This window comes from Somniosus microcephalus, chromosome 4, assembly GCF_052327205.1.
Source record: "Somniosus microcephalus isolate GS21.2 chromosome 4, FLI_Smic_1.0, whole genome shotgun sequence".
Taxonomy (NCBI): domain Eukaryota; kingdom Metazoa; phylum Chordata; class Chondrichthyes; order Squaliformes; family Somniosidae; genus Somniosus; species Somniosus microcephalus.
The window spans coordinates 344,759,165-344,903,343 of record NC_140990.1 but is presented as its reverse complement, the minus strand read 5'-3'; the positions used below and the strand labels follow the sequence as shown (position 1 = coordinate 344,903,343).

The 144,179-nt window shown below is 48.4% G+C and overlaps 1 protein-coding gene across 1 annotated transcript; it reads left to right on the top strand.

Annotated features, from left to right (window-relative positions):
• Nucleotides 1–23,666: 23,666 nt before the first annotated feature.
• On the top strand, nt 23,667–131,531 carry LOC147120737 (SNF2 related chromatin remodeling annealing helicase 1-like). The gene is made up of 17 exons (XM_085986970.1): nt 23,667–23,773; nt 28,287–28,983; nt 53,744–53,794; nt 64,586–64,867; nt 69,226–69,276; nt 72,981–73,164; nt 82,492–82,642; nt 84,165–84,326; nt 103,605–103,670; nt 104,392–104,532; nt 105,364–105,582; nt 106,267–106,337; nt 107,826–107,928; nt 111,138–111,320; nt 111,841–111,941; nt 112,215–112,308; nt 130,779–131,531. Exons 2-17 carry the CDS (start codon nt 28,365–28,367, stop codon nt 130,980–130,982), a joined length of 2,682 nt encoding a protein of 893 aa, XP_085843096.1. The 5' UTR covers nt 23,667–23,773; nt 28,287–28,364; the 3' UTR covers nt 130,983–131,531.
• Nucleotides 131,532–144,179: the final 12,648 nt, after the last annotated feature.

Here is a 144,179-nt window from a genome sequence, read left to right as displayed (position 1 = left end):
GTTATGATGGCGCAGAGGCTTCAGAGATGGTCCCTTTTCCTAGGGGCACATCAATATGATATCGAATTCAAAGGTACAAAGCAACATGGTAATGCTGATGGGCTGTCGCGCCTGCCACTACCTACAGCGGAAGAGGCACCGGCAGTTGACCCTGTCGAGATATTTCACTCGACCATCATCGAATGCTTACCAGTCACCAGTGCGGGTATTGAGAGAGAGACCCGAAACGACCCAACACTGTCTCGGGTCTACGATTTGACAGTGAAGGGATGGCCAGCACATGGCGACCCACTGTTACCAGCATTCTCAGCCAGACGAGAACAGCTGTCCGTCTGTCAAGGAACATTGATGTATGGAACAAGGGTGATTATTCCTCCTAAATTAAGGGAGAGAGTTCTGAAGGAATTGCATGAAGGTCATCTGGGGGGAGTCAAGATGAAAAGCCTTGCTAGGGCTTATGTGTGGTGGCCAGGTATCGACAAACAAATAGAGGATCTGACTAAAAGCTGCTCAGGGTGCCAAAAAGTTCAAAACGCACCTCCAATTGCACCGCTGCATCCGTGGGAATGGCCTTCAACCCCATGGCAACGTGTGCATATCGACTTTGCAGGTCCATTCATGGATTCCATGTTTTTGATAGCAGTAGACGCACATTCTAAATGGCCAGAAGGGATTAAGATGTCGACCACTACCTCTGAAAAGACGATCGCAGTTCTAAGAACCATATTTGCAAGGAATGGGTTGCCGGAACAAATATGTTCAGACAACGGACCACAGTTCGTGTCAGAAGAATTCCAGAAATTCATGAAAAAGAATGGGGTGAAACACTATACATCTGCCCCATATCATCCGGCTACAAATGGGTTGGCCGAGAGATTTGTACAAACGTTCAAAAAGGCGATAAAGGCCATTAGCGAAGACCATATTCCACTACAACACAAGGTGGACAATTTCCTGATGGCATATCGAAACGCCACGCATGCAGTGACAAAAAAAAGCCCTGCCATAATGTTCTATAACAGGAGGTTGCGGTCCTGGTTGGATTTGTTAAAACCCAATGTGCGTAGGGAAGTCGAAAACAAGCAATTCCAGCACGTAAATAACAAGGCCACTCGGAGTTTCGAAATAGGATAACCAGTGTTGGCCAGGGACTATAGGAATGATAAATGGCAATCCGGAACAATTCGTGCCCGACAAGGACCCTTGATGTACACGGTAGACGTTGGAGAGAACGTAATACGACGTCATGCTGACCAACTTGTGGAATCGAGAACAAGGGTCGACCCCATGTCTATGGCAGAGACACCAGTTGAAGAAGTTATTGAGCCTGTAGCATCTACCTCAGACTCGAACGTACATGATGATGTTCAATCCATAGGAGATCAAATGGATGAGTCACCCCAGCAACGAGAACCAGAGACCCCTGAAAGGCGTTATCCGGCCCGGATCAGGAGGCCTCCTCAGAGACTGAATCTTTGAACAGTTTTGTGTGAAAGTTGTATATATGTTATCCATGTAATGTTTAAATTGGGGTGTACACTGTTAAGCTAAAAGGGGAGGAATTGTAGTGTATGTAACCTGTACCACCTTAAGAGGATACCTTAAGGTGATGGACTACTTTTTGATGGCTCCTGTACATTGTAGTACCGGTGGTGACCACACCAGTATATAAACCCTGTGGAGCAAAGTGTATTCCAGTTCAGCCCTGACCCTCAATTACTAAAGACCTGTTTAATTATTTCTGTAGTCTGTGTCCAGTTATTCAGCATAACTACATTTGGAAACACAGACTCAACAACAGGCCCTCTCCCTTTAACACAGGCTCAATCCTTTTAATACAGGCCCTCTCCCTTTAACACAGGCTCAATCCCTTTAATACAAGCTCTGTCCCTTTAATACTGGTCCGGTCCATTTAATACAGACTCTGCACCTTTAATACAGGCTCTGGCCCTTTAAGAAAAAAATAACTTACATTTATCTAGCACCTTTCACGACCTCAAGACGTTTCAAAGCCCTTTACAGTCAATTAAGTACTTTTTTTGAAGTGTAATCACTGTTGTAATGTAGGAAACATGGCAGCCAATTTGCACACAGCAAGCACCCACAAACAGCAATGAGATAAATGACCAGATAATCTGTTTTAGATGTTAATTGAATGATTAATATTGGCCGGGACACCAGAGAGAACTGCCCTGCTCTTCTTCGAAATAGTGCCATGGGATCTTTTACATCACCTGAGGGAGCAGACGGGGCCTCAGTTTAACATCTCATTCAAAAGATGGCACCTCCAACAGTGCAGCGCTCTCTCAGTACTGCCCCTCCGACAGTGCAGTGCTCCTTCAGTACTGACCCTCCAACAGTGCGACACTCCCTCAGTACTGACCCTCGAACTGTGCGGCACTCCCTCAGTACTGGCCGTCCGACAGTGCAGCGCTCCCTCAGTACTGCCCCTCCAACAATACAGCACTCCCTCAGTACTGCCCCTCTGACAGTGCAGCACTCCCTCAGTACTGCCCCTCCGACAGTGCAGCGCTCCCTCAGTACTGCCCCTCCGACAGTGCGACGCTCCCTCAGTATTGCCCCTCCAACAATGCAGCACTCCCTCAGTACTGCCCCTCCGACAGTGCAGCGCTCCCTCAGTACTGCCCCTCCGACAGTGCGACGCTCCCTCAGTACTGCCCCTGCAACAATGCAGCACTCCCTCAGTACTGCCCCTCCAACAATGCAGCACTCCCTCAGTACTGCCCCTCCAACAATGCAGCACTCACTCAGCACTGCCCCTCTGTGGTAAACCACTGTTGTTAGTATTGTTGTTCACCACTGTTGTTAGTACTGTTGTTCACTGTTAGTACTGTTGTTCACTCTTGCATATTGTTGTACTTGTCTGTGCATGCCTCAGCTGACTCCGCCCCTGGCTCCACCCTCATGGCTGGGTATAAAGGTCGCTGCTCGGCAGCCTCTGGCCCTTTTGGATACCACGCAACCACAAGAGGCATGCTCTGTTCTTTGGTAATAAAAGCCTGTTTATTACTTTCTCAATCTCCAGTCTTTTGTAGCAATTGATAGTGCATCAATTTTATTACCAAAGTTAAATGTTGGCTGCGGATGCTGATCAACCGATGGCGCAAAACGCTGAGTAGCAGGCGCTGCTGCGAGCCCTCAGACCAACATGCCTGGACCTAGACCCCCAAGAAGCGGGTTCGTCGACTAAATTCGCACAATGGCTGCGTTGCTTTGAGGCGTATCTGGAAGCCTCGACCGTGGCTCTTGATGAAAATAAACTGAAAATCCTGGCCTCGAAGGTGAGCCACCAAGTCTATACTTTAATCCAAGATGCGACGACCTACGCGGCGGCTATCGACCTACTGAAAGGGCAGTATGCACGCCCGGTTAACACGGTCTATGCCAGGCACCTTTTAAGATCTCGCAGACAGCAGCCCGGGGAATCGGTGGAGGCCTTCCTACGGGCACTGCGGGTACTCGGACGCGGCTGCGACTGCAAGGAAGTATCGGCCGCGGCACATGCGGAGGGACTGATACGAGACGCTTTCGTTGCGGGTCTACGGTCCGACTACTCCCGGCAGAGGCTGCTGGAGAAGGGTGAAATAGACCTGACAAAGGCAGTGTCCCTCGCGCTCTCGCTCGACGCGGCCCACAGAAATATGGACGCTTTCTCCCCTAATCGCCCCGCGCCGTGGACGCCGCAATCTTGGGCCATGGGACCGCCACCTCCGACTGCTACAGCGATGTCCAAGGCACAAAAATGCTATTTTTGTGGCCAAGCTAAACACCCTAGAGCACGCTGCCCCGCGAAGAATGCTACCTGCTCCGGCTGCAGGAAGAAAGGTCACTATGTTAGCGCCTGCAAAGGGAAGACCGCTAACGCCAGCAGCGCCGCGTGCGAACCGTGGGCGCAGCCATCTTGCCCGCCATCTTGGGCTCCCCCAGCCACGTGGGGATCGGGACCGTGGGCGCCGCCATTTTGTCCGCCATCTTGGACGCCTCCGACTTCGGTTACGGGGGACCCGGACTCCACCACCGCCTCATCGGACGACCGCATCGACGCGCTTGAACATACGCTGGCTTCCGTGACGCTGGATCAATTTCTCCCGCATCAACTGTCCAGGTCCATGATGGACATTACGGTAAACGGCCGCGCCACTACCTGCCTTTTTGACAGCGGGAGCACGGAGAGTTTTATACACCCCGGCACGGTGCGCAGTTACTCTCTCCCGGTCCTGCCGACGCGTCATCGCATCTCTATGGCTTCCAAAGCCCAGTCGGCGGAAGTCGGTGGCTACTGTATGGTGACTCTTTCAGTGCGGGGTACTGAATACAAAAATTTTAAACTTCTGGTCCTGCCCAATCTCTGCGCTGCCGTCCTACTGGGGTTGGATTTTCAGTGCCACCTTAAGAGTGTCACTTTAGCGTATGGTGGACCCCTCCCCCCTCTCACGGTCTGCAGCCAGCAGTTTTTAAATCGCCCGCCGCGCGCCGTTTGCAGCCTCTCCACCCTTAAAGTCTCCCCCCCTCCTTGTTCGCTAACCTCACCCGCGACTGTAAGCCCATCGCTACCAAAAGTAGGCATTACAGTGCCGGGGATAGGGGTTTCATTAAATCCGAGGTAGCGAGACTCCTGAAGGAAGGGATTATCGAGAGCAGCAATAGCCCATGGCGAGCACAAGTGGTGGTGGTGAAGACTGGCGGAAAACAGCGCCTAGTTATTGACTACAGCCAGACGATCAATCGCTACACCCAGTTGGATGCATACCCACTCCCCCGCATATCTGACATGGTCAATCGGATAGCACAATACCAGGTGTTCTCGACGATTGATCTGAAGTCGGCATATCACCAGCTCCCCATCAGGGCTGAGGACCGCCAGTACACAGCTTTTGAAGCTGACGGTCGGCTCTATCACTTTCTCAGAGTTCCCTTCGGCGTCACCAACGGAGTTTCTGTCTTCCAACGGGAGATGGACCGGATGGTTGACCAGAACGCGCTCCAGGCCACTTTCCCATATCTAGACAATGTCACCATCTGCGGCCACGACCAGCAGGACCACGACGTTAATCTAGGGAAATTCCTCCGGACGGCCCAGCGGCTGAATCTCACATACAACAAAGACAAATGTATGTTTCGTACTAAGCGCCTTGCTATTCTTGGCTGCGTAGTGGAGAACGGAGTCATCAGCCCAGACCCCGATAGAATGCGCCCTCTTATGGAGCTCCCCCTCCCCCACTGCCAGAAAGCACTGAAGAGATGCCTGGGGTTTTTCTCTTACTATGCTCAGTGGGTGCCCAACTATGCGGATAAAGCCCGACCCCTCATCAAGTCCGCCTCCTTCCCCCTGACAGCAGAGGCCTGTGCAGCCTTCACTCTCATAAAAAGCGATATTGCGAAGGCCACAATGCACGCTGTGGATGAGTCCCTCCCTTTTCAAGTGGAGAGCGACGCATCCGACTTTGCCCTAGCTGCAACCCTTAACCAGGCGGGGAGACCCGTGGCCTTTTTCTCAAGGACCCTCCAGGGCCCCGAGATTCGACACTCCTCTGTCGAAAAGGAGGCCCAGGCCATTGTGGAAGCCGTGCAACATTGGCGGCATTACCTGGCCGGAAAACGATTTACCCTGCTCACTGACCAGCGTTCAGTAGCTTTTATGTTTCATAATAAGCAGCGGAGCAAAATCAAGAATGACAAGATATTAAGGTGGAGAATCGAACTCTCCACCTACAATTATGATATCTTGTACCGGCCCGGGAAACTCAATGAGCCCCCAGATGCCCTATCACGTGGTACGTGCGCCAACGCGCAGGTTGATAGATTACAGACCCTCCACAATGACCTCTGCCACCCGGGGGTCACTAGGTTCTTCCATTTTATCAAATCCCGTAACCTGCCCTACTCCATCGAGGAGGTCAGGACCATGACCAGGAACTGCCAGATCTGTGCCGAGTGCAAGCCGCATTTTTATAGGCCAGACAGAGCGAGCCTGATCAAAGCCACGCGCCCCTTCGAGCGGCTGAGCATCGATTTTAAAGGGCCCCTCCCCTCCTCTGACCGCAATGTGTACTTCCTCAATATAATTGATGAGTACTCCCGTTTCCCGTTTGCCATCCCTTGCTCGGACATGACCAGTACCACGGTCATTAAATGTCTGAATGACCTCTTCGCATTGTTCAGTTTCCCTAGCTATATCCATAGCGACAGGGGCTCATCTTTTATGAGCGACGAACTTCGGCAGTACCTGCTCGCGAGAGGCATTGCTACAAGCAGGACCACCAGCTACAACCCCCGGGGTAACGGCCAGGTGGAAAGGGAGAATGCGACAGTCTGGAAGGCAGTCCTTTTAAACTTAAAGTCTAAGGGCCTTCCGACCTCCCGCTGGCAGGAGGTCCTCCCTGCGGCGCTCCATTCCATTCGGTCGCTGCTCTGTACACCCACCAATGCCACTCCTCACGAGAGAATGTTCTCCTTCCCCAGGAAGTCCATGTCGGGGATTTCGCTACCAGCATGGCTGACTTCTCCAGGTCCCGTCCTACTGCGGAAGCACGTGAGGACCCATAAGGCGGACCCCCTGGTCGAGAGGGTGAGCCTCCTCCACGCCAACCCGCAGTATGCTTACGTGGTGTACCCGGACGGGCGGGAGGACACAGTCTCCATTCGAGACCTCGCACCTGCGGGTGCTCCTGAAACACCCTCTTCGCCACCCACCGCTACTCCTGCCTACCCCCAGGACACAGTCCCCGCACGAGACCTCGCACCTTCGGGTGCCTGTGAGAGACCACCATCGCTACCTCCCATTACCCGCGCTCTGACCCCTGTAGGCAGCATGCAGCAGCCCCAGGGTCCGCCACCTGCTACACCTCCTCTGAACGAGACACCGGGTTCAACGTTGGATGCTGCACCATCACCGCCGCTGCTGCGACGCTCAGGACGGCTTACAAGGCCTCCTGATAGACTTCAGTACACTAATTTTTAGTGCACTTCACCCCGCCGGACTCAATTCTAAACAAGGGGTGAATGTGGTAAACCACTGTTGTTAGTATTGTTGTTCACCACTGTTGTTAGTACTGTTGTTCACTGTTAGTACTGTTGTTCACTCTTGCATATTGTTGTACTTGTCTGTGCATGCCTCAGCTGACTCCGCCCCTGGCTCCACCCTCATGGCTGGGTATAAAGGTCGCTGCTCGGCAGCCTCCGGCCCTTTTGGATACCAGGCAACCACAAGAGGCATGCTCTGTTCTTTGGTAATAAAAGCCTGTTTATTACTTTCTCAATCTCCAGTCTTTTGTAGCAATTGATAGTGCATCACCCTCCAACAATGCAGCGCTCCCTCAGTACTGCCCCTCTGACAGTGCAGCGCTCCCTCAGTACTGCCCCTCCGACAGTGCAGCGCTTGCTCAGTACTGCCCCTCTGACAGTGCGACGCTCCCTCAGTACTGCCCCTCTGACAGTGCAGCGCTCCCTCAGTTCTGCCGCTCCAACAGTGCAGCGCTCCGTCAGTACTGCCCCTCCAACAATGCAGCGCTCCCTCAGTACTGCCCCCCTGACAGTGCGACACTCCCTCAGTACTGCCCCTCCAACAATGCAGCACTCCCTCAGTACTGCCCCTCCAACAATGCAGCGCTCCCTCAGTACTGCCCCTCCGACAGTGTGACGCTCCCTCAGCACTGCCCCTCCAACAATGCAGCACTCCCTCAGTACTGCCCCTCCAACAATGCAGCACTCCCTCAGTACTGCCCCTCCGACAGTGCGATGCTCCCTCAGTACTGCCCCTCCAACAATGCAGCACTCCCTCAGTACTGCCCCTCCGACAATGCAGCACTCCCTCAGTACTGCCCCTCCGACAATCCAGCACTCCCTCAGTACTGCTCCTCCGACAGTGTGACGCTCCCTCAGTACTGCCCCTCCGACAATCCAGCACACCCTCAGTACTGCCCCTCCGACAGTGTGACGCTCCCTCAGTACTGTCCCTCTGACAGTGCAGCGCTCCCTCAGTACTGTCCCTCTGACAGTGCAGCGCTCCCTCAGTACTGTCCCTCTGACAGTGCAGCACTGGGCGCGTCAGCCTAGATTTTGTGCTCAAGTCTATGGAACGGGACTTGAACCCACAACCTTCTGACTCAGAGCGAGAGTGCTACCACTGAAATGTAGCTGACAATAATACAGGCTCTGTCACTTTTAATACAGGCTATCACCCTTTAATAGAGGTTTTGGGCTTGAAATTTATCTCTTTTCCAACGCTCCGTAGCGCCATGAAATGGCAATAAAATGGCAGCTGCCGCTGTAACACCAGCTGGTAGTGGTTCCCGCAGCGGCCGCCATATTCTTCTCCCCCTTTGCGGTGCTGGTAACTGGCAGCTCCCTGGAAAATAAATGGTGGCTTGATGATGACAATCAGCGTGCAACGCCGACTTAACATCACCAACGCGAACTTCGACCCTAGCGCGGAATTCAGCGCTGGGTCCTAAGTACGCCAGGTTAACCTGGCGTGCAAGCAGGCTGACAGTGGTGATGTCTGCAACTCTTACAGGGACACGCACATCATTCAGGTAAGTTTGAGTTTAAGGGTTTGGGCTGGTTTCTTTGATTTTATTGAAGTGGTGGCTTGCTGCAATAGATGTGAAAAGTTTTTTTTTTAAGTGTAAGGGAGTGCTGCTGGACGCTTGCAAGGGCTCGGATGGTAAATGAAGGTCTTTGAGCAAACAGAACCTGCTGCGAATACTCAGCAGGTCACGCAACATCCGTGGAGAGAAAAACAGAGTTCACGTCTCGGGTCAACATGCTGCCTGACCAACTGAATACTTCCAGCTTTTTATGCTGTCATTTCACATTTACAGCATCCGCTTGCAGAGGGAAGAAGGCGGCGCAGAAGAGGAGGAATCAGACCGAAGGATGTATCCCAGACAGCCCCTTTGTGGCTGAGATATCGGGGATGGAATCATCTGTCTGTGGTCCCACTGGCTGGGCAGGCTGCCTCTTCTTGTTGACCCACTGGCTGGGCAGGCTGCCTCGTGTTGATCCACTGGCTGGGCAGGCTGCCTCTTGTTGATCCACTGGCTGGGCAGGCTGCCTCTTCTTGTTGATCCACTGGCTGGGCAGGCTGCATTTCTTGGGTGTGTGAAATGAGGAAGGCACAAGGGTGGAGTTGTGCTGATGGGAGGGGAGGAAAGCAAGAGGTGCATGCTAGAAGGAGGATAACGTATGAGGATACCAGCATCTTGTAACATTCTAGCCCCGCCGCTGGCCAAGGGCTCAATCATGCCCCTGCAAAGTATGGCCTGCACCTCCTCCCCAAGATGTGGAGATGCCGGTGTTGGACTGGGGTGGACAAATGTGAGAAGTCACACAACACCAGGTTATAGTCCAACAGCTTTATTTGAAATCACAAGCTTTCGGAGCGCTGCTCCTTCGTCAGGTGAAGTGCTTCAGAAAGCTTGTGATTTCACATAAAGCTGTTGGACTATAACCTGGTGTTGTGTGACTTCTCACATTTGTCCTCCCCAAGGGAGGAGGAGTGGTAAGGCGGCGAGGGTACCAACTCAACCTGGCAGAATTTTGAAAGAGTGGCATCAGAAATCAAAAGTGACGTCGGCACAAGGGGAGGAAGCTGATTGGTGAGTAGCTGGTAAGTGTTTATACTTGGCTTTCTTAAAGTTTTAAATTTATTCCAGCTAGGTTAGTAAATAGTCTGCTAAGTAGAGGTATGGCAGGGCAGCTCACACCCATGGAATGCACATCCTGTGCCATGTGGGAAGTCCTGGACACCTTCCGTGGTCTGGACGACCACATGTGCGGGAAGTGTCACCAGCTACAGCAGCTCGAGCACCGGGTTACGGAGCTTGAGCGGCGGCTGCAGTCACTGCTGTGTATCCGCGAGGCTGAAGCTACGTGGATATCACATTTCAGGAGGTGAGCACCCCGCAGCTTAAGAGTGTGCAGGCAGAGAGGGAATGGGTGACCGTCGGACAGAAGAGGGGGACCAGGCAGGTAGTGCAGGAGTACCCTGAGCCCATCTTGCTCACCAACCAGTATTCGGTGCTGAGTACTGGTGAGGGTAATGGTTCCTCTGGGGAGTGCAGCCAGAGCCAAGTCCACAGCACCATGGAAGGCTCAGCTGCACAGGCGGAGAGGGAGAGCAATAGTGATAGGGGATTCAGTAGTTAGGGGAGCAGACAGGCGTTTCTGTGGCTGCAGACGTGATTCCAGGATGGTATGTTACCTCCCTGGTTCCAGGGTCAAGGATGTCACTGAACGGCTGCAGGACATTCTGAGGGGGGAGGGTGAACAGCCAGAGGTCGTGGTCCATATCGGTACCAACGACATAGGCAGAAAGAGGGATGAGGTCCTGCAGGCAGAGTTTAGGGAGCTAGGAAAGAGGTTAAAGAGCAGGACATCAAAGGTAGTAATCTCCGGATTACTACCAGTGCCACGTGCTCGTGAGTACAGAAATAGGAAGATAGGGCAGATGAATGCATGGCTGGAGAGATGGTGTAGGAGGGAAGGCTTTAGATTCCTGAGGAATTGGAACCGTTTCTGGGGGAGGTGGGACCTCTACAAGCCAGACAGGTTGCACCTCAATGGGAACGGGACCACTATCCTCGCCGGGGGTTTTGCTAGTGCTGTTGGGGAGGGTTTAAACTAGCTTGGCAGGGGGATGGGAACCTGAGGGTAGAATCAGAAGAAAGAAAAGCTAAGCTGGAAATAGAAGATAGGGGTTCAGGTGAAGGGGTATTTAGGAAGACAAAGAGAAAGGAGAAGGCAATAGTGCAGAGCAACGACAGGGGTAACAATAACCAGAATGTATCAGGAAGGGGCAGAGCGTACAAGCGTAAGAGTGCACCAGAACATAGAGTCAGAGTAAGGAAAAATAGTAAGATAAAATGAAAGGCTCTTTATCTGAATGCACGCAGCATTCATAACAAGATAGATGAATTGACGGCACAAATAGAAATAAATGGGTATGATCTGATAGCCATTACAGAGACGTGGTTGCAAGGTGACCAAGGCTGGGAACTGAATATTATGGGGTATTTGACATTTCGGAAGGATAGGCAGAAAGGAAAAGGAGGTGGGGTAGCTCTGTTAATAAAGGATGAGATCAGTGCAGTGGTGAGGAATGATATTGGCTCAGAAGCTCAAGATGTAGAATCAGTTTGGGTGGAGATAAGAAATAGTAAGGGTAAGAAGTCACTGGTGGGAGTGGTCTATAGGATCCCCTAGGGAAGAGTGATCATAGCATGGTTGAATTTCAAATTCAGTTTGAGGGTGAGAAACTTGGGTCTGAAACTAGTGTCCTAAACTTAAATAAAGGCAATTACAAGGGTATGAGGACAGAGTTGGCTAAAGTGGACTGGGAAAATAGATTAACGGGTAAGACGGTAGATCAGCAGTGGCAGACATTTAAGGAGATATTGCATAAATCTCAGCAAAGGTGTATTCCAGAGAGAAAGAAAGGCTCTACAAGAAGGGTGCACCATCCATGGCTAACTAAGGAAGTTAAGGATGGTATCAAATTGAAAGAAAAGGCATACAATGTTATGAAGATTAGTGGTAAGCCAGCGGATTGGGAAATTTTTAGAAACCAGCAAAGGAGGACTAAAAAAATTATAAAGAGGGAGAAGATAGAGTATGAGAGTAAACTAGCAAATAATATAAAAACAGACAGTAAGAGCTTCTACAGGTATATAAAAAGGAAGAGAGTAGCTAAAGTAAACGTTGGTCCCTTAGAGGATGAGATTGGGGAATTAATAATAGGAAATAGAGAAATGGCAGAGGCTCTAAACAATTATTTTGGATCGGTCTTCACGGTAGTAGACACTAAAAACATCCCAATAATAATAGATAACCAAGATAACATAGATATAGGGAGGGAGGAACTTAAAACAATCTCTACCAGTAGAGAAAAATTACTTGGCATACTAATGGGGCTAAAGGCCAACAAGTCCCCTGGACCTGATGGCCTGCATCCTAGGGTCTTAAAAGAAGTGGCTGCAGAGATAGTGGATGCATTGGTTGTAATCTATCAAAATTCCCTGGATTCTGGAGCGGTCCCAGCGGATTGGAAAACTGCAAATGTAACGCCCCTATTTAAGAAAGGAGGGAGACAGAAAACTATAGGCCAGTTAGCCTAACATCTGTCATTGGGAAAATGCTGGAATCCGTTATTAAGGAGGTAGTAGCAGGACATTTAGAAAATCATAATACATTCAAGCAGAGCCAACATGGTTTTATGAAAGGGAAATCGTGTTTCACAAATTTGCTACAGCTCTTTGAGGATGTAACAAACAGGGTGTATAAAGGGGAACCAGTAGATGTAGAAACATAGAAAAATAGGAGCAGGAGTCGGCCATTCGGCCCTTCGAGCCTGCTCCGCCATTCAATATGATCATGGCTAATCCTCTATCTCAATACCATATTCCCGCTCTCTCCCCATACCCCTTGACTCTTTCGCGTCTTGAAATCTGTCTATCTCCTTCTTAAATATATTCAGTGACTTGGCCTCCACAGCCTTCTGTGGTAGAGAATTTCACAGGTTCACCACCCTCTGAGTGAAGAAATTTCTCCTCATCTCAGTCCTAAATGTCCTACCACGTATCCTGAGACTGTTACCCCTCGTTCTAGAGCCCCCAGCCAGGGGAAACATCCTCCCTGCATCCAGTCTGTCTAGCCCTGTCAGAATTTTATACATTTCAATGAGATCCCCTCTCATTCTTCTAAACTCTAGTGAATACAGGCCTAGTTGACCCAATCGCTCCTCATACGACAGTCCTGCCATCCCAGGAATCAGTCTGGTGAACCTTCGCTGCACTCCCTCTATGGCAAGTATATCCTTTCTTAGGTAAGGAGACCAAAGCTGCATACAGTACTCCAGGTGTGGTCTCACCAAGGCCCTGTACAACTGCAGTAAGACATCCTTGCTCCTGTACTCAAATCATCTTGCAATGAAGGCCAACATATCATTTGCCTTCCTAATTGCTTGCTACACCTGCATGTTTGCTTTCAGTGACTGGTGTACAAGGACACCCAGGTCCCTTTGTACATCAACTATTCCCAATCTATCACCATTTAAATAATACTCTACCTTTCTGTTTTTCCTACCGAAGTGGATAACTTCACATTTATCTACGTTTTACTGCATCTGCCATGTATTTGCCCACTCACTCAACTTGTCTAAATCGCTTTGAAGCCTCTTTGCATCCTCCTCACAACTCACAATCCCACCTAGTTTCGTGTCGTCAGCAAACTTGGAAATATTACATTTGGTTCCCTCATCCAAATCATTGATATATATTGTGAATAGCTGGGGCCCAAGCACTGATCCCTGCGGTACCCCACTAGTCACCGCCTGCCACCCCAAAAAAGACCCATTTATTCCTACTCTCTGTTTACTGTCTGTTAACCAATTTTCAATCCATGCCAGTATATTACCCCCAATCCCATGTGCTTTAATTTTGCACATAAACCTCTTATGTGGGACTTTATCAAAGGCCTTCTGAAAATCCAAATACACCACATCCACTGGTTCTCCCTTACCTATTCTACCAGTTACATCCTCAAAAAACTCCAGTAGGTTTATCAAACACGATTTCCCTTTCATAAATCCATGTTGACTTTGTCTAATCCTGTTGATATTTTCTAAGTGTCCTGTTATCACATCCTTTATAATAGACTCTAGCGTTTTCCCTACTACTGATGTTAGGCTAACCGGTCTGTAGTTCCCTGTTTTCTCTTTCCCTCCTTTTTTAAATAGTCGGGTTACATTTGCCACCCTCCAATCTGCAGGAACTGTTCCATAATCTATAGAATTTTGGAAGATGACAACCAATGCATCCACTATTTCCATGGCTACCTCTTTTAGGACTCGGGGATGCAGATTATCAGGCCCTGGGGATTTATCAGCTTTCAGTCCTATTAATTTCTCCGGCACTATTTTTTTACTAATAATAATTTCCTTGAATTCCTCCTTCTCAGTAGACCCTTGGTTCCTCAGCATTTCTGGGAAGTTATTTGTGTCCTCTTCTGTGAGGACAGAACCAAAGTATTTGTTTAATTGCTCTGCCATTTCCTTGTTCCCCATTTTAAATTCTCCTGTTTCTGACTGTAAGGGACCTACATTTGTCTTCACTAATCTTTTTCTTTTTACATACTTGTAGTGTATTTGGATTTCCAGAAGGCATTCGATAAGGTGCCACATAAAAGGTTACTACACAAGATAAGAGCGCACAGGGTTGGGGGTAATATATTAGCATGGATAGGGGATTGGCTAACTAACAGAAAACAGAGAGTCGGCATAAATGGGTCATTTTCCGGTTGGCAATCAGTAACTAGTGGGGTGCCACAGGGATCAGTGCTGGGACCTCAACTATTTACAATCTACATTAATGACTTCGATGAAGGGACTGATTGTACTGTAGCCAAATTTGCTGATGATACAAAGAAAGGTGGGTTAGCAAGTTGTGAGGAGGACACAAATAGTCTGCAAAGGGTTATAGAGAGGTTAAGTGACTGGGCAAAAATTTGGCAGATGGAGTATAATGTGGGAAAATGTGAGGTTATCCACTTTGGAAGGAAGAATGAAAAAGCAAATTATTATTTAAATGGAGAGAGATTACAGAATGCTGCGGTACAGAGGGATCTGGGGGTCCTCGTACATGAAACACAAAAAGTTAGCATGCAGGTACAGCAAGTAATTAGGACGGCTAATGGAATGTTGGCCTTTATTACAAAGGGTATGGAATATAAAAGTAGGGAAGTTTTGATGCAAATTTATAGGGTGCTGGTGAGACCGCGCCTGGAGTACTGCGTACAGTTTTGGTCTCCATATTTCAGGAAGGATATACAGTAATTGCATTGCAGGCAGTGCAGAGAAGGTTCATGAGGTTGATTCCTGGGATGAAGGGGTTGACGTATGACAAAGGGTCGAGCAGGTTGGGGCTATACTCATTGGAGTTTAGAAGAATGAGAGGTGATCTTATTGAAACATATAAGATTCTGAGGGGGATTGACAGGGTGGATGGTTGGTTCCTCAACATATTGGTCCAGGAAACCATCCCGTAAACACTCCAGGAATTCCTCCTCCACAGTATTGTTACTAATTTGGTTAGCCCAATCTATATGTAGATTAAAGTCACCCATGATAACTACTGTGCCCTTATTGCTGGATCCCTCCAGCAACGCCACCAGGTCAGCGGTGCATGGAAGATGAGCACTATGCCACCTATCTCCATGCCCTGCAGACCAATTTCACTCAGTTAGCATTGCGGCCATTTCCAGCGGCCGTTAACTGCAGTTGCTGGTGACATCGGCAACTTGTCTAGTGAACATGAATTTTCCCTCATGTCTTTAAAAGGGGCTTTGTATATATGCTATCGCCCTTTAATATAGGCTAAGTCTTTAATACGGGCTCTGTCCCTTTAATACAGGCAGTGCACCTTTAATACAGAAGCAAAATACTGCAGATGCTGGCAATCTGAAATAAAAACAGAAAATGCTGGAAATACTCCAGGTCAGGCAGCATCTGTGGAGAGAGAAACAGAGTTAACGTTTCAGGTCGATGACCCTTCGTCAGACTTTTAATACAGACTCTGCCCCTTTAATGCAAGTTCTGGCCCTTTGATACAGGCCCGGTCCCTTTAATACAAGCCTGGTCCCTTTAATTATGGCCCGGTCCCTTTAATACAAACTCTCTCACTTTAATACAGGCTTGGTCCCTTTAATACAGGCTCGGTCCCTTTAATACAGGCGCGGTCCCTTTAATGCAAACTGTCACTTTAATACAGGCTCGGTACTTTTGATACAAGCTCTATTCCTTTAATACATGCTTTGTCCCTTTAATAAAGGCCATACACCTTTAAAACAGACTCTGCCCCTTTAATGCAGGTTCTGTCCATTTAATAGAGGCTCAGTTCCTTTGCTACAGGCCTTGGCACTTTAATTCAGGCTCGGTCCCTTTAATACAGGCCCAGTCCCTTTAACGCAGGCGCAGTCCCTTTAACGCTGGCACGGTCCCTTTAATACTGGCGCGGTCCCTTTAACACTGACGCAGTCCCTTTAGTGCAGACTCTGTCCCTTCAATACAGGTCCGGTCCATTTAATACAGGCGCGGTCCCTTTAATACAGGGTCGGTCCCTTTAATAGAAGCTTGGTCCCTTTAATAGAAGCTTGGTCCCTTTAATAGAAGCTTGGTCCCTTTAATACAGGGCAAGTTCCTTTGATACAGGCTCTGTCCCTTTAATTCAGACTCTGTCCCTTTAATACAGGTATGTCCCTTTTCTTCAGGCGTGGTCCCTTTAATACCACACGGTCCCTTTAATACCGCACGGTCCCTTTAATACAGGCCCGATTCCTTTAACCCAGCCTCGGTCCCCTTAAAACAGGCGCGGTCCCTTTAACACTGGCGTAGTCCCTTTAATACAGGCTCTGTTCCTTTAATACCGGCTCTGTCCCTTTAATACAGACTCTGTTCCTTTAATACAGACTCTGTTCCTTTAATACAGGCTCTGTCCCTTGAATACAGACTCTGTTCCTTTAATACAGACTCTGTTCCTTTAATACAGGCTCTGTTGCTTTAATACAGGCTCTGTTCCTTTAATACAGGCTCTGTTCCTTTAATACAGACCCTGTTCCTTTAATACAGACTCTGTTCCTTTAATACAGACTCTGTTCCTTTAATACAGACTCTGTCCCTTTAATTCAGACTCTGTTCCTTTAATACAGACTCTGTTCCTTTAATTCAGACTCTGTTCCTTTAATACAGGCTCTGTTCCTTTAACACGGCCTCTGTTCCTTTAATACTGACTCTGTTCCTTTAATACAGACTCTGTTCCTTTAATACAGACTCTGTTCCTTTAATACAGACTCTGTTCCTTTATACAGGCTCTGTTCCTTTAATACAGACTCTGTTCCTTTAATTCAGACTCTGTTACTTTAAAACAGACTCTGTTCCTTTAATACAGACTCTGTTCCTTTAATACAGACTCTGTTCCTTTAATACAGGCTCTGTTCCTTTAATACAGACCCTGTTCCTTTAATTCAGACTCTGTTCCTTTAATACAGACTCTGTTCCTTTAATACGGACTCTGTTCCTTTAATACAGACTCTGTTCCTTTAATTCAGACTCTGTTCCTTTAATACAGGCTCTGTTCCTTTAATACAGACTCTGTTCCTTTAATACAGGCTCTGTTCCTTTAATACAGGCTCTGTTCCTTTAATTCAGACTCTGTTCCTTTAATTCAGACTCTGTTCCTTTAATACAGGCTCTGTTCCTTTAATTCAGACTCTGTTCCTTTAATACAGGCTCTGTTCCTTTAATTCAGACTCTGTTCCTTTAATACAGACTCTGTTCCTTTAATTCAGACCCTGTTCCTTTAATACAGACTCTGTTCCTTTATACAGGCTCTGTTCCTTTAATACAGACTCTGTTCCTTTAATACAGACTCTGTTCCTTTAATACAGACTCTGTTCCTTTAATACAGACTCTGTTCCTTTAATACAGACTCTGTTCCTTTAATACAGGCTCTGTTCCTTTATACAGGCTCTGTTCCTTTAATACAGACTCTGTTCCTTTAATTCAGACTCTGTTCCTTTAATACAGACTCTGTTCCTTTAATACAGACTCTGTTCCTTTAATACGGACTCTGTTCCTTTAATACAGACTCTGTTCCTTTAATACAGACTCTGTTCCTTTAATTCAGACTCTGTTCCTTTAATTCAGACTCTGTTCCTTTAATACAGGCTCTGTTCCTTTAATTCAGACTCTGTTCCTTTAATACAGACTCTGTTCCTTTAATTCAGACTCTGTTCCTTTAATACAGACTCTGTTCCTTTAATACAGACTCTGTTCCTTTAATACAGACTCTGTTCCTTTAATACAGACTCTGTTCCTTTAATTCAGACTCTGTTCCTTTAATACAGGCTCTGTTCCTTTATACAGGCTCTGTTCCTTTAATACAGACTCTGTTCCTTTAATTCAGACTCTGTTCCTTTAATACAGGCTCTGTTCCTTTAATACAGACTCTGTTCCTTTAATACAGACTCTGTTCCTTTAATACAGACTCTGTTCCTTTAATACAGACTCTGTTCCTTTAATACAGACTCTGTTCCTTTAATACAGACTCTGTTCCTTTAATACAGACTCTGTTCCTTTAATACAGACTCTGTTCCTTTAATACAGGTTCTGTTCCTTTATACAGGCTCTGTTCCTTTAATACAGACTCTGTTCCTTTAATTCAGACTCTGTTCCTTTAATACAGACTCTGTTCCTTTAATACAGACTCCGTTCCTTTAATACAGACTCTGTTCCTTTAATTCAGACCCTGTTCCTTTAATACAGGCTCTGTTCCTTTAATACAGACCCTGTTCCTTTAATTCAGACTCTGTTCCTTTAATACAGACTCTGTTCCTTTAATACGGACTCTGTTCCTTTAATACAGACTCTGTTCCTTTAATTCAGACTCTGTTCCTTTAATACAGGCTCTGTTCCTTTAATACAGACTCTGTTCCTTTAATACAGGCTCTGTTCCTTTAATACAGGCTCTGTTCCTTTAATTCAGACTCTGTTCCTTTAATTCAGACTCTGTTCCTTTAATACAGGCTCTGTTCCTTTAATTCAGACTCTGTTCCTTTAATTCAGAGTCTGTTCCTTTAATTCAGACCCTGTTCCTTTAATTCAGACTCTGTTCCTTTAATACAGACTCTGTTCCTTTAATACAGACTCTGTTCCTTTAATACAGACTCTATTCCTTTAATACAGACTCTGTTCCTTTAATACAGACCCTGTTCCTTTAATTCAGACTCTGTTCCTTTAATACAGACTCTGTTCCTTTAATACAGACTCTGTTCCTTTAATACAGACTCTGTTCCTTTAATACAGACTCTGTTCCTTTAATTCAGACCCTGTTCCTTTAATTCAGACTCTGTTCCTTTAATACAGACTCTGTTCCTTTAATACAGACTCTGTTCCTTTAATACAGACTCTGTTCCTTTAATACAGACTCTGTTCCTTTAATTCAGACCCTGTTCCTTTAATTCAGACTCTGTTCCTTTAATACAGACTCTGTTCCTTTAATACAGACTCTGTTCCTTTAATACGGACTCTGTTCCTTTAATACAGACTCTGTTCCTTTAATTCAGACTCTGTTCCTTTAATACAGGCTCTGTTCCTTTAATACAGACTCTGTTCCTTTAATACAGGCTCTGTTCCTTTAATTCAGACTCTGTTCCTTTAATACAGACTCTGTTCCTTTAATTCAGACTATGTTCCTTTAATACAGACTCTGTTCCTTTAATACAGACTCTGTTCCTTTAATACAGACTCTGTTCCTTTAATACAGACTCTGTTCCTTTAATTCAGACTCTGTTCCTTTAATACAGGCTCTGTTCCATTATACAGGCTCTGTTCCTTTAATACAGACTCTGTTCCTTTAATACAGACTCTGTTCCTTTAATACAGACTCTGTTCCTTTAATACAGACTCTGTTCCTTTATACAGGCTCTGTTCCTTTAATACAGACTCTGTTCCTTTAATACAGACTCTGTTCCTTTAATACAGACTCTGTTCCTTTAATACAGACTCTGTTCCTTTAATACAGGCTCTGTTCCTTTATACAGGCTCTGTTCCTTTAATACAGACTCTGTTCCTTTAATTCAGACTCTGTTCCTTTAATACAGACTCTGTTCCTTTAATACAGACTCTGTTCCTTTAATACAGACTCTGTTCCTTTAATACAGACTCTGTTCCTTTAATTCAGACCCTGTTCCTTTAATACAGGCTCTGTTCCTTTAATACAGACCCTGTTCCTTTAATTCAGACTCTGTTCCTTTAATACAGACTCTGTTCCTTTAATACGGACTCTGTTCCTTTAATACAGACTCTGTTCCTTTAATTCAGACTCTGTTCCTTTAATACAGGCTCTGTTCCTTTAATACAGACTCTGTTCCTTTAATACAGGCTCTGTTCCTTTAATACAGGCTCTGTTCCTTTAATTCCGACTCTGTTCCTTTAATTCAGACTCTGTTCCTTTAATACAGACTCTGTTCCTTTAATACAGACTCTGTTCCTTTAATACAGACCCTGTTCCTTTAATTCAGACTCTGTTCCTTTAATACAGACTCTGTTCCTTTAATACAGACTCTGTTCCTTTAATTCAGACCCTGTTCCTTTAATTCAGACTCTGTTCCTTTAATACAGACTCTGTTCCTTTAATACAGACTCTGTTCCTTTAATACAGACTCTGTTCCTTTAATTCAGACCCTGTTCCTTTAATTCAGACTCTGTTCCTTTAATACAGACTCTGTTCCTTTAATACAGACTCTGTTCCTTTAATACGGACTCTGTTCCTTTAATACGGACTCTGTTCCTTTAATTCAGACTCTGTTCCTTTAATACAGGCTCTGTTCCTTTAATACAGACTCTGTTCCTTTAATACAGGCTCTGTTCCTTTAATACAGGCTCTGTTCCTTTAATTCAGACTCTGTTCCTTTAATTCAGACTCTGTTCCTTTAATACAGGCTCTGTTCCTTTAATTCAGACTCTGTTCCTTTAATACAGACTCTGTTCCTTTAATTCAGACCCTGTTCCTTTAATTCAGACTCTGTTCCTTTAATACAGACTCTGTTCCTTTAATACAGACTCTGTTCCTTTAATACAGACTCTGTTCCTTTAATTCAGACTCTGTTCCTTTAATACAGGCTCTGTTCCTTTAATACAGACTCTGTTCCTTTAATACAGACTCTGTTCCTTTAATTCAGACTCTGTTCCTTTAATACAGGCTCTGTTCCTTTAATACAGACTCTGTTCCTTTAATACAGGCTCTGTTCCTTTAATACAGACTCTGTTCCTTTAATACAGACTCTGTTCCTTTAATACAGACGCTGTCCCTTTAATACAGGCTCTGTTCCTTTAATACAGGCTCTGTTCCTTTAATACAGGCTCTGTTCCTTTAATGCAGACTCTGTTCCTTTAATACAGGCTCTGTTCCTTTAATACAGACTCTGTTCGTTTAATACAGACTCTGTTCCTTTAATTCAGACTCTGTTCCTTTAATACAGACTCTGTTCCTTTAATACAGACTCTGTTCCTTTAATACAGGCTCTGTTCCTTTAATACAGACTCTGTTCCTTTAATTCAGGCTCTGTTCCTTTAATACAGGCTCTGTTCCTTTAATACAGGCTCTGTTCCTTTAATACAGACTCTGTTCCTTTAATACAGACTCTGTTCCTTTAATTCAGGCTCTGTTCCTTTAATACAGGCTCTGTTCCTTTAATACAGGCTCTGTTCCTTTAATACAGGCTCTGTTCCTTTAATAAAGGCTCTGTTCCTTTAATACAGCCTCTGTTCCTTCAATACAGGCTCTGTTCCTTTAATACAGGCTCTGTTCCTTTAATACAGACTCTGTTCCTTTAATTCAGGCTCTGTTCCTTTAATACAGGCGCTGTTCCTTTAATACAGGCTCTGTTCCTTTAATACAGGCTCTGTTCCTTTAATACAGACTCTGTTCCTTTAATTCAGGCTCTGTTCCTTCAATACAGGCTCTGTTCCTTTAATACAGGCTCTGTTCCTTTAATACAGGCTCTGTTCCTTTAATACAGGCTCTGTTCCTTTAATACAGGCTCTGTTCCTTTAATACAGGCTCTGTTCCTTTAATACAGACTCTGTTCCTTTAATTCAGACTCTGTTCCTTTAATTCAGGCTCTGTTCCTTTAATACAGGCTCTGTTCCTTTAATACAGGCTCTGTTCCTTTAATACAGGCTCTGTTCCTTTAATACAGCCTCTGTTCCTTTAATACAGGCTCTGTTCCTTTAATACAGACTCTGTTCCTTTAATACAGGCTCTGTTCCTTTAATTCAGACTCTGTTCCTTTAATACAGAGTCTGTTCCTTTAATACAGACTCTGTTCCTTTAATACAGGCTCTGTTCCTTTAATACAGACTCTGTTCCTTTAATACATGCTCTGTTCCTTTAATACAGACTCTGTTCCTTTAATACATGCTCTGTTCCTTTAATACAGACTCTGTTCCTTTAATACAGGCTCTGTTCCTTTAATACAGGCTCTGTTCCTTTAATACAGACTCTGTTCCTTTAATACAGGCTCTGTTCCTTTAATTCAGACTCTGTTCCTTTAATTCAGACTCTGTTCCTTTAATACAGGCTCTGTTCCTTTAATTCAGACTCTGTTCCTTTAATACAGACTCTGTTCCTTTAATACAGGCTCTGTTCCTTTAATTCAGACTCTGTTCCTTTAATTCAGACTCTGTTCCTTTAATACAGGCTCTGTTCCTTTAATACAGGCTCTGTTCCTTTAATACAGACTCTGTTCCTTTAATACAGGCTCTGTTCCTTTAATTCAGACTCTGTTCCTTTAATTCAGACTCTGTTCCTTTAATACAGACTCTGTTCCTTTAATACAGACTCTGTCCCTTCAATACAGACTCTGTTCCTTTAATACAGACTCTGTTCCTTTAATACAGACTCTGTTCCTTTAATACAGGCTCTGTTCCTTTAATACAGACTCTGTTCCTTTAATACAGGCTCTGTTCCTTTAATACAGGCTCTGTTCCTTTAATGCAGACTCTGTTCCATTAATACAGGCTCTTCCTTTAATACAGACTCTGTTCCTTTAATGCAGACTCTGTTCCTTTAATACAGGCTCTGTTCGTTTAATACAGACTCTGTTCCTTTAATACAGGCTCTGTTCCTTTAATACAGACTCTGTTCCTTTAATACAGGCTCTATTCCTTTAATACAGACTCTGTTCCTTTAATACAGGCTCTGTTCCTTTAATACAGGCTCTGTTCCTTTAATACAGGCTCTGTTCCTTTAATACAGACTCTGTTCGTTTAATACAGACTCTGTTCCTTTAGGCTCTGTTCCTTTAATACAGGCTCTGTTCCTTTAATTCAGACTCTGTTCCTTTAATTCAGACTCTGTTCCTTTAATACAGGCTCTGTTCCTTTAATACAGGCTCTGTTCCTTTAATTCAGACTCTGTTCCTTTAATACAGGCTCTGTTCCTTTAATTCAGACTCTGTTCTTTTAATACAGACTCTGTTCCTTCAATACAGGCTCTGTTCCTTTAATACAGGCTCTGTCCTTTAATACAGACTCTGTTCCTTTAATTCAGACTCTGTTCCTTTAATACAGGCTCTGTTCCTTTAATACAGGCTCTGTTCCTTTAATACAGGCTCTGTTCCTTTAATACAGGCTCTGTTCCTTTAATTCAGACTCTTCCTTTAATTCAGACTCTGTTCCTTTAATACAGGCTCTGTTCCTTTAATTCAGACTCTGTTCCTTTAATACAGACTCTGTTCCTTTAATTCAGACTCTGTTCCTTTAATACAGGCTCTGTTCCTTTAATACAGGCTCTGTTCCTTTAATTCAGACTCTGTTCCTTTAATACAGGCTCTGTCCCTTTAATTCAGACTCTGTTCCTTTAATACAGGCTCTGTTCCTTTAATTCAGACTCTGTTCCTTTAATACAGGCTCTGTTCCTTTAATTCAGACTCTGTTCCTTTAATACAGGCTCTGTCCCTTTAATTCAGACTCTGTTCCTTTAATACAGGCTCTGTCCCTTTAATTCAGACTCTGTTCCTTTAATGTACGCAAGACACGCATCACGTGATCCGAGAGCGCACTACCGCCTGCTTTGATTGGCTCTACAGATTTGTCAATCACAGTTACCGGTTCCTTCCTGTGCCCGCCCACTGCGGCCTGCGGGAGGAGAGAGCCTGGGTTTCGAGTACTAAGAGGTCGTCTTGCTGCGAGCACTCCGTGAGTTTTGCTGCTCAACACCAGAGGGGCGGGAAAGAGTGTTTGACGGGACAGTGTAGAGGGAGCTTTACTCTGTATCTAACCCGTGCTGTACTTGCCCTGGGAGTGTTTGATGGGACAGTGTAGAGGGAGCTTTACTCTGTATCTAACCCCGTGCTATACCTGTCCTGGGAGTGTTTGATGGGACAGTGTAGAGGGAGCTTTACTCTGTATCTAACCCCGTGCTGTACCTGCCCTGGGAGTGTTTGATGGGACAGCGTAGAGGGAGCTTTACTCTGTATCTAACCCCGTGCTGTACCTGCCCTGGGAGTGTTTGATGGGACAGCGTAGAGGGAGCTTTACTCTGTATCTAACCCCGTGCTGTACCTGCCCTGGGAGTGTTTGATGGGACAGTGTAGAGGGAGCTTTACTCTGTATCTAACCCGTGCTGTACCTGCCCTGGGAGTGTTTGATGGGACAGTGTAGAGGGAGCTTTACTCTGTATCTAACCCCGTGCTGTACCTGCCCTGGGAGTGTTTGATGGGACAGTGTAGAGGGAGCTTTACTCTGTATCTAACCCGTGCTGTACCTGCCCTGGGAGTGTTTGATGGGACAGTGTAGAGGGAGCTTTACTCTGTATCTAACCCGTGCTGTACCTGCCCTGGGAGTGTTTGATGGGACAGTGTAGAGGGAGCTTTACTCTGTATCTAACCCGTGCTGTACCTGCCCTGGGAGTGTTTGATGGGACAGTGTAGAGGGAGCTTTACTCTGTATCTAACCTGTGCTGTACCTGCCCTGGGAGTGTTTGATGGGACAGTGTAGAGGGAGATTTACTCTCTATCTAACCCGTGCTGTACCTGCCCTGGGAGTGTTTGATGGGACAGCGTAGAGGGAGCTTTACTCTGTATCTAACCCCGTGCTGTACCTGCCCTGGGAGTGTTTGATGGGACAGTGTAGAGGGATCTTTACTCTGTATCTAACCCGTGCTGTACCTGCCCTGGGAGTGTTTGATGGGACAGTGTACAGTTGGCTTTGCTCTGTATCTAACCCGTGCTGTACCTGCCCTGGGAGTGTTTGATGGGACCGTGCAGAGGGAGCTTTACTCTGTATCTAACCCGTGCTGTACCTGCCCTGGGAGTGTTTGATGGGACAGTGTAGAGGGAGCTTTACTCTGTTTCTAACCCGTGCTGTACCTGCCCTGGGAGTGTTTGATGGGACAGTGTAGAGGGAGCTTTACTCTGTATCTAACCCCGTGCTGTACCTGCCCTGGGAGTGTTTGATGGGACAGTGTAGAGGGAGCTTTACTCTGTATCTAACCCCCTGTACCTGCCCTGGGAGTGTTTGATGGGACAGTGTAGAGTTGGCTTTACTCTGTATCTAACCCGTGCTGTACCTGCCCTGGGAGTGTTTGATGGGACAGTGTAGAGGGAGCTTTACTCTGTATCTAACCCGTGCTGTACCTGCCCTGGGAGTGTTTGATGGGACAGTGTAGAGGGAGCTTTACTCTGTATCTAACCCGTGCTGTACCTGCCCTGGGAGTGTTTGATGGGACACTGTAGATGGAGCTTTACTCTGTATCTAACCCGTGCTGTATCCGCCCTGGGAGTGTTTGATGGGACAGTGTAGAGGGAGCTTTAGGAAAAAAAGGGGGGCTTTTGGCAGTTACTAAAGACGGAGGAAGCCCTGGAGGAGTATAAACAGTGCAGGGGCATACTTAAAAAAGAAATTAGGAGGGCGAGGAGGGGCCATGAAATAACACTGGCGAGCAAAATAAAGGAAAATCCTAAGATGTTTTATAAGTATATTAAGGGCAAGAGGATAACCAGGGAAAGGGTAGGGCCCATTAGGGACCAAAGTGGCAATCTGTGTGTAGAGCCAGATGATGTAGGCGGGGTTTTAAATGAATTTTTTGCATCTGTGTTCACTATGGAGAAAGACGATATAGACGTAGAAATCGGGCAAGGGGACTGTGACATACTTGAACATATTAGCACCGAGCATAGCGGTTTTAGCAGGCCAAAAAGTGGATAAATCCCCAGGCCCGGACGAGATGTATCCCAGGCTGTTGTGTGAGGCAAAGGAGGAGATTGCAGGGGCTCTGACACAAATTTTCAGAACCTCTCTGGCCACAGGGGATGTACCAGAGGACTGGAGAACCGCTAACGTAGTACCATTATTCAAGAAGGGTAGCAGGGATAAACCAGGGAATTACAGGCCAGTGAGCCTAACATCTGTGGTAGGGAAATTATTGGATAAAATTCTGAGGGACAAAATTAGTCTCCACTTGGAGAGGCAAGGATTAATCGGGGATAGTCAGCATGGCTTTGTCAAGGGTAAATCATGTCTGACCAATCTGATTGAATTTTTCGAGGGGGTGACTCGGTGTGTGGATGAGGGAAAATGCTGTGGATGTGGTATACATGGACTTCAGTAAAGCTTTTGACAAAGTCCCGCATAGGAGACTGGTCAAGAAGGTAAGAGCCCATGGGATCCAGGGTGCCTTGGCGCGTTGGATCCTAAACTGGCTGAGTGGCAGGAGGCAGAGGGTGATGGTCGAAGGTTGCTTTTGTGACTGGAAGCCTGTGTCTAGTGGGGTACCTCAGGGATCGGTGCTGGGTCCCTTGCTGTTTGTGATCTGCATAAATGATTTGGATGAGAATGTAAAAGGTATGATCAGTAAGTTCGCAGATGACACGAAAATTGGTGGGGTGGTAAATTGCGAGGAGGAAAGCCTCAGGCTACAGGACGATATAAACGGGTTGGTCAGATGGGCGGAAAAGTGGCAAATGGAATTTAACCCTGAAAAGTGCGAGGTGATGCATTTTGGACGGACAAATAAGGCAAGGGAATACACAATGAGTGGTAGGACCCTAGGAAGTACAGAGGGTCAGAGGGACCTTGGTGTACATGTACATAGATCCCTGAAGGCAGCGGAGCAGGTAGATAAGGTGGTTAAAAAGGCATATGGGATACTTGCCTTCATTAGCCGAGGCATAGAATATAAGAGCAGGGAGGTTATGATGGAGCTGTACAAAACGCTGGTGAGGCCACAGCTGGAATACTGTGTGCAGTTCTGGTCGCCTCACTATAGGAAGGATGTGATTGCTTTGGAGAGGGTGCAGAGAAGATTCACCAGGATGTTACCTGGGATGGAGCGCCTCAGCTATGAAGAAAGACTAAACAGGCTGGGGTTGTTTTCCTTGGAGCAAAGAAGACTGAGGGGGGACCTGATTGAGGTGTACAAAATGATGAGGGGGGTAGATAAAGTGGAACTTTTCCCCTTAGTAGGGGGCTCAATAACAAGGGGGCATAGATTCAAGGTAAGGGGCAGGAGGCTTAGAGGGGATTTGAGGAGGAACTTTTTCCACCCAGAGGGTGGTTGGAATCTGGAACTCACTGCCTGAAAGGGTGGTGGAGGCAGGAACCCTCACAACATTCAAGAAGCATTTGGATGAGCACTTGAAATGCCATTGCATACAAGGCTATGGACCAAATGCTGGAAAATGGGATTAGATTGGACAGGGAGGGATGGGCGGCGCAGACACGATGGGCTGAAGGGCCTCTTTCTGTGCTGTATAACTCTATGACTATGACTCTATGACTCTGTATCTAACCCGTGCTGTACCTGCCCTGGGAGTGTTTGATGGGGACAGTGTAGAGGGAGCTTTACTCTGTATCTAACCCGTGCTGTACCTGCCCTGGGAGTGTTTGATGGGACAGTGTAGAGGGAGCTTTACTCTGTATCTAACCCGTGCTGTACCTGCCCTGGGAGTGTTTGATGGGACAGTGTAGAGGGAGCTTTACTCTGTATCTAACCCGGGCTGTACCTGCCCCGAGAGTGTTTGATGGGACAGTGTAGAGGGAGCTTTACTCTGTATCTGACTGAGTACTTTTGATTTCTCTTGATTTCAATACTTGGTAATTTGATCTTTAGTTAGAGAGTGTAGTATTTTCTGTCCCTGGGATGTGAAGGCAGGACTAGCCTGTGTTTCCCGGGTTAGATTGTAGTATTTTCTGTCCCTGGGATGTGAAGGCAGGACTAGCCTGTGTTTCCCGGGTGAGATTGTAGTATTTTCTGTCCCTGGGATGTGAAGGCAGGACTAGCCTGTGTTTCTGTCCCTGGGATGTGAAGGCAGGACTAGCCTGTGTTTCCCGGGTGAGATTGTAGTATTTTCTGTCCCTGGGATGTGAAGGCAGGACTAGCCTGTGTTTCCCGGGTGAGATTGTAGTATTTTCTGTCCCTGGGATGTGAAGGCAGGACTAGCCTGTGTTTCCCGGGTGAGATTGTAGTATTTTCTGTCCCTGGGATGTGAAGACAGGACTAGCCTGTGTTTCCCGGGTGAGATTGTAGTATTTTCTGTCCCTGGGATGTGAAGGCAGGACTAGCCTGTGTTTCCCGGGTTCGATCGCTCTCCCTGGATTGGGTTGGAACTTGAACCCGCAACCTCTAACGAGGCTGAGCGTGTTACCTGATGTTCAACTTCTTACTAACTAATCATTCCTGTTCTCTGTGATTTAAAAATATTTGTTAAAGGTGTTATTCCGAGATGGTTGTGGTGCCATGCCTTGACTTGGCATTCCCGATACCGGCAGTTTGAAGGAACGAGGGAGAATGTCGACGGGTCTGACTGAGGATCAGAAGCGGAAGATTGAAGAGAATCGTCAGAAGGCACTGGTCAGGCGAGCGGAGAGGTTAGCGCTACTGCGGCAGCAAGTACTCGTTCCGCTGAACTCTGCAGCTCCTTCCGATCGCCAGGATGGCTCGCGGTTCCCTCCGACTCCCAGTCAGCTTGGACTGGCGCAGCAGAGTGAATCTGCGGCAGAGGTGAGATCACCTGTGAGCACGGGTCAGCAAAAGGCCGCTGTTAGTGACACCGCTTCTCAAGCCCAGGATACTCTGGGCGATGGGGAAACTCAGCACAGTATCAGTCCAGCACAAACTGACTCCAATATCGAGGGCTTTCCACTCTTTACAACTGAAAGAACGAATGTGTCAGCATTTTACAGATCGGAGCAGGAGCCTCAGGCTGGGGTGAAGCGTGTGATTCTCGGGAGCGCCCACTGCCGATCGGGGAAGAGCTGTCCCAGCTCCCCTGGGAGCTCAGTCACAAACTGGTGGAGTAATTCCAGGGGCAGGTGTGTGAAGCACACAGAGGATCGATTCCGAGTGGAGATTGGTTTCAATGCAGAGCTGATTTCAGTCTTTAAAACCATCCCAAGTAGGAATTTTGGTAAGTCTTCACCTTACATTTGTAGTACGGAGAGGGCGGGAGGGGGTCTGGAGCGAGGGGGCTTGGGAGAAGGGAGGGGCTGGAGAGAGGGGGGAGGAGAAGGGGGCTGGGGAGTGAGAAACATAGAATGGTTACAGCACGAAAGAAGGCCATTTGGCTCGTCGAGCCCGCGCACTCATCCAGGCAAGTGGAGAGGATTCCATCACACTGCTTACTTGTGCCTTGTAGATAAGAACATATAAGAACATAAGAAATAGGAGCAGGAGTAGGCCAATCGGCCCCTCGAGCCTGCTCCGCCATTCAATAAGATCATGGCTGATCTGATCCTAACCTCAAATCTTCGATCACTCTCCATCCCACCCGAACCCATGTGATCTCCCGGGAGAGGCGAAAAACCAGTTAAAAAACCCAATGGCCAATTTGGGAGAAAAAATCTGGGAAATTCCTCTCCGACCCATCTAGGCGATCGAAACTCGTCCAGGAGATCACTCTGTCCCTATATTTTCTACAGTACTTACCTTCTGTAAAGGCGATCTCCACCCCAGCCAGGAACAGGAATAAAACCATCTCCTGAAATCTAACAGAATTAGAACACAGTAGGAGCAGAACCAGGCTACACGGCCCCTGGGCCCACTCCACTACCCACAGGGCCATGACCATTCCGAACCTAGACTCATGTCCAATTTCCTGCCCGCTCCCCGTAACCCTTAATTCCCTTTACTTCTAGGAAACTATCTATTTCTGTTTTAAATTTATTTAATGATGTAGCTTCCACAGCTTTCTGGGGCAGCAAATTCCACAAACCTACCACCCTCTGAGTGAAGAAGTTTCTCCTCATCTCAGTTTTGAAAGAGCAGCCCCTTATTTTAAGATTATGCCCCCTAGTTCTAGTTTCACCCATCATTGGGAACATCCTCACCGCATCCACCCGATCAAGCCCCTTCACAATCTTATATGTTTCAATAAGATCGCCTCTCATTCTTCTGAACTCCAATGAGTAGAGTCCCAATCTACTCAACCTCTCCTCATATGACCACCCCCTCATCCCCGGGATTAACCGAGTGAACCTTCTTTGTACTGACTCGAGAGCAAGTATGTCTTTTCTTAAGTATGGACACCAAAACTGTATGCAGTATTCCAGGTGCGGCCTCACCAATACCTTGTACAACTGCAGCAATACCTCCCTGTTTTTATATTCCAACCCCCTAGCAATAAAAGCCAACATTCCATTGGCCTTCTTAATCACTTGCTGCACCTGCATACTAACTTTTTGAGTTTCGTGCACCAGGACCCCCAGATCCCTTTGTACTACAGTACTTTCCAGTTTCTTGCCATTAAGATAATAACTTGCTCTATGATTTTTCCTGCCAAAGTGCATAACCTCACACTTTCCAGTATTGTATTCCATCTGCCAAATCTCTGCCCACTTACTTAGCCTGTCTATGTCACTTTGCAGGTTTTTTATGTCCTCCTCACTCACTACTTTCCCTCCCATCTTTGTATCATCTGCAAACTTTGATATGTTACACATGGGTTCGGGTGGATGCAGAGTGATAGAAGATTTGAGGTTAGGATCAGATCAGCCATGATCTTATTGAATGGTGGAGCAGGCTCGAGGGGCCAATTGGCCTACTCCTGCTCCTATTTCTTATGTTCTTATGGTGGTACGCTGATTTCAGGTCAATGGTCGAGAAGACGCGGTACTGCGCGATCTGGTTGACCATATCAGCTATGCGGGGGAGTGGGTAGGCGTCCAGCAGGGTGTAGCGATTTATTGTCTGGCTGTAGTCGATGACCAGGCGCTGCTTCTCGCCAGTCTTAACGACCACAACCTGGGCTCGCCAGGGGCTGGTGCTGCCCTCAATAATCCCTTCTTTCAGGAGCCGCTCCACTTCGGTTTTAATGAAAACCCTGTCCCCGGCACTGTATCGCCTGCTCTTTGTGGCGGTGGGCTTACAGTCGGGGGTGAGGTTAGCAAACAGTGGGGGGTGACTCTGAGTGTGGAGAGGTTGCACCTGGTGTGCGGCGGGCAATTTGGGAGCTGCTGGCTGTGGACTGTGAGTGGGGGTAGGGGTCCACCGTACGCCATCGTAACACTTTTTTAAGGTGGCACTGAAAATCTAACCCCAGCAGGACGGCAGCGCAGAGGTCGGGCAGGACCAGAAGTTTAAAATGATCGTACACGGTCCCGTCTACTACGAGTGTCACTACGCAGTGTCTGCCGACTGGGACTCGGAGGGCATAGAAATCCGCTGGTTCGCAGGCAGGACTGGGAGAGAGCAACGCCGCACCGTGTCGGGGTGGATGAAGCTCTCCGTGCTCCCAGAGTCAAAAAGGCAGATTGTATCGTGGCCATTTACCTTAATGTCCATTATGGAACTGGCCAGCTGGTGCGGTCTCGCTTGGTCCAGTGTAACGGATGCCAGCGTAGGGGTCGGTGTGTCGCTGCGGGTATCAGATGAGGCGGTGTTGGGGGCCTGCTGCGTTCCGGCTGTCATCCAAGATGGCGGCGTCCATGATCCCCATGTGGCTGGAGGCGTCCAAAATGGCTGCTGTACCGGTGGTTCGCACATGGCCGGGGAGGCCCAAGATGGCGGCCCGCATGGCCCACACGCGGCGCTGCTGGGGTTCGGGGTGGCTTTGGCCCTGCAGACGTTAGCGTAGTGTCCCTTCTTCCCGCAGCCCGAGCAGATCGCGTTTTTCGCCGGGCAGCGCGCTCTGGGGTGTTTTGCCTGGCCACAGAAGTAGCATTTCTGGCCTTGGGGCACTGCTGTCTGGCCTTGGGACACTGCTGCGGTAGTTGGGCCGTTGCTGGGGTGGCACGGCACTATGAGGCGGTCCTACCGTGTCCCAGGCTGTCATTCCCCGTGGCGTCCACGGTGCAGAGGAGTAGGCATCCATGCCCCGGTAGGCTGCATCCCATGATAGTGCGAGTTCAGAGGCCTTGTTGAGGTCGAGGTCACTCTGCTCCAACAGTCGCTGTCGGGTGTAATTGGATCTGTGGCCCGCTACAAAAGCGTCCCGGATAAGTTCCTCTGTGTACACGGCGGCCTTTACATCCTTACAACCACAGGCCCGGCCAAGCACAGACAGTGCCTGAAGGTATTCCACGGTCGATTCCCCAGGTTGTTGTTTACGACTCCCCAGAAGGTGCCTGGCGTACACTTCGTTCACTGGGCGCGTGTACTGGTCCTTGAGGAGCTTGATAGCGTCCGCGTATGAGGTCGCGTCTTGGATGACCGAGTACACTCGGTGGTTCACTTTGGAGGTCAGGACATCCAGTTTGTCCTCGTCCGATTTGATTGCTGCGGAGGCGGTCAGGAATTTTTCGAAACACTTAAGCCAGTGAGTAAACTTGGTGGATGAGTCCGCCTCCCGATGATCTAAGTCCAGGCATGCTGGTGTGAGGATCTTCTCCATTATAAAAATTTTGTTAATAAAATTGATGCGCTATCAATTACTCATAAAAGACTGAGAGTTAAGAGAGTAACTAAAGGCTTTTATTAACAAAAGAATGAAGGTCTGCCTCGAGTGGTCGACCGGTCCAGAAATACAAAGGGCTGGGGAGCAGTCACCTTTATACTAGGACTTGTGGGAGGAGTCAGCCGAGGCATGTACACAGTGGAATACAAACAGTGGTTTACCACAATGTGGCAGGACTGCAGAACTTTGATCTGATCTATTGATTGTGGGATGGCTTAGCCCTGTCTATAGCATGCTGCTTCTGCTTTTTAGCATGCATGTAGTCCTGTGTTGCGGCTTCCCCAGGTTGGCACCTCATTTTTAGGTATGCCTGGTGCTGCTCCTGGCATGCTCTTCTACACTCCTTGAACCAGGGTTGGTCCCCTGGCTTGATGGTAATGGTAGAGTGAGGGATATGCCGGGCCACGAGGTTACTTCTTCTTACGCAGTCCCTCGGAACCGAGGATGACTTGCTTCCACATTAAAAATGAGTTCTCAAGTGACTGATGAGTCCAGTGCGGGACCTACAGTCTCTGTCACAGATGGGGCAGATGGTGGGTGAAGGGGCGGGTGGGTGGGGTGCTTGGGTTGACTTGCGCTTGGCTTCCGCTTGCTCCCGGCGAAGAGACTCGAGGTGTTCGCGGCCTTCCTGGATGCTTCTCCTCCGCTTCGTGCGGTCTTGGGCCAGGGATTCCCAGATGTCGGTGGGGATGTTGCACTTTTTCAAGGAGGCTTTGAGGGTGTCCTTGAAGCATTTCCTCTGCCCACCTGGGGCTCTCTTGCCATGTCGGAGCTCCGAGTAGAGCGCTTGTTTTGGAGTCTCGTATCGGGCATGCGGACAATGTGACCCATCCATCGGAGGTGATCGAGCGTGGTCAAAGCTTCGATGCTGGGGATGTTGGCCTGAGCGAGAACACCGACGTTGGTGCGCCTATCCTACCAATGGATTTGTAGGATGTTGCGGAGGCTGCACTGATGGCACCTCTCCAGTGCACGAGGTTACAGATTGTGGTGGAATACAATTCTGCTGCTGCTGATGGCCCACAACGCCTCATGGATGCCCAGTTTTGAGCTGCTTGATCTGTTCTGAATCTATCCCATTTAGCACGGTGGTAGTGCCACACAACACGATGGAGGGTGTCCTCAGTGTGAAGATGGAACTTCGTCTCCACAATGACTGTGCGGTGGTCTCTGCTACCAATACTGTCGTGGACAGATGCATCTGCGACTGGTAGATTGGTGAGGACGAGTTCAAGTAGGTTCTTCCCCTCGCGTTGGTTCTCTCACCACCTGTCGCAGGCCCAGACTGGCAGTTATGTCCTTCAGGACTCGGCCAGCTCGGTCAGTAGTGGTGCTACCGAGCCACTCTTGGTGATGGACATTGAAGTCCCTCACCCAGAGTACATTCTTCCAAGTGGTGTTCAACATGGAGGAGTACTGATTCATCAGCTGAGGGAGGGCGGTAGGTGGTGATCAGCCCATGCTTAGAAGAGTTCTGCTTCAACTGTATAAAACATTAGTTAGGCCTCAGCTAGAGTACTGCGTGCAGTTCTGGTCACCACATTATAGGAAAGATGGGATTGCACTAGAGAGGGTGCAAAGGAGATTTACAAGGATGTTGCCGGGAGTAGAGAATCTTAGCTATGAGGAAAGGCTGGATAGGCTGGGTCTGTTTTCCTTGGAACAGAGGAGGCTGAGGGGAGACCTTATTGAGGTGTATAAAATTATGAGGGGCCCAGATAAAGTGGATAGAAAGGACCTGTTTCCCTTAGCAGAGGGGTCAAAAACCAGGGGGCACAGATTTGAAGTAATTGGTGGAAGGTTTAGAGGGGATTTGAGGGGAAATTTCTTCACCCAGAGGGTTGTGGGGGTCTGGAACTCACTGCCTGAAAGGGTGGTAGAGGCAGGAACCCGAACCACATTTAAAAAGTACTTGGATGTGCACTTGGGATGCTGTAACCTGCAGGGCTACGGACCAAGAGCTGGGAAGTGGGATTAGGCTGGATAGCTCTTTGTTGGCCGGCGTGGACACGATGGATCAAAATGGCCTCCTTCCGTGCTGTAACTTTCTATGATTCTATGAAGCCATGAGACTTCATGGGGTCTGGAGTCAATGTTGAGGACTCCCAGGACCACGCCTTCCCAACTGTATACCATCCCTGGTGGGTCTGTCCTGCCGGTGGGACAGGACATACCCAGGGATGGTGACATTTGGGACATTGGCTGAAAGGTATGATTCTGTGAGTATGACTATGTCAGGCTGTTGCTTGACTAGTCTGTGGGACAGCTCTCCCAATTTTGGCACAAGTCCCCAGATGTTGGTGAAGAGGACTTTGCCGGGTTGAGTGGGCTGGGTGTGCCGTTGTTGTAGCCGGTGCCGAGGTCGGTGCTGGGTGGTCCGTCCGGTTTCATTCTTATTGTGTTTCGTAGCCTTTTTTTACAACTGAGTGACTTGCTGGGCCATTTCAGAGGGCAGTTAAGAGTCAACCACATTGCTGTGGGTCTGGAGTCCCATATAGGCCAGACCGGGTAAGGACGGTAGATTTCCTTCCCTGAACCAGATGGGTTTTTTCGACAATCGATAGTTTCATGGTCACCATTACTGATGCTAGCTTTTTAATTCCAGATTTATTCAATTAACTAAATTTAAATTCCCCAGCTGCTGTGATGGGATTTGAACTCACGTCTCTGGATCATTAGTTCAGGCCTCTGGATTACTAGCCCAGTGACTTTACCACTACGCTACCGTTTACCCCTGCCAAATCCGTTCTCATCCCACTGAAATTGGCTTTCCCCCAGTTAATCATTCTTACTCTAGATTGCTCTCTGTCCTTTTCCATAGCTAATCTAAACCTTATGAGAACATAAGAAGTAGGAGCAGGAGTCGGCCATTTGGCCCCTCGAGCCTGCTCCGCCATTTAATGAGACCATGGCTGATCTGATCTTGGGCTCAGCTCCACTTCCCTGCCCGCTCCCCATAACCCTCGACTCCCTTATCGTTCAAAAATCTGTCTATCTCCACCTTAAATATATTCAATGACCCAGCCTCCACCGCTCTCTGGGGCAGAGAATTCCACAGATTTACGACCCTCTGAGAGAAGAAACTCCTCCTCATCTCCGCTTTAAATGAGCGACCCTTTATTCTGAAACTATGCCCCCGAGTTCTAGATTTCCCCACGAGGGGAAACCTCATCTCTGCATCTACCCTGTCGAGCCCCCTCAGCCCCTCAGTATCTTTATATGTTTCAATAAGATCACCTCTCATTTTTCTAAATTCCAATGAGTATAGGCCCAACCTGCTCAACCTTTCTTCATAAGACAAGCCCTTCATCTCTGGAATCAACCTCGTGAACCTTCTCTGAACTGCCTCCAATGCAAGTATATCCTTCCTTAAATAAGGAGACCAAAACTGTACGCAGTACTCAAGGTGTGGTCTCACCAATACCCTGTACAGTTGTAGCAGGACTTCCCTGCTTTTATACTCCAGCCCCCTTCCAATAAAGGCCAACATTCCATTTGCCTTCTTGATTACTTGCTGTACTTGCATGCTAACTTTTTGTGTTTCATGCACAAGGACCCCCAGGGCCCTCTGTACTGCAGCATTTTGTAATCTCCATTTAAATAATTTACTTTATTTTTCTTACCAAAGTGGATAACCTCACACTTTCCCACATTACACTCCATCTGCCAAATGTTTGCCCACTCACTTAGCCTGTCTCTATCCCTTTGCAGATTCTTTGTGTCCTCTTCACAACTTGCTTTCCCACCTATCTTTGTATCATCCGCAAACTTGGCTACATTACACTCGGTCCCTTCAGCCAAGTCATTAATATAGATTGTAAATAGTTGAGGCCCCAGCACTGATCCCTGTGGCACCCCACTAGTTACAGTTTGCCAACCAGAAAATGACCCATTTATCCCGACTCTCTGCTTTCTGTTATTTAGCCAATTCTCTATCCATGCTAATATATTACCCCCAACACCATGAGCTCTTATCTTGTGCAGTAACCTTTTATGTGGCACCTTATCGAATGCCTTCTGGAAATCCAAATACACCACATCCACTGGTTCCCCTTTATCCACCCTGCTCGTTACATCCTCTAAGAACTCCAGCAGATTTGTCAAACATGATTTCCCTACATAAAACCATGCTGACTCTGCTTGACTGTATTATGATTTTCTAAATGTCCTGCTATCACTTCCTTAATAATGGACTCCAGCATTTTCCCAATGACAGATGTTAGGCTAACTGGCCTATAGTTTCCTGCTTTCTGTCTCCCTCCCTTCTTAAATAGGGGCGTTACATTTGCGGTTTTCCAATCCGCTGGGACTTCTCCAGAATCCAGGGAATTTTGGTAGATTGCAACCAATGCATCCACTATCTCTGCGGCCACTTCTTTTAAGACCCTAGGATGAAGGCCATCAGGTCCATTATTTTACCAAGTACTTTTTCTTTAGTGATTGTTTTAAGTTGCCCCCTCCCTATAGCCCCTTGATTATGATACTATGATCACTGTTCCCTAAATGTTCCCCTACTGACACTTGCTCCACTTGATCTGCCTCATTCCCCAGAACCAGATCCAGCAATGCATCTTCGCTCGTTGGGCCGGAAACATACTGATCAAGAAAGTTCTCCTGAACACACTTCAGAAATTCTTCACCTTCTCTGCCCTTTACACTATTACAATCCCAGTCTATATTAGGATTGTTGAAACAAAATACAGCGGATGCTGGAAATCTGAAATAAAAACAGCAGATGTTCTGACGAAGGGTCATTGACCTGAAACGTTAACTTTGTTTCTCTCTCCACAGATGCTGCCTGGCCTGCTGAGTAGTTCCAGCATTTTCTGTTTTTATTTAGGATAGTTGAAGTTCCCCAGTATCACTGCTCTATAATTCTTGCAGCTCTCTGCCCTTTACACTATTACTATCCCAGTCTATATTCGGATTGTTGAAGTCCCCCATTATCACTGCTCGATAGTTCTTCCCCCTCTCTGCCCTTTACACTATTACTATCCCAGTCTATATTAGGATTGTTGAAGTCCCCCATTATCACTACTCTATAGTTCTTCCCCCTCTCTGCCCTTAACACGATTACTATCCCAGTCTATATTAGGATAGTTGAAGTCCCCCATTGTCACTACTCTATATAGTTCTTGCACCTCTCTGTAATTTCTCTGCAAATTTGCTCCTCCGTATCTTTCCCACTAGTTGCTGGTCTATAGAATACACCTAGTAGTGTAATGGCACCTCTATTATTTCTTAACTCTAACCAATTAGATTCTGTCCTTGACCCCTCCAGGACATCCTCCCTCTCCAGCACTGTAACATTCTCCTTGACCAATACTGCCACACCACCTCTTATCTTCCCTTCCTTTCCTGAACACGTTATAACCAGGGATATTTAATACCCAATCCTGCCCCTTTTTGAGCCAGGTCTCAGTTATTGCCTCAACATCATATTCCCATGTGGCTATTTGTGCCTGCGGCTCACTGACCTTGTTTACTACGCTTCGTGCGTTCACATACATGCACTGTAAACCCATCTTAGACCATCCTGTATTCTCTTAGTTTGACCCCACCTAATACCTTACTATTTCTTACTGTAGTGTTCTCTGCCTCTCCCAATCCTTTGAGCATTTTATTTCCCCTTTCTAATGTTACATTCTGGTGCCCATCCCCCTGCCAAATTAGTTTCAAACCTCCCCGTGAGGATATTGAGTTGTAACCTGTCTGGCCTGTACAGGTCCCACCTCCTCCGAACTGGTCCCAATGTCCCACGAATCTGAAGCCTTCCCTCCTGCACCATGTCTCCAGCCACTCATTCATCTGCTCTATTCTCCTATTTCTATACTCACTTGCGCGTGGCACAGGGAGTAATCTGGAGATTACGACCTTTGAGGTCCTGCTTTCTAATCTCTTTCCTAGCTCCCTGAAATCTTCCTGCAGGATCTCATCCATTGGTACCGATGTGGACCACGACCTCAGGCTACTCACCCTCCCCACTCAGTGTTTTGCAGCTGCTCAGTGACACCCTTGACCCTGCAACATACCATCCTGGAGTGAGGTCTGCAGCCGCAGAAACGCCTGTCTGCTCCCCTAAGGGAGAGTTGGAGAGGGAGCTGGAGAGTGGGGAAGGGCTGGAGGTAGAGAGAGAAAGAAACTGAAAAAGGGCTGGAGGAAGGGAGGGGGCGAGAGAGGGAGGGCTGGAGAGAGTCAGATCGTGGGAGGAGGGGCAGTGGGAAACGAGGAGTTGGCGAGAGGGAGGGCTGGAGAGACAGATGGACAGAGATAGGGGGCTGGAGGGAAGGAGAGAGGGAGGGAGTGAGGGGGGCTGGAGCGACAGAGGGAGGGGGGTAGAGAGAAAGAGAGGGTGAATCTCCCACAATAATTGTGGAGCAGATTGTTTCTCAAGATCAGAATCTCTTAAACTTTAATCAGACAGCTTATGATGTGTGACCAGTGTGCAGCTATCTAATCCGCCTGCCCCTGCTCCAGACTCCAGTAACATCACTGCTGGTATCTCACCCACCCCTGCCACAACTTCATCCATTCTCTCTCATCTCTTCAATCTCTTACTCCCAGCCTCTAACTTCACTTCTCCTTGCAAATTTACTTCATATTATCTCCAAAAGCAGTTTACATAATGTCTGCTAGCATTTTGCTATATCAATCTCAAGCCATTCCCACTACCCCGCTCTTTCCCTATAGCCCTGTATCAATCCCAAACGAATCCCACTGCTCTGCTCTTTCCCCATAGCCCTGTATAAATCCCCAACTAATCCCACTGCCCCGCTCTCTCCCCATAGCCCTGTATCAATCCCAAACTAATCCCACTGCTCCGCTCTCTCACCATAGCCCTGTATCAATCCCCAAACTAATCCCACTGCCCCGCTCTCACCATAACCTTGTATCAATCCCAAACTAATCCCACTGCCCCACTCTCTCGCCATAACCCTGTATCAATCCCACTACCCCGCTCTCTCCCCATAGCCCTGTATAAATCTCCAACTAATCCCACTGCCCCGCTCTCTCCATAGCCCTGTATCAATCCCAAACTAATCCCACTGCCTCTCACTCTCCCCATAGTCCTGTATCAACCCCCAAACTAATCCCACTGCCCCGCTCTCTCCATAGCCCTGTATCAATCCCAAACTAATCCCACTGCCTCTCACTCTCCCCATAGTCCTGTATCAACCCCCAAACTAATCCCACTGCCCCGCTCTCTCCCTATAGCCCTGTATCAATCCCAAATGCCGCCCCTACTGTCCTGTGTACTCATGTCTGGTTATCCTTGTCCTGCAGTACAGAGGTTTTATTCTAGGGGACATACAGCTGGAAGAAAGTATTTTCAGAGTCATAGTGGCACAGAAGGAGGCCATTCAGCCCATCAAGCCCGTGCCTGCTCTCTGTAGAGTAGTCCAGTCAGTCCCATTCCTCTGCTCTATCCCCGTAGCCCTGCAAGTTTATTTCCCTCGAGTGCCTATCCAGTCACCCCTTTAAAACATTGAGGGTGAAAAATTCGGTATCACCCCATTTGGGGCGCTTTTATCGGCCGTGCGCAAAGTTCAGCACCTGGCACTAATTATCGCCTCCGACAGCAAACTTGGCTTTTATCACCCCTGGAGGTGATTGGAGCGCTAAATCAGGCGCGTCACGCCTGTCTTAAGGCACAAACGCCGAGGAGTGAGGCGCTACCTCAGAGTGCTGGCGAAGCAAGGAAGGGCAAATCAAAATCAACCTGCAAAGTGCTGCTCAGTACTCAAAACTCCTTCACACAGCGTTGAATCTCTCCAGAAGTCTCTCTCTCTCAGAATGCGTGGTGCAAAAATGTCACCGACAAAAAAAGGCAGGAAGCGGTCGCCTTTAAATAGCGCCCCCCCAGTCCCTTCCCGACTGCAAAACGCTCTCCTCAACCTGTCGTTGCTAGCGACAGGCGGTAAGGCAGGGGGCGCCACTCAATATCCGGTCCGGGGCACTAACAGGACGTTGCGCACTCGACTGACTTCACGATCTGCCGGCGCAGGAGTTTGTGCCGGTCGTGTTTAGCGCCGCCGCAAAATGTCTAGTTAATTTTGCGAGCGGCACAAACATCGCCGCGCCCGGGCGCTTGTTGCTTTGCGCCCCAATTGGCGCCCTCAAGGCGCTAACGGGAGGCGCAAACAACTGAATTTTTCCCCGAGTGTTACCACTTCCTTCAGCAGCAAATCCAGGTCCTCAACACTCGCTGCGTATAAAAGTTTTTCCTCACATCCCCCCTGTATCTCTTGCCCAAAACCTTAAATCTGTGTCCCCTAGTCCTTGTACCATCAACTAGTGGGAACAGCCTTTCCCCGTCTAGCCTATCCAACCCGTCATAATCTTGTACACCTCTATCAAATCACACCTCAACCTCCTTTGCTCTAATGAAAACAAATCCAGCTTCTCCAACCTGTCCTTGTAGCTAAAACCCCCCATCCCTGGAACCATTCTGGTAAATCTCCTCTGCACCCTCTCAAGGGCCTTCACATCCTCCCTAAAGTGTGGTGACCAGAACTGGATGCAATACTCCAGTTGTGGCCTAACCAGCGCTTTATAAAGGTTCAGCATAACTTCTCTACTTTTGTACTCAATACCTCTATTTATGAAGCCCAAGATCCCATATGCTTTGCTAACCAGTCTCAATATGTCCTGCCACCTCCAGGGACCTATGCACATTAACTCCGTGGTTCCTCTGTCCCTGCACACTCTTTAAAACTGTGCCATTAAGTGTATATTGCCTCTCCCTGTTCATAGTTATACAACACAGAAAGAGGCCCTTCGGCACATCATGTCCGCGCCGGCCATCAAGCCCTGTCTATTCTAATCCCATTTTCCAGCACTTGGTCCGTAGCCTTGTATGCTATGGCGTTTCAAGTGCTCAACTAAATGTTTTGAATGTTGTGAGGGTTCCTACCTCTACCACCCTTTCAGGCAGTGAGTTCCAGATTCCAACCACCCTCTGGGTGAAACATAGAAACATAGAAGATAGGAGTAGGCCATTTGGCCCCTCGAGCTTGCGCCGCTATTCAATGAGAGCATGGCTGATCATCCAAATTCAGTACCCTGCCCCTGCCTTCTCCCCACTGGGTGAAAAAGTTTTTCCTCAAATCCCCTCTAAACCTCCTGCCCCTTACCTTGAAACTATGCCCCCTGGTTATTGACCCCTCTACTAAGGGGAAAAGTTCCTTTTCTATCTACCCTATCTATGCCCCTCATAATTTTGTACACATCAATCAGATCCCCCCCTCAGCCTTCTTTGCTCTAAAAACAACCCCAGCCTGTCCAGTCTCTCTTCATAGCTGAAGCGCTCCAGCCCAGGTAACATCCTGGTGAATCTCCTCTGCACCCTCTCCAATGCCAAAATGCATCACCTCACACTTCTCTATTAAATTCCATCTGCCACTTGTCTGCCCATTCTGCTGGCCTTTCTATGTCCTGTTGCAGTCGATTGGTATCATCCTCACTGTTTCCCACACCCCCAAGACGGTGTCATTGGCAAATTTAGAAATTCTACTTTGTATTCCAATATCCAGATCGTTTATATATATCAAAAAAAGCAGTGGCCCCAGCACTGACCCTTGGGGAACACCACTATCTACCATCCTCCAGTCTGAGAAACAGCCATTTACCACAACACGCTGTTTTCTGTCCTTAAGCCAATTCCTTATCCAAGCTACCAATGACCCACCTATTCCATGAGCCTCAATTTTGTTAACCAGCCTTCTATGTGGTGCTTTGTCAAACGCCTTCCTAAAATCCATGTAGACAACATCCATTGCATTCCCTTCATCAATCCTCTATGTTACTTCATCAAAAAATTCAATTAGATTAGCCAAACATGATCTGTCTTTTACAAATCCGTGTTGGCTCTCCTTAATTAGCTTAAACCTCTCCAAGTGCACGTTAATTTTTTTCATTGATTATTGTTTCTAAAACTTTACCCACCACTGATGTTAAACTGACCGACCTGCAGTAACTAGGATTGTCCTTACACCCTTTCTTGAACAATGGTGTCACATTTGCTACTTTTCAATCCTCTGGCACCTCTCCCCGCATCTAGGGAAGATTGGAAAATTTTGGCAAGCCCTTCCGCTATCTCCTCCCCCGATTCCCTTAGCAACCTGGGATGCAACCCATCTGGACCAGGCGACTTATCCACTCTAAGCATACCCAGCCTTTCTAGTACATCCTGTCTATCAATTTTCACCCCCATTCCAAAACAGGAAGGCAGATTATTATTTGAATGGCAATAGATTGGGAGAAAGGGAAGTGCAAAGAGACCTGGGTGTTATTGTGCACCAATTGCTGAAGGTAAGCATGCAGGTGCAGCAGGCGGTTAAGAAGGCAAATGGTATGCTGGCCTTCGTAGCAAGAGGGTTCGAGTACAGGAACAAGGATGTCTTGCTACAGTTGTACAGAGCCTTGGTGAGACCGCACCTTGAGTATTGTGTGCAGTTTTGGTCACCTTACCTGAGGAAGGACGTTCTTGCCATGGAGGGAGTGTAGCGAAGATTCACCAGGCTGATACCTGGGATGGCAGGAATGACGTATGAGGAGAGATTGGGTCGATTGGGCTTATACTCACTGGAGTTTAGAAGATTGAGAAGGGATCTCATCGAAACCTATAAAATTCTGTCAGGTCTGGACAGACTAGATGCAGGAAGGATGTTTCGGATGGCTGGGGAGTCCAGAACCAGGGGTCATAGTCTAAGGATAAGGGGTAAGCCATTTAGGACTGAAATGAGGAGGAACTTCTTCACCCAGAGAGTGGTGAACCTGTGGAATTCTCTGCCACAGAGGGTGGTGGAGGCCAGTTCATTAAATATATTCAAGAAAGAGTTGGATATATTTCTTGAGGCTAAAGGGATCAAGGGATATGGGGAGAAGGCAGGGACAGGGTACTGAATTTGGATGATCAGCCATGATCTCATTGAATGGCGGAGCAGGCTCGAAGGGCCGAATGGCCTACTCCTGCTCCTATCTTCTATGTTTCTACCTTTTCCATTTCTACTGATATTTTGTCAGCATCCACCTCCTTAGTAAACACCGATACAAAGTACTCATTGAGTATTCTACTCTTGCCCTGCGCCCCTAAGCATATATCACCACCGTTGTCTCTAATAGGCCCCACCCCGCCTCTTCCTACCCGCTTACTGTTTACATGCCGGTAGAAGATTTTTGGGTTCCCTTTTATGTTAACCGCCATTCTACTCTCGTATTCTCTCTTTGCCAATCTTATTTTCATCTTCACTTTCCCTCTCAACTTACTGTATTTGGTCTGGTTCTCCCCTGAAGAATTCACCTGACATGCATCATACACCCTCTTTTTTGTTTCATCATCTTCTCTATCTCCCTCGTCATCCAAGGAGCCCTTGCTTTGGTTCCCTTACCCTTCCCTCTTGTTGGAATGTACCTGGCCTGTACTTGGAACATCTCCTCCTTAAAGATCACCCATTGTTCTGTTACAGTTTTTCCTGTCAGTCTTTGGTTCCATTTTACCCTGGCTAGATCCTTTTGCATCCCATTGAAGTTAGCCCTATTCCAGTTTAGAAGTTCCACTCTAGATTGTTCCTTGCTCCTCTCCATAGCTAATCTAAATCTTATGATACGATGATCACTTATACCCAAGTGTTCTCCCACAGACACTTGGTCGACCTGGCCCACCTCATTCCCCAGCACCAGATCCAGCAATGTCTCCTTCCTGGTTGGGCCAAGAACATACTGGTCAAGGAAATTCTCCTGAACACATTTCAGAAATTCCTCCCCTTCCTTTCCATTTATCCTAGCATTTTCCCAATTGATATTTGGGTAATTAAAATCCCCCAATGTCACCACTCTAAAGCTCTTGCATATCTCTGTGATTTCCCTGCAGATTTGCTCCTCTACCTCCCCCTCACTATTTGGAGGCCTATAGAATACCCCCAATAGCGTGATCATACCCTTTTTGCTCCTCAACTCTAACCAAATGGATTCTGTCCTTGTCTCATCAAGAACATCCTCCCTTTCCAACACTACGTCTTCCTTAATCAGCACTGCCACCCCACCTCCCTTTTTTCCTTCCCAACTTTTCTGAACACCTTGTCCCCTTGAATATTAAGTGCCCAGTCCTCCGTTTTGAAGCCACGTTTCCGTTGTTGCCACAACATCATATTGCCACACGGCTAATTGTGCTTGTAGCTCACCAACCTTATTCACCACAGTTTGTGCGTTTATGTTCATGCATTCTTAAACCCATTTTTGAATTTGTCGTAGTCTTCGTCTGCTCCTATCTAATATAGTTTATAGGGTGTCTGTGGTGTAGTGGGGACTGCTAGTAAAACAGGGCCCTTAAGTATATCATTTAATTGTAGTGTAATTGGTGGGATTGATTTGATTTAATTTAATTTGAATTAATTAAAGGGTAAGTCGTGGCAGGAGAGCTCGGCCCTGTGGTATGCTCCTCCTGTGCTATGTGGGAAATCAGGGACACTTCCTGTGTCCCTGACGACCATGTGTGCGGGAAGTGTATCCAGCTACTGACAGACCGCATTGCGGCGCTGGAGCTGCGAGTGGATACATACTGGAGCATTCGCGATGCTGAGGACGCCGTGGATAACACGTTTAGGGAGTTGGTCACACCGCAGGTAAAGGCTGCACAGGCAGGAAGAGAATGGGTGACCACCAGGCAGAGTAGTAGGCGCAGGCAGGTAGTGCAGGGGTCCCCTGTGGCTATCCCCCTCTCAAACAGATATACCGTTTGGATATTGGTGAGGGAGATGGCTTATCAGAGGAAGGCAGCAGCAGCACCCAGCACGGGTGGTTCTGCTGCACAGGACAGGAGGAAAAAGAGTGGGAAAACTATAGTAATAGGGGATTCTTTTGTAAGGGGAATAGACAGGTGTTTCTGCGGCCGCAAACAAGACTCCAGGATGGTGTGTTGCCTCCCTGGTGCAAGGGTCAAGGATGTCTCAGAACGGCTGCAGAACATTTTGAAAGGGGAGGGTGAACAGCCAGTTGTCGTGGTGCATATAGGTACCAACAATATAGGTAAAAAACGGGATGAGGTCCTAAAAGCTGAATATAGGGAGTTAGGAGGTAAATTTAAAAAATAGGACCTCAAAGGTAGTAATCTCAGGATTGCTACCAGTGCCACATGCTAGTCAGAGTAGAAATAGAAGGATATTTCAGATGAATACATTGCTAGAGGAATGGTGCAAGGGGGAGGGATTCAAATTCCTGGGACATTGGAACCGGTTCTGGGGGAGGTGGGACCAGTACAAAATGGACGGTTTGCACCTGGGCAGGACCGGGACCGATGTCCTAGGGGGAGTGTTTGCTAGTGCTCTGGGGGAGGGTTTAAATTAAAATGGCAGGGGGTTGGGAACCTGAGCAGGGAGACAGAGGAAAGGGAAACAAAGATAGAAGCAAAAGAAAGGAAGGAGAAAAACAAAGGTGGCAGTCAGAGAACTCGAGGGTTTAAATCAAACATGGCCACAGTAAATAATAATTCTAAAAGGTGTAAGAGTGTTAAAAAAACAAGCCTGAAGGCCTTGTGTCTTAATACGAGGAGCATTCGTAATAAGGTGGATGAATTAGCTGCGCAAATAGATGTAAACGGATATGATATGATTGGGATTACAGAAACATGGCTCCAGGGTGACCAAGGCTGGGAACTCAACATCCAGGGGTATTCAATATTCAGGAAAGATAGGCAGAAAGGAAAAGGAGGTGGGGTAGCATTGCTGGTTAAAGAGGAGATTAACACAATTGAAAGGAAGGACATTAGCTCTGATGATGTGGAATCTGTATGGGTAGAACTGAGAAATACCAAGGGGCAGAAAACATTAGTGGTGGGAGTGTTATACAGACCTCCAAATAGTAATGCGGAGGTTGGGGATGGCATTAAACGGGAAATTAGAGACGCGTGCAATAAGTTATCATGGGTGACTTTAATCTTCATATAGATTGGGCTAACCAAATTAGTAACAATACTGTGGAGGAGGAATTCCTGGAGTGTATACGAGATGGTTTCCTGGACCAATATGTCGAGGAACCAACTAGAGATCAGGCCATCTTAGACTGGGTATTATGTAATGAGAGAGGATTAATTAGCAATCTTGTTGTGCGAGGCCCCTTGGGTCGGAGCGATCATAATATGATCGAATTCTTCATTAAGATGGAGAGTGAAGTAGTTGACTCGGAGACTAGGGTCCTGAATTTAAATAAAGGAAACTACGATGGTATGAGGTGCGAGTTGGGTAGGATGGATTGGGGAATGTTACTCAAAGGGTAGATGGTGGATAGGCAATGGCAAACATTCAAAGACTGCATGGATGAACTACAGAATTTGTTCATCCCTGTTTGGCATAAAAATAAAACAAAAAAGGTGACTCAACTGTGGCTAACAAGGGAAATTAGGGATAGCATAAGATCCAAGGAGAAGACATATAAATTGGCCAGAAAAAGCAGTAAACCTGAGGATTGGGAGCAGTTTAGGATTCAGCAAAGAAGGACAAAGGGATTAATTAAGAGGGGGGAAATAGAGTATGAGAGTAAGCTTGCAGGGAACATAAAAACTAACTGTAAAAGCTTCAATAGATATGTGAAGAGAAAAAGATTGAAGTCAAGCATAGGTCCCTTGCAGTCAGAATCAGGGGAATTTATAATGGGGAACAAAGAAATGGCAGACCAATTAAATACATACTTCGGTTCTGTTTTCACAAAGGAGGACACAAATAACCTCCCAGAGATGACGGGGAACATAGGGTCTAATGAGAGGGAGAAACTGAAAGAAATCAGTATCTGTAGGGAAATGGTGTTAGGGAAATTGACGGGATTGAAGGCCAATAAATCCCCAGGGCCTGATAATCTACATCCTAGGGTACTTAAGGAAGTGGCCCTAGAAATAGTAGATGCATTGCTGGTCATCTTCCAAAATTCTATAGACTCTGGAAAAGTTCCCATGGATTGGAGGGTAGCTAATGTTACCCCGCTATTCAAAAAAGGTGGTAGAGAGAAAACGGGGAATTATAGACCGGTAAGCCTGACATCGGTAGTGGGGAAAATGCAGGAGTCCATTATAAAAGATGTAATAATAGAGCACTTGGAAAACAGTGACAGAATCGGGCAAGGTCAACATGGATTTACAAAAGGTAAATCGTGCTTGACTAATCTACTGGAATTTTTTGAGGATGTAACTGGTAGAATAGATAAGGGAGAACCAGTGGATGTGGTGTATTTGGACTTTCAGAAGGCTTTCGATAAGGTCCCGCATAAGAGATTAGCGTGTAAAGTTAAGGCACATGGGATTGGGGGCAAGGTATTGACTTGGATAGAGAACTGGTTGGCAGACAGAAAGCAAAGAGTTGGAATAAACGGGTCTTTTTCCGAGTGGCAGGCAGTGACTAGTGGGGTACCGCAGGGATCGGTCCTTGGACACCAGCTATTCACAATATATATTAATGATCTGGACAAGGGAACTAGATGTAATATCTCCAAGTTTGCAGAGGACACAAAGCTGGGTGGGCGTGTGTGCTGTGAGGAGGATGCCGAGAAACTCCAGTATGATTTGGACAGGTTGGGTGATTGGGCAGAAGCATGGCAGATGCAGTATAATGTGGATAAATGCGAGGTTATCCACTTTGGTGGCAAAAACAGGAAGGCAGATTATTATCTGAACTGCAATAGATTGGGAGAAGGGGAAGTGAAACGAGACCTGGGTGTCCTTGTGCACCAGTCGCTGAAGGTAAGCATGCAGGTGCAGCAGGCGGTTAAGAAGGCAAATGGTATGTTGGCCTTCATAGCGAGAGGGTTTGAGTACAGGAACAAGGATGTCTTGCTGCAGTTGTACAGGGCCTTGGTGAGACCACACCTTGAGTATTGTGTGCAGTTTTGGTCGTCTTATCTGAGGAAGGATGTTCTTGCCATGGAGGGAGTGCAGCGAAGATTCACCAGACTGATACCTGGGATGGCAGGAATGACGTATGAGGAGAGATTGGGTCGATTGGGCTTGTACTCACTGGAGTTTAGAAGAATGAGAGGGGATCTCATTGAAACTTATAAAATTCTAACAAGACTGGATGCAGGAAGGATGTTCCCGATGGCGGGGGAGTCAAGAACCAGGGGTCACAGTCTAAGGATAAGGGGTAGGTCATTTAGGACAGAGATGAGGAGGAATTTCTTCACCCAGAGAGTGGTGAACCTGTGGAATTCTCTACCACAGAAGGCAGTAGAGGCCAATTCATTAAATTTATACAAGAAGGAGTTAGATATATTTCTTAAGGCTAAAGGGATCAAGGGATATGGGGAGAAAGCAGGGACAGGGTACTGAATTTGGATGATCAGCCATGATCTCATTGAATGGCGGAGCAGGCTCGAGGGGCTTCAGCTTTTTCCATGCTGAGGTCTTTAGCTTCCAGCAGTCTTTGCCGTGAGTACTCGGACCGTAGGCCTTTCAGGAATGCGTCGCGGATATTATCTTCAGTATTTTCGGCTGCCGACACCGATTTAAAGTCACAGTTCCTGGCGAGTGCATATAGCGCCTGTGAGAATTCGGCTACTGATTCTCCTGGCTGTTGCGGCCGTGATCTTAGGAGGTGCCTAGCGTACATGTAGTTTACCGGGGTCCGGTACTTCGGTTTCAGCAGGTTGATGGCGGTCTCGTAGGTAGTCATGTCCTCGATGAGAGTGTATACTCTCGGGCTCAGTTGTGCCTGCAGGACACTTAGTTTGGATGCCTGAGGGACGCTGGATTCTCTCAGGTATGATTCGAAGCAGACCAGCCAGTGTTTAAAGTCTGCGGCTGAGTTTGCTGCTCGTGGGTTCAGGTCCAGGTACGGCGGTCTGAGGGCTCGCAGCCAAGCTGGCTGGTGTGGCTGTGCTCCTGGGAGCTGCGCTGGTGGCTCCTCCGCCGGTTGTGACTCGTTGTCGGACATCATTAAATTTAGTCAATAAAATTGATATACCTATCAATTCCTCCAATAAAAGGCGAAGAGTTACGAAGGTGACTAAAGGTTTTTATTGACTAAATAACAGAGCCCACTCTCGTGGGTGATCCGATCCAAGCAGGGGGAATACCAGCCAGTCGCTCACCTTTATACCTGGCCTGGTGGGTGGAGCCAAGGCGGAGTCGGCAGTGGTCATCCCAGGTATAGCAGTGTGGCAAGAGGCGACCTCGTACCGTGATACAATAGTGGTCAGTGATACAGTTATAACGAACAGTGGTGAACAGTGCTAACTACTAACAGTGATACGATAGTGAACGTGGTTTACCACACTCCTATCTTCTATGTTTCTATTAATATGGTATTACTACCGCCTCTAGTAGTACTTTCTTCTCTAGTACTATCCAACACACTCACTCTTTTATGCACCTTATTCCTCTTTTCTGCTCCCATATGCTGGTGCCCATCCCCTGCCAATCTAGTTTAAACCTTCCGCAACAGCACCAGCAAACCTCCCTGCGAGAATATTGGTCCCGGCTCTGTTGAGGTGTACCCCATCCGTCTTGTACAGGTCCCACCTTCCTCAGACACTTCCTACACATGTGGTCGTCCAGGCTACGTGAAGCGTCCAGGACTTCCCACATGGCACAGGATGTGCACGCCACGGGACCGAGCTGCTCTGCCATGCCTCGAGTTATTAGATTAATTAACTAACTAAGGGCAGAGGGTTATACTTAATACGTCAAAGACTAAGGCTTAGAAATTGGCCTGAGGCGCCCAAGTGGTGCAAAGTTCGCCTGGGCACTGGAATTTGTGCCGCGATCGCCGCAAATTCAGCCTCAGCGCCCCAAGAGGGACACGGGGCGCGGCTCAAGGCGCTCCGCGTACCTCTTAGAGCGCTGAAAGTGAATTTCGCAGCGCAACGTGCCGCAGCGCCAGATGCTGCGGCACGCTGTGGTACTGCAGGCCTTCCTCCCACTGTTAAGGGGGAGGGGCGTGCAACAGCGCGAGCCCCGATCGCGGGTGCCGGCAAAAGAGCCCGGCACCAAGGAGAAGTGCCGGGCTCTCAGGAAACAGCCGGCATTGCCGCGGTGGGGGGGGGGGCGGGGACCAGGAGGCCGGGGACAGAGGTGCTGGTAGGCCGCTGCCGAAAAAAGTGGCCACCCCACACCTCCACCTTAACTTGCGCCTCTGCTGGCGCAGCAAGGCCCCGGGTACCTGGCGCCGTTTGCGAACGGCGCTACAGCGGCGTTCGCAAACAAATTTCGCGATCGGGGCGCTAATGGGGCGCTGTGCACACCGATGACGTCATCGGTGGAGGTGCAGCGCAACAGGCTAACGCCACCATTAGCGCCCCCACTTAATATGGCGGAAGGCGCAGCCAGTGGCGCTGCAGCCACTGACTGCCTCTTTAGGCGCTAAAAGGCGGCGCTAGCCACCCAATTTTTAGCCCTAAAAGTCTACAGACAAAGAAAAAGTGATGCTCAAAAAAAAGAAATAAACTTCTAAAACTTAAAGAAACACTCACCAGCTACTCACCAATCAGCTCCTTCCCTAGTGCCAACGTCACTTTTTTCACTCTGATGTCACTCTTTTGAATTTTGCTTTTCCAGTCCCACTGTCCGCATCCTCGGGCAGGAGCCGGGGCGATCACTTGTTACTGTAAGCTGGGAGGCTGTGTAACCTGGTCTGGATCTCCTCTGGCAGGAGCCGGGGCGATCACTTGTTACTGTAAGCTGGGAGGCTGTGTAACCTGGTCTGGATCTCCCCTGGCAGGAGCCGGGGCGATCACTTGTTACTGTAAGCTGGGAGGCTGTGTAACCTGGTCTGGATCTCCCCTGGCAGGAGCCGGGGCGATCACTTGTTACTGTAAGCTGGGAGGCTGTGTAACCTGGTCTGGATCTCCCCTGGCAGGAGCCGGGGCGATCACTTGTTACTGTAAGCTGGGAGGCTGTGTAACCTGGTCTGGATCTCCTCTGGCAGGAGCCGGGGCGATCACTTGTTACTGTAAGCTGGGAGGCTGTGTAACCTGGTCTGGATCTCCTCGGGCAGGAGCCGGGGCGATCACTTGTTACTGTAAGCTGGGAGGCTGTGTAACCTGGTCTGGATCTCCCCTGGCAGGAGCCGGGGCGATCACTTGTTACTGTAAGCTGGGAGGCTGTGTAACCTGGTCTGGATCTCCCCTGGCAGGAGCCGGGGCGATCACTTGTTACTGTAAGCTGGGAGGCTGTGTAACCTGGTCTGGATCTCCTCTGGCAGGAGCCGGGGCGATCACTTGTTACTGTAAGCTGGGAGGCTGTGTAACCTGGTCTGGATCTCCCCTGGCAGGAGCCGGGGCGATCACTTGTTACTGTAAGCTGGGAGGCTGTGTAACCTGGTCTGGATCTCCCCTGGCAGGAGCCGGGGCGATCACTTGTTACTGTAAGCTGGGAGGCTGTGTAACCTGGTCTGGATCTCCCCTGGCAGGAGCCGGGGCGATCACTTGTTACTGTAAGCTGGGAGGCTGTGTAACCTGGTCTGGATCTCCTCTGGCAGGAGCCGGGGCGATCACTTGTTACTGTAAGCTGGGAGGCTGTGTAACCTGGTCTGGATCTCCCCTGGCAGGAGCCGGGGCGATCACTTGTTACTGTAAGCTGGGAGGCTGTGTAACCTGGTCTGGATCTCCCCTGGCAGGAGCCGGGGCGATCACTTGTTACTGTAAGCTGGGAGGCTGTGTAACCTGGTCTGGATCTCCCCTGGCAGGAGCCGGGGCGATCACTTGTTACTGTAAGCTGGGAGGCTGTGTAACCTGGTCTGGATCTCCCCTGGCAGGAGCCGGGGCGATCACTTGTTACTGTAAGCTGGGAGGCTGTGTAACCTGGTCTGGATCTCCTCGGGCAGGAGCCGGGGCGATCACTTGTTACTGTAAGCTGGGAGGCTGTGTAACCTGGTCTGGATCTCCCCTGGCAGGAGCCGGGGCGATCACTTGTTACTGTAAGCTGGGAGGCTGTGTAACCTGGTCTGGATCTCCCCTGGCAGGAGCCGGGGCGATCACTTGTTACTGTAAGCTGGGAGGCTGTGTAACCTGGTCTGGATCTCCCCTGGCAGGAGCCGGGGCGATCACTTGTTACTGTAAGCTGGGAGGCTGTGTAACCTGGTCTGGATCTCCTCGGGCAGGAGCCGGGGCGATCACTTGTTACTGTAAGCTGGGAGGCTGTGTAACCTGGTCTGGATCTCCCCTGGCAGGAGCCGGGGCGATCACTTGTTACTGTAAGCTGGGAGGCTGTGTAACCTGGTCTGGATCTCCCCTGGCAGGAGCCGGGGCGATCACTTGTTACTGTAAGCTGGGAGGCTGTGTAGCCTGGTCTGGATCTCCCCTGGCAGGAGCCGGGGCGATCACTTGTTACTGTAAGCTGGGAGGCTGTGTAACCTGGTCTGGATCTCCTCGGGCAGGAGCCGGGGCGATCACTTGTTACTGTAAGCTGGGAGGCTGTGTAACCTGGTCTGGATCTCCCCTGGCAGGAGCCGGGGCGATCACTTGTTATTGTAAGCTGGGAGGCTGTGTAGCCTGGTCTGGATCTCCCCTAGCAGGAGCCGGGGCGATCACTTGTTACTGTAAGCTGGGAGGCTGTGTAACCTGGTCTGGATCTCCCCTGGCAGGAGCCGGGGCGATCACTTGTTATTGTAAGCTGGGAGGCTGTGTAACCTGGTCTGGATCTCCTCTGGCAGGAGCCGGGGCGATCACTTGTTACTGTAAGCTGGGAGGCTGTGTAACCTGGTCTGGATCTGCCCTGGCAGGAGCCGGGGCGATCACTTGTTATTGTAAGCTGGGAGGCTGTGTAGCCTGGTCTGGATCTCCCCTGGCAGGAGCCGGGGCGATCACTTGTTATTGTAAGCTGGGAGGCTGTGTGGCCTGGTCTGGATCTCCTCTGGCAGGAGCCGGGGCGATCACTTGTTACTGTAAGCTGGGAGGCTGTGTGGCCTGGTCAGAATCTCCTTGCAGACTGGTCGTGTTATCTTGCAACCAAAAGCAAAAATACTGGAAATATGCAGCAGATCAGTTAGCAACTGTCAGATTGATTAACAATTCTGCTGTTCCCTGGTTCAGGTGTAACCGGGTTCCGCTGTAATCAATTACCAGAACAGGTGACGGGTCTCCATACGGAATGGTAACTAATCTTTACTCACTCAGGTGCTATGTAATTCCAGCCTTTTTGGTTTTCACTTCAGATCCCCAGCGTTTGTTTCTAGATCGAGAGCTGGTGCAGTTACAGTTCATCTAATGAAGACCTAAATAAATAAAGACCTGAAGATCTGATGCGTATATTAAAATATAAAGACCATGTTTCACCTCTAATGTACCTCTTTGATTGCAGATGTAGCTGCCAAGATGTGGAATTTCAGCCTGGATGACTACAGCAACTTGAGTGAGTTGTGCAGGATCGTAGAATTTTATAGCACCGAAGGAGGCCATTCAGCCCATTGCTGTACTGGCTCTCTGAATGGGATACCATTGAGCCCAACCTGTTCCCAGGGTGGGGGTGTTTCTGGCAAGGCTTCAGTCATTGACCATCTGTGGGGCTCTGAGAAGGTCATGGGGGGGATCTGTGGGTGGCAGGACTCGGTGAGGGGTTGAGGGGCTAGGTGGGGGGTGGGGGCAGGGTTTGGGATGAAGGGCTTGAGCCTTGGGAGTGGTGGGGGTTTGGGGGTGGGGGCGGTTGGGTAGCTCTGGAGGTTTTGTGGGGGGGGGGGGTCTCGGGGTAATCGGGGTTTTGACAACAATCCAGCAGATTCATGGTGATTTTCCTCAAATGACTAGATTTGGTGGTATTTGAACTCTCAATCTCTGGGTTATTAGTCGAGTGCCGTAACCTTTACACTCCCATAACTGTCTTACCTTTGAACCTTGGTCCATACCCTTTAAAAAGAATTCAAATATTTACCCAGTTCCCTTTTAAAAGCTATCCTGTATTTGGTCCCCCCCCCCCCTCAGCCCCTTTTCTGGTTGGTATTCCGTGAGCCAACAACACTCTGAAGAAATCTCTCCTAAACTCTGCCTTCCGCTACATGGTGCTAAATTTATCCCTCTAGTTACCAACGTTCTGACTAACATAGAAACATAGAAGATAGGAGCAGGAGTAGGCCATTCGGCCCCTCGAGCCTGCTCCGCCATTTAATGAGATCATGGCTGATCATCTAAATTCAGTACCCTGTTCCTGCCTTCTCCCCATATCCCTTTAGCCTTAAGAAATATATCTAACTCCTTCTTGAATATATTTAATGAATTGGCCTCTACTGCCTTCTGTGGTAGAGAATTCCACAGGTTCACCACTCTCTGGGTGAAGAAATTCCTCCTCATCTCTGTCCTAAATGGCTTACCCCTTATCCTTAGACTGTGACCCCTGGTTTTGGACTCCCCGCCATCGAGAACATCCTTCCTGCATCCAGTCTTTCCAGGCCTGTTAGAATTTTATAAGTTTCAATGAGATACCCTCTCATTCTTCTAAACTCCAGCGAGTATAAGCCTAATCGACCCAATCTCTCCTCATACGTCATTCCTGCCATCCCAGGTATCAGTTTGGTGAATCTTCGCTGCACTCCCTCCATGGCAAGAACATCCTTCCTCAGATAAGGCGACCAAAACTGCACACAATACTCAAGGTGTGGTCTCACCAAGGCCCTGTACAACTGCAGCAAGACATCCTTGTTCCTGTACTCGAATCCTCTCGCTATGAAGGCCAACATACCATTTGCCGCCTTAACCACCTGCTGCACCTGCATGTTTACCTTCAGCGACTGGTGCACAAGGACACCCAGGTCTCGTTTCACTTCCCCTTCTCCCAATCTATTGCCGTTCAGATAATAATCTGCCTTCCTGTTTTTGCCACCAAAGTGGATAACCTCGCATTTATCCACATTATACTGCATCTGCCATACATCTGCCCAATCACCCAACCTGTCCAAATCATACTGGAGTTTCTCGGCATCCTCCTCACAGCACACACGCCCACCCAGCTTTGTGTCATCTGCAAACCTGGAGATATTACATCTAGTTCATTTGTCCAGATCATTAATATATATTGTGAATAGCTGGGGTCCTAGCACTCATCCCTGCGGTACCCCACTAGTCACTGCCTGCCACTCGGAAAAACAGCCGTTTATTCCAACTCTTTGCTTCCTGTCTGCCAGCCAGTTCTCTATCCAAGTCAGAACCTTGCCCCCAATCCCATGTGCCTTAACTTTACACGCTAATCTCTTATGCGGGACCTTATCGAAAGCCTTTTGAAAGTCCAAATACACCACATCCACTGGTTCTCCCTTATCTATTCTACCAGTTACATCCTCAAAAAATTCCAGTAGATTAGTCAAGCACGATTTACTTTTGTAAATCCATGTTGACTTTGTCCGATCCTGTCACTGTTTTCCAAGTGCTCTGCTATTACATCTTTTATAATGGACTCTAGCATTTTCCCCACTACCGATATCAGGCTTACCGGTCTATAATTCCCCGTTTTCTCTTACCACCTTTTTTGAATAGTGGGGTAACATTAGCTACCTGCCAATCCATGGGAACTGTTCCAGAATCTATAGAATTTTGGAAGATGACCAGCAATGCATCTACTATTTCTAGGGCCACTTCCTTAAGTACCCTAGGATGTAGATTATCCGGCCCTGGGGATTTATCGGCCTTCAATCCCGTCAACTTTCTTAACACCATTTCCCTACAAATACTGATTTCATTCAGTTCCTCCCTCTCATTAGACCCTATGTTCCCCGACATCTCTGGGAGGTTATTTGTGTCCTCCTTAAAACTAGTTAAAACAGTTTTTCCCGGTTTACTTTATCAAAACCTCTCAGAATTTTGAACCTCTCTATCAGATTTCCTCTTGACCTTCTCTTTTCTAATGAAGAGAGCCCCAGTCTCTGCAGTTTCTCGTAGTAACTAAAGCCTCTCGTATCTGCAGTCATCTTACCGACTCTCTCCGTGGCCTTGACATCCTTCCTAAAGCGAGTGGCCAAAACTGGGCCCAGTTTGTAACGGCAGCCTGAGCAGTGATGGGTTCAGGGTTAGTGTCACCCCGCGCCTCTATTTAGAAAACCCAAACATTTTCCAAAGCTTCATCAATCTGTCCTCACACTTCTAAAGCTAAATTTAGCGCCCTGAAAATGTTAGTGCCCCCGCGGCCGATTTTCCCAGGTAGCGCCCCGAGAGGGAGGATCTTGTGGCGCTGTGAGCCAACGTTACGCCGTGGTACTGCAGGCCTTCCTCCCCTTATTAAAGGGGAGGGGCCTGGCGCAGCGCGTCCCGGCGCCCAGCTGGGCCACCAGGGCTCGAGAGCAGCCAGCACCCCACGGCGGGGACTTCATGGGGGCAGGTGATGGCAGGTGGCCAGCAACAAAGATGGCTGCCTGCCACCTCCCCTTTAACTAACGCCGCCCAGGCCGTAGGTAGGCCCCCTTGACCCCAATGGACAGAGCGTCCGGCGGTAAGTCAGGGGGCGCCACCCAATTACGAATATACGAATTAGGAGCAGGAGTAGGTCACTCGGCCCCTCGAGCCTGCTCCGCCATTCAGTATCATGGCTGATCCGATTACTCCACATTCCCACCTACCCCCGATAACCTTTCACCCCCTTGCTTACCAAGAATCTATCTACCTCTGCCTTAAAAATATTCAAAGACTCTGCTTCCACCGCCCTCTGAGGAAGAGAGTTCCAAAGACACTCGACCCTCTGTGAGAAAAAATTTCACCATCTCTCTTTTAAATGGGCGACCCCTATTTTTAAGCAGTGACCCCTAGTTCTAGATTCTCCCACAAGAAGAAACATCCTCTCCACATCCACCCTGTCAAGACCCCTCGGGATTTTATATGTTTCAATCAAGTCACCTCTTACTCTTCTAAACTCCAGCGGATACAAGCCTAGCCTGTCCAACCTTTCCTCATAAGACAACCCGCCCATTCCAGCTATTAGTCTAGTAAACCTGCTCTGAACTGCCTCCAACGCATTTACATCCTTCCTTAAATAAGGAGACCAATACTGTACACAGTACTCCAGGTGTGGTCTCACCAATGTCCTGTATAACTGAAGCATAACCTCCCTACTTTTGTATTCAATTCCCCTCGCAATAAACAATAACATTCTATTAGCTTTCCTAATTACTTGCTGTACCTGCATTGTAACCTTTTGCGATTCATGCACTAGGACACCCAGATCCCTCTGCATCTCAGAGCTCTGCAATCTCTCACCATTTAGATAATATGCTTCTTTTTTATTCTTCCTGCCAAAATGGACAACTTCACATTTTCCCACATTATACTTCATTTGCCAGATCTTTGCCCACTCACCTAACATATCTATATCCCTTTGTAGACTCCTTATATCATCTTCACAATTTACTTTCCTACCTATCTTTGTGTCATCAGCAAATTTAGCAACCATACCTTCGGTCCCTTCATCCAAGTCATTTATATAAATTGTAAAAAGTTGAGGCCCCAGCACTGATCCCTGTGGCACACTACTCGTTACATCTTGCCAATCAGAAAATTACCCATTTATGCCTACTCTCGTTTCCTGTTAGCTAACCAATCTTCTATCCATGCCAATATGTTACCCCTACACCATGAGCTTTTATTTTCCGCGATAACCTTTGATGTGCCACCTTATCAAATGCCTTCTGGAAATCTAAGTACAGTACATCCACCGGTTCCCCTTTATCCACAGCACATGTTACTTCCTCAAAGAACTCCAATAAATTGGCTAAACATGATTTCCCTTGCACAAAACCATGTTAACTCTGCCTGATTACTTTGAACTTTTCTAAGTGCCCTGCTATAACGTCTTTAATAATAGCTTCTAACATCTTCCCTATGACAGATGTTAAGCTAACTGGCCTGTAGTTTCCTGCTTTCTGTCTCCCTCCCTTTTTTGAATAAAGGAGTTACATTTGCTATTTTCCAATCTAATGGAACCTTCCCTGAATCTAGGAAATTTTGGAAAATTAAAACCAACGCATCAACTATCTCGCTAGCCACTTTTAAGACCCTAGGATGAAGTCCATCAGGACCCGGGGACTAGTCAGCCCGCAGCTCCAACAATTTGCTCAGTACCACTTCCCTGGTGATTATAATTTTCTTGAGTTCCTCCCTCCCTTCCATTTCCTGATTTACAGCTATTTCTGGGATGTTACTTGTATCCTCTATAGTGAAGACCGATGTTCAATTCAACTGCCATCTCCTTATTTTCCATTATTAATTCCCCAGACTCACTTTTTATAGGACCAACGCTCACTTTGTTAACTGTTCTTTTTAAAATATCTATAGAAACTCTCACTATCTTTTTTTATATTTCTAGCTAGCTTTCTCTCGTACTCTAATTTTTCTCTCCTTATTAATCTTTCAGTCATTCTTTGCTGTTTTTTATATTCTGTCCAATCTTCTGACCTGCCACCCATCTTTGCACAATTATATGCTTTTTCTTTAAGTTTAATACTATCTTTAACTATTTTAGTTAACCACAGATGGTGGGTCCTCCCCTTGGAATTTTTCTTTCTTGTTGGAATGTATATATTCTGTGTATTTTGAAATATCCCCTTAAATGTTTGCCACTGCAACTCTATTGACCGATCCCTTAACCTAATTTGCCTGTTCACTTTAGCTAGCTCTGCTTTCATGCCCTCATAATTGCCCTTATTTAAGTTTAAAATACTAGTCTTGGACCCACTCTTCTCTCAAACTGAATGTAAAATTCAATCATATTATGATCGCTGCTACCTAGGGGTGCCTTCACTATGAGGTCATTAATTAATCCTATCTCGTTGCACAATACCAGGTCTAGTATAGCCTGCTCTCTGGTTGGCTCCAGAATGTGCTGTTGTAAGAAACTATTCCGAAAACATTCCATGAACTCCTCATCTAGGCTACCTTTGCCCATCTGATTTTCCCAGTCTATATGCAGATTAAAATCCCCCATGACTATTGCCGTACCCTTCTGACAAGCTCCCATTATTTCTTTCTTTATACTCCATCTTACCATGTGGTTACTGTTAGGGGGCCTGTACACCACTCCCACAAGTGACTTCTTGCCTTTTATTATTTCTCATCTCTACCCAAACTGCTTCTACATCCTGGTTTCCTGAACTTAGGTCATCCCTCTCTATTGTGCTAATACCATCATTAATTAACAGAGCCACCCCTCCACCTTTTCCCACCTTCCTGTCCTTCCCAAATGTAATTTACCCTTCAATATTCAGGTCCCAACCTATGTCATCCTGCAGCCATGTTTCTGTAATGGATATCAGATCGTACTTATTTGCGCCATCAGTTCATCTGTTTTGTTTCGAATGCTCCGTGCATGCAGATGCAGAGCCTTTAGTTTTGTCCTTTTATATTTTTGTAACCTCTAGCCTTATCTGTTGATTTACTCTTAGATTTGTACTCTCTATCCCTTCCTGTCACGGTCTGTTTATCATTTCCCATATTGATACCTTTCTCTATTGCCTTGTCTCTAATCTTTGAATTACCACATCTTCCCAAATTTGATCCCATGCCCCCGAATATTTAGTTTAAAGCCCTCTCTACCGCCCTAGTTATACAACTCGCCAGAACACTGGTCCCAGCACGGTTCAGGTGAAGACCGTCCCAACGATACAGATCCCACTTTCCCCAGTACTGGTGCCAGTGCCCCAGGAATTGAAACCCATTTCTCCCACACCAGTCTTGAGCCACGCATTCATCTCTCTAATTTTATTTACCCTATGCCAATTTGCTTGTGGCTCAGGTAATTATTACAGCCTGGGTGTTAGCGGCGCCGCACTCGGGCGCTAGTTGATTTGCGCCCCGTTAGCGCCCTCTTCCGATCAAGCCACGCAGTCAACCGAATTTAGCCCCCGAAGTGTTTACTGTATATTTCCTCCTCATTCTTTCTCCCAGAACATATTATCTCGCGATACTCTGCCCATCCTCACCACCCCCCACCAGTCTGCCCATCCTCACCACCCCCCCACCAGTCTGCCCATCCTCACCACCCCCCCCCCCCCCCCACCGGTCTGCCCATCCTCACCACCCCCACCAGTCTGCCCATCCTCCCCACTCCCACAACCAGTCTGCCCATCCTCCCCACCCCCCACCAGTCTGCCCATCCTCACCACCCCCCCCCCCCCACCAGTCTGCCCATCCTCCCCACCCCCCACCAGTCTGCCCATCCTCACCACCAGTCTGCCCATCCTCACCACCCCCCACCAGTCTGCCCATCCTCCCCACCCCCCCACCAGTCTGCCCATCCTCCCCACCCCCCCACCAGTCTGCCCACCCCCCAACCAGTCTGCCCATCCTCCCCACCCCCCACCAGTCTGCCCATCCTCCCCACCCCCCACCAGTCTGCCCATCCTCCCCACCCCCCACCAGTCTGCCCATCCTCCCCACCCCCCACCAGTCTGCCCATCCTCCCCACCCCCCACCAGTCTGCCCATCCTCCCCACCCCCCACCAGTCTGCCCATCCTCCCCACCCCCCACCAGTCTGCCCATCCTCCCCACCCCCCACCAGTCTGCCCATCCTCCCCACCCCCCACCAGTCTGCCCATCCTCACCACCCCCACCAGTCTGCCCATCCTCACCACCCCCCACCAGTCTGCCCACCCCCCAACCAGTCTGCCCATCCTCACCACCCCCCCAACCAGTCTGCCCATCCTCCCCACCCCCCCACCAGTCTGCCCATCCTCCCCACCCCCCCACCAGTCTGCCCATCCTCACCACCCCCCACCAGTCTGCCCATCCTCACCACCCCCCACCAGTCTGCCCATCCTCACCACCCCCCACCAGTCTGCCCATCCTCCCCACCCCCCCACCAGTCTGCCCACCCCCCCACCAGTCTGCCCATCCTCCCCACCCCCCAACCAGTCTGCCCATCCTCACCACCCCCCACCAGTCTGCCCATCCTCCCCACCCCCCCACCAGTCTGCCCACCCCCCCACCAGTCTGCCCATCCTCCCCACCCCCCCACCAGTCTGCCCATCCTCCCCACCCCCCCCACCAGTCTGCCCACCCCCCCACCAGTCTGCCCATCCTCCCCACCCCCCCACCAGTCTGCCCATCCTCACCACCCCCCACCAGTCTGCCCATCCTCACCACCCCCCACCAGTCTGCCCATCCTCACCACCCCCCACCAGTCTGCCCATCCTCCCCACCCCCCCACCAGTCTGCCCACCCCCCCACCAGTCTGCCCATCCTCCCCACCCCCCAACCAGTCTGCCCATCCTCACCACCCCCCACCAGTCTGCCCATCCTCCCCACCCCCCCCACCAGTCTGCCCACCCCCCCACCAGTCTGCCCATCCTCCCCACCCCCCCACCAGTCTGCCCATCCTCCCCACCCCCCCCACCAGTCTGCCCACCCCCCCACCAGTCTGCCCATCCTCCCCACCCCCCCCACCAGTCTGCCCATCCTCCCCATCCCCCACCAGTCTGCCCATCCTCCCCACCCCCCCACCAGTCTGCCCATCCTCACCACCCCCCACCAGTCTGCCCATCCTCCCCACCCCCCCACCAGTCTGCCCATCCTCCCCACCCCCCCACCAGTCTGCCCATCCTCCCCACGCCCCCACCAGTCTGCCCACCCCCCCCAACCAGTCTGCCAATCCTCCCCACCCCCCCACCAGTCTGCCCATCCTCCCCACCCCCCCCACCAGTCTGCCCACCCCCCCCACCAGTCTGCCAATCCTCACCACCCCCCCACCAGTCTGCCCATCCTCACCACCCCCCACCAGTCTGCCCATCCTCCCCACTCCCACACCAGTCTGCCCATCCTCACCACCCCCCAACCAGTCTGCCCATCCTCACCACCCCCCCACTAGTCTGCCCATCCTCCCTACTCCCACACCAGTCTGCCCATCCTCCCCACTCCCACACCAGTCTGCCCATCCTCCCCACTCCCACACCAGTCTGCCCATCCTCCCCACCCCCACAACCAGTCTGCCCATCCTCACCACCCCCCCACCAGTCTGCCCATCCTCCCCACCCCCCCCCCCAACCAGTCTGCCCATCCTCCCCACCGCCCCAACCAGTCTGCCCATCCTCACCACCCCCTCAACCAGTCTGCCCATCCTCACCACCCCCCCACCAGTCTGCCCATCCTCACCACCACCCCCAACCAGTCTGCCCATCCTCACCACCACCCCCAACCAGTCTGCCCATCCTCACCACCACCCCCAACCAGTCTGCCCATCCTCACCACCACCCCCAACCAGTCTGCCCATCCTCACCACCCCCCCACCAGTCTGCCCATCCTCACCACCCCCCAACCAGTCTGCCCATCCTCCCCACCCCCCAACCAGTCTGCCCATCCTCCCCACCCCCCAACCAGTCTGCCCATCCTCACCACCACCCCAACCAGTCTGCCTATCCTCACCACCCCCCAACCAGTCTGCCCATCCTCACCACCCCCCAACCAGTCTGCCCATCTTCCCCACCCCCCCAACCAGTCTGCCCATCCTCCCCACCTCCCCCAACCAGTCTGCCCATCCTCCCCGCCCCCCCCAACCAGTCTGCCCATCCTCCCCACCCCGCCACCAGTCTGCCCATCCTCCCCACCTGCCACCAGTCTGCCCATCCTCCCCACCCCCACAACCAGACAGCCCATCCTCCCCACCCCCCCAACCAGACAGCCCATTCTCCCCACCCCCACAACCAGTCTGCCCATCCTCCCCACCCCCCAACCAGTCTGCCCATCCTCCCCAACCAGTCTGCCCATCCTCCCCACCCCCACAACCAGTCTGCCCATCCTCCCCACCCCCACAACCAGTCTGCCCATCCTCCCCACCCCCCCAACCAGACAGCCCATCCTCCCCACCCCCACAACCAGACAGCCCATTCCCCCTAACCTGACAGCCCCACGAAGCAGGAGAGCCCCGCCCAGAGTGGGACTGAGCTGCGGGGAGAGGGAGAGCACCGCCCGGTGTGGGACTGAACCCCGGGGAGCGGGGGAGCACCGCCCGGTGTGGGACTGAGCCCCGGGGAGCACCGCCCGGTGTGGGACTGAGCCCCGGGGAGCACCGCCCGGTGTGGGACTGAGCCCCGGGGAGCACCGCCCGGTGTGGGACTGAGCCCCGGGGAGCACCGCCCGGTGTGGGACTGAGCCCCGGGGAGCACCGCCCGGTGTGGGACTGAGCCCCGGGGAGCACCGCCCGGTGTGGGACTGAGCCCCGGGGAGCACCGCCCGGTGTGGGACTGAGCCCCGGGGAGCACCGCCCGGTGTGGGACTGAGCCCCGGGGAGCACCGCCCGGTGTGGGACTGAGCCCCGGGGAGCACCGCCCGGTGTGGGACTGAGCCCCGGGGAGCACCGCCCGGTGTGGGACTGAGCCCCGGGGAGCACCGCCCGGTGTGGGACTGAGCCCCGGGGAGCACCGCCCGGTGTGGGACTGAGCCCCGGGGAGCACCGCCCGGTGTGGGACTGAGCCCCGGGGAGCAGGTGGTACAATTGACCTTAGTCTCTCGAGGTGAGCGAGGAATAATCAGCCAGGGATTGTTTTCTTGATCTCTATCCAATGACCTCCGATTGAAAGTGCGCGTGCGAATGTCAGTGATCGGGCCCTTGTGAGCTGAATAACCTGCCAACACTCAATGTCCAGACCCGCATGGGTGCCCATTGTACCGGGCACATTGAGGAGAGGAGGAAGGGTCAGGGAGTAGCGAAGGCAGTGCCCTGTTCACAGCAACGTGACCCTAATACAGTGGAAGATGGAAGAGAGAAAATCCCAGTAAATCGGGCTGTGTTCCTCAGCCACCATCTGTGCGAGTTGTTCTGTGATAGAGGAAGGAAGTTGAGGTTTTGGCGTATGTGTCGGTCCACGGAGGTCAATGGAGGTTAGGGGCTGTGAGCAGCGGAGGTCAATGGAGGTCAGGAGCTGTGAGCAGCGAAGGTCAATGGAGGTCAGGAGCTGTGAGCAGTGGAGGTCAATGGAGGTCAGGAGCTGTGAGCAGCGGAGGTCAATGGAGGTCAGGGGCTGTGAGCAGCAGAGGGATGTGGTGGTGAGTTGTGGTGTGAGCTCCCTTGTGTAGGGCGATAGTGAGCTCCCTTGTGTAGGGCGATAGTGAGCTCCCTTGTGTAGGGCGATAGTGAGCTCCCTTGTGTAGGGCGATAGTGAGCTCCCTTGTGTAGGGCGATAGTGAGCTCCCTTGTGTAGGGCGATAGTGAGCACCCATCCTCTTCCCTCTTCGTTGCAGTGGAGCAGGTGAAGCAGGTTTCGAGAGCTGTGTTGCAGCCTTTGGATGGAATGCCAGGCCCAGAGACGGACAGTGTCACCAGAACATCGCCGAAAGCTGGGAGAACGGGCAGCTCTGCACTGACTGTAAGCCAACTGGCAGTGGTGGGAAGGAATTGGAAGAAGCCGGGTGCAGGGGTACAGGGGCGATTCGGGCTCCTCTCGCGGTCCCGCTGTGAGGTGGAGGTCGGCTATCATGCAGAGGTTCTGAATGTCTTCAAACAGGTGAACTCCAGGAATTACGGTGGGTAATCCCATTTCACGCTCTCCCTGACATCCCAATAAATCCCATCCCACACTCTCTCCCTGACATCCCAATAAATCCCATCCCACACTCTCTCCCTTAAACCCCAATAAATCCCATCCCACACTCTCTCCCTTAAACCCCAATAAATCCCATCCCACACTCTCTCCCTTAAACCCCAATAAATCCCATCCCACACTCTCTCCCTTAAACCCCAGTAAATCCCATCCCACACTCTCTCCCCGACATCCCAATAAATCCCATCCCACACACTCTCCCTTAAACCCAATAAAGCCCATCCCACACTCTCTCCCTTAAACCCAATAAAGCCCATCCCACACTCTCTCCCTTAAACCCAATAAATCCCATCCCACACTCTCTCCCTTAAACCCAATAAAGCCCATCCCACACTCTCTCCCTTAAACCCAATAAATCCCATCCCACACTCTCTCCCTTAAACCCAATAAAGCCCATCCCACACTCTCTCCCTTAAACCCAATAAATCCCATCCCACACTCACACCCCGACACCCCAATAAATCCCATCCCACACTCTCTCCCTGACACCCCAATAAATCCCATCCCACACTCTCTCCCCGACTCCCCAATAAATCCCATCCCACACTCTCTCCCTTAAACCCAATAAATCCCATCCCACACTCTCTCCCTTAAACCCCAATAAATCCCATCCCACACTCTCTCCCTGACACCCCAATAAATCCCATCCCACACTCTCTCCCTGACACCCCAATAAATCCCATCCCACACTCTCTCCCTGACACCCCAATAAATCCCATCCCACACTCTCTCCCCGACACCCCAATAAATCCCATCCCACACTCTCTCCCTGACACCCCAATAAATCCCATCCCACACTCTCTCCCTTAAACCCAATAAATCCCATCCCACACTCTCTCCCTGACACCCCAATAAATCCCATCCCACACTCTCTCCCTTAAACCCCAATAAATCCCATCCCACACTCTCTCCCTTAAACCCCAATAAATCCCATCCCACGCTCTCTCCCTTAAACCCCAATAAATCCCATCCCACACTCTCCCCGACACCCCAATAAATCCCATCCCACACTCTCCCCGACACCCCAATAAATCCCATCCCACACTCTCTCCCTTAAACCCCAATAAATCCCATCCCACACTCTCTCCCCGACACCTCAATAAATCCCATCCCACACTCTCTCCCCGACACCCCAATAAATCCCATCCCACACTCTCTCCCTGACACCCCAATAAATCCCATCCCACACTCTCTCCCTGACACCCCAATAAATCCCATCCCACACTCTCTCCCTGACACCCCAATAAATCCCATCCCACACTCTCTCCCTTAAACCCCAATAAATCCCATCCCACACTCTCTCCCTTAAACCCAATAAATCCCATCCCACACTCTCTCCCTTAAACCCAATAAATCCCATCCCACACTCCCTTAAACCCAATAAATCCCATCCCACACTCTCTCCCTGACACCCCAATAAATCCCATCCCACACTCTCTCACTTAAACCCAATAAATCCCGTCCCACACTCCCTTAAACCCAATAAATCCCATCCCACACTCTCTCCCTTAAACCCCAATAAATCCCATCCCACACTCTCTCCCCGACACCCCAATAAATCCCATCCCACACTCTCTCCCTTAAACTCCAATAAATCCCATCCCACACTCTCTCCCCGACGCCCCAATAAATCCCATCCCACACACTCTCCCTTAAACCCAATAAATCCCATCCCACACTCTCTCCCTTAAACCCCAATAAATCCCATCCCACACTCTCTCCCTTAAACCCAATAAATCCCATCCCACACTCTCTCCCCGACACCCCAATAAATCCCATCCCACACTCTCTCCCTTAAACCCAATAAATCCCATCCCACACTCTCTCCCTTAAACCCCAATAAATCCCATCCCACACTCTCTCCCTTAAACCCCAATAAATCCCATCCCACACTCTCTCCCTTAAACCCAATAAATCCCATCCCACACTCTCTCCCTTAAACCCCAATAAATCCCATCCCACACTCTCTCCCTTAAACCCCAATAAATCCCATCCCACACTCTCTCCCTTAAACCCAATAAATCCCATCCCACACTCTCTCCCCGACACCCCAATAAATCCCATCCCACACTCTCTCCCTTAAACCCCAATAAATCCCATCCCACACTCTCTCCCTTAAACCCCAATAAATCCCATCCCACACTCTCTCCCTTAAACCCCAATAAATCCCATCCCACACTCTCTCCCTTAAACCCAATAAATCCCATCCCACACTCTCTCCCTGACACCCCAATAAATCCCATCCCAAACTCTCTCCCTTAAACCCAATAAATCCCATCCCACACTCTCTCCCTTAAACCCAATAAATCCCATCCCACACTCTCTCCCTTAAACCCAATAAAGCCCATCCCACACTCTCTCCCTTAAACCCAATAAATCCCATCCCACACTCTCTCCCCGACACCCCAATAAATCCCATCCCACACTCTCTCCCCGACACCCCAATAAATCCCATCCCACACTCTCTCCCTTAAACCCAATAAATCCCATCCCACACTCTCTCCCTTAAACCCCAATAAATCCCATCCCACACTCTCTCCCCGACACCCCAATAAATCCCATCCCACACTCTCTCCCTTAAACCCAATAAATCCCATCCCACACTCTCTCCCTTAAACCCCAATAAATCCCATCCCACACTCTCTCCCTTAAACCCCAATAAATCCCATCCCACACTCTCTCCCTTAAACCCAATAAATCCCATCCCACACTCTCTCCCTTAAACCCCAATAAATCCCATCCCACACTCTCTCCCTTAAACCCCAATAAATCCCATCCCACACTCTCTCCCTTAAACCCAATAAATCCCATCCCACACTCTCTCCCTTAAACCCCAATAAATCCCATCCCACACTCTCTCCCTTAAACCCCAATAAATCCCATCCCACACTCTCTCCCTTAAACCCCAATAAATCCCATCCCACACTCTCTCCCTTAAACCCAATAAATCCCATCCCACACTCTCTCCCTTAAACCCAATAAATCCCATCCCACACTCTCTCCCCGACACCCCAATAAATCCCATCCCACACTCTCTCCCTTAAACCCCAATAAATCCCATCCCACACTCTCTCCCTTAAACCCAATAAATCCCATCCCACACTCTCTCCCTGACACCCCAATAAATCCCATCCCAAACTCTCTCCCTTAAACCCAATAAATCCCATCCCACACTCTCTCCCTTAAACCCAATAAATCCCATCCCACACTCTCTCCCCGACACCCCAATAAATCCCTTCCCACACTCTCTCCCTTAAACCCAATAAATCCCATCCCACACTCTCTCCCCGACACCCCAATAAATCCCTTCCCACACTCTCTCCCCAACACCCAATAAATCCCATCCCACACTCTCTCCCTGACACCCCAATAAATCCCATCCCACACTCGCTCCCTGACACCACAATTAATCCCATCCCACACTCTCTCTCTTAAACCCCAATAAATCCCATCCCACACTCTTTCCCTTAAACCCCAATAATTCCCATCCCACACTCTCTCTCAAACCCCAATAAATCCCATCCCACACTCTCTCCCTTAAACCCAATAAATCCCATTCCACACTCTCTCGCTTAAACCCAATAAATCCCATCCCACACTCTCTCCCTTAAACCCAATAAATCCCTTCCCACACTCTCTCCCCAACACCCAATAAATCCCATCCCACACTCTCTCCCTGACACCCCAATAAATCCCATCCCACACTCGCTCCCTGACACCACAATTAATCCCATCCCACACTCTCTCTCTTAAACCCCAATAAATCCCATCCCACACTCTTTCCCTTAAACCCCAATAATTCCCATCCCACACTCTCTCTCAAACCCCAATAAATCCCATCCCACACTCTCTCCCTTAAACCCCAATAATTCCCATCCCACACTCTCTCTCAAACCCCAATAAATCCCATCCCACACTCTCCCTTAAACCCCAATAAATCCCATCCCACACTCTCTCCCTTAAACCCAATAAATCCCATCCCACACCCTCTCCCTTAAACCCCAATAAATCCCATCCCACACTCTCCCTTATAAACCCAATAAATCCTATCTTACGTACTTCGGATCGCTCTGGGATGTGTTCACTTTCCCCGTCTCCCTGGACACACACTTCCATGCAAGCCACTCTCTGTGGGAGTGTTGATTCTCTTCATGTTGTCCCTTGAATGTATTGTGATTCCTTTTTAACCCATGTTTTTGCTGTCATGTAAAATTTCTGAGTTTTATTCTCCAGCTCAGTCTGAATCAGGGACTGATGCCCATCTACTTTATTCACTTGTAGATATGAAAACCAGAAGGTGGAGCTTCCTGTTGGAGGATTACAGAGGCCTGCGTGAGTACCGGAGCACCACGCGCTGTCCATCCATTGGGGAAGGTTTAAACTAGCTTGTCGGGAGGATGGGCAGCAGCATATAAAAGAGAGACTTGCATTTATATAGCACCTTTCACGACCACTGGACGTCTTTACAGCCAGTGAAGTACTTTTGAAGTGGAGTCACTGTTGTAATGTGGGCAATGTGGCAGACAATTTGTGCACAGCAAGCTCCCACTAACAGCAATGTGATAATGACCAGATAATTTGTTTTGGTTATGTTGGTTGAGGGAGAAGTATTGGCCAGGACACCGGGGATAACTCTCCTGCTCCTCTTCGAAATAGTACCATGGGATCTTTTACATCCACCTGAGAGAGCAGACGGGGCCTCGGTTTAACCTCTCATCCGAAAGACATAGAAACATAGAAGATAGGAGCAGGAGTAGGCCATTCGGCCCCTCGAGCCTGCTCCACCATTCAATGAGATCATGGCTGATCATCCAAACTCAGTACCCTGTCCCTGCTTTCTCCCCATATCCCTTGATCCCTTTAGCCTTAAGAAATATATTTAACTCCTTCTTGAATATATTTAATGAATTGGCCTCAACTGTCTTCTGTGGTAGAGAATTCCACAGGTTCACCACTCTCTGGGTGAAGAAATTCCTCCTCATCTCTGTCCTAAATGGCTTACCCCTTATCCTTGGACTGTAACCCCTGGTTCTGGACTCCCCGGCCATCGGGTACATCCTTCCTGCATCTAGTCTGTTTAGTCCTGTTAGAATTTTATAAGTTTAATGAGATCCCCTCTCATTCTTTTAAACTCCAGCGAGTATAAGCGTAATCAACCCAATCGCTCCTCATACGTCATTCCTGCCATCCCAGGTATCAGCCTGGTGAATCTTCGCTGCACTCCCTCCATGGCAAGAACATCCTTCCTCAGATAAGGCGACCAAAACTGCACACAATACTCAAGGTGTGGCCTCACCAAGGCCCTGTACAACTGCAGCAAGACATCCTTGTTCCTGTACTCGAATCCTCTCGCTATGAAGGCCAACATACCATTTGCCGCCTTAACCGCCTGCTGCACCTCAGATAAGGCAACCAAAACTGCACACAATACTGAATCGGTCATTTTCCGGTTGGCAACCAGTAACTAGTGGGGTGCCACAGGGATCAGTGCTGGGGCCTCAACTATTTACAATCTATATTAATGACTTGGATGAAGGGACCGAGTGTACTGCAGCCAAATTTGCTGCTGATACAAAGATAGGTGGGTTAGCAAGTTGTGAGGAGGACACAGAGTCTGCAAAGGGATATAGAGAGGTTAAGTGAGTGGGCAAAAATTTGGCAGATGGAGTACAATGTGGGAAAATGTGAGGTTATCCACTTTGGAAGGAAGAATGATCATCCAAATTCAGTACCCTGTCCCTGCTTTTTAATGGAGGGAGACTACAAAATGCTGCGGTACAGAGGGATCTGGGGGTCCTTGTACATGAAACACAAAAAGTTAGCATGCAGGTACAGCAAGTAATTAGGAAGGCTAATGGAATGTTGGCCTTTATTGCAAGGGGTAGGGAGTATAAAAGTAGGGAAGTTTTGATGCAACTTTACAGGGCGCTGCTGAGACCACACCTGGAGTACTGCGTACAGTTTTGGTCTCCATATTTAAGGAGGGATATACTTGCATTGGAGGCAGTTCAGAGAAGGTTCACTAGGTTGATTCCTGGGATGAAGGGGTTGTCTTATGAAGAAAGGTTGAGCAGGTTGGGCCTATACTCATTGGAGTTTAGAAGAATGAGAGGTGACCTTATTGAAACATATAAGATTCTGAGGGGGATTGACAGGGTAGATGCTGAGAGGATATTTCCCCTAGTGGGGGTATCTAGAAATAGGGAGCATAGTTTCAGAATAAGGGGTCGCCCATTTAAGACGGAGATGAGGAGGAATTTCTTCTGCGGGTGGTGAATCTGTGGAATTCTCTTCCCCAGAGAGCTGTGGAGGTGGAGTCATTGAATATATTCAAGGCGAAGACTAACAGACATTTGAACTACAAGGGAGTCCAGGGGTATGGGGAGAGAGCGGGAAAGTGGTGTTGAGGTCGATGATCAGCCATGATCTTATTGAATGGCAGAGCAGGCTCGAGGGGGCCGATTGGCCTACTCCTGCTCCTGTTTCTTATGTTCTTATGGGTCCTGTCTCCTTGGAGGCGGGAAGGGATTACAGCCACTTAACTGCCTGTTAACAGGTAGATCAGAGGATTTCACCCACAGAAGTGCGGGTTTCCCGAAGGCTCCGAACCCCGCCAGGGTCACCGAGGCGAGTAGTGGGTCTGCGGGGATCGGAGGGGTCCAGAAGTGCACTGTGGAGGTAAGTGATGGGTGCAAGTGTGGAGAGGTGAGTATCTGAGGTAAGTGGAAGGTGTTAGTAAAAGTGTACTTACCTTTGTTTCTTCCTGCAGGCTTCAATCGGTGAGTACGCGGAGAGTCTCGCACTTCTGCGGCAGAGATGACAGATGGCCGTTGCATTCTCCAACGTAACAATCACCTAATTTCTGCAAAAGAAAGAGGTTTGATGAGTCTTGAATTCAAGAACTCATCAAACTACAGAGAATGTCGTGTTTGACAGCTTCACAGAGCTGTCAAGCGATGACAATTCATCTGTCAAAAGTTTTTGACAGATGAAACATCATAGGTTGACGTTCTCTGTAACCGGCTTTCCCTTAATTGGCCCGCTAAACCCACTGGGCGGGGCTTAACAAGGTCAATCAAGGGAAAATAGCGTGGGTTGGTCACAAATCGATGGAGGCGGGACATCGATCTGCCAAGCAGCAGTCCTGCCTCCAACGCGCCCCCATTGTCAAAATCACCCCCTATGACTCTTAAGAGCAGGTCAGAAGCTGGGTATTCTGTGGCGAGTGTCTCACCTCCTGACTCCCCAAAATCCTTTCCACCATCTACAAGGCACAAGTCAGGAGTGTGATGGAATACTCTCCACTTGCCTGGATGAGTGCAGCCCCAACAACACTCAAGAAGCTCGACACCATCCAGGACAAAGCAGCCCGCTTGATTGGCACCCCATCCACCACCTTAAACATTCACTTCCTCCACCACCAGCGTACCGTGGCTGCAGTGTGTACCATCTACAAGATGCACTGCAGCAACTCGCCAAGGCTTCTTCGGCAGCACCTCCCAAACCCGTGACCTCTTCCACCTAGAAGAACAAGGGCAGCAGGCTCATGGGAACACCACCACCTCCAAGTTCCCCTCCAAGTCACACACCATCCTGATCTAGAAATATATCGCCGTTCCTTCATCATCGCTGGATCAAAATCCTGGAACTCCCTCCCTAAGCACTGTGGGAGCACCTTCACCACATGGACTGCAGCGGTTCAAGAAGGTGGCTCACCACCACCTTCTCAAGGGCAACTAGGGATAGGCAATAAATGCTGGCATTGCCATTGATTCCCACATCACATGAATGAATAAAAAAAAATCATTAAAATAGATATCTGGTCATTTATCACATTGCTGTTTATGGGATCTTGCTGTATGCAAATTGGCTGCTACATTTTCTACATTAAAACATTGAGAAAACTTCAAAAAGTACTTAATTTTCTGTAAAGTGCTTTGGAACGTCCTGAGGAGGTGACAGGCGCTATAGAAATGCAAGTTTTTTTAATTGCTTACCGTTTTCCTTATTGTTGACTGGTTTGGTTTGTCTTTCAGTCGAAGACCTGTTGAGGATCTCTGCAGCGCAAGTGGAGCCGCTTCCCCGAGGGATCCTGGAGGTTTTCCTGCCCCAGTTTGAAAAAACTTGTCCGGATCCACTGGAAATTGCGGACGCTGATCTGTCAGATGTCGATTCCAAACTGGTCCAGAGCCTAATGCCGTTCCAGAGGGATGGAGTAAAGTAGGTCTCGGTCTGTTGGTTCTTGTGTTTGGTTCAATCACTGTGGAGAGGGAAGGTTCGGGGAAGGTTTAGTTGGTTACCGGTTTGCTGCAGCCGGTGACCCTCCTGCACCATAGCCAGCTGCTCGTGTGTTAACTCCACCCTCGGGACATGACGAGTTTCCATTACTCACACCATCACCTTGGTGTTCTTTCGACCCACCAATTAATTGTTGAATTACGGATGGTTTGATGCTGTGAATCACAGAATCTTACAGCAAAGGATGAGGCCGTTCGGCTCGTCATGTGTGTGCTGGCTCTCTGAAGCACTCTTCCCTTGCCCTTCCCCATACCCTTTAAAACAATATCATTTTCAAATATTTCTCCAGTTCCCTTTTAAAAGCTAATCTGGAATCTGCTCGCACTGGTTCTGCCAGGGCATCCCATGTCATAACAACCCTACATAAGAAATAGGAGCAGGAGTTGGCCATTCGGCCCTTCGAGCCTGCTCCGCCATTCAATGAGATCATGGCTGATCTTCTGCCTCCACTCCATTCACTGGCCCTATCGCCATATCCCTTGATGCCCTTACTAGTCAGAAATCTATCGACTTCTGTTTTGAATATGCCCAATGACTGAGCCTCCACAGCCCTCTGGGGTAGAGAATTCCAAAGATTCACCACCCTCTGTGTGAAGAAATCTCTCCTCATCTCAGTCCTGAATGGCCTACCCTTTATCCTGAGGCTGTGGCCCCTGGTTCTAGACTCCCCAGCCAAGGGAAACATTCTCCCAGCATCCACCCTATCAAGCCCTGTAATAATTTTGTATGCTTCAATGAGATCCCCTCTGTCTTCTGAATTCAAGAGAATACAGGCCTAGTTTACTCAATCTCTTCTCATACGACAGTCCCGACATCCCAGGAATCAATCTCGTGAACCTTCGTTGCACTCCCTCTATGGCAAGTATATCCTTCCTGAGGTAAGGAGACCAAAATTGTACACAGTACTCCAGGTGTGGTCTCACCAAGGCCCTATATAATTGGAGTAAGACTTCGTTACTCCTTTACTCAAATCCTCTTGTAATGAAGGCCAGCATACCATTTGCCTTCCGAATGGCTTGCTGCACCTGCACATTCACTTTCAGTGACTCATGTACAAGGACACCCAGGTCCCTTTGAGCATCTGCATTCCCCAATCTTTCACCATTTAGGAAATACTCTGCCTTTGTTTTTTCTACCAAAGTGGATAACTTCACATTTATCCACATTATATTCCATCTGCCATGTTCTCGCCCACTCACTGAGCCTGTCGAGATCCCCTTGAAGCCTCTTCACATCCTCTTCACAACTGACACTGCCACCTAGCTTTGTATCAGCAGCAAATTTGGAAATGTTACATTTAGTCCCCTCATCCAAATCTTTGATATAGATTGTGAATAGCTGGGGCCCCAGCACCGATCCTTGCGGTACCCCACTAGTCACAGCCTGGCATCCTGAAAAAGACCCGTTTATTCCTACTCTTTGTTTTCTGTCTGTTAACCAATTCTCAATCCATGCTAGTATATTACCCCCAATTCCATGTGCCCTAATTTTGTTCACCAACCTCTTGTGTGGGACCTTATCGGAGGCCTTCTGAAAATCCAGATACACAACATCTACCAGTTCCTCTTTGTCTACTCCACTAGTTGCATCCTCAAAGAACTCCAATCGGTTTGTCAAACAGGATTTCCCTTTCATAAATCCATGTTGACTCTGCCCAATCTTACTATTAGTTTCTAAGTGCCCAGTTATTGCATCCTTTATAATAGATTCCAGCATTTTCCCAACTACTGATGTGAGGCTAACAGGTTTGTAGTTCCCCGTTTTCTCTCTCCCTCCTTTCTTAAATAGCGGGGTTACATTTGCTATCCTCCAATCTGCAGGAACCGTTCCAGAATCTATAGAATTTTGGAAGATGACAACCAATGTGTCCACTATCCCAATGGCCACCTCTTTCAAAACCCTAGGATGTAGGTCATCCGGTCCTTGGGATTTATCGACTTTTAGTTCCATTAATTTTGCTAGTACTGTTTTTTTACTAATAATTTCTTTAAGTTCCTCATTCTCGCCACACCCTTGGTTTTCTCGTATTTCTGGGAGGTTTTTTGTGTCTTCCTCCATGAAGACAGAAACAAAGTATTTATTTAATTTATCTGCCATTTCCTCATTTCCCCATTATAAATTCTCCCGTCTGACTGTAAAGGACCTACATTTACCTTCGCCAGTCTTTTCCTTTTCACATACCTATAGAAGCTTTTACAATCTGTTTTTATATTTTTTGCTAGTTTGTGCTCTTATTCCATTTTCCCTTTCTTTGTCAATTTCTTGGTCCTCCTTTGCTGATTTCTAAAAAGATCCCAATCCTCAGGCTGACTGCTTTTTCTGGTAACTTTATAAGCTTCCTCCTTTGACTTAATACTAGCTTTAATTTGGATCACTTTTCCTTTTGGGTTTTTATGCCCTAGAGGAATATATGTTTGTTGCAAATTATGCATTATTTCCTTGAATGTTAGCCATTGTATGTCCACCTTCATACCTTTCAGTGTAGTCTCCCAATCTACCATGGCCAACTTGTCCTTCATACCCTGTAGTTTCCTCTGTTTAGATTGAAGACCTTAGTTTCAGATTGGACTACATTACTCTCAAACTTAATGTAAAATTCAATCATATTATGGTCACTTGTCCCTAAAGGTCCCTTTACCACAAGATTATTGATTAGCCCTTTCTCATTACACAGCACCAGATCTAGAATCGCCTGTTCCCTGGTTGGTTCCTCCACATACTGATCCAAGAAACCATCTTGCATGCATTCCAAGAATTTGTCTTCCACACCATTAGTGGTAATTTGAATTGCCCAGTCAATATGTAGATTTATTGTAGAATATGTAGCCCTCTGCATTTATTTATCTTCTAAAGTAATTCTCCCATCTCTTCCTTCATTCTTTTGGTGAGGCTTAAATTGATGCTCTCTGGTTCCTGATGCGCTGACTCACTGACCCCATAACTCACCCCCTGACTCACTCACTGACCCCCTGACTCACTCACTGACCCAGTGAGCAGCCTGCGCGGGACCTTTCAGATTGCTGTGCACTTTAGCAGGAGTATTGCCCAGGGGTCATATCAATGAAATCCCTCATTGCATGAACTGGATGCTGTGATCGGGTTCCTGCCCCCACTTGCGTTTCTCTTGTCTTTTGGAAGAAGAATCATAGAATCTTACAGCACAGAAGGAGGCCATTCGGCCCATCGTGCCTGTGCCGGCTATTTGAAAGAGCTCTCCAATTCCTCCCACACCCCCCTGCTCTTTCCCCAGAGCCCTGCAGTGTTTTCCCCTCAAGTATTTATCCAATTCCCTTTTGAAAGTCACTGTTGAATCTGCTTCCACCGCCCTTTCAGGCAGCGCATTCCAGATCACAACAACCCGCTGTAAAAACATTCCCCTCATCTCCCCTCTGGTTCTTTTGCCAATCACCTTAAATCTGTGTCCTCTGGTTACCGACCCTCCTGCCCCTGGAAACAGTTTCTCCTTATTTACTCCATCAAAACCCCTCATGATTTTGAACACCTCTATTAAATCTCCTCTTCACCTTCTCTGCTTTAAGGAGAACAATCCCAGCTTCTCCAGTCTCTCCACATAACTGAAGTCCCTCATCCCTGGCACCATTCTAGTAAATCTCCTCCGCACCCTCTCCAAGGCCTTGACATCCTTCCTAAAGTGTGGTGCCCAGAATTGGCCACAATACTCCAGCTGGGGCCTAACCAGTGTTAAGTTTAGAAAAACTTCCTTGCTTTTGTACTCCATTTCTCTATTAATAAAACCAAGGATCCCGTATGCTCGGGCGGGGTCGGGAGGCCGGGAGGCGGCGGGGTCGGGAGGCCGCGGGTCGGGTGGGGTCGGGAGGCCGCGGGGTCGGGCGGGGTCGGGAGGCCGCGGGGTCGGGCGGGGTCGGGAGGCCATGGGTCGGGCGGGGCGGCGGGGTCGGGAGGCCGCGGGTCAGGAGGCCACGGGTCGGGCGGGGTCGGGAGGCCATGGGTCAGGCGGCCGCGGGTCGGGAGGCAGCGGGGCGGGAGGTCGGGAGGCCTCGGTTCGGGCGGGGCCAGGAGGCCGGGGGTCGGGAGTGTTGTATCCGTGTGTTAATGGAGACACGGAATGCAGGAGTTGGTTTACAGGTGTTTATTGAACAAAGTCTGGAGGTGAACTAAAAGATACAAGACACTATACAGGCTTATATAGCCCGAGTGGCCACTACCGGCATTACAGTACACAGGGGCTCTTAAAGGTACATACACCACAATTCCTCCCCTTTTAGACAACCAGTACATAATATTTTAAGTAATCGTTAATTAACATGTTTACAAGAACAATAATCTACACATTTGCTGCAGTTAATCAATTATAAGTCAGTCTCTCTGGAGGCTTCCTGACTCGGTCCGGATAACGCCTCGGTGGTGTAGTAGTTTTCGGTGGTGTAGTAGGTTCTTTTGGCAAGGTCGATTTGGCTTGAATGCCAGTGTCGGGTTCATTTGGTTCCAGTATCACTGGATCGGAGGTAGATACTATGGGTATCTCTGCTTCATCATTAGGCGTATAGAGTTGTCCCTTTTCGGATGACTCTATGATCTGGTCAGCATGGCGCCTTATTATGCTTTCTCCGATGTCCACGGTATACATCAGCGGTCCTAGTCGTGTGCAAATAGTTCCAGGCTGCCATTTCTCAGTACGGTAGTCCCGGGCCAAAACTTGTTGACCTATCTGGAAGGTTCTAGTTGGCCTTTCATTCATGCCTTGAAATTGCCAGTTCTCCACGTCCCTTCTGATGTTTGGCTTGATCAAATCCAGCCGGCATCTTAGGTTTCTATTGAAAAACATCATGGCGGGAGTTTGGTTTGTAACCACATGTTGCATTCCTGTATGCAAACAAGAAGTTATCTACCTTATGTTGTAGATTTATGTCTTCATTACCCATGGCCTTTATGGCCTTCTTGAAGGTCTGGACAAACCTTTCAGCTAATCCATTGGTGGCAGGATGGTATGGGGCGGACGTGTAGTGCTTAACCCCATTGTTTTTTAAGAACTTCCTGAATTCTTCGGACACAAATTGTGGTCCATTATCAGAACAGATCTGTTCAGGCAGCCCATTCCTGGCGAATATGGTCCTTAATACTGTGATGGTTTTTTCCGTGGTGGTGGAGGACATCTTTATTACCTCCAGCCACTTGGAGTGTGCATCAACCGCGATTAAGAACATTGAGTCCATAAATGGACCAGCAAAGTCGATGTGTACCCTTTGCCATGGAGATGAGGGCCACTCCCATGGATGTAGAGGGGCTTGTGGTGGGGCGTTTTGGACCTTCTGGCATCCTAGGCAGCTCTTGGTCATTTCTTCGATGTCTCCATCGATACCTGGCCACCACACAAACGCTCTGGCTAGGTTCTTCATTTTCACTCCACCCAGATGCCCCTCGTGAAGCTCCTTTAGCACTTTATCCTGGAGTTTGGGTGGAATCACCACTCTGGATCCACACATCAAGGTTCCTCGGCACACTGACAGCTGTTCTCTTCTTTGCGAGAATGCTGGCAACAGTGGTTCGCCATGTGCTGGCCATCCCTTCACTGTTAAATCGTAGACTCGTGAGAGAGTCGGGTCATTTCTCGTTTCCTTTTCAATGGTAGAATTTGTTACTGGTAGACATTCCACTATGGTTGAGTGGAACATCTCCACTGGGTCCACTGTAGGTGCCTCTTCTACCGTTGGCAACGGTAGGCGCGATAAACCGTCAGCATTCCCATGCTGTTTTGATCTTTTGTATTCTATGTAATATTGGTGTGCCCCTAGGAAAAGGGACCACCTCTGTAGCCTTTGTGCTGTCATAATGGGAACGCCCTTTTTAGGGTTGAATATGGAGACGAGGGATTGATGGTCAGTCAACAAGGTAAATTTTTGTCCGTGTAGGTAATGGTTGAATTTCTTCACCCCCCCACACCAGGCTGAGTGCTTCCCTGTCGATCTGGGCATAGTTACGCTCAGCTGAGTTTAATGAGCGTGACGCAAAAGCTATCGGCCGCTCCGAACCATCAGGGAATCTATGCGATAATACCGCTCCTACGCCGTAAGGGGATGCATCGCATGCCAGTCTGATTGGCAGTGATGGGTTGTAATGAGCCAACACTCCCTTGGACGTGATCAAGCCTTTGCATTTATGGAAGGCACGTTTACAGTCTTCGCTCCATTTCCAAATTACTCCCGTTTGTAGCAGTGCGTTAAGAGGGTGCAGAACAGTTGATAAGTTCGGTAAAAATTTATGATAGTAATTTATCAATCCCAGGAACGACCTTAATTGTGAGACATTTTCAGGTGCTGGGGCTTTTATGACCACTTCAATTTTTTCAGGTGACTTATGCAACCCTTCTTCGTTAATTATATGGCCACAATATGATATTTGTTTCTGGAAAAATTCGCACTTGGGGCGATTTGCTCGTAGGCCCTGTTCTCTCAGCCTAGTGAGTACCTGCTCCAAATTGGCAAGGTGCTCGTTGTCGTTTTCTCCTGCTATAAGGATGTCGTCTAGGTAGCATTGAGTCCCCGGAATCCCTTGGAGGACTTGCTCCATAGCTCTTTGCCAGATAGCTGGAGCTGATGCTACTCCGAAAACCAGTCGATTGTACTGGTACAGGCCTTTGTGTGTGTTTATCGTGAGATACTTTTTAGAGGCCTCCTCAACCTCCATCTGTAGATCTGCCTGTGCCAAGTCAATTTTGGTGAAACGTTCCCCTCCGGATAGTGAGGCGAAAATATCTTCTATCCTTGGAAGAGGATATTGTACCGTGTGAAGGACCGGGTTTACAGTCACCTTGAAGTCCCCACAGATGCGAATTTTTCTCTGTTCTTCAGATTTATCATTCTTCAACGTTTTCTTCATGACCGGGACGATGGGTGTTGCCCACTCACTCCAATCTATCTTGGATAACACGCCTGCCTTTTCCAAATTCTCCAGCTCCGCTTCGACTGCTGGACGAATTGCGTATGGCACCGGCCTTGCCTTAAAAAAACTTGGGAATTGCCGCATCTTCCACTTTTATTGAGGCGGTGACGCCTTTCAAGGTTCCTAGTTCCTGTTGAAATACCTCTGGCGTTGGTCAAGATGTCTTTTAATTGTTCAGGTTTGACGTCATCACTTTTTTTCTTACTGGTCACCGTCAGTGCCTGAATGGAGTGCCAGTCTAAACGTATCTTCCTGATCCATTCACGTCCCAACAGCGGTGGACCACCATCTTGCAGAACGTATAAATACAACTTCTGGATTTCCTTGCCGTTGTATACAACAGGCACCCTTATTTTCCCTCTGGGGTATACTTTCTGCCCCGTATATGTCTTCAAGATAATGGATGTGTCTTTCAAAGGTATATGCGGAAATAGCCGCTCGTAATCCCGTCGACTTATGACGGTCAGAGCTGATCCTGTATCTAGCTCCATTTTAACTGGGGACCCCGCTATCGTGAGGGTAACCCAAATGGTCTGGTAATCTTCTTTGGCAATTACATTATGTAATTTGAGACAGCTTAGTCTCTTGTTTCCGGAGTCGCTATCGCTCTTCTGGTATTCGGAGCTACTGTCCGTCATCATTTGTACCTTTCTGTACTTTTCCTTATTGATTTTTTTTCTGTCAGTGGATTTTTTGTTTCCAGATCGGCATAACGTGCAATGTGTCCCATCTTTCCGCATTGCCTGCATGCTTTGTCCTTGAACCGGCAGTCCCTCTGGTCATGGGTGGATCTGCCGCAGCGATAACATCTCTCGAAACCCCGTGTCATTTCATGGGTGCCGAATTCCTGTGGCTTTTGCTGTATCTCTGCAGCTCCTCTCGCTGCTGCTTCGTATGATACAGCCACACTGAAAGCCTTGTCCAGTGTCAAATCTTTCTCAGAAAGTAGCCTTTTTTGTGTTCCTTCACTTAGGAGACCGCAGACGAATTTGTCTCATAGAGAATCTGCCAGTCCTGCCCCGAATTGGCAGTGCTTTGACAGCTTTCTTAATTCGGTAAGGTAATCAGCGTTACTTTCATCCTTGTGCTGATTCCTCCTGAAGAATTTGAATCGTTCCGCTATCAGCAGCGGTGTTGGGTTTAAGTGCTCCTGTAGGGTATCAACAATCTCCTTAAAATTCTTGTCCATCGGTTTGGCTGGAGTGATTAAGTTTCGTAACAGCCCGTATGTCCTTGCGCCCATCAAATTTAGAAGTACCGATGCCTTTTTATCATCCTTTACTTCATTCGCTGTGCAATATACCTCCACTCTTTCCACATATGTGGTCCAATCCTCTATATCACTATCGAAAGCAGTAATATTGCCAGTCTTAGGCATCCTGAAAATCAAAAATGGTGCCTCCCGCGCTTTCCTTTCTTCCCTGCCGAGAAAAAATGGCGCCTCCCGCGCTTTCCCGCCGCTGCCGCTGCTGACAACGCTGTTCTCCGCGGTTTTTATTTGCACAGATATTTTTAATAGTTGGAGACTCGTTCCCGCCGGACTCTCTGGGACTTTTCCCTCCCTCTGCTTGGTCCGAACGCCGACCTGCTTTGCAGCGCCGGCCGTCTCCCGAGTGCTCCACCCTCCGTCTCTGTTTGCCTCCGCCTTCCGACTTGCTGCTTGGCCCCGCTGCAGAGCCACCCGATCGAGCCCCAGCCCGCCGCCCAGGAAGGATTAGTGCAGTACCTGCCACCAGCCCGGCTAGCTGGTGAAACCACAGTTTTTTGGGGTTTTTTTGTTCTTCGACCTTCGTCTGAGGAATCGATCTTCTTGAGGTGCTGCCGAATTGCAGGTAAGTCCGTTTCCAATTCGTCGCCACTGTTGTATCCGTGTGTTAATGGAGACACGGAATGCAGGAGTTGGTTTACAGGTGTTTATTGAACAAAGTCTGGAGGTGAACTAAAAGATACAAGACACTATACAGGCTTATATAGCCCGAGTGGCCACTACCGGCATTACAGTACACAGAGGCTCTTAAAGGTACATACACCACAGGGAGGCTGCGGGTCGGGCGGTTCCTGTTTGGGGTTAAACCCAGATGGAAGTAATGGGGCAGCAGGACAGAGCGGGGATAGGAAGCTGAGGCTGGTGACGGTGGGGCTTTGCGGGGTGATTTAGTCCCGGCGTGGACGCGGATCATTCAGGAGGTGGTTAGACATGGTGTTGGAGGAGATGGGGTTTTTCTGGACGGATGAGCTAAATGGCCTCGCACACCCTCGCGTCCCTTTGAAGTAAATGCTGTTGTGTGCTTCCTGGTGACAGTGTATTGGTACTCTGTGTCTCCACAGTTTCGCCGTGTCTCGAGGAGGCCGTTTGCTTCTGGCTGATGACATGGGGCTCGGGAAGACCCTTCAGGCCATCTGTATCGCTGCGGTTTACCGCAAGGAGTGGCCGGTGCTTGTGGTGGCTCCGTCCTCGGTCAGATTCACCTGGGCACAGGTACGGGTTGTGCTGTTCCACAGTGGGAGAGCCAGCCACTTCAATTCAGCACCTTCAGGATAGAGGCCTTCAATAGATCAAGCACAGGAATCGCAGCTCAGTGTCCCAGCGAGAGGCAGAGATCAGCAAATCTCAGTATTTACAGGGGGACCCCGGGAGTGTGTCAGTATCACAGGGGGTCCCCGGGAGTGTGTCAGTATTTACAGGGGGTCCCCGGGAGTGTGTCAGTATTTACAGGGGGTCCGCAGGAGTGTGTCAGTATTTATAGGGGGCCCACGGGAGTGTCAGTATTTACAGGGGGACCCTGGGAGTGTGTCAGTATCACAGGGGGACCCCGGGAGTGTGTCAGTATTTACAGGGGGTCCCTGGGAGTGTGTCAGTATTTACAGGGGGTCCGCAGGAGTGTGTCAGTATTTATAGGGGGCCCACGGGAGTGTCAGTATTTACAGGGGGACCCTGGGAGTGTGTCAGTATCACAGGGGGACCCCGGGAGTGTGTCAGTATCACGGGGTCCCCGGGAGTGTGTCAGTATTTACAGGGGATCCCCGGGAGTGTGTCAGTATTTACAGGGGGTCCCCGTGCGTGTGTCAGTATTTACAGGGGGTCCCCGTGCGTGTGTCAGTATTTACAGGGGGTCCCCGTGCGTGTGTCAGTATTTACAAGGGGACCCCGGGAGTGTGTCAGTATCACAGGGGGTCCCCGGGAGTGTGTCAGTATTTACAGGGGGTCCCCGGGAGTGTGTCAGAATTTATAGGGGGTCCCGGGGAGTGTCAGTATTTACAGGGGGTCCCGGGGAGTGTCAGTATTTATAGGGGGTCCACGGGAGTGTGTCAGTATTTACAGGGGGTCCCCGGGAGTGTGTCAGTATTTATAGGGGGTCCCGGGGAGTGTCAGTATTTACAGGGGGTCCCCGGGAGTGTCAGTATTTATAGGGGGTCCACGGGAGTGTGTCAGTATTTACAGGGGTCCCCGGGAGTGTGTTAGTATTTATAGGGGGTCCCGGGGAGTGTGTCAGTATTTATAGGGGGTCCCCGGGAGTGTCCGTATTTATAGGGGGTCCCCGGGAGTGTGTCAGTATTTATAGGGGGTCCCGGGGAGTGTCAGTATTTACAGGGGGTCCCCGGGAGTGTCAGTATTTATAGGGGGTCCACGGGAGTGTGTCAGTATTTACAGGGGTCCCCGGGAGTGTCCGTATTTATAGGGGGTCCCCGGGAGTGTGTCAGTATTTATAGGGGGTCCCCGGGAGTGTCAGTATTTACAGGGGGTCCCCGGGAGTGTTGGTATTTATAGGGGGCCCACGGGAGTGTCAGTATTTACAGGGGGTCCCCGGGAGTGTGTCAGTATTTACAGGGGGGCCGCGGGAGTGTGTCAGTATTTACAGGGGGTCCGCGGGAGTGTGTCAGTATTTACAGGGGGCCCACGGGAGTGTCAGTATTTGTTGGGAGCCCATCAGTGTGCGAGCGCTCGGTCGTAGGTGCAATCTCTGGACTGGGCTAATCAGAACGGCTTTGTTCTTTCTCAGGCTTTCGGCCACTGGCTGCCTTCGGTGGATATTGAGACTATCGATGTGGTGCTGACTGGGAAAGATCGTCTCTCGTCCTCCTGTGTCAGTATCATCAGCTACGACCTGCTCGCCAAACTCAGCAATCAGCTGGCGGAGAGACGGTTCCAGGTCATCATAGTGGTAGGCTGCTACAATCGCTCGCTCTTTTCCCAGAGATTTGCTTCTCAGTTTCTGGCCTACGGTGCAGCACCTGCACGTGTTCTGTCAAACAAACCCAATGCAATACCCACCCCCGGAGACAGACCGCACTGACCCCAGTGTTCGATACCCCCAGAAACAGACCGCACTGACCAGTGTTCGATACCCCCAGAGACAGACTGCACTGACCCCAGTGTTCGATACCCCCAGGGAGAGAGCGCACTGACCCCAGTGTTCGATACTGACCCCCAGAGATGGACCACAATGACCCCAGTGTTGGATACTGACCCCCAGAGACAGACTGCACTGACCCCAGTGTTCGATACTGACCCCCAGAGATGGACCACAATGACCCCAGTGTTGGATACTGACCCCCAGAGACAGAGCGCACTGACCCCAGTGTTCAATACCCCCAGAGACAGACCGCACAGACCCCAGTGTTCGATACTCACCCCCAGAGACAGACCGCACTGATCCTAGTGTTCGATACTTACCCCCAGAGACAGACTGCACAGACCCCAGTGTTCGATACTGACCCCCAGAGACAGACCGCACTGACCCCAGTTCAATACTGACCCCCAGAGACATAGAAACATAGAAGAAAAGGAGCAGGAGTAGGCCATTCGGCCCCTTGAGCCTGCTCTGCCATTCAATGAGATCATGGCTGATCATCCAAATTCAGTACCCGGTCCCTGCTTTCTCCCCATATCCCTTGATACCTTTAGCCTTAAGAAATATATCTAACTCCTTCTTGAATATATTTAATGAATTGGCCTCAACTGCCTTCTGTGGTAGAGAATTCCACAGGTTCACCACTCTTTGGGTGAAGAAATTCCTCCTCATCTCAGTCCTAAATGGCTTACCCCTTATCCTTAGACTGTGACCCCTGGTTCAGGATTCCCCGGCCATCGGGAACATTCTTCCTGCATCAAGTCTGTCTAGTCCTGTTAAAATTTTATAAGTTTCAATGAAATCCCCTCTCATCCTTCTAAACACCAGCGAGTATAAGCCCAATTGACCCAATCTCTCCTCATACATCATTCCTGCCATCCCAGGTATCAGTCTGGTGAATCTTCGCTGCACTCTCTCCATGGCAAGAACATCCTTCCTCAGATAAGGCGACCAAAACTGCACACAATACTCAAGATGTGGTCTCACCAAGGCCCTGTACAACTGCAGCAAGACATCCTTGTTCCTGTACTCGAATCCTCTCGCTATGAAGGCCAACATGCCATTTGCCTTCTTAACCGCCTGCTGCACCTGCATGCTTGCCTTCAGCGACTGGTGCACAAGGACACCCAGGTCTCGTTGCACTTCCCCTTCTTCCAATCTATTGCCGTTCAGATAATAATCTGCCTTCCTGTTTTTGCCACCAAAGTGCATAACCTTGCATTTATCCACATTGGGCAGATGCATGGCAGATGCAGTATAATCACCCAACCTGTCCAAATCATACTGGAGTTTCTCGGCATCCTCCTCACAGCACACGCCCACCCGGCTTTGTGTCGTCTGCAAACTTGGAGATATTACATCTAGTTCCCTCGTCTAGATCATTAATATATATTGTGAATAGCTAGGGTCTAAGGACCGATCCCTGCGGTACCCCACTAGTCACTGCCCGCCACTCGGAAAAAGACCCATTTATTCCAACTCTGCTTCCTGTCTGCCAACCAGTTCTCTATCCAAGTCAGTAGTTTGCCCCCAATCCCATGTGCCTTAACTTTACACGCTAACCTCTTATGCGGGACCTTATCGAAAGCCTTCTGAAAGTCCAAAAACACCACATCCACTGGTTCTCCTTTATCTATTTTACTCCGATCCGGTCACTGTTTTCCAAGTGCTCTGCCATTACATCCTTTAAATAATGGGCTCTAGCATTTTCCCCACTACCAATGTCAGGCTTACCGGTCTGTACTTCCCCGTTTTCTCTCTACCACCTTATTTGAACAGTGGGGTAACATTAGCTACCTGCCAATCCATGGGTACTGTTCCCGAGTCTATCGAATTTTGGAAGATGACCAGCAATGCATCCACTATTTCTAAGGCCACTTCCTTAAGTACCCTAGGATGTAGATTATCAGGCCCTGGGGATTTATCGGCCTTCAATCCCATCAATTTCCCTAACACCATTTCCCTACAAATACTGATTTTTATCAGTTCCTCCCTTTCATTAGACCCTATGTTTCCCGACATCTCTAGGAGGTTATTTGTGTCCTCCTTTGTGAAGACAGAACCAAAGTATAGTTTTGGAAAAGGGTTAGACCCGAAACGTCGACTCTATTTTCTCTCCACGGATGTTGCCTGGCCTGCTGAGTTTTTCCAGCATTTTCTGTTGTTATTTAGGATTTCCAGCATCTGCAGTATTTTGCTATCGTATGTATTTAATTGGTCTGCCATTTCTTTGCTCCCCATTATAAATTCCCCCAATTCTGACTGCAAGGGACTTGCGCTTGACTTCACCAATCTTTTTCTCTTTACATATCTATAAAAGCTTTTACAGTCAGTTTTTATGTTCCCTGCAACCTTACTCTCATACTCTATTTTCCCCCTCTTAATTAATCCCTTTGTCCTCCTTTGCTGAATCCTAAACTGCTCCCAATCCTCAGGATTATTGCTTTTTCTGGCCAATTTGTATGTCCTCTCCTTGGATCTTATGCTATCCCTAATTTCCCTTGTTAGCCACGGTTGAGTCACCTTTTTTGTTTTATTTTTATGCCAAACTGGGATGAACAACTTCTGTAGTTCATCCATTCGGTCTTTGAATGTTTGCCATTGCCTATCCACCGTCAACCCTTTGAGTGACATTCCCCAATCAATCCTACCCAACTCGCTCCTCAAACCATCGTAGTTTCCTTTTATTTAAATTGAGGACCCTAGTTTCTGAGTCAACTACTTCATTCTCCATCTTAATGAAGAATTCGATCATATTATGATCGCTCCGACCCAAGGGGCCTCGTACAACAAGATTGCTAATTAATCCTTTTTCGTTACATAATACCCAGTCTAAGATGGCCTGATCTCTGGTTGGTTCCTCGACATATTGGTCCAGGAAACCATCCCGTAAACACTCCAGGAATTCCTCCTCCACAGTATTGTTATTAATTTGGTTAGCCCAATCTATATGTAGATTAAAGTCACCCATGATGACTGCTGTGCCCTTATTGCACGCTTCTTTAATTTCCCTTTTAATGCCATCCCCAACCTCCGCCTTACTGTTTGGAGGTCTATATACCACTCCCACTAATGTTTTTTTCCCCTTAGTATTTCTCAATTCTACCCATACAGATTCCACATCATCAGAGCTAATATCCTTCATTACAATTGTATTAATCCCTTCTTTAACCAGTAATGCTACCCCACCTCCCTTTCCTTTTTGCCTATCTTTCCTGAATATCGAATACCCCTGGATGTTGAGTCCCCAGTCTTGGCCATCCTTGAGCCACGTTTCCGTAATCCCAACCAAATCATATTCGTTTACCTCTATTTGCGCAGCCAATTCATCCACCTTATTACAAATGCTCCTCGCATTAAGACACAAAGCCTTCAGGCTTGTTTTTTTAACGCTCTTAGACCTATTAGAATTATTATTTACTGTGGCCACGTTTGATTTAAACCCTTGAGTTCTCTGACTGCCACTTTTGTTTTTCTCCTTCCTATCTTTTGCTTTTATCCTTGTTTCCCTTTCCTCTGTCTCCCTGCTCAGGTTCCCAACCCCCTGCCATTTTAGTTTAAACCCTCCTCCACAGCACTAGCAAACACTCCCCCTAGGACATTGGTTCCAGCCCTGCCCAGGTGCAGACCATCCGGTTTGAACTGGTCCCACCTCCCCCAGAACTGGTTCCAATGTCCCAGGAACTTGAATCCCTCCCCCGGCACCATTCCTCTCGCCACGTATTCATCTGAAGTATCCTTCTATTTCTACTCTGACTAGCACGTGGCACTGGTAGCAATCCTGAGATTACTACCTTTGAGGTCCTGTTTTTTAATTTACCTCCTAACTCCCTGTATTCCGCTTTTAGGACCTCATCCTGCTTTTTACCTATATTGTTGGTGCCTATATGCACCACGACAACTGGCTGTTCACCCTCCCCTTCCAAGATGTTCTGGAGTCGCTCGGAGACATCCTTGACCCTTGCACCAGGGAAGCAACACACCATCCTGGAGTCTCGTTTGCGGCCGCAGAAACGCCTATCTATTCCCCTTACAATTGAATCCCCTATTACTATAGCTCTACCACTATTTTTCCTCCCATTCTGTGCAGCAGAGCCACCCCTGGTGCCAGGAAGTTGGCTGCTGCTGCCTTCCTCTGATAAGCCATCCCCCCTAACAGTACCCAAAGTGGTGTATCTGTTGGAGAGGGGGATGGCCACAGGGGACCCCTGCACTACTCTGCCTGTTGGTCACCCGTTCCCTTTCTTCCTGTCCAACCTCTACCTGTGGTGTGTCCAACTCCCTAAACGTGCTATTCACGATGTCCCGAGCATCGTGAACGCTCCCGTATGTATCCAATCGCAGCTCCAGTGCCGCAATGCGGTCTGTCAGTAGCTGCAGCTGGGTGCACTTCCTGCACACATAGTTGTCGGGGACACAGGAAATGTCCCTGAGTTCCCACATTTCGCAGGAGGAGCAGATCATAGGGCTGGGCTTTCCTGCCATGACTTACCCTTTAATTAATTGAGTTTAAATTAAATCAATCAATCCCACTAATTACACTACAGTTAAATAGTTTACCAACAGTCCCCGCTACACCAGAGAGACCTTAGAAACTATAAAACAGAGTTAAAGTTTAAAAAAGAGAGAAATACTCACCAACCAATCACTTACCTGCTTCCTGCTGACGTCACACTTGGATTACTTTTTACCTCTCTCCCGGAACCTGGATTGGTCGGGCCTCGCTGCCTCGGGCTGCTCCTTTTATCCTCCGCCGCCTCTGGTGCTCCCTCGCAGGTCCACAGCCTCTCCGGTCTCGGGGCTCTGGGCCTCGCTGCCTCGGGCTGCTCCTTTTATCCTCCGCCGCCTCTGGTGCTCCCTCGCAGGTCCACAGCCTCTCCGGTCTCGGGGCTCTGGGCCTCGCTGCCTCGGGCTGCTCCTTTTATCCTCCGCCGCCTCTGGTGCTCCCTCGCAGGTCCACAGCCTCTCCGGTCTCGGGGCTCTGGGCCTCGCTGCCTCGGGCTGCTCTTTAAGTAGCTCCGCCGCCTCTGGTGCTCCCTCGCAGGTCGCTGCCTCTCCGGTCTCGGGGCTCTGGCTGAGTTCTCAGCCTTGGCCACCCTGGAGCCATGTTTCTGTAATCCCAATCATATCATATTCGTTTACCTCTATTTGCGCAGCTAATTCATCCACCTTCTTACGAATGCTCCTCGCATTAAGACACAAAACCTTCAGGCTTGTTTTTTTTAACACTCTTAGACCTTTTAGAATTATTATTTACTGTGGCCATGTTTGATTTAAACCCTTGATTACTCTGACTGCCACTTTTGCTTTTCTCCTTTCTGTCTTTTGCTTCTATCCTTGTTTCCCTTTCCTCTGTCTCCCCGCTCAGGTTCCCAACCCCCTGCCATTTTAGTTTAAACCCTCCCCCAGAGCATTAGCAAGCACTCCCCCTAGGACATCGGTCCTAGTCCTGCCCAGGTGCAAACCGTCCGTTTTGTACTGGTCCCACCTCCCCCAGAACCGGTTCCAATGTCCCAGGAATTTGAATCCCTCCCCCTTGCACCATTCCTCTAGCCACGTATTCATCTGAAATATCCTTCTATTTCTACTGACTAGCACGTGACACTGGTAGCAAACCTGAGATTACTTGTACAAGTCGGACTTGTACAAGTCGGACGGGTTGCACCTGAACCAGAGCGGGACAAATATCCTTGCGGGGAGGTTTGCTAGCACTGTCGGGGGGGGTTTAAACTAACTTGGCAGGGGGATGGGATACAGGGGGGAGCTGAAGTAGGGGGGGATGTGCTGCCAATTATGGAGGAAAAAACAAGTCAGCTTGGTAGGCAGGGCAAATATATAAGGGCAAGGCTGGATGGCATCTATTTTAATGCAAGGAGCCTTGCAAATAAGGTGGATGAACTGAAGGTGTTGATAAACACATGGGAGTATGATATTGTTGCTATCACTGAGACATGGTTGAGGGAGGGGCAAGACTGGCAGCTCAATATTCCGGGGTACAGAATCTTCAGGCGAGACAGAGGGGGAGGTATAAGAGGAGGGGGTGTCGCAATATTAATTAAGGAGTCAATTACTGCAGTAAGGAGGGATGATATATTAGCTGGGTCCTCTAATGAGGCCATATGGGTGGAGCTTAAAAACAAAAAGGGGGCAAGCACTTTGCTGGGAGTGTACTATAGGCCTCCAAACAGTCAGGGGGAGATAGAGGAACAGATATGTAGGCAAATCTCAGAGAAATGTGCAAATAATAGGGTAATAATAATGGGGGATTTCAACTTCCCCAATATTAACTGGGATAGTCAAAGTGTGAAAGGCTCAGAGGGTGTAGAATTCTTAAAGTGCATCCAGGAGAGCTTTTTGAGCCAGCATGTAGAAAGTCCTACAAGAGAGGGGGCGGTACTGGACCTAATTCTAGGGAATGTGGCCGGCCAAGTGGAAAAAGTGCTAGTAGGTGAGCACTTTGGTGATAGTGACCATAATATGGTAAGATTTAAGGTGGTCATGGAAAAGGACAGGGATGGGCCGGAAATAAAGGTTCTAAATTGGGGGAAGGCCGATTTTAATAGGATAAGGCAGGATCTGGCCAAAATGGACTGGGATCAGCTACTTGTAGGAAAATCCGCATCGGAGCAATGGGAGGCTTTCAGAAGGGAGATTGAGATCATACAAGGGCAACATGTTCCCATAAAGGTCAAGAGTGGTTCCAAAAACCACAGGGAACCGTGGATGTCAGGGGATATACGGGAATGGATTAGGAAAAAAAGGAGGGCTTTTGGTAGATACAAAAGGCTAAAGACGGAGGAAGCCCTAGAGGAGTACAAAAAGTGCAGGGGGATACTTAAAAAAGAAATTAGGAGATCAAGGAGGGGCCATGAAATAACACTGGCGAGCAAAATAAAGGAAAATCCGAAGATGTTTTATAAGTATATTAAGGGTAAAAGGATAACTAGGGAAAAAATAGGGCCCATTAGGGACAAAAGTGGCAATCTGTGTGTGGAGCCGGAAGATGTAGGAGGGGTTCTAAATGAATTTTTTGCATCTGTTTTCACTATGGAGAAGGACGACGTAGACATAGAAATAGGGCGGGGGGACTGTGATATGCTCGAACATATTAACATCGAGAGGGAGGAGGTATTGGCGGTTTTAGCTGGCCTAAAAATGGATAAATCCCCAGGCCCCGATGAAATGTACCCCAGGCTGCTGTGTGAGGCAAAGGAGGAGATTGCGGGGGCTCTAACACATATATTCAGGACCTCTCTGGCCACAGGGGATGTGCCAGAGGACTGGAGAACCGCTAATGTAGTACCATTATTCAAGAAGGGTAGTAGGGAAAAACCGGGGAACTACAGGCCAGTGAGCCTAACATCAGTGGTAGGAAAATTACTGGAAAAAATCCTGAGGGACAAAATTTGTCTCCACTTGGAGAGGCAAGGATTAATCAGGGATAGTCAACATGGCTTTGTCAAGGGAAGATCATGTCTGACTAATTTGATTGAATTTTTTGAGGGGGTGACTAGGTGTGTGGATGAGGGTAACGCAGTGGATGTGGTATACATGGATTTCAGTAAGGCCTTCGATAAAGTCCCGCACAGGAGACTGGTCAAGAAGGTAAGAGCCCATGGAATCCAGGGTGCCTTGGCACATTGGATACAAAACTGGCTTAGTGGCAGAAGGCAGAGGGTGATGGTCGAAGGTTGTTTTTGTGACTGGAAACCTGTGGCCAGTGGGGTACCACAGGGATCGGTGCTGGGTCCCTTGCTGTTTGTGGTCTACATTAATGACTTGGATATGAATGTAAAGGGTATGATCAGTAAATTCGCGGATGATACTAAAATTGGTAGGGTGGTAAATAGCGAGGAGGGTAGCCTCAGTCTGCAGAACGATATAGATGGGTTGGTCAGATGGGCGGAACAGTGGCAAATGGAATTTAACCCGGAAAAGTGCGAGGTGATGCACTTTGGGGGGTCTAACAAGGCAAGGGAATACACAATGAATGGTAAGACCCTAGGCAAGACGGAGGGTCAGAGGGATCTGGGTGTGCAGGTACACAGATCCCTGAAGGCGGCGGAACAGGTGGATAAGGTGGTAAAAAAGGCATATGGGATACTTGCCTTCATTAGCCGAGGCATAGAATATAAGAGCAAGGAGGTTATGATGGAGCTGTATAAAACACTGGTTAGGCCACAGCTGGAATACTGTGTGCAGTTCTGGTCGCCACACTACAGGAAAGATGTGATCGCGTTAGAGAGGGTGCAGAGGAGGTTCACCAGGATGTTACCAGGGCTGGAGCGCTTCAGCTATGAAGAGAGACTGGGCAGATTGGGTTTGTTTTCCTTGGAGCAGAGGAGGCTGAGGGGGGACATGATTGAGGTGTACAAAATTGTGAGGGGCATAGATAGGATGGATGCTGAGGAGCTTTTCCCCTTAGTAGAGGGGTCAATAACTAGGGGGCATAGATTCAAGGTAAAGGGCGGGAGGTTTAGAGGGGATTTGAGAAAGAACTTTTTCACCCAGAGGGTGGTTGGAGTCTGGAACTCACTGCCTGAAAGGGTTGTGGAGGCAGAAACCCTCACAACATTTAAGAAGCATTTGGATGAGCATTTGAAATGCCATAGCATACAAGGCTACGGGCCAAATGCTGGAATATGGGATTAGATTAGACAGGGCTTGATGGCCGGCATGGACACGATGGGCCGAAGGGCCTCTATCTGTGCTGTATTACTCTATGACTCTATGACTACCTTTTGAGGTCCTATTTTTTAATTTACCTCCTAACTCCCTATATTCAGCTTTTAGGACCTCATCCCGTTTTTTACCTATATCGTTGGTACCTATATGCACCATGACAACTGGTTGTTCACCCTACCCTTCCAAAATGCTCTGTAGCCGCTCCGAGACATCCTTGACCCTTGCACCAGGGAGGCAACATGCCATCCTGGAGTCTCGTTTGCGGCCGCAGAAACGCCTATCTATTCCCCTTACAATAGAATCCCCTATCACTATAGCTCTCCCACTCTTTTTCCTCCCGTCCTGTGCAGCAGAACCACCCACGGTGCCAGGAAGTTGGCTGCTGCTGCCTTCCTCTGATAAGCCATCTCCCTCGCCAATATCCAAAGTGGTATATCTGTTTGAGAGGGGGATGGCCACAGGGGACCCCTGCACTACCTGCCTGCGCCTACTACTCTGCCTGGTGGTCACCCATTCTCTTGCCTGTGCATCCTTTACCTGCGGTGTGACCAACTCCCTAAACGTGCTATCCACGACGTCCTCAGCATCGCGAATGCTCCAGTATGCATCCATTCGCAGCTCCAGCGTCGCAATGTGGTCTGCCAGTAGCTGCAGCTGGATACACTTCCCGCACACATGGTCGTCAGGGACACAGGAAGTGTCCCTGATTTCCCACATAGTGCAGGAGGAGCATACCACGGCACCGAGGTGTCCTGCCATGACTTACCCTTTAATTCAAATTAAATTAAATCAAATCAGTCCAACCAGTTACACTACAATTAAATGATATACTCAAGGGCCCTTGTTTAACAGCAGTCCCCGCTACACAACAGAGACCTTAGAAACTATAAATCACAAAATTTAAGTTTGTTAAAAACGAGAGCGAGAGAAATACTCACCAACCAATCACTTACCTGCTTTTTGGTGATGTCACACTTTACTTACTTTTTACTTCTCTCTCCCGCTCTCTGAGTTCTGAGATTGGTAAACCTACCTGCGCCTCGGGCTCGCCTTTTATCACCACCGCCGCCTCGCTGCTCCTCCCAGGTCCGCACTGCCGCCGCTGCTGCTGTGGGGCCTACATGTGCTTCCGGGCTCGCCTTTTATCACCGCTGCTGCCACTCCTCCCAGGTCCACACTGCCGCTGCTGCTGAGACAGACCGCACTGACCCTAGTGTTCGATACTGTCCACCAGAGACAGACCGCACTGACCCCAGTGATCGATACCCCCAGAGACAGACCGCACTGACCCCAGTGTTCGATACTGACCCCCAAAGACAGAGCGCACTGACCCCAGTGTTCGATACTGACCCCCAGAGACAGACCGCACTGACCGCAGTGTTCGATACTGACCCCCAGAGACAGACTGCACTGACCCCAGTGTTCAATACTCACCCCTAGAGACAGACCGCACTGACCCCAGTGTTCGATACTGACCCCCAGAGACAGACCGCACTGACCCCAGTGTTCGATACTGACCCCCAGAGACAGACTGCACTGACCCCAGTGTTCGATACTGACCCCCAGAGACAGACTGCACTGACCCCAGTGTTCGATACTGACCCCCAGAGACAGACCGCACTGACCCCAGTGTTCGATACTGACCCCCAGAGACAGACCGCACTGACCCCAGTGTTCGATACTGACCCCCAAAGACAGACTGCACTGACCCCAGTGTTCGATACTGACCCCCAGAGACAGACCGCACTGACCCCAGTGTTCGATACTGACCCCCAGAGACAGACCGCACTGACCCCAGTGTTCGATACCCCCAGAGACAGACCGCACTGACCCCAGTGTTCGATACTGACCCCCAGAGACAGACCGCACTGACCCCAGTGTTCGATACTGACCCCCAGAGACAGACCGCACTGACCCCAGTGTTCGATACTGACCCACAGAGACAGACCGCACTGACCCCAGTGTTCGATACTGACCCCCAAAGACAGAGCGCACTGACCCCAGTGTTCGATACTGACCCCCAAAGACAGAGCGCACTGACCCCAGTGTTCGATACTGACCCCCAAAGACAGAGCGCACTGACCCCAGTGTTCGATACTGACCCCCAGAGACAGACCGCACTGACCCCAGTGTTCGATACTGACCCCCAAAGACAGAGCGCACTGACCCCAGTGTTCGATACTGACCCCCAGAGACAGACCGCACTGACCCCAGTGTTCGATACTGACCCCCAGAGACAGACCGCACTAACCCCAGTGTTCGATACTGACCCCCAGAGACAGACCGCACTGACCCCAGTGTTCGATACTGACCCCCAAAGACAGAGCGCACTGACCCCAGTGTTCGATACTGACCCCCAGAGACAGACTGCACTGACCCCAGTGTTCAATACTCACCCCTAGAGACAGACCGCACTGACCCCAGTGTTCGATACTGACCCCCAAAGACAGAGCGCACTGACCCCAGTGTTCGATACTGACTCCGAGACAGACTGCACTGACCCCAGTGTTCAATACTCACCCCTAGAGACAGACCGCACTGACCCCAGTGTTCGATACTGACTCCCAGACAGACCGCACTGACCCCAGTGTTCGATACTGACCCCCAGAGACAGACTGCACTGACCCCAGTGTTCGATACCCCCAGAGACAGACCGCTCTGACCCCAGTGTTCGATACCCCCAGAGACAGACCGCACTGACCCCAGTGTTCGATACTGACCCCCAGAGACGGACCGCACTGACCCCAGTGTTTGATACTGACCCCCAGAGACAGACCGCACTGACCCCAGTGTTCGATAGTGACCCCCAGAGACGGACCGCACTGACCCCAGTGTTTGATACTGACCCCCAGAGACAGACCGCACTGACCCCAGTGTTCGATACTGACCCCCAGAGACAGACCGCACTGACCCCAGTGTTCGATACTGACCCCCAGAGACTGAGCGCGCTGACCCCAGTGTTCGATACTGACCCCCAGAGACAGACTGCACTGACCCCAGTGTTCGATACTGACTCCCAGACAGACCGCACTGACCCCAGTGTTCGATACTGACCCCCAGAGACAGACTGCACTGACCCCAGTGTTCGATACCCCCAGAGACAAACTGCACTGACCCCAGTGTTCGACACTGACCCCCAGAGACAGACCGCACTGACCCCAGTGTTCGATACTGACCCCCAGAGACAGACCGCACTGACCCCAGTGTTCGATACTGACCCCCAGAGACAGACTGCACTGACCCCAGTGTTCGATACTGACCCACAGAGACAGACCGCACTGACCCCAGTGTTCGATACTGACCCCCAGAGACTGAGCGCACTGACCCCAGTGTTCGATACCCCCAGAGACAAACTGCACTGACCCCAGTGTTCGACACTGACCCCCAGAGACAGACCGCACTGACCCCAGTGTTCGATACTGACCCCCAGAGACAGACCGCACTGACCCCAGTGTTCGATACTGACTCCCAGAGACAGACCGCATTGACCCCAGTGTTCGATACTGACTCCCAGAGACAGACTGCACTGACCCCAGTGTTCGATACCCCCAGAGACAAACTGCACTGACCCCAGTGTTCGACACTGACCCCCAGAGACAGACCGCACTGACCCCAGTGTTCGATACTGACCCCCAGAGACAGACCGCACTGACCCCAGTGTTCGATACTGACCCCCAGAGACAGACTGCACTGACCCCAGTGTTCGATACTGACCCATAGAGACAGACCGCACTGACCCCAGTGTTCGATACTGACCCCCAGAGACAGACTGCACTGACCCCAGTGTTCGATACTGACCCCCAGAGACTGAGCGCACTGACCCCAGTGTTCGATACCCCCAGAGACAAACTGCACTGACCCCAGTGTTCGATACTGACCCCCAGAGACAGACCGCACTGACCCCAGTGTTCGACACTGACCCCCAGAGACAGACCGCACTGACCCCAGTTTTCGATACTGACTCCCAGAGACAGACCGCACTGACCCCAGTGTTCGATACTGACCCCCAGAGACAGACCGCACTGACCCCAGTGTTTGATACTGACTCCCAGAGACAGACCGCATTGACCCCAGTGTTTGATACTGACTCCCAGAGACAGACCGCATTGACCCCAGTGTTCGATACTGACTCCCAGAGACGGACTGCACTGACCCCAGTGTTCGATACTGACTCCCAGAGACAGACCACACTGACCCCAGTGTCGCACAGCGGGATGACAGTCGTTTCTCGAACTGATCCCAAGTGTAGAGGGGACGGTTTAGGAGAAACGATTGCAGACAGCAAGAACCCTACATCCCAGAACAGAGTTTGTTTCATTGCTTCTCAGAAACGTCACAGTCAATTACTTTGAAGTGTCGTGAATGTTGTTTAGCAAATCGCAGTAGCCAATTTACGCTCAGTAAGACCCCACTCGCAGCAAATGAGAAGAATGACCAGTTCACCTGACCCTGGTGGTGAGAATCACAGAATTATAGAATGTTGCAGCATAAAAGGAGCCCATTTGTCGCATTGTGCCTCTGCTGGCACTTTATAGATAGTCACAGAGTTATACTGCACCGAAAGAGGCCCTTCGGCCCATCGTGTCACAGTTATACTGCACCGAAAGAGGCCCATCGTGTCCGCGCCGGCCATCAAGCCCTGTCTATTCTAATCCCATTTTCCAGCACTTGGTCCGTAGCCTTGTATGCTATGGCGTTTCAAGTGCTCATCTAAATGCTTCTTGAATGTTGTGAGGGTTCCTGCCTCTACCACCCTTTCAGGCAGTGAGTTCCAGATTCCAACCACCCTTTGGGTGAAAAAGTTTTTCCTCAAATCCCCTCTAAGCCTCCTGCCCCTTACCATGAAACTATGCCCCCTTGTTATTGACCCCTCTACTAAGGGGAAAAGTTCCTTTCTATCTACCCTATCTATGCCCCTCATAATTTTGTACACCTCAATCTGGTCCCCCCTCAGCCTTCTCTGCTCTAAGGAAAACAACCCCAGCCTGTCCAGTCTCTTCATAGCTGAAGTGCTCCAGCCCAGGTAACATCCTGGTGAATCTCCTCTGCACCCTCTCCAATGCAATCACATCCTTCCTATAGTGTGGCGACCAGAACTGCACACAGTATTCCAGCTGTGGCCAAACTAGTGTTTTGTACAGCTCCATCATCACCTCCCTGCTCTTGCCTTCATTAGCCGAGGCATAGAATATAAGTATCCCATATGCCTTTTTAACCACCTTATCTACCTGTCCTGCTGCCTTCAGGGATCTATGTACATGCACACCAAGGTCCTTCTGATCCTCTGTCTTTCCTAGGGTCTTACCATTCATTGTGTATTCCCTTGCCTTGTTTGTCCTCCCAAAGTGCATCACCTCACTTTTCAGGGTTAAATTCCATTTGCCACTGTTCTGCCCATCTAACCATCCCGTCTATATCGTCCTGTAGCCTGAGGCTTCCCTCCTCGCTATTTACCACTCCACCAATTTTCGTGTCATCTGCGAACTTACTGATCATACCTCCTACATTCATATCTAAATCATTAATGTATACTACAAACAGCAAAGGACCCAGCACCGATCCCTGCGGTACACCACTGGACACAGGCTTCTAGTCACAAAAACAACCTTCGACCATCACCCTCTGCCTCCTGCCACTAAGCCAATTTTGGATGCAATGTGCCAAATTGCCCTGGATCCCATGGGCTCTTACCTTCTTGACCAGTCTCCCATGGGGACTTTGTCAAAAGCCTTACTGAAGTCCATGTAGACTACATCAACTGCATTACCCTCATCCACACACCTAGTCACCCCCTCGAAAAATTCAATCAAATTGGTCAGACATGATCTCCCCCTGACAAAGCCATGCTGACTATCCCTAATTAATCCCTGCCTCTCCAAGTGGAGACTAATTCTTTCCCTCAGAATTTTTTCCAATAATTTCCCTACCACTGATGTTCGGCTCACTGGCCTGTAATTCCCTAGTTTATCCCAACTACCCTTCTTGAATAATGGTACTAGGTTAGCTGTTCTCCAGTCCTCTGGCAGCTCCCCTGTGGCCAGAGAGGTTCTGAAAATTTGTGTCAGAGCCCCTGCAATCTCCTCCCTTGCCTCACACAGCAGTCCGGGATACATCTCGTCTGGGCCTGGGGATTTATCCATTTTTAAGCCCGCTAAAACCACTAGTACCCCCTCCCTCTCAATACTAATTTGTTCAAGTATATCACAATCCCCCTGCCTGATTTCTATGCCTACATCACCCTTCTCCATAGTGAACACAGATGTAAAATATTCATTTAAAACCTCACCTACATCTTTTGGCTCTACACACAGATTGCCACTTAGGTCCCTAATGGGCCCTACTCTTTCCCTGGTTATCCTCGTGCCCTTAATATACTTATAAAACACCTTGGGATTTTCCTTTATTTTGACCGCCAGTGTTTTTTCATGGCCCCTCCTCGCCCTCCTAATTTCTTTTGTAAGTATCCCCCTGCACTTTCTATAATCCTCTAGGGCTTCCACTGTTTTTAATCCTTTGTATCTGCCAAAAGCCTCCCTTTTTTTCCTAATCCATTCTTGTATATCCCTTGACATCCAGGGTTCCCTGGGTTTGTTGGTCCCACCCTTGACCTTTACGGGAACATGTTGGCGTTGTACTCTCTCTATTTCCTTTCTGAAAGACTCCCATTTCTCTGATGTGGATTTTCCTACAAGTAGCTGATCCCAGTCCATTTTGGCCAGATCCTGCCTTATATTAAAATCGTCTTTCCCCCAATTTAGAACCTTTATTTCCGGTCAATCTTTGTCCTTTTCCATGACTACCTTAAATCTCACTGAATTATGGTCACTGTCACCAAAATGCTCTCCAACTGACACATCTACCACTTGCCCGGCTACATTCCCTAGAATTAGGTCCCGTACCGCCCCCTCTCTTGTAGGACTTTCTACATGCTGGCTCATAAAGCTCTCCTGGATGCACTTTAAGAATTCCGCACCCTCGAAGCCTTTCACACTCTTGACTATCCCAGTTAATATTGGGGAAGTTGAAATCCCCCACTATTATAGAAACATAGAAGATAGGAGCAGGAGTAGACCATTTGGCCCCTCGAGCCTGCTCCGCCATTCAATGAGATCATGGCTGATCATCCAAACTCAGTACCCTGTCCCTGCCTTCTTCCCATATCCCTTGATCCCCTGAGCCTTAAGAAATATATCTAACTCCTTCTTGAATATATTTAATGAATTGGCCTCAACTGCCTTCTGTGGTAGAGAATTCCACAGGTTCACCACTCTCTGGGTGAAGAAATTCCTCCTCATCTCAGTCCTAAATGGCTTACCCCTTATCTTTAGACTGTGGCCCCTGGTTCTGGACTCCCCTACCATCAGGAACATCCTTCCTGCATCTAGTCTGTCTAGTCCTGTTAGAATTTTATAAGTTTCAAGGAGATCCCCTCTCATTCTTCTAAACTCCAGCGAGCATAAGCCCAATCGACCCAATCTCTCCTTATACGTCATTCCTGCCATCCCAGGTATCAGTCTGGTGAATCTTCGCTGCACTCCCTCCATGGCAAGAACATCCTTCCTCAGATAAGGCGACCAAAACTGCACACAATACTCAAGGTGTGGTCTCACCAAGGCCCTGTACAACTGCAGCAAGACATCCTTGCTCCTGTACTCAAATCCTCTTGCTATGAAGGCCAACATCCCATTTGCCGCCTTAACCGCCTGCTGCACCTGCATGCTTACCTTCAGCGACTGGTGCACAAGGACACCCAGGTCTCGTTGCACTTCCCCTTCTCCCAATCTATTGCCGTTTAGATAATAATCTGCCTTCCTGTTTTTGCCACCGAAGTGGATAACCTCGCATTTATCCACATTATACTGCATTTGCCATGCATCTGCCCAGTCACCCAACCTGTCCAAATCATACTGGAGTTTCTTGACATCCTCCTCACAGCACACACGCCCACCCAGCTTTGTGTCGTCTGCAAACTTGGAGATACTACATCTAGTTCCCTCGTCTAGATCATTAATATATATTGTGAATAGCTGGGGTCCTAGGACCGATCCTTGCGGTACCCCACTAGTCACTGCCTGCCACTCGGAAAAAGACCCGTTTATTCCAACTCTTTGCTTCCTGTCTGCCAACCAGTTCTCTATCCAAGTCAGTACCTTGCCCCCAATCCCATGTGCCTTAACTTTACATACTAATCTCCTATGCGGGACCTTACCCAAAGCCTTCTGAAAGTCCAAATACACCACATCCACTGGTTCTCCCTTAGCTATTCTACCAGTTACGTCCTCAAAAAATTCCAGTAGATTAGTCAAGCACGATTTACCTTTTGTAAATCCATGTTGACTTTGTCCGATCCTGTCACTGCTTTCCAAGTGCTCTGCTATTACATCTTTTATAATAGACTCTAGCATTTTCCCCACTACCGATGTCAGGCTTACCGGTCTATAATTCCCCGTTTTCTCTCTACCACCTTTTTTGAATAGTGGGGTTACATTAGCTACTCTCCAATCCATGGGTACTGTTCCAGAATCTATAGAATTTTTACCCTATTATTTCTACACTTCTCTGAGATTTACCTACATACCTGTTCCTCTATCTCCCCCTGACTGTTTGGGGGCCTATAGTACACTCCCAGCAAAGTGCTTGCCCCCTTTTTGTTTTCAAGTTCTACCCATATGTCTTCATTAGAGGAACCTGCTAAGATGATATCCCTCCTTACAGCAGTAATTGACTCCTTGATTAATATTGCGACACCCCCTCCTCTTCTACACCCCCTTCTGCCTCGCCTGAAGATTCTATATCCCGGAATATTGAGCTGCCAGTCCTGCCCCTCCCTCAACCAAGTCTCTGTGATAGCAACAATATCACACTCCCATGTACGATAGCAAAATACTGCAGATGCTGGAAAGCCGAAATAACAACAGAAAATGCTGGAAAAACTCAGCAGGCCAGGCAACATCCGTGGAGAGAAAATAGTCAACGTTTCGGGTGAAGCCCTTTGTCAAGACTAAAGAAGCACAGGAAATGAAATAGATTAAATTGATTAAATGAAATTGCCTGGCCTCTTAATCTATTTCATTTCCTGTGCTTCTTTAGTCTTGACAAAGGGTTTTGACCCGAAACATTGACTCTATTTTCTCTCCATGGATGTTGCCTGGCCTCCTGAGTTTTTCCAGCATTTTCTGTTGTTATTTCATACTCCCATGTGTTCATCAACACCTTCAATTCATCTGCCTTACTCTCAAGACTCCTTGCATGAAAATAAATGCCATCCAGCCTTGCCATACTCCCTTGTGCTGTTACATATTTGCTCTGCCTTCCAGGCTGACTTGTTTTTTCCTCTATATTTGGCTGTGCATCACCCCCTACGATAGCTCCACTCCGTATCCCATCCCCCTGCCCCTCCCTCTTTGATAGAGCTGTCCAATTAGTTCCACTCACTCTGCTCCTTCCCCGTGTTGCTATGGGGCCCTGGTTGGCGTGTTGCCATGGGACCCTGGTTGGCCTGTTAATGGGGCCCTGGTTGGCCTGTTAATGGGGCCCTGGTTGGCCTGTTAATGGGGCCCTGGTTGGCGTGTTGCCATGGGGCCCTGGTTGGCGTGTTGCCATGGGGCCCTGGTTGGCCTGTTGCCATGGGGCCCTGGTTGGCCTGTTGCCATGGGGCCCTGGTTGGCCTGTTGCCATGGGGCCCTGGTTGGCCTGTTGCCATGGGGCCCTGGTTGGCCTGTTGCCATGGGGCCCTGGTTGGCCTGTTGCCATGGGGCCCTGGTTGGCCTGTTGCCATGGGGCCCTGGTTGGCGTGTTGCCATGGGGCTCTGGTTGGCACGTTGCTAATTAACGGATGCCCTGGGCAGGCGCTTCTCTCTCTAACGCTCATTCCCCCTCCACGCATGTTGGTCCTTGCAGCTCATTCCTAGCAATTTGTGGTAAGTCTAAAATTAACCTGAAAACTACAACGGTCGCCTAATGCAATGGAAAGAGACTGCTGTCTGTTGCTGAGGTCCAGCTGTGTTTGGGGTCAGTATCCTCCGAGCGTCAGTCACCAATGGCTGCCTTTGACCGTGTAAAACAACAATCGGCTGTGTTCTCTGTTATTCACGAGGTGCTCCCACCAGCTCCTTGCCCTCTTGGGAGAGTTGAAATTGGGGATTACATTGGTGGGGGAGATTTTGTTGGCTTTGCTGAACCAATATCCCCAACTTTCTCTGGGTAAAGCCTGAATTTTCTAATCAGGGGGGTTTTTAAACTACAGGTTACACTAATGGCGATCGGGAATTGAGGCCATGATCCCTCTGTGACGCCGGACCGTGAGGTGTCTCTGGGACCCTTGTGGCTCTTTCCCTTTCACACTCTCACCCAGCGTCTCCGCTCTTTGCATCTCTAACTCTATTTTTCTCTCTCATGTTTTAGGATGAATCTCATTTTCTCAAGAACATGAAGACTGCCCGATGCAAAGCTGCTCGTCCTCTTCTCCAGGTGTGCCCACTCTCCAGGTGTGCCCTTGGGTTGGGAGGTGCTCTCTCCGGGTGTGCCCTCGGGTTGGCAGGTGCTCTCTCCAGGTGTGCCCACTCTCCAGGTGTGCCCTTGCGTTGGCAGGTGTTCTCTCCAGGTGTGCCCACTCTCCAGGTGTGCCCTCGGGTTGGGAGGTGCTCTCTCCAGGTGTGCCCACTTTCCAGGTGTGCCCTCGGATTGGGAGGTGCTCTCTCCAGGTGTGCCCTCAGGTTGGGAGGTGCTCTCTCCAGGTGTGCCCACTCTCCAGGTGTGCCCTCGGGTTGGGAGGTGCTCTCTCCAGGTGTGCCCTCGGGTTGGGAGGTGCTCCCTCCAGGTGTGCCCACTCTCCAGTTGTGCCCTTGGGTTGGCAGGTGCCCTCTCTCCTGGTGTGCCCTTTCTCCAGGTGTGCCCACTCTCCAGGTGTGCTCTTGGGTTGGGAGGTGCTCGCTCCAGGTGTGCCCACTCTCCAGGTGTGCTCTCAGGTTGGGCGGTGTCCGGCCCTGTGGACCTGGGCCTTTCTCAGAGTATCTGAATGAACTGCTGGCCTGAGTCTGAGAGTCCTGTTCCCACTCACACTCGGAAATTGGCCAGATAATTAATCTCAGTTCGATTCTTGCCATCGCTGTGCTCTGGGACGGAGGGCCAGAGAGAAGGAGCGACATGGCCAATGGACTGGGACCAATTCCTCTTGCTGATCTTTCCCCAGGCTGCAAAGAGGCTGATCCTCCTGTCTGGGACGCCAGCCATGTCCAGACCCGCTGAGCTATACAGCCAGATCACCGCTGTCCGCCCCAAACTCTTCCCTAACTTCCACGACTTTGGAGTGCGGTACTGTGCCGGGAAGCGGGTGAGTTTAGTATAATGTTTTATTATTCCATGGATTTCCACCCAGAACCACCCACTCCCCCTCTCGCACCCCTCCCTACCCCTCTCCCTCCCAGTTCTCCCCCCTCCCACCTCACTCTTACCCTTCCCCCTCCACCCTCACTCTTACCCCTCCCTCCCTCTTCCCCTCCCTCCCTCTTCCCCTCCCCCTCCCTCCCTCTTCTCCTCCCCCCTCCCTCCCTCTTCTCCTCCCCCCTCGTCCCCTCCCTCCCTCTTCCCCTCCCCCTCCCTCCCTCTTCCATCTCTCTCCCTCCCCCTTCCCCGCCCTCCCTCTTCCCCTCCCCCCCCCTCCCTCCCTCCCTCTTCCCCCCCCCCCCCCCTTCCATCTCTCGCCCTCCCTCTGGCCCTTCCCCCGCCCTCCCTCCCTCCCTCTGGCCCTCCCTCCGTCCCTCCCTCCCTCCCTCCCTCCCTCTGGCCCTTCCCCCGCCCTCCCTCCCTCCCTCTGGCCCTTCCCCCGCCCTCCCTCCCTCCCCCCGCTCCCGCCGCGCCCCCCCCTCCCGCCGGCCCCTCCTCCCCCTCCCGCCGCACCCCCCGCCGCCCCCTGGCCCCCGCCCCCTCGCCCCCCCCGCCGCCGCCCCCTCGCCCCCCCCCCCGCCGCCGCCCCCTCGCCCCCCCCCGCCGCCCCCTCCCCTTCCCCCCCCCCCCCCCGCTTCCGCTCCCTCTCCCCCTCCCTCCCTGCCACCCCCTCTCTCCGTCGCCCCCCTCCCCCTCTCGTTGCCCCCTCTCCCTCCCTCCCTCGCCGCCCCCCTCTCTGTCTCTCCCTGGCTCATGCTTTTGCTCCTGTGATTGACAGCTCCCCTGGGGATGGGACTATTCGGGATCATCTAACCTGCTGGAATTGCGCCTGCTGCTCCTGGAGTCACTGATGATCAGACGGCTGAAATCGGACGTCCTGTCACAGCTGCCCGCCAAGCGGCGAAAGGTGGTGCTTGTGGAGCCCGAGGGAGTGAGTGCGAAGGCCAGGGCAGCACTGGAGGCGGCTGCTAAAGAGATGGTGAAAGACCACAAAACAGTGAGCGTTAGTCGGGCCGTCAGCGAGTCAGCGCTCTCGGGGAAGATCAGCTTTCTCACTGTGTCTCAGCCCAGTCACCTACTCCACCCACGGTGGATTATGAAGTGCGGGGACTGTTTGGCGCTGAACCTGCCAGCCATTTCGTGAACAGCAGGATCCCACAAGCAGCAATGGAAAGGATGACTGTATTGGCCCAGGTCACAGGGACAGCTCCCTGCCCCCAACCCTCTCCCCCGCCCCCCCTTCGGCCGACCCTTGGCCCAGGACAGTCGGACACACTGAGCAGCCTGACCTGCTCTCGGCCTTTATTGCCTGTGTGACTGTTGTACGGAATTGTCTGATTCCCAGCTCGGGACCAGTCCCTTGATATCGGGGATTTGTGAAGGGAAAAGCACTGCGTCTTGCTCATTCCACTGCCTTGACTGGTGCGAGACTGAGCACCACACACACAACAGGAAAGGCCCAGGCTCCATCTCGGGCCTGTGCTGAGTGAGCTGGGGGACTGAGTGTGGTCTCAGTGACCCTGGGGTTGAAGGAGAGAAACAGCCCATGTTCCAGTCCAGTGAAGCCTCCAGATTGAAAGCCCGTCACATTTGGCAAAATCTCAAAAGAATTCTTTATATAAGAAGTTCTGAGTTCAGATTTTCAATCTTTGTTCTAAATTGCTCTATTTTATTGTAACAGAAACGTGAGAAAAAGGAGGCTCTACTGCTTTTCTACAATCGCACAGCGGAGGCCAAAGTCCGGTCCATCGTGTGAGTAAACCCCCTGCCTTCCCGGAGTCCGTCCCGTCAACACCTCCCCTCCCCTCACCGGGATTCATCAAGCAACTCCCTCCCCTCCCCGGGGTCCGGCCTGTAAACCCCCCCTCCCCCCCTCCCCCCCGCAATCCACTCACCCTCTCCCCTGTTTTACAGAGAGTACGTGAGGGATTTACTGGGGTCCGTGTTTTACAGAGAGTACGTGAGGGATTTACTGGGGTCCGTGTTTTACAGAGAGTACGTGAGGGATTTACTGGGGTCCGTGTTTTACAGAGAGTACGTGAGAGATTTACTGGGGTCTGTGTTTTACAGAGAGTACGTGAGGGATTTACTGGGGTCCGTGTTTTACAGAGTGTACGTGAGGGATTTACTGCGGTCCGTGTTTTACAGAGTGTACGTGAGGGATTTACTGCGGTCCGTGCTTTACAGAGAGTACGTGAGGGATTTACTGCGGTCCGTGCTTTACAGAGAGTACGTGAGAGATATACTGGGGTCTGTGTTTTACAGAGAGTACGTGAGGGATTTACTGGGGTCCGTGTTTTACAGAGAGTACGTGAGGGATTTACTGGGGTCCGTGTTTTACAGAGAGTACGTGAGGGATTTACTGGGGTCCGTGTTTTACAGAGAGTACGTGAGGGATTTACTGCGGTCCGTGTTTTACAGAGAGTACGTGAGAGATATACTGGGGTCTGTGTTTTACAGAGAGTACGTGAGGGATTTACTGGGGTCCGTGTTTTACAGAGAGTACGTGAGAGATATACTGGGGTCCGTGCTTTACAGAGAGTACGTGAGAGATATACTGGGGTCCATGTTTTACAGAGAGTACGTGAGAGATATACTGGGGTCCGTGTTTTACAGAGAGTACGTGAGGGATTTACTGGGGTCCGTGTTTTACAGAGAGTACGTGAGGGATTTACTGGGGTCTGTGTTTTACAGAGAGTACGTGAGGGATTTACTGCGGTCCGTGTTTTACAGAGAGTACGTGAGGGATTTACTGGGGTCCGTGTTTTACAGAGAGTACGTGAGGGATTTACTGGGGTCCGTGTTTTACAGAGAGTACGTGAGGGATTTACTGCGGTCCGTGTTTTACAGAGAGTACGTGAGGGATTTACTGGGGTCCGTGTTTTACAGAGAGTACGTGAGGGATTTACTGGGGTCCGTGTTTTACAGAGAGTACGTGAGGGATTTACTGCGGTCCGTGTTTTACAGAGAGTACGTGAGGGATTTACTGCGGTCCGTGTTTTACAGAGAGTACGTGAGAGATATACTGGGGTCCGTGTTTTACAGAGAGTACGTGAGAGATATACTGGGGTCCGTGTTTTACAGAGAGTACGTGAGGGATTTACTGCGGTCCGTGTTTTACAGAGAGTACGTGAGAGATTTACTGCGGTCCGTGTTTTACAGAGAGTACGTGAGAGATATACTGGGGTCTGTGTTTTACAGAGAGTACGTGAGGGATTTACTGGGGTCCGTGTTTTACAGAGAGTACGTGAGGGATTTACTGGAGAGCGGCCGTGAGAAGTTCCTGGTGTTTGGCCATCACCGCCTGGTTCTCGACGCATTGTGCGCTGCTCTGGGAGAAAAGGTAATGTCAGGGATTCGCCCCTCCTCCCCGGGATTTGAGTGCAATCAGTGGCCGTGTAACATGAAACGGGGTGGGTCTGGGAGTGGTGTGACCTTTGGTTTGGGATGCAGCTCAGGGCTGGATGCAGTTTACTAAATGTAGCGACGCAGGTTAATAGGCCATTAAAAAGCAAACCAGGCACTGGGGTTTATTTCTAGAGGAATAGAATTGAAAGGTAGAGAAGTTAGTTAAACTTGTATCGAACCTTGGTAAGACCACACTTGACGTACTGCGTACAGTTCTGGTCTCCATACAGGAAACTTTGTGTTATCCGGAGGCTAAATGTCCGGCAAGCTCGAGCCACCGGCAAAAATCAGGAGCCGTTTGGTTAGGTCTTTTTTTCTTTTCGTTGCTTTTATCTCAACAGTCAAGCTCTGCAAGGTCTGTAGCTAAGCAGCAGCTTCAGCTAGAGACGCCACAGAGACGCTTGCCAACTGTTTAGAAGCTGTTGCTAAGCAACAGGGTTTGTAGATTCACACGGAGCTGAAAATCTCCGTATCTTTCAGCATCAGCGCTGGAGTGTCCGGCAGTTTTGAGGGAACGGCAGCAGCTCGGTCCCGTCGGTGCCGGATAGCACAAAGGTTCCTGTATTATAAAAAGAATATAGAGGCAATGGAGAAGCTTCTAAATCTTTTTTGCACCATGATACCAGAACTGAGAGGTTTAACTATCAGGAGAGATTGAACAGGCTGGGGCTCTTTACTCTAGAAAAAGAGAGGCTGAGGGGTGACCTGATCGAGGCCTTGAAGATTATGAAAGGGCTTGATAGGGTAGGAACAGGAGGAGGCCACTCAGCCCCTCGAGCCAGTTCCGCCATTCAATGAGATCATGGCTGATCTGTGATCTAGCTCCATATACCCGCCTTTGCCCCTCTCCCTCTCCCCTCTCCCTCTCCCCCTCCCCCTCCCCCTCCCCCTCCCCCCTCCCCCTCCCCCTCCCTCTCCCTCTCCCCCTCCCCCTCCCCCCTCCCCCTCCCCCCTCCCCCTCCCCCTCCCCCTCCCTCTCCCCCTCCCTCTCCCCCTCCCTCTCCCCCTCCCCCTCCCCCTCCCTCTCCCCCTCCCTCTCCCCCTCCCTCTCCCCCTCCCTCTCCCCCTCCCTCTCCCCCTCCCTCTCCCCCTCCCTCTCCCCCCTCCCTCTCCCCCTCCCCTCTCCCCCTCCCTCTCCCCCTCCCTCTCCCCCTCCCTCTCCCCCTCCCCCTCCCTCTCTCTCTCTCTCTCTCCTCCTCAACTTCATATCTTTGTTAATGAAGCTCAGGACTTGCATTTTTCACCACATTGTGACCTCTGAACTCTGCCCTTGCAAGCTCTTGACTTCCCAGCCCTTTGGCCCCTGACCTCTTGACGATCCCCCAGTTGCAGCCCTTTCTCGGCTTTGGATCTTCAGTCTGAGTCGGAGCTTCGGGCTGACTGGCCCAGCACCAATCTTCCCTGTAACTTTTTTTGGGGGTACGCATTCAAAATACGGCGCATGGGCGGTTTTTCCTATTTAAAAGCTGGTGAGCCGGCTGCGCAGGAGCGGCACAGCGTGGCCGCATGGATTAACCGAGCATTGCCCAGCTAAGCCTCAAAGTAATGAACTTACACACAGATGCATAAGAACATAATAAATAGGAGCAGGAGTCGGCCATTCGGCCCCTCGAGCCTGCTCCGCCATTCAATAAGATCACGGCTGATCATCGACCTCAACTCCACTTTCCCGCCCAATCCCCATATCCCTTGATTCCCCATGAGTCCAAAAATCTATCGATTTCAGTCTTGAATATACTCAACGACTCAGCATCCACAGCCCCCTGGGGCAGAGAATTCCAAAGATTCACAGCCCTCTGAGTGAAGAAATTCCTCCTCATCTCAGTCTTAAATGGTCGACCCCTTATTCTGAGACTGTGACCCCTGGTTCTAGACTCCCCAGCCAGGGGAAACATCCTCCCTGCATCTACCCTATCAATCCCCTTCAGGATCTTATGTTTCAATGAGATCACCTCTCATTCTTCTAAACTCCAGAGGATATAGGCCTCGTCTACTCAATCTCTCCTCATAGGACAATCCCCCCATTCCAGGAAGCAGTCTAGTGAACCTCTATGGCAAGTATATCCTTCCTTAGTTAAGGAGACCAAAACTCTACACCGTACTCCAGGTGTGGTCTCAGCAAAGCCCTGTACAGTTGTAGTAAGACATCCTAACTCTAACACTCCAACCCATTTGCAGTAAAGGCCAACATGCCATTTGCCTTTCTAATTGCTATCTGCATGTTAACTTTCTGTGATTTGTGTACAAGGACACCAAGGTCCTTCTGAATACCAAATGAGGAGGATCGTAACAGACTTCAGGAGGACATAGACAGACTGGTGAAATGGGCAAACACATGACAGATGAAACTTAACGCAACTTAACTTAACATTTGTGAAGCAATGTTTTGGTAGGAAGAATGAGGAGAGGCAATATAAACTAAATGGGACAATTTTAAAGGGGGTGCAGGAACAGAGAGACCCGGGGGTGAATGTACACAAATCATTGAAGGTGGCAGGACAGGTTGAGAAGGCTGATAAAAAGCACACGGGATCCTTGGCTTTATAAATAGTGGAATAGAGAACAAAAGCAGGGACATTATGCTAAACCTTTATAACACTGGTTCGGCCCCAGCTGGAATATTGTGGCCAATTCTGGGCACCACACTTCAGGATGGATGTCAAGCCCTTGGAGAGGGTGCGGAGGAGATTTACTGGAATGGTTCCAGAGATGAGGGACTTCAGTTACGTGGAGAAGCTGGGATTGTTCTCTTTAGAGCAGAGAAGGTTAAGAGGAGATTTAATAGAGGTGGTTAAAATCATGAAGGGTTTTGATGGAGTAAATAAGGAAAACCTGTTTCCACGGGCAGGAGGGGTGGGTAACCAGAGGACACAAATGAGGAGAATGTTTTTACAGCGAGTTGTTGTGATCTGGAATGCGCTGCCTGAAAGGGCGGTGGAAGCAGATTCAATAGTAACTTTCAAAAGGGAATTGGATAAATACTTGAAGGGGGAAAATTGCAGGGCTCTGGGGAAAGAGCGGGCGGTGTGGAACTAATTGGATAGAATCTTTCAAAGAGCCGGCACAGGCACGATGGACCGAATGGCGTCCTCCTGTGGTGTGAGATTTTATGAACCAACGCTTGAATGATTGGTTTGTCCACAGAGAGTTGCATTTATCCGTATTGATGGCTCCACCGCCTCTTCTGACCGTCAGTCGCTGTGCGACCAGTTCCAGTTATCTGAGACGTGCTGTGTAGCTGTGCTGTCCATCACTGCCGCCAACATGGGCCTGACTCTCTCCTCTGCTGATCTGGTCATCATCGCTGAGCTTTTCTGGAACCCTGGTGTAAGTGAGAGACTTTGGTCCAGATTAACGGGGAGAGTTTAAACCTTTCTGCAGAGTTTCACTAAAGTACTTTCCTTTTACATTTGTATTTTATTAATATTTATTTACACATCACAGTGAAGGATATTAATGGGAAAGAGATTTTAATCATGTCTGGTGTGCAATGAATTACACTGAAGTGGAAGAATGTTTAACCTAACAGTCATTCTGTGCACAGCATGCTGGGAGTGTCGGCCTGGATTGTGGGCTCAAGTCTCTGGAGTGGGACTAAACCCACAGCCTTCTGACCCACTGAACCAAGGCTGACTCCTGAGGGGCATGGATAGCGAGCAGGATTAGAGTCACACGCTGGTGAATGGCTTGTGTGTGCTGGAACATTGGGTTGAATGTATTCGCTGCCTTCCTGGGGTTGGGGTCCTGGTGATGGGTGGGCAGCTCGTTGCCTTTAGACATGGAGTAGCGGCCAGATTGTTTCACCCTTTTGCTGACACGTCACTTCTCTCATTTCCTGGCTCCGTAGATCCTCTTTCAGGCTGAAGACCGAGTTCATCGCATCGGCCAAACGAGCTGTGTGGATATTCATTACCTGGTGGCCAGGGGCACTGCTGACGATTATCTCTGGTGAGTGTGGGCAACGGACTGTCCATGTGACAGAGAGTGGGAGAACCTGCCCTCGGCTACAGTATCCCTCACTTCATTCTCATCCTTCAGCCCAAAGGGAGGGGTCGGGGGCTGGGTGGGGGAGGGATGGAGGGAGGGGTCGGGGCAGTGAACAGTGAGGGGGGTGGTGGAGCTGAGGGGGGAAACACGATGAGAGTTGTGTATTAACTGCTGTCAGATCTCCATGTCAGCACTGCTGCCACTCACTAAACTCTTCTTTAATTATCTCCTCAGGCCCATGATTCAGCACAAGATGATGATTCTAGGAGAGGCCGGACTGTCAGAAAACAACTTTTCAGAGACTGAAACCACGGATTATTTTCACCGAGTAAATAACCAATTCCTCATAGAAGCATATAAGATAGGAGCAGGAGTCGGCCATTCGGCCCCTCGAGCCTGCTCCGCCATTCAATGAGATCATGGCTGATCATCCAAATTCAGTACCCTGTCCCTGCCTTCTCCCCATATCCCTTGATCCCTTTAACCTTAAGAAATATATCTAACTCCTTCTTCAATATATTTAATAAATTGGCCTCTACTGCCTTCTGTGGTAGAGAATTCCACAGGTTCACCACTCTCTGGGTGAAGAAATTCCTCCGCATCTCTGTCCTAAATGGCTTACCCCTTATCCTTAGACTGTGACCCCTGGTTCTGGATTCCCCCGCCATCGGGAACATCCTTCCTGCATCTAGCCTGTCTAGTCCTGTTAGAATTTTATAAGTTTCAATGAGATCCCCTCTCATTCTTCTAAACTCTAGCAAATATAAGCCCAATCGACCCAATCTCTCCTCGTACGTCATTCCTGCCATCCCAGGTATCAGTCTGGTGAATCTTTGCTGCACTCCCTCCATGGCAAGAACATCCTTCCTCAGATAAGGCGACCAAAACTGCACACAATACTCAAGGTGTGATCTCACCAAGGCCCTGTACAACTGCAGCAAGACATCCTTGTTCCTGTACTCGAACCCTCTCGCTACGAAGGCCAACATACCATTTGCCGCCTTAACCGATTCCACATCATCAGAGCTAATATCCTTCCTTACTATTGTGTTGATCTCTTTATCCAGGAATGCTACCCCACCTCCTTTTCCTGTCCTTCCTGAATATTGAATACCCCTGAATGTTGAATTCCCAGCCTTGGTCACCCTGGAGCCATGTCTCCGTAATCCCAATTATATCATCAGTTTACATCTATTTGCGCAGCTAATTCATCCACCTTATTACAAATGCTCCTCGCATTAAGACACAAAGCCTTCAGCTTGTTTTTTCAACACTCTTAGTCCTTTTAGAATTATTATTTACTGTAACCCTGTTTGATTTACACCCTTGATTTCTCTGCCTTCCACTTTTGCTTTTCTCCTTCCTGTCTTTTGTTTCTATCCTTGCTTCCCTTTTCTCTGTCTCCCTGCACAGGTTCCCAACCCCTGCCATTTTAGTTTAAACCCTCCCCAACAGCACTAGGAAACGCTGCCCCTAGGACATCGGTCCCGGTCCCGCCCTCGTGCAAACCGTCCAGTTTGTACTGGTCCCACGTCCCCCAGAACCAGTTCCAATGTTCCAGAAATGTGAATCCCTCCCCCTTGCACCATTCCTCTAGCCACGTATTCATCTGAAATATCCTTCTATTGCTACTCTGACTAGTAGGTGGCACTGGTAGCAATCCTGAGATTACTACCTTTTTGAGGTCCTATTTTTTACTTTACCTCCTAAATCCCTATATTCAGCTTTTAGGCCCTCATCCCGTTTTTTACCTATATCGTTGGTACCTATATGCACCACGACAACTGGTTGTTCACCCTCCCCCTCCAGAATGCCCTGCAGCCGCCCCGAGACATCCTTGACCCTTGCACCAGGGAGGCAACATACTATCCTGGAGTCTCATTTGCGGCCGCAGAAACGCCTATCTATTCCCCTTACAATAGAATCCCCTATCACTATAGCTCTCCCACTCTTTCCTCCTGTCCTGTGCAGCAGAACCACCCATGGTGCCAGGAAGTTGGCTGCTGCTGCCTTCCCCCAATAAGCCATCTCCCTCAACAATATCCAAAGTGGTATATCTGTTTGAGAGGAGGATGGCCACAGGGGACCCCTGCACTACCTGCCTGCACCTACTACTCTGCCTGGTGGTCACCCATTCCCTTCCTGCCTGTGCAGCTTTTACCTGCGGTGTGACCAACTCCCTAAACGCGTTGTCCACAATGTCCTCAGCACTGCGAATGCTCCAGTATGTATCCATTCGCAGCTCCAGCGCCGCAATGCGGTCAGTCAGTAGCTGCAGCTGGATACACTTCCCGCACACATGGTCGTCGGGGACGCAGGAAGTGTCCCTGATTTCCCACATAACGCAGTAGGAGCATGCCACGGGGCCGAGCTGTCCTGCCATGACTTACCCTTTAATTAATTTAAATTAAATTAAAAAATCAATACCACTAATTACACTACAATTAAATGATATACTCAAGGGCCCTTGGTTACTAGCACTCCCCAATACACAACAGAGACCTTAGAAACTATAACCACAAAAATTTAAGACCTTCTAAATTTTATAAACTATTAATCTTAACTGTCAAACTATAGAGTAGTATAAATACTCACCTGGCTGTACTCACCCAATCAGCTGATTCCTCTTGCCCGCGTCACTTTTTGAATCGTGACGTGGCTCCGGAACGCCGCCGCCAGTCTGAGATTGGTAAGCCTTGTACTGCCGCTCTCTGCTCCTCCCGACACTGGCCTCTGTATACTTAACTCAGTATTTCTTCATCTAACCCATGCTGTAACTGCCCTGGGATTGTTTGATGGGACAGTGTAGAGGGAGCTTTACTCTGTATCTAACCCGTGCTATACCTACCCTGGGAGTGTTTGATGGGACTGTGTAGAGGGAACTTTACTCTGTATCTAACCCGTGCTGTACCTGCCCTGGGAATGTTTGATGGGACAGTGTAGAGGGAGCTTTACTCTGTATCTAACCTGTGCTGTACCTGCCCTGGGAATGTTTGATGGGACAGTGTAGAGGGAACTTTACTCTGTATCTAACCCGTGCTGTACCTGCCCTGGGAATGTTTGATGGGACAGTGTAGAGGGAACTTTACTCTGTATCTAACCCGTGCTGTACCTGCCCTGGGAATGTTTGATGGGACAGTGTAGAGGGAACTTTACTCTGTATCTAACCCGTGCTGTACCTGCCCTGGGAATGTTTGATGGGACAGTGTAGAGGGAGATATACCCTGTATTTAAGAACATAAGAAATAGGAGCAGGAGTCGGCCATTTGGCCCTTCGAGCCTGCTCTGCCATTCAGTAAGATCATGGCTGATTTTCTGCCTCATCTCCACTTTCCTGAACTATCCCCATACCCGTGATAGTGGAATTCTCTACCCCAGAGAGTTGTGGCGGCTGGGTCATTGAATATATTTAAGGTGGAGATAGATCAGATCAGCCATTATCTTATTGAATGGCGGAGCCAAATGGCCTACGCCTGCTCCTATTTCTTATGTTCTTATGATTCCCTTAATATTCAAAAATCTATCGCTCTCAGTCTTGAATATACTCAACGACTGAGTCTCCATAACCCTCTGGGGTAGAAAATGCCAAAGATTCACCACCCTCAGTGAAGAAATTTCTCCTCAACTCAGTCCTAAATGGCCAACCCCTTATTCTGAGACTGTGACCCCTGGTTCCAGACTCCCCAGTCAGTGGAAACATCCTCCCTCATCTACCCTGTCAAGCCCTGTAAGAATTTTGTATGTTTCAATGAGATCACCCCTCATTCGTCTAAACTCTAGAGAATATAGGCCTAGCCTACTCGATCTCTCCTCATAGGACAATCCCCCCATCCCAGGAATCAGTCTGGTGAACCTGTAGAAGTGCCTTACTTCTTAGCTCTGGGTAATGACTCAATACACACTTGGATTCGTCAGACGGACAGGCCTTTTATTTAACTTCTCTTGCAAGGGGAATCAGTACCTCCACTCAAGGGGTGAGGCTACTATTCCAATGATACAGTGTAAACGTTCTATATTTATACAGTGTAACAAACAAGTTTGATTGAAATCCCTTTGTTCCTCTATCAGGATACATTTTAGATTAATCATCAGGTAGAAATAACATATTGACAGAAGGATCCTGGACACATAAGTCAACCGTTAATCTATAACAGGGCATGAATCGTGTAACCGGAGGTCCTCTTTAATCATATATAAGGGAGGCAAGCTTTGCTTTCGGTCACAAGTTATCAGGTCATTGGTACATCAAAGAAACTAATTATTCCACTTCTACATTCTCATTAGGTGGGTAGACATCTGTTCCTGGCTGCAGTCCGAGTACTTACAATAGCTCTAGTTACACATCGACACTTGCCCAGTGTCAAGTCTGAAAACTTTTACCCAGCAAGCACTTGAAATTAACCCCTTATATCATGTAGATTTCCTCATTCCCCCCTTTTGTCCTTTCTAAGGACAATCTATTTCGCTAAGTTTAAGAAACTCTACATCAAAGGTCTCACCCTTAATATCCTCATATTCAGACATCATTGGTACTGGAGGAGTTGACGTTAATAAGGAAAGGACTTTTGTACACAATAATTTTAAACAACCAATCAATAAACTAATTAAAATTATTATCATCACAATTGCGATTAAGGTTTCCAAAATTTGCTTTCCTAGTGCTCCTCCCCATCCTGAAATCCAATCCCACATGGACCATGGTTCAGGTTGACGTAGTTTCTCTACAGCCTCCTTTGTGGTTTACCAGGTTGGTGATATTTTCTGAGCTATCTGGGATATAGGTGCAACATTCGGTTTTTATGATTGCACATGTGCCCCCTTTTGCCAACAATTAGTCCAGAGCCATGCGGTTTTGTAAAGCAACAGTGCGCATAGCCACCATTTCTGCGTTTATCATTGGCTATTTGTTCCAGCACTGCTGCCATGTTTATAGATTCTCTTGCCAGCTTCCCTGTTCCATACCAGGGAAATGCTATAGCAAAGAACCTTTCAGTTTCTGTAATGGCTCGTTTTACTCGTGTCCCAGGGTGGCTATCCAAAGATGAAATATGATGTATATAGGGCACTACATATCCCAAATAACATGACCCAGTCCAATTTTGTGGTAACCAAGGGTATGCACTAATAGACTCTCTGGATTCCTTCGATTATCATATTGGGGATGAAACCACCCTTCAAATTTTATAAGGTTGTATCCTGCATTTTTCCATTCATTTTCCAACTGATCTGGGTTTAAACTATTTTGGGTCTGAAATGTACTGGCTGCCTCCTTATTCCAGGTGGTATTAGACTGTAATAACCACCCTACCATCTCTTCTATCTCGAAGGGAATGGGCCTTAGAGGTATTCCACCCTCTGCATGCACAGGGATGTGGCTGCATATCCAGCATTTGGCAAGGTTCTGTCTTTTAGCGTACAGATAACTTGATGATAGTTATGAAAAGGATTATCACAAAACATTGACTTAGCTGTCAGGGCCAGTCCTCCCCTTGAATTACCATTGCAGATAACCCCTCCATTCGCAGTTTTGTCACTTGGTAATACAGTATCACGGCATGTGACCCATAGCTTATCAAGCTTCTGTCCACTATCTTCTTCTACTATCTTATTCTGCCTAATCCTAAGACTCAGGGGTTGATACGGGGGTACCTGCATAGTGTGATCCTGAAGCTGAACTTTCATGGTCTCATTATAGCATATAACATAAAAGAGATTTTTGGTTAAAAGTACACATTCTTCTATACATGGTTTGCCTTTCAGAGGATCTGGGTAAATCCATATGGCAGTTTCAATTATCGTTAACAAAAGGAACAATCTCATCAGAGTCCAAATCCAGTTCATCTTGGTAGTGTATTGTCTTCAACTGATGCCTTCTTACAATGGGACGCGTGTATCCATGTTGGTCGCTCCTTTACTTTTACAGCGGTGTTTGTGGTCAGGAGTACTTGGAAGGGTCCCTCAAATCTGGGTTGAAGGCCATTCTTTCGTTTGAAGATTTTTATGTAAACGTTATCTCCTGGCTCGAAAGTATGGCACTTTCCTTCAGCGGGATCGACCTGGGCTTCCTTCACCTGTTGATGGAAACTAGAAATGCATTTGGTTAGTGCAATGCAATAACTCAACATATCTTCCTCCATTTTATGAATGTCCATTTGTTTAGCTGTTAAAGGTGCCGAAAAAGGCAATCTTTGTGGTCTTCCCATGACGATCTCGTGAGGCGACAATCCTGTAATTCTGTTGGTAGCAGACCGCATTGTCATTAAAGCTATGGGTAACAAATCAACCCATTTAAGTCCAGTTTCTTTACACAGTTTTGCAAGCTTGTTTTTCAGCATCCCGTTATATCTTTCCACTAGTCCAGCCGACTGTGGATGATAACTACAATGAAGGTGCTGGTTAATCTGTAAAGCTTTGCATAGTTCCTTAATCACTGTTCCCGTAAAATGGGACCCATTGTCACTTGACAGTTTTGCTGGTATCCCAAAGCGAGGTACAATGTCCTTCAATAAACATTTAGCAACAGTAGTAGCGTCATTCTTTCTACAAGGAAACGCTTCAATCCATCTTGAAAACATATCAACAATAACTAATACATATTTAAAGCTCATACACACAGGTAGTTCAATAAAATCCATTTGCAAGTGTACAAAAGGGCCCATGGGGTTTGGGTGGGATGCGGGCTGTACCTTCTTTATTTTCCCTGCATTTATGGTCTGGCAGATAGTACAATTTTCACATATTTGTTTTGCCAATTTTGAGATTCCTGGTGCATACCAGGTCTTAAGGATATAGTCCGCCATCCCCCTTTTGCCCGCATGGGTGAATTTATGAACACATCGGGCAATTGGTGATAGTAATGATTTGGGTGCCACCATGCGGCCGTCATGATGAACCCATAAGCCGTCAGTGTTTTTTAAAACAATGATTAACAACCCATTCCTTTACTTCATCAGAACTGGCCCTATCTTGATGGGTCAGCACATCATCTAAGGACGGGGGCTGCGGTATCTCTGGCTTTTCCCTAACAGGGAAGGCTGAAACTTGTCGTTCAGTACTTGATATAGCTACTGACTTAGCAGCGCTATCTGCAGCAGCGTTTCCAAGCGCAACCTTGTCCAAATGCCCCATGTGCGCTTGGCACTTAATAATTGCAATCTGTTTACGTCTCTGAATAGCTAGTAAAAGATTTTGCACTTCTTGTGCATTTTTAATCTGGGTTCCCGAGGAAGTCAGGTAACCGCGAATTTTCCAAATTTGTCATGCTCATGTCTGGTTATTTCTGAATAGTTCAATATCCATTGTCTACAATAGCCAGTCATTCCTAGAAAATGCTTCATTTCTCTTTTAGTTTTTGGCAACGATGTGTTGCAAACGACCTTTATTCTATCCGGCGTTAACTCCCTGTTTTAACAATGATTCCATCACTGGCTCAATTCCTTTTTCTGCTTTCTCTGACAATGGATACTGTGACCTTTTGGGTAATGGTGCAGCTGGATTAATTGTAACTTTATAGGGCTGTGCAGTCTAATAGTTAGGAGGTATTTTAAATTAAAAAAACGGCTGATAATCTTGTCCTGTTTTGTCATAGCAGGCCGTGCAGTGCAATTTTGGATGCCATTTCCCTAGTTTCAGGGATTCCTGGTATTGTTTTATGGAGCTTGTAATGAATCCCCACGCTCCTAACAGACTGACAAGTTTGGGACTCAAACTTGGGTCGGCAATTTCCCATGCGTAAAGAACAGGGTGTTTTATTTCTGTTACTGGGTACGCATATGCCTTATCTACTTGGATTTCTACTGTTACTCCTGATGCGGAGCAAATGATTGTAGCATTCATTTTGCACAGCAAGTCTCTTCCACATAAATTCATAGAGACATCTCCTGATAACAGAAAGGAGTGTTCTTCCTCAAATTCTTCTACTTTTACTGTGAGGGGAGTCAATTGATTCAAGCATTGTAGTATTCCAGCCAATCCAGCTATCGGAGTCTTTTTCCCATTAATAGGCATTCCTTCAGAATATCCTTTCCCTAACACCGAAAAGGTTGCTCCTGTATCTACTAAAATGACATAGGTCTCCCAGCTATTTGCATTTTAATTTCAAGTTCGCTGTGTGAATTTAAAGAAACAACGGGCATTTGGTGGTCTGTGGCGCCTGGGGCTGCTGGTGTCAGTCAGTAATTCTGATCTCTATTTCTCCTAAATCCCTGTCCGTTTGTAGGGTAACCTCCTGACTGGTCCGAAAAAGGGTTATGGACAGTGAAATTAGGACCTTTATTCTCTAACGGAGGTCCATTATTGGAGGTTTTGTTCTGACGATTTTTCACAGGGCATTGGTTTGCCCAATGTCCGGGTTGTCCGCAATTGTAACAATTACCAGATCGTCCATACCCTCTTACTCTACCACGTCTTCCTCTATATTCCCCTCTATTCATCCTTCTATAGTTACCTTGTTATCCTACCATAATAGAGGAGAAAGGTGTTTCTTCGGGGTAATTTTTTTTTCTGACTCAACAAACATAGAGGCAGTCTTTTTATCTGGCTGTTCTCTATTTCTCTCTCGTCCGTTAAACATTTCTCGAGGCAAGTAATTCTTTCTATGTTAAATGACTATCTGAGGGAAAGGGTCTAGTCTTATTTACAGTCCATTTGGACCAATTTGGTAGGTGATCAATGGATGATTGACCAGTTCTTTAACATAAAGGCTGCTGGCGTGCCTTTCTCGGGTGGCTTACTGGCACTAGCACTCATTTTAGCAGCTTAAATGGTTCACTTAAAACAATCTAAACTCCCGTGACAATCCATGATCTGCGTTGTACGCCCCTACAGATCAGATTAATAAACTATACATACGTATAAAACTCGAGGGTTCTCAACCCTCGTGGAAGGTATTTCTAACTGGGGAAAATACTGAATCCACAATAGCTTAGTGGATCATGTAAAAGACATCACTATTTTCTCAACCATACATTCCGCCGCGGGACTCACTTCCCCGGCTTGGGTCTTTTCCAACCCCTTCTGCAGTTTTTTTTCAGCTTAAATATTTTAGTTAAAACATACAACAATTCCGTAACACTCTATGATCTGCGTGGGACGCCTCTACAGATCAGACATGACTAAACATTAATACATATAACAATAAACAATACACTTGTTAAACAACAACCAAAGTGTTACTAAATCCCCAAACTGGACAAAGCTGCAAAGTTGATTGATAATAACAAGTAGTTAAATACTCACTCTCATAAACATTAAACATTGACACTGTGTTTCAGACAATCGCCCACTCTTCTCTCCTTTTACCATATTCCCTTTAGCCAAATCTTTAGCAAAAAGGGCCTTCAATTTGTCCCAGCTAACTTCAAGCTCTTCTCTCCTTCTACCCTACTCCCTTTAGCCAAATCTTTAGCAAAAAGGGCCTTCAATTTGTCCCAGCTAACTTCAAGCTGGAACCTTGCTAGTTCAATTTCCAGTAAATCGCTAGCTCCTTAGTTAATCAAATTCCTGACTTAACCTTCTCTCTCAGCAAGCTGGAACCTTGCTAGTTCAATTTCCAATAAATCGCTAGCTCCTTAGTTAATCAAATTCCTGACTTAACCTTCTCTCTCTGGTACCTTTATTTCAGCGCTTCCTACAGTCCTTTTCTGCACGATCCTGTTCGCGGGGCGTCAGCGCCTCATGGCTGGTCCTCTGTTCCGTTTCTGAAAGGGAAGCAGTCACAACGGCAGTTTAACCCCCGAACCTTGTGAGTCAATTACCCGATGGCAGTGCTGTCCAATGGAATAAACAGACTGTGCGCAGCTATGCTTATGGCAGGGAAAGTCCCAAAAATGTGGCAAAACACCACCTTCGGCCGATGGGATTTTCCCAACCGAGCAACGTACTCGGCGTCTGTTAACTCACCAATTGGTACAGCAAGCCATCTCGGTGGAACCTCCAAATTGTAGAAGTGCCTTACTTCTTAGCTCTGGGTAATGACTCAATACACACTTGGATTCGTCAGACGGACAGGCCTTTTATTTAACTTCTCTTGCAAGGGGAATCAGTACCTCCACTCAAGGGGTGAGGCTACTATTCCAATGATACAGTGTAAACGTTCTATATTTATACAGTGTAACAAACAAGTTTGATTGAAATCCCTTTGTTCCTCTATCAGGATACATTTTAGATTAATCATCAGGTAGAAATAACATATTGACAGAAGGATCCTGGACACATAAGTCAACCGTTAATCTATAACAGGGCATGAATCGTGTAACCGGAGGTCCTCTTTAATCATATATAAGGGAGGCAAGCTTTGCTTTCGGTCACAAGTTATCAGGTCATTGGTACATCAAAGAAACTAATTATTCCACTTCTACATTCTCATTAGGTGGGTAGACATCTGTTCCTGGCTGCAGTCCGAGTACTTACAATAGCTCTAGTTACACATCGACACTTGCCCAGTGTCAAGTCTGAAAACTTTTACCCAGCAAGCACTTGAAATTAACCCCTTATATCATGTAGATTTCCTCAAACCTTTGCTGCACTCCCTCTATGGCAAGTATATCCTTCCTTAGGTAAGGAGACCCAAACTGTCCACAATACTCCAGGTGTGGTCTCACCAGGGCTCTATATAATCGCAGTAAGACGTCTCTACTCTTATACTCAAATCCTCTTGTAATAAAGGCCAACATACCATTTGCTTTCCTAATTGCTTGCTGTACCTGCATGTTACCTTTCAGTGATTCATGTAAAAGGACACCCAGGTCCCTCTGAATACCAATATTTCCCAATCTCTTACCATTTAAAAAAATACTCTGCTTTTCGATTTTTCCTACTAATGTGGATAACTTCACATTTCTCCACATTATATTCCATTTGTATGTTCTTGCCCACTCACTTAGCTTGTCTATATCCCCTTGAAGCCTTCTTGCATCCTCCTCACATTCCCACCCAGCTTTGTATCATCAGCTAACTTGGATATATTACATTTGGTCCCCTCATCCAAATCATTGATGTAGATTGTGAATAGCTGAGGTCCAAACACTGAGCCTTGCGGTACCCCACTAGTTACAGCCTGCCAACCTGAAAACGACCCGTTTATTCCTACTCTCTGTTTTCTGTCCATTAACCAATCCCCAATCCATGTTAGTATATTACCCCCAATCTCATGAGCCCTCATTTTGTTTAATAACCTCTTGTGTGGCACCTTATCGAATGCCTTCTGAAAATCCAAATACACCACATCCACTGGCTGCCCCTCATAGAGTCATAGAGTTTTACAGCACAGAAAGAGGCCCTTCGGCCCATCGTGTCCGCGCCGCCCATCCACCCCTGTCCTGTCTAATCCCATTTTCCAGCATTTGGTCCATAGCCTTGTATGCAATGGCATTTCAAGTGCTCATCCAAATACTTCTTGAATGTTGTGAGGGTTCCTGCCTCTACCACCCTTTCAGGCAGTGAGTTCCAGATTCCAACCACCCTCTGGGTGAAAAAGTTCCTCCTCAAATCCCCTCTAAATCTCCTGCCCCTTACCCTGAATCTATGCCCCCTTGTTATTGACCCCCCTACTAAGGGGAAAAGTTCCTCTTTATCTACCCTATCTATGCCCCTCATCATTTTGTACACCTCAATCAGGTCCCCCCTCAGCCTTCTTTGCTCCAAGGAAAACAACCCCAGCCTGTTTAGTCTTTCTTCATAGCTGAGGCGCTCCATCCCAGGTAACATCCTGGTGAATCTTCTCTGCACCCTCTCCAAAGCAATCACATCCTTCCTATAGTGAGGCGACCAGAACTGCACACAGTACTCCAGCTGTGGCCTCACCAGCGTTTTGTACAGCTCCATCATAACCTCCCTGCTCTTATATTCTATGCCTCGGCTAATGAAGGCAAGTATCCCATATGCCTTTTTAACCACCTTATCTACCTGTTCCGCTGCCTTCAGGGATCTATGTACATGTACACCAAGGTCCCTCTGACCCTCTGTACTTCCTAGGGTCCTACCACTCATTGTGTATTCCCTTGCCTTATTTGTCTGTCCAAAATGCATCACCTCGCACTTTTCAGGGTTAAATTCCATTTGCCACTTTTCCGCCCATCTGACCAACCCGTTTATATCGTCCTGTAGCCTGAGGCTTTCCTCCTCGCAATTTACCACCCCACCAATTTTCGTGTCATCTGCGAACTTACTGATCATACCTTTTACATTCTCATCCAAATCATTTATGTAGATCACAAACAACAAGGGACCCAGCACCGATCCCTGAGGTACCCCACTGGACACAGGCTTCCAGTCACAAAAGCATCCTTCGACCATCACCCTCTGCCTCCTGCCACTCAGCCAGTTTAGGATCCAACGCGCCATCTGTTCTGCTAGTTAGAACCTCAAAAAGCTCTTAACAAATTTGTCAAACACGATTTCCCGTTCATAAATCCGTGTTGACTCTGCCCAATCCTATTACCATTTTCTAAGTGCCCTGTTACCACGTCCTTAATAATAGATTCTAGCAGTTTCCCTACTACTGATGTGAGGCTAACTGGTCTGTAGTTCCCCGTTTTCTCTCTCCCTCCTTTCTTAAATAGTGGGGTTACATTTGCTACCTTCCAATCCGTGGGAACTATTCCAGAATCTCTTGAATTTTGGAAAATGGCAACCAATGCATCCACTACCTCTATAGCCAACTCTTTCAAAACCCTAGGATGTAGGCCATCAGGTCCAGGGGATTTATTGTCTTTCAGTCCCATTAATTTCTCCTGTACTATTTTTTTACTAATACTAATTTCTTTCAGTTCCTCATTCTCACTAGAGCCTTGGTTCTCCACTATTTCCGGGAAGTTTTTTGTGCCGCCTTCCGTGAAGACAGACACAAAGTATTTGTTTAATTTCTGTGCCATTTCCTTATTCCCCATTATAATTTCTCCTGTCTCAGCCTGTAAGGGACCCACATTTACTTTCGCTAATCTTTTTCTTTTTACATACCTATAGAAGCTTCTACAGTCTGTTTTTATGTCTCTCGCTAGTTTACTCATTCTATTTTCCATTTCTTTATCAATTTCTTGGTCGTTCTTTGCTGAATTCTAAAGTCCTCCCAATCCTCAGGCTTACTACACTTTTTGGCAACATTATAAGCCTTTACCTTTGATCTAATACTACCTTTAACTTATCTTGTTAGCCACGGTTGGACCACTTTTCCTGTGGGGTTTTTGTGCCTTAAAGGAATATATATTTGTTGTAAATTATGTATTAATTCTTTAAATGCTAGCCATTGCTTGTCTACCGTCAAACCTTTTAATGTAGTTTCCCAATCTACTGTAGCCAACTCGCCCCTCATACCTATGTAGTTTGCTTTGTTTAGATTTAAGACCCTAGTTTCAGATTTAACTAAATCACTTTCAAACTGAATATAAAATTCTATCATATTATGGTCGCTCTGCCCTAAAGGCCCCTTTACTACAAGGTTATTAATTAACATTTTCTCATTGCACAATACTAGATCTAAAATAGCCTGTTCCCTAGTTGGTTCCTCAACATACTGATCTAGAAAACTATCTTGCATAAATTCCATGAATTCGTCCTCCATACTATTACTGCAAATTTGGTTTACCCAGTCTGTATGTAGATTGAAGTCCCCCATGATCACTGTATTACCCTTGTTACATGTGCCTCTAATTTCCTGATTTATACTCTGCCCTACATTATAACTACTGTTTGAGGGCCTATAAACAACTCCTACTAATATTTTCTGCCCCTTGCTGTTTCTTAGCTCCACCCAAACTGGTTCTACTTCTTGATTTTCGGAGCTAAGATCCTTTCTCTCCACTGTCTTTATCCCATCCTTTATTATCAGGACTACCTCTCCCCCTCTTCCATTTTGCCTATCTCTTCTAAAAGTTAAGTATCCTGGAATATTTAGTTCCCAACCTTGGCCACTTTGCAACTACATCTAGATCGTGCTAACCAAGTTAGTAACAATACTGTGGAGGAGGAATTCCTAGAGTGTATACGGGATGGTTTCCTGGAACAATATGTCGAGGAACCAACTAGAGATCAGGCCATCTTAGACTGGGTATTATGTCATGAGAAAGGATTAATTAGCAATCTTGTTGTGTGAGGCCCCTTGGGGAGGAGCGATCCTAATATGATAGAATTCTTCATTAAGATGGAGAGTGAAGTAGTTGAATCAGAGACTAGGGTCCTGAATTCAAATAAAGGAAACTACGATGGTATGAGGCACGAGTTGGCTAGGATGGATTGGGGAACGTTACTTAAAGGGTTGACGGTGGATAGGCAATGGCAAACATTTAAAGATCGAATGGATGAACTACAGAATTTGTTCATCCCTGTTTGGCATAAAAATAGAACAAAAAAGGTGACTCAACTGTGGCTGACCAGGGAAATTAGGGATAGCACAAGGTCCAAGGAGAGGACATATAATTTGGCCAGAAAAGCAGCAAACCTGAGGATTGGGAGCAGTTTAGGATTCAGCAAAGGAGGACAAAAGGATTAATTAAGAGGGGCAAAATAGAGTATGAGAGTAAGCTTGCAGGGAACATAAAAACTGACTAAAAGCTTCTATAGATATGTGAAGAGAAAAAGATTGGTGAAGTCAAGCGTAGGTCCCTTGCAGTCAGAATCAGGGGAATTTATAAAGGGGAACAAAGAAATGGCAGACCAACTAAATACATACTTTGGTTCTGTCTTCACAAAGGAGGACACAAATAACCTCCCAGAGATGTCAGGGAACATAGGGTCTAATGAGAGGGAGGAATTGAATGAAATCAGTATTTGTAGGGAAATGGTGTTAGGGAAATTGATGGCATTGAAAGCCGATAAATCCCCAGGGCCTGATAATCTACATCCTAGGGTACTTAAGGAAGTGGCCCTAGAAATAGTAGATGCATTGCTGGTCATCTTCCAAAATTCTATAGACTTTGGAAAAGTTCCCATGGATTGGAGGATAGCTAATGTAACTCCACTATTTAAGAAGGGTGGTAGAGAGAAAACGGGGAATTATAGACCGGTAAGCCTGACATCGGTAGTGGGGAAAATGCTAGAGTCCATTATAAAAGATGTAATAGCAGCGCACTTAGAAAACAGTGACAGGATCGGACAAAGTCAACATGGATTTACAAAAGGTAAATCATGCTTGATTAATCTACTGGAATTTTTTGATGTAACTGATAGAATAGATAAGGGAGAACCAGTGGATGTGGTGTATTTGGACTTTCAGAAGGCTTTCGATAAGGTCCCGCATAAGAAATTAGCGTGTAAAGTTAAAGCACATGGGATTGGGGGTAAGGTACTGTCTTGGATAGAGAATTGGTTGGCAGACAGGAAGCAAAGAGTTGGAATAAACGGGTCTTTTTCTGAGTGGCAGGACCCCGGCTATTCACAATATATATAAATGATCTAGATGAGGGGACTAGATGTAATATCTCCCAAGTTTGCAGACAACACAAAGCTGGGTGGGTGTATGTGCTGTGAGGAGGCTGCAGAGAAACTCCAGTACGAATTGAACAGGTTGGGTGATTGGGCAGATGCATGGCAAATGCAGTATAATGTGGATAAATGCGAGGTTATCCACTTCGGTGGCAAAAACAGGAAGACAGATTATTATCTGAACGGCAATAGATTGGGAAAAGGGAAAGTGCAACGAGACCTAGGTGTCCTTGTACACCAGTCGCTGAAGGTAAGCATGCAGGTGCAGCAGGCGGTTAAGAAGGCAAATGGTATGTTGGCCTTCATAGCGAGAGGATTAGATTACAGGAGCAAGGATGTCTTGCTGCAGTTGTACAGGGCCTTGGTGAGACCACACCTTGAGTATTGTGTGCAGTTTTGGTCACCTTATCTGAGGAAGGATGTTCTTGCCATGGAGAGGGTTCAGCGAAGATTCACCAGACTGATAGCTGGGATGGCAGGAATGACGTATGAGGAGAGATTGGGTCGATTAGGCTTATATTCGCTAGAGTTTAGAAGAATGAGAGGGGATCTCATTGAAAACTTATAAAATTCTAACAGGACTAGACAGACTAGATGCAGGAAGGATGTTCCCGATGGCGGGGGAGTCCAGAGCCAGGGGTCACAGTCTAAGGATAAGGGGTAAGCCATTTAGGACTGAGATGAGGAATTTCTTCACCCAGAGAGTGGTGAACCTGTGGAATTCTCTGCCACACAAGGCAGTTGAGGCCAATTCATTAAATATATTCAAGAAGGAGTTAAATATATTTCTTGAGGCTAAAGGGATCAAGGGATATGGGGAGAAAGCAGGGACAGGGTACTGAATTTGGATGATCAGCTATGATCTCGAGGGGCCGAATGGCTTACTCCTGCTCCTATCTTCTATGTTTCTATGTCTCCATTATGGCAATTAGATCAAACCTATTCATTTCTATCTGCGCTATTAATTCATCTATTTTGTTGCGAATGCTTTGCACATTCAGATATAGTGCCTTTAGCTTTGACATATTTCTATTTTTCCCTGATGTCACCTCAGTCACTGATGCCCTATGACCTTTGTTAGTCTCTCTGTCCCTTCCTGACCCACTCTGCTTATTTTTACCCAAAACTCTGCTCTAGAGCCTTGACATTTCTCTCGCTGCTTTTAAATTTACTCTTTCCTGAATCATCCCACCCCCCCTTCATTAGTTTAAAGCCCTGTCTACTGCCCTAGTTATTTGGTTTGCTAGGACGCTGGTCCCAGTCTGGTTTAAGTGGAGCCCGTCTCAACGGAACAGCTCCCTCTTTCCCCAGTACTGGTGCCAGTGCCCCATGAACTGAAACCCCTTCCTCCCACACCACTCTTTGAGCCACGCATTTAATCCTCTAATCTGTTTGTCCCTATGTCAATTTACGCATGGCTCAGGTAACAGTCCAGAGATTATTACCTTTGAGGTTCTGCTTTGTAATTTGGATCCTAGCTCCTCAAACTCCCTCAGCAGAACCTCATTCCTAGTTCTACCTATGTCATTGGTTCCTACATGGACCACGACAAACGGATCCTCCCCCTCCCAAGTTCTTCTCCAGCCGCGAGGAGATGTCTTTAACCCTGGCACCGGGCAGGCAACACAATCTTTGGAACTCTCGGTCACGGCTGCAGAGAACAGTATCTATCCCCCTGACTATACTGTCCCCTACCACAACTACATTCCCTTTCATTCCCCCCTCTTGAATGGCCTCCTGCACCATGGTGCCATGGTCAGCTTACTCATCCATCCTGCAGGCTTGTCCCTCATCCACACAGGCAGCAAGAACCTCATACCTGTTGGATAATGACAAATGCTGAGGCTCCTCCAGCACTGCACCTGGGGGTCCCCTTACCTGCCTGAGTTGCAGTCACACCCTCCTGTCCCTGACCACTAACCAGACCTGTACCACTACATAACCTAAGGGGTGTGACTGCCTCCTGGATCAAAGTGTCCAGGTAACTCTCCCCATCGCTGATGCCCCGCAATGTCTGCCCCTCAGACTCCAGCTCAAAAACTCTGAGCTGAAGTTCCTCAAGATGCAGGCACTTACTGCAAACGTGGTTGTCCGGGATCACAATGCTCTCCACAAACTCCCACATGCTGCAGTTGAGGCACACCACCTGCACTGCCATCCCTACATGACTTGTTTTATTTAATTAAATTTAATTAAACTTGTATTTAGGTAAATTAGTTAACAGTGTAGTTTCTTGACTTACTTGATCTAGATTAAGTTATGGGTACTGAAATTAAATACCTACCTGTAACACTAAGCACTACAAGTAGTGCAGGCAAAAAGCAACAACTCCTTCCCCATCTTCTCCGAATTCCCAAATAAAACAATCTGTTCAAGTCCATTGTATTTAATCTCGCTCTGTGCAGACCGCACTGTGCTCTGCACCTGCCCTGGGAGTGTTTGATGGGACAGTGTAGAGGGAGCTTTACTCTGTATCTAACCAGTGCTGTATCTGCCCTGGGAGCGTTTGATGGGACAGTGTAGAGGGAGCTTTACTCTGTATCTAACCCGTGCGGTCCCTGCCCTGGGAGTGTTTGATGGGACAGTGTAGAGGCAGCTTTACTCTGTATCTAACCCGTGCTGTACCTGCCCTGGGAGTGTTTGATGGGACAGTGTAGAGGGAGCTTTACTCTGTATCTAACCCATGCTGTACCTTCCCTGGGAGTGTTTGATGGGACAGTGTAGAGGGAGATTTACTCTGTATATAACCCGTGCTGTACCTGCCCTGGGAGTGTTTGATGGGACAGTGTAGAGGGAGCTTTACTCTGTATCTAACCCCGTGCTCTCCCTGCCCTGGGAGTGTTTGATGGGACAGTGTAGAGGGAGCTTTACTCTGTATCTAACCCGGGCTGTACCTGCCATGGGAGTGTTTGATGGGACAGTGTAGAGGGAGCTTTACTCTGTATCTAACCCATGCTGTACCTGCCCTGGGTGTGTTTGATGGGACAGTAGATGGATTCCAGCAGGTTTGCAGAGCCAACCTCAGCCTGTGCTGAGTTTGGGGAGTTTGCCCGTTGTCAAGTGGGGCAATCGGGTCAGGGAGCACTCTCCAGGTCGGGGGTCAGCGGAGCTCCCTCCGGGTCAGGGGTCGCGTGGGCACTCTCGGTCAGGGGTCATGGGGCACTCTCTGGGTCAGGGGTTGGGGGCACTCTCCGGGTCCGGGGTCGGGGGGCACTCTTGAGTTCGGGGGTACTCTCTGGGCCTGGGGTCGGGGCTGTGTTTCCTGTTGTGGGGGTTTCGAGCTGTTAGATTTGTTTGACTCAGGCAGGGCCGCTGGAGTTTGGGTGCTTTTTATCCTGATTATTTGGTGGTTTGTAACTAGGATTATATTTCTCTCTGCAGGGTCCAAGACAGACAAAAGTGGTAGACTTTTTCCAAACGGCTTTTGGTGATTGTGAAGATGCCGATGATGAAACTCTTCTCCTCGAGGCTGCTGATATCTGTCTCGATTCTCACACTGGCACTGGCCCTGGCACCGGCATACAAACTAATTATCCAGAGAGTCCCCTTAAGAAGAGACGGATTGAGGAGTATTTTTTGAAATAGAGCGAGCGACAGTTTGGAACAGGAGATTCAACTAAAGCCCTGCATGAGTTCAGTCTGTGTCTGAGCGCGCTGGGGGTCCGTGTCTGAGCGTGCTGGGGGTCTGTGTAAACCCCTTACCGATTGCTCGATTTGTAAATAAAATAGAAAAAATTCAATTGTGAACTGGAGCAAATGTTTTTTTTTATGATTGATGCTGAGAATCAGACAGTTGAGGAATTTTGGTTTCTGTTAAGGAGCTTTTACAATTTTTATAGTTATTTTACCAGGGCACAGATCTCCCAGCACATTCTCAGCCCATTCCCAGCAGGAGCTGGTGTGTGTGGTGATGGGCGGGGTGCGGTAGGACCATTGTGTGTCTGAAGTTATCTCCACTCCTCTGATATATTTCTAAGCTACAGCTCCTTCCAAATCCAACCCAACATTACTCCTGAGAATTGTACAGGTTTCGTTATAACAGGAGTTATATCAATGTCAGTAAATTGTTGGAATGTTTTATATACACTAAGATTTCACTTCTGATCAATTCATTAAAAAATTATTAGAAATAATGTTTTTTTTGAGTAATTTATTATTTGCTCCTCAAAGTGAAGGATGTCAGTGTTGAAGACATCTACACTGTCCCATCAAACATTCCCAGAGCAGGTATAGCATGGGTTAGATGCAGAGTAAAGCTCCCTCTGCACTGTCCCATCAAACACTCCCAGGGCAGGTACAGCATGGGTTAGATACAGAATAAAGCTCCCTCTACACTGTCCCATCAAACACTCCCAGGGCAGGTACAGCACGGGTTAGATACAGAGTAAAGCTCCCTCTACACTGTCCCATCAAACACTCCCAGGGCAGGTACAGCACGGGTTAGATACAGAGTAAAGCTCCCTCTACACTTTCCCATCAAACACTCCCAGGGCAGGTACAGCAGGGGTTAGATACAGAGTAAAGCTCCCTCGACACTGCCTCAACAACAACAACTTGTTTCTATATAGCAGCTTTAACATAATAAAAGGCGCTTCACAGGAGTATAAAACAAAAAAAATTGACAGCGAGCCACATAAGGAGAAATTACGGCAGGTGACCAAACGCGTGGTAAAAGAGGTAGATTTTAAAGAGCGTCTTAAAGGAGGAGAGAGGCGGAGAGGCTTAGGGAGGGAATTTCAGAGCTTAGAGCCTAGGCAACAGAAGGCGCAGATATCGTGGCGGGGGTGGGTTGTGTTGCTGAAGGAGATTACAGAGATAGGGCGAGGCCATGGAGTGATTTGAAAACGAAATCGAGGCGTTGCTTAACCAGGAGTCAATGTAGGTCAGCGAGCACAGGGGTGATGGGTGAACGGGACTTGGTGTGAGTTAGGACACGGGCAGCCGAGTTTTGGATGACAAGTTTACGTAGGCTAGAATGTGGGAGGCCAGGAGAGCATTGGAATATAGTCAAGCCTCGAGGTAACACAGGCATGGATGAGGGTTTCAGCAGCGGATGAGCTGAGGTAAGGGCGGAGACGGGCGATGTTACGGAGGTGGTAATAGGCGATCTTTGTTAGGCTGCGGATATGTGATCGGAAGCTCATTGCGGGGTAAAATATGACACCAAGGTTGCGAACAGTGTGGTTCAGCCTCAGGCATATGTTAGGGAGAGAGATGGAGTCAGTGGCTGGGGAACGCAGTTTGTGACGGACCGAAAACAATGGCTTTGGTCGTCCCAATATTTAATTGAAGATCATTTCTGTTCATCCAGAACTGGATGTCGGTCAAGCAGTCTGACAATTTAGACACCGTGGAGGTGTCGAGAGAAGTGGTGGTGAGGTAGAGCTGGGTGTCATCAGCGTACATGTGGAAACTGACACTGTTTTTGGATGATGTCACCAAGGGACAGCATGTAGATGAGAAATAGGAGGTGTAATGATATCAGCAAATAGTGATGTTATTTGCCTGTTTGATTATCATGTCTTACCAGCATAGTTGCCTGATTGATTACTTATGCCTGACCAGCAGAGGTCATGTGACAGAGACAAGCAGTTTGGTTTAGTTTCAGTTACGTTCTAGATGCATCACTAGCATCGTGTCTCCTGTAAAGCTGTAGAAAGAGTTGAACAGACTTTAGATTAAAAGACATTCTCTTTCATAAATGTCTCGTCATTGAACCCACAAAGAAATCAATACAGGAGGGGGCCAAGGATAGATCCTTGGGTGACACCAGAGGTAACGATGCGGGCTGTGAATAGTTAGATAAGAATGGAACCAGGCGAGTGCAGTCCCACTCAGCTGGACGACGGTAGAGAGGCGTTGGAGAAGGATGGAGTGGTCAACCGTGTCAAAGGCTGCAGACAAGTCAAAAAGGACATGGAGGGATAGTTTACCTTTGTCACAGTCACAAAGGATGTCATTTGTGACTTTGATGAGAGCCATTTCGGTACTGTGGCAGGGGCGGAAACCTGATTGGAGGGATTCAAACATGGAGTTGCGGGAAAGATGGGCACGGATTTGGGAGGCGACAATACGTTCAAGGACTTGAGAGGAAAGGGAGGTTGGAGATGGGGCGGTAGTTTGCAAGGACAGAGAGGTTAAGGGTTTTTTTGAGGAGAGGGGAGACAGTACCTGAAGAGAGAGAACCATTAACAATGTCAGCTAACATGGGGGCCAGGAAGGGATGTTGGGTGGTCAGCAGTTTGTTGGGAATAGGGTTGAGGGAGCAGGAAGTGGGTCTCATGGACAAGATGAGCACGGAGAGGTCATGAGGGGAGATCGGAGAGAAACTGGAGAAAGATGCTGTAATGTTATCTTAATAACGTAATTACGAGTCTCACAAGCAGTTGTAGAGGAGTGCCATTTATTCAGTCCTGACTGTCTCTTGTACAGTATCTGAAGCATAGCCAAGATGGCGTCGGAGCCCGCCCCCGGATATGACATCAGCCGTCAACCAGCTGTCAATCAAACCCTACTGTCTTTACGACAGCTACGGTTATCCGTACATCTTCCCCCTTCAATGAAGACATAACACAATAACAACATAACATAACACAACACATAGAACACTTGTTAACATCATATAGAACCAGTCAGTGTAACTACACCGTTGAACTAATTGCAGGTAGGTATAAACCTTACCCACACCCAGGAGTCCATTAACTGTATACAGTCTTATCAATCCCTGTCTACAGGTCAAGTTTAACTACAGGCTTTCTGGTGCGCTGTGACCTGCGTGGCTGAATGGGTGTTTGCTGAACCACCCCAGTTGTATCCCTTAAGTTCATGTCTGTACCACACAGGTCCCTTGTCATATTATCACTATTGTGTCCTTCGTCACTTTGTGGCATTTCCCTCATCTCGTCATCCTTTCTGTCCTCCTGAAGCTGAAAGGTCTCTGTGGTTTTCAGTAGGTGCCTCCTGTTTCTGCAAAACACATTGCCGTTCTCTGTCATGACACTGTATGACCTGGGGGCGACCTGTTGTAGAACGGTGGCTCTTGCAGGCCATGACTCAGGCCCTTCAATGCGAACTATATCCTTCTCCTGTAGAGGCACGAGTGTAATGGCTGTGTGGTCATGAAGTGTTTTTTGTTTCTGTTTTAGTTTCCGAGCCTTGTCTGCCCACACCTCATCTCTGTGGTCAGGTGTAACATAACTGGGAAGTCGTGTACAGATTTTCCGACCCAGTAAGAGCTCAGCTGGAGACTTGCCACTTGCTAGCGGGCCCGCCCTGTACGACATCAGGGCCAGATATGGGTCGGTGTTGCTGTGTGCTGCTTTCTTTAATAGTCTTTTCACAATCTGTACCCCCTTCTCCGCTTTTCCATTAGCCTGAGGATAGAGTGGACTGGAGGTTACATGATTAAACTCATACTCTGAAGCAAATGACTGAAACTCATGACTGGCATAGGGAGGGCCATTATCAGAGACCAGGGTTAGAGGGATGCCCTGCCTGGCAAAGATTGACTTCAGGTGAGTTATCACAGCTCTTGATGTGGTACTGGACAAGAGAGCCATCTCCGGATAATTGGAATAATAATCAATAACTAACAAATAGTCTTTTCCTTCATAGTGAAATATATCAGTTCTGACCTTTTCCCAAGGTTGTGATGGGAGCTCTGTGGTAATGAGGGGCTCTTTTCTTTGCTTGTAGTGACACTCCTGACATGTAGTGTAAAGTCTGTGGGTTGTACAGTTAATAACGACACAGACTTCAGGAGTAACAAACAAACAGGTCTTTACTATTCAGAGGTCAGGGCGAATCTGCCCCAGTTATCCTGCCACAACACGTATATACTGGTGTGGTCACTGTCGGTATTACAGTATACAGAAGCCAAACAAATAGTGCCACACCTAAAGTAGTTCTCTTAAAGGTGAACAGTTACATTCAATAGTTCCCTTAAAGGTAGACGGGTACATACACTACAATCCTCCCTTTTTAGCTTATTACTTACAGAGTCCCCATTAAACATACATATCTTCAACTTCATATAAAACAATTTACAGATATAATCTCGGTGGGAACAGTTCATAGATTCAGTCTCTGATCTTGACTCGTTCCGAACAGCATCTCTTTGGTGTAGCCGGTTCACATGGCTAGCGTGACTCCTCCATAGCCTTTTTCTTGACGTAACAGCTTGAACTTTCGTCCTGTTGAACCAGCAGTGCGGACTTTTACAACCAACTGGCTGTCTTGATAATTTCCGGTTTTTCAACTAATTTAGCTCCTTTCGTAGTGTCCCGCCTGAGATGGTAGAAGTGATAATATTTTAGACGGTTATTATCTTCTGCTTCTTCTTTTTCTTTTCTGCCTTTTTGAAACTCTCGGAGCTCCTTTCTCAGCTGCCAGCTGTAGCGCCACCAACTCTCTATGTTCCTTAGACCTTAAGTGCTTCATCCGGATTTCAGCACTTTGGGAGTTTTCATCACAAACTGAGCAGACCAGATCCTCGTAATATTCAGTGTCACTCAACAGGTCATGGTAATATTCGGGGTCGTCCTGAGTTAGGCCAGTGAGAGGCCCTTCTACTTCCTTCTTATCCATCTGGACGTTAGCCGACGGTGGTTCCTTCCCTAACCATCTTTCTTGAAAAGACTTCTTCAAACATTCATATTCATCCCGCTCTTCCTGGGTTGTCTGCCATTCCTTCACTACTGACCTCATTTGTGAGTTCAATACCTTCCCTTCCCTCGGGGATTGCGTTATCAGGCTATTTAATCCTTCTACTGAAGCAGCTGTTTCAACATTCTTCTGTTCACATTGACGTGATTCAACGAACTCTTCATAGAGTAAACTGTAATACAAAATCTGTGTTGCCACCTCAGTTATTTCCGTAACTTTTGGGAGCTCCGAATTCCTTCCCTTTGAAGATTGAAGCTCGTGTTCCCATTGTGGAGTCTTGTCTCTCAGCATGTGAAGGAGTTGGCTGACCGTTAACTCTTCCACGGGGACTCTGTGGATCAGAGTCTTCTCCATTTCATCCACCTTTCCCTCCAATGCTTTCACCTTCCTTTCCTCTTGTACTTTGGTTTCAAGCGCTCGAAGAAGTTGCGCCTTGATGCTCCCTAGCTCATGTTCAGGGCCCATTCTTACAGTCTCTGTGTTTCTTACAGTTTCCTTTCCTTCCACTGAAAGGATTCCCAGTTGAATTTGTTCTTCAAGTCGTTGAACCTCGGTCATTGCCGCCTCATATTTGACTTGGGTTTCCTTCAATATTTTTATGAGTTCTTGGACATCTTGTCTTTCATGTTCTGCCATGTCTTTCACCTCTAATTTCTCATCTATGGATGGAACTTCTACCGATGAGTCTGTCTTGGCCTTGAGCTCATCAAGAATTTCCTGCAGCCTTTGGACTTCTTGCTCATGTTCAACCTTTAGTTGTTCATATGCTTCTACTGAAACTAGCTTTTCGGAGGTTGCCGAGTTAATCCCCTCCAGAATTGTAGCCTGGGCCTGTTCATACTGTTCTTTCAACTTCTCGCACTCTGCTTGTAAGGAGTCGTAGAGAAGAACTGGAATAAAATCCTGGCTTCCTGAAGATTCCTCTTCATTTGCTTCTTTTGCAATTTCCTGTTGGAGTTCAGCCAAGGCTGCTATGCTATCTGCCTCTTGAAGTCTCACTGCCATCAAATCTTCTTTATTCTTGCAGTCTATCTCAGCCATTTTCCGTTTACTTTCATTTAACTGAGTGAGTAGACCCTTATTCTGGGCTGAGAGATATTGCACCTTCTCACGTAGACCATAGCACTCCTTCTCTGCTCGACATAGCTGGTTACTGCTGATTTGGTTCTGTGTTTCAAGTTCCAACATCCTTTGCTTAGCTTCTTTCAGTTTCGCCCCTATAAGCTCCTCTTGCAACATGGCCACATTATTCACATCAGGTAAAGAAGCGTTTCTCTTTTCCATGTCCAAGATTTTTTTCTGCATCTCTTTAAGTGCACACTGCGATTCAGCTTCTCTTAACCTTGCCTGCACTAGCTCCATCTCCAATTGCAGAACAAAATCCTCAGTGTAGCGTGGTTTGCCTTTATGCTGTATCTCTAGATCATGCAAATATTCTAACTCCTGAACATCATAAGGGAGATGTGATCGGTAATTGGTCACGATGGCTCTATGGTCGCTCTCTGCTTGAGCCAGCAGGTTCTGTTGTCTTTCCAGACTCTCCCATTCGGTGTCATAGAACTTTTTCATTGTTTTCATCTCTTGTACGAGACGGTAACTTAATTGTTCTAATTGTTGTCGTACTTTGAAATAACGTTGAGTTCGAGCCCGGTGTTCCTCCGTAATGCATATGTCTGTAACTTGAACAGACTCAGAATTCTCTGTCTTTATGCACGCCATTGTTTTTCCAACCTTAGTCAGTGAGTTCATGTTAACCTTGTTTTTCATACGTGGGCTGGACTTATCGTCTTCCGGCTCAGAGTCTGAGCTGCTTGTCTGCACCGAGTCCTCACTCATCATTGCTTGTAGGTAGTGCCATTCCATGTCTATTTTCTTGATCCACTCCCGTCCTAGAAGTGGTGGTCCTCCCTCAGGTAGTACGTACAAGTTCATTCTTGGGTGTACTTTATCCCTATCTCTCACCTTGACTCTTATTTTTCCCATGGGGTATACTTTATGCCCCGTGTATGTCTGCAATACGAACTTGGTATCTCTTAAGGGTATGTGTGGGAATAGCCGGTGGTAATCCCTTCGATTTATGACTGATACAGCTGATCCAGTGTCCAACTCCATTTTCACTTGGACTCCAGCTATTTTTAGCATGACCCAGATAGTTTGTAGGTCAGCTTCCTTACTCACATGGTGGATACTCAGACTACCCAGCTCCTGGCCGTTTGGATCTGAGTCTGGATTCTGTTCGTCTGAACTCTTCTCAGCCCCCTTGTATACCTTGTTGTACTTTTCTCGTGATGGCTTCCTTTGGTTGTTGGTCTTCTTCCCTGACCGGCATACCTTAGCGATGTGACCCAGTTTGCCACATTTCCTACATTCTTGGTTCTTAAACCAGCATTGATTCTGGTCGTGTGTTGTCTTCCCACAACGATAGCATTTTGTTGTACTCGAGGTAATTTGGTCCACCCCGAGTGCCGCCGCCTTTAGTTGCATTTCCGCCGTTCCTTTCACTGCGGCTTCATGTGATGCAGCTATAAGGACAGCCCTGTCAAGTGTAAGGTCGTTCTCTTCGAGTAGGCGCTTTTGCGTCCCTTCCTTGGACAATCCGCCTACGAACTTGTCTCGCAGTGCCTCTGTCAGATTCCCTCCGAACTGGCAGTATTTCGCTAGCCTACGCAGTTCGACCAAGTATTCTGCGTTGCTTTCGTCTTTCCATTGTGTTCTTGCATAGAATTTGAATCGTTCAGCCAACATCAACGGTGTGGGGTTCAAGTGGTCCTTCAGAACAGCCACAATCTCTTCGAAAGACTGATCCGCCGGTTTAGCTGGTGCTAGTAAATCCTTCAAGAGCCCGTATGTCTTTGCGCCCATCGAGTTTAACAATGTTATCGCCTTGTCGTCTTCCTCTATTTTGTTGGCTTCACAATAGATCTCGATGCGTTCCACGTACGTGGCCCAGTCTTCTATCTCAGAATTAAAATCGTTAATATTCCCTCGCTTAGGCATCTTCCTTTCCTTGGAGCAGCACAGTATTTCTTTAAGTATTATTTATTATCTGTTTATTTCTAAAATGGCGGTTTTCCCGCGAAAATGGCGGTTTCCCGCTCTTCCCTTCTCTCTCTCTCTCTCTCTCCCCACTTCAATGGCAGTTAAGATGGCGGTTTTTCCCGCGAAAATGGCGGTTTCCCGCTCTTCCTTTCTCTCCCCGCCCACTTCAATGGCGGTTTCCCGCCTCTGTCATCTTCTCTGCCTAATGGCGGCTTTCCGCGTTTCTTCCTGGTGGAAGGGGTACGCTTTCCCCACAGCGGACAGGTTCAGCCGCTGGGCTGGCTCTCGCACAGCTCCCCTTACTCGGCTCTGTCTCTCTCTCCCGCCCGCATGGCTCTACCGGCGCTGGGTACACCCCGTTAACGGAGGACAGTTCAGCCGCTGGACTGGCTCTCGCGCAGTCTCTCTCTCCGTACCCGGCTCTGTCGCTCTCTCCCCCGCACGTTCGGTTCTACCGGCTCTGGGTACCCCATTGGTGGAGAACAGTTCAGCCGCTGGACTGGCTCTCGCGCAGTCTCTCTCCCCTTGTTCGGCTGTGTCTCTCTCCCACTCCCGCACGTTCGGTTCTACCGGCTCTGGGTACCCCGTTGGTGGAGAACAGTTCAGCCGCTGGGCTGGCTCTCACGCAGCCTCCTTTGCTCGGCTCTGCCTCTCCCACACGCTCGGTTTCAGCGCTCCGCGGCTTCGTCGCCGCCCGGATCTTTCCCGCCGATCGCGGTCCGGCTGTCACCTGACGCCGTTGGACCCGACTTCTGACCGGCTCAGCTCCCCCTCGACCGAGGTCGAGTGCTCTGCCCTTATCCTCTGGATACTTCTACACTTTCCCCTACTCACAGTCTCCGCGGCCGCCTTGTTTCCTGCTGATCGGCTCACTCCGCACCGTGGTAGAAAGGTAGTCAGTGCCTGTTGCTGCTGGAAGCTTTTGTTGCTGAAGTCTTCTTCCTTTCTATTGCTGCAGCCTCGTGTTTTCTCCCAGCATAACGACGAGGGCGGTTGCCTCTCTTCGACGCTCTTCTTGCTTTGGTAGTCTTGCCGCAGGGTACGATCGGACTCGTCGCCACTGTAAAGTCTGTGGGTTGTACAGTTAATAAATACACAGACTTCAGGAGTAACAAACAAACAGGTCTTTACTATTCAGAGGTCAGGGCGAATCTGCCCCAGTTATCCTGCCACAACACGTATATACTGGTGTGGTCACTGTCGGCATTACAGTATACAGAAGCCAAACAAATAGTGCCACACCTAAAGTAGTTCTCTTAAAGGTGAACGGTTACATTCAATAGTTCCCTTAAAGGTAGACGGGTACATACACTACATGTAGCACACTCGCTGATCAACTGGTCAATATCAGAGTTCATGTTTGGCCAGTAGAGAGCCCGTTGTTCATGTACTTGTGCATTGTACAATGACAATAAAGTTGAATTATTATTATTATTATTATTCATGTATCCTGTTGAGCATTTCTCGTTGCAAAGAGGTGGGCACTACTATCCTGTCACACTTAAGCAGTAGTCCATTGACCACAGAGAGCTCAGACTGAATGTGATAATATTGTTTACATGACCCTTTCTTCCAGCCTTCTTGAAGATTTCTCATTACTTTACTCAGGACTGGGTCCTTTGATGTCTCTGTGACTATCACTGATAGTTGTTCCTGTGTGGCGGGCAATGCTGCGTAGACCATATCCACATGAAGAGCCACATCCTCTTCTGATTCACTGTTTTGTGTGGCGTAAGGCGCAGCCCTGGATAGTGTGTCTGCAATGAACATTTGTGTCCCTGGCACATATGTTAGCTCAAAATCGTAATGTTGAAGTCTCATCATTAGGCGTTGTATCCATGGTGACATGTCACACAGATTCTTCTTTGCGATCCCTAGCAGTGGCTTATGGTCCATTTCTAGGATAACCTTGGGAAGACCATAGATGTAGGTATGAAATTTTTCACACCCAAATGCCAAGCCAAGGCACTCCTTCTCGATTTGCGCATACCGGCACTCTGTAGCCGTCATGGAGCATAACGCACACGCCACTGGTCGCCATTCTCCTTCATCTTCCTGTAGAAGGACAGCCCCTAATCCATTCTTAGAAGCATCTGTGGACACTTTTGTCTTCTTTTTAGGGCAGAAGAACTTCAGTAGGGGTTCACTTGCTAGAATGTGTAGCAGCCCCTTCCATTCTCTCTCATGTTCATGTCCCCATTGGAACTCTGTCTCTTGGTGCAGCAGTTTTCTCAGATGAACAGTTTTCACTGCTAGATTTGGAATGAATTTTCCGAGGTAGTTAACCATGCCAAGGGCCCGCTGAACCCCTTTCTTGTCCTTTGGTTTCTCCATGTCATGTATAGCCTTTACCTTTGACTTGTCTGGCTGAATCCCCTCTGTAGAGATCTTGTCTCCGAGGAATGTGATTTCATTGACACTGAACTGACATTTGCCTTTATTTAGTTTGAGTCCATACTGCTGTATTCTCTGAAGTGTTTTCTCCAGTCTGGTGTCGTGCTCCCCCTGAGTGGAGCCCCATACTACCAGATCATCCACGTACACCCGCACTCCCTCCAGGCCCTCGATGATTTGCTCCATTGCTCTATGAAAGATTTCTGGGGCGGAGCTAATACCAAAGGGCAGACGCTGGTAGGAGTATCGACCAAACGGGGTGTTAAAAGTGCACAGCTTAGCACTTTCTTCCTCAAGTTTCAACTGCCAGAAACCATGCGAGGTGTCCATCTTGGAGAGGACTTTCGCTTCAGTCATTTCGCTGACTATTTCCTCTCTCTTTGGAATTTGGTGGTGCTCTCTTTTGATATTGGCGTTAAGGTCCTTGGGATCCATGCAGACACGCAATTTATCAGCTTTCTTTGAATTGACGCAGACCATGGAATTTACCCAGTCAGTCGGTTCCTCAATCTTCTTTATGACAGCTAGTCTCTCCATGCGGTCTAGCTCTTTCCTCAATTTTTCACAGAGAGCCACTGGAACTCTCCTGGGTACGTGAATCACAGGTTGTGCATCCTCTCTCAGTTTGATGGAGTATGTAAAGGGCAGTGCTCCGAATCCCTGAAAGACATCTGCATATTTGTGTGCTATAGTCTCATGAGTCAGATTTGTACTATCTTGGGGGGGCACCCTGCACACAGTTCTGTTCATTGATAGTATAGATTCGTTTTACCAAGCCCAAATCCACACAGGCCTTATCCCCCAACAGTGACTCATGTACTTCAGGCACTATTACAAAGGTCAAAGGGTGAATGTGATTTTTTACCTTAACGTTCCTTTTGTTTCAATGCTTTGTCCATTGTATGCCTTCAAAGACACTGTCTTGTTCAGTATTTTAGGTCGCACTTTGAGATTCCGTGCATCACTCCAACTTATGAGGTTTGCCTTAGCACCTGTATCTAGCTTAAAGGTAACAATGGTGTCATTTACCAGCAAGGGAGCTATCCAAACTTCAGTCTTTGGTCCTACAGAGTGCACTTCATTAGCATTTTTGCCCTGTTTTGACTCATTTTGCACCATTCCAACAAACAAAGTCTCTGCTCCTGTCTCTTCAGTCTCAATAGCATGCACTGTCTTTTTACCTTCAGTTTTCTCTTCCAAAAAACACATCTTGGCAAAGTGATTCCTGCCTTTACATTTTGCACAGTTCTTCCCATAAGCAGGACACTGTCTGGCTACGTGTTTATTACCGCACCGTCTGCATTCGTAAGGCGTCATCGCCTTGAACTCTGTGGGCCCTCTTGTGTCCCTTTTGTGTACCACATCCACCGGCAGGTTTTTCAGCCCCAGGGCACTCTCTTCGAAAGTGTTCATGTGCATGGCTGAGAGTTCACTAGCATGACATATTTTCACTGCTGCATCCAAATTTAGGTCATTGTCTCTAAGCATTCTCTCTCTCACCTTCTTGTCGAGTATTCCAAAAACGACTTGATCGCGTATCATCGATTCCTTCAGGTCCCTAAAGTTGCATGTTTGTGCTTTTATTTTCAAGTCCGTCAAAAAAATCATCAAAGGATTCTCCTTGCTTTTGCACGCGGGAGCAAAACACGAATCTCTCATACGTTTCATTCTTTTTTGGAGTGCAGTATTCGTCGAACCGTTCTATCACCTTGTCCAGATCATTTTTATCATCTTCGGCTGCAAACGTAAATGTGTTAAACAGCTCGATTGCCTGCGAGCCAGCCACTGTTAGCAACAAAGCTACTTTACGTGTTCCAGAGCTAGTCGAAGCGTCAATCGCTGTGAGGTAGAGAAGAAAGCGTTGCTTGAAGACACGCCAATTTTCATCCACATTTCCTGCTAGTTGCAGGCTAGCCGGAGGTTTTATTCCTTCCATTGTTGTAGTATGTCCTTATCATGAGTTCTATAAATCCTGGTACCATGTAATGTTATCTTAACGTAATTACGAGTCTCACAAGCAGTTGTAGAGGAGTGCCATTTATTCAGTCCTGACTCTGTGTCTCTAGTACAGTATCTGAAGCATGACCAAGATGGCGTCGGATCCCGTCCCCGGATATGACATCAGCCGTCAACCAGCTGTCAATCAAACCCTGCTGTCTTTACAACAGCTACGGTTATCCGTACAGATGCTAGTTCAGGGCTAGGGCAGGGGGGAACCTTAGAGGAAGTTTGGCCCAATGGACTAGGGGAAGGAGGGAAGTAGCAGAGGCAGCTCCCATTATCTCTACTCTTATTTTTACATCTTTCTGTAGTTTGCCTGCAAATTTGCTCCTCTATCTCCTTCCTGCTATTTGATGGCCTGTAGTAGACACCCAGCAGCGTAATAGCTCCTCTATTGTTCCTTATCTCTAAACAAATAGATTCTGCCTTTGAACCCTCAAGCACAGACTTTAGAATTCAATGTAGGGGGCATGATTAAGAAGTTTGCAGATGATACAAAAATTGACCATGTGGTTGATAGTGAGGAAGCAAGCTGCAGGAAGATATCAATGGACTGGTCAGGTGGGCAGAAAAGTGGAAAATGGAATTCAATCCAGAGAAGTGCGAGGTAATGCATTTGGGGAGGTCTAACAAGGCAAGGGAATACACATTAAATGGTAGGATACTGAGAAGTCCTAGAATCCC

Bases quoted from the DNA above. Each gene is read 5' to 3' on its own strand.
- LOC147120737 (XM_085986970.1), top strand. From the start codon at position 28,365: ATGTCGACGGGTCTGACTGAGGATCAGAAGCGGAAGATTGAAGAGAAT. The intron at 64,868-69,225 runs GTGGGTAATCCC...ATTCACTTGTAG, and splicing joins GGTGAACTCCAGGAATTACG to ATATGAAAACCAGAAGGTGG. The intron at 111,942-112,214 runs GTGAGTGTGGGC...TTATCTCCTCAG, and splicing joins ACTGCTGACGATTATCTCTG to GCCCATGATTCAGCACAAGA.